Consider the following 107,809-nt stretch of genomic DNA (forward strand, 5'->3'; position numbering starts at 1 on the left):
GATTCCTGCTTCTTGAATGACTGTCTTCTGTTTGTGTTCTATGGTGGGAAGGTCAGGGGAGCTCTCGAGTCTCTTTTCTAAGGGTGCAAATCTTATTTATAAGGACCCCACCTTCATGACCTGTGCATCTCCTGAAAGGGAATTTTTGATGTTTTCAGATTCTCTAGTGGGCATGGGGGTGGACACACCCTGGGTCTCTCCAGGGCTCAGAAGGGTGGGAATTTCCCCAGTCACTGGAAGGGAAGTCAGACACTAGGCAGGCAGATAAAAGACAGGTCCACATCAACCTCATAAGCAGGAGGGACAGTTAAATAACATGGTTTATGAACATACCTACCGACTTGTCTGGCACTTGGTCAGTGTTAGTAGCCGCATGGCAGCCAAGGTGATGGTGTGAAAACATAAGTGAGGCCCTGCGTTTCCCCAGCTGTAAAGCATCGCTGGCTGCTGCTGATGTTCAAATACTCCAAACCATGGAAAAGCATCGCCTAGATCCAATCCCTTCTTCTGCTCGTCTCCTTCCCTGTCTCTCCTTCTACACTATGCTCTGCACTAGCCTTGGGCCACCCCATACAACAAGCTTGGCTAGCTTCTGCTTCAGGGCCTTTCCCAGGTCTGTGTCCTCTGCTGAGGGGACTCGACTACTCAACCGTGCATGGGGCTGACTCCTTCCCACTGATCAAGACTCCCATGAGATGCCACATCTCTGAGACCTTCCCTGTCCAAGGTTCTAAAGCTGCTCTTTCACCTTCAACCTGCATCCTAATCATCTCACCTTGCTGGGCACGTGGTAGACAGCCCATGACGGGCAGTGGCTTCTGTAGAAAAGAGGAGTCTATTTCCTGCCAAAACTCAGCAGGAGGTATGAATGAGGGATAGCTTGGTGGGGGTGGGGTGGGGGAGGGTAGGGGATAGAGGTTTGTGCTTCCTGGGCGGTTGACAGGAGAGAGGCAAGCTGTTTGTCAGCAGAACCAAAAAATAGCCATGATGATCTGACCCAGGGCATTTGATCTTAGTCATCAGCAGCTGAGTGAGGAATCCCTTGGTTATAAGCCAGTCCCTCCTCCCTTCCAAGAGAGGAATCCCTCAGCTGTTGGGCGAGTGGACAAGACAAGACCAAAAGAGAACCATGCCTGGCTTAACACAAGGCCCATGGAATCCAACTCCCTTCAGCAACTCTTCCAAATGTGGATTTATTTTAAATATTTATTTCTTGCCATTAAAGGTGGGGGGGAATCTTTAATAAAAGGCAGAGAAAACAAAGCTGAGTTAGTAGGATTAGAGGTGGGAAAGGAGGAATGAGGAGGGAGCAACTGCCAAAGTTGTTGGGGATGGGGGTGGAATCTGGCCCTGAGCTTCCTGGCAGCCTGCGTAAAAAGGGAAACCTGATCAGTTATGCAGCTCTTCTTGTTAGCAAGGGAGATGCTTGCCAGCTCCTCGAGGGAAATGCAGTTGCTCTTTGGTCTGTTTTTTACAGGCACTAAATCCTGAATGAAATTTCTCCCTCAAGGCTTTCAGAAGGGTCATTGATTGATGCAATAAATACTGGTCCTTGCTTCATAGCAAATGTGGAAGTGAATCTCTAGTCATCCAGGGGGCATTTAAATCGCAGCTCGTTGCATAAATGTTTTACTTGGGTATCAGTAGTAGATGAGAAAGGTCTCAGATTGGCTTTTCTTTCTGAAGATCTGAGCTTCATTCACTTAGAACATGCCAGTGTCCTCAAAGGGACCTGGAAGTGACTGGGATTGTTGGTAAATTTTTTGTAGGGGGCAATCATGAAGAGCCTGACATCCCATCGCACAGTTCTGGTCAGCTCCTATTGTGTGAAATGCACAAGGGAGAAACCAGGGAAATATTTTACCAACTGTTTGGCTAAAAAGTTGTCTTATGGAGAAGGACGACAAACCAGAAATGTCCAAGGGTGGAGAGCATGGAGCAATGGAGTCGGACACATCTGGCTGTGAATCTGATCCTACTTCTAACTAGCTGTGTGGCCTCAGGCAAGTTTCTTAACCTCTCTGAGCATGGTGTCCCTGTCTGCAAAAACAGCAATGATGCCGATTGCCTTGGATTACTGAGAGGGTCAAATGGTAAGGTCCCTGAAAGTGTGTGTCACGTGCCCTATTCACGTCAACCCCCTTCGTACCGCCTGACCCCCAACTAGTTCTCAGGGGATCTGAGTGGACCTTCTCTTCATCCTTACTTTTGTGTTTCAGGCCCAACTCAGCCCACAGAGGGAAGAAGCTGAGGCACAGTCTCAAAGGCCTACCTTGTCCAGACCACTTGTCTACAGTGATTACCTTTGGGGCCTGGGATAATCACTTTAGGTAATTACCACTTTCTGCCCACTGACCCCAGGCATTTGTCCCAGCCCTTGCCTGCCTTGGGCTCCCAGAAAGTCTCCCAGTCTAGTTTGAGATCCCTTCCCAAGCTGTGGTGTTGATCACGTGGCTACAGGGCACTTCTAGAGGGAATAAGGTAGGACCCCTGGTGCAAATTCTGTGTTGCACAGGAAAAAGCTGGAGCTCAGACAGAAGAGTCATGCACCCCAGGTTCCATGGCAGGGGGTGGCAGGCCGGACCTCAGACCTGGGTCTCTGAACCATGCAGACTCTCTGTGCCCACCAAGCGTGACGACTGAAGACTCCTGGCCTGCAATGCCCAAGGACCCAGCCTCACTCCAGAGTTGGAGCCTGGAGACCAACTGTTCCTGGCAAATAGAAGCCAGACTGGGCCAAATGGATGGGGAGATTTAAATAGAAAACCAGCACCACATGGAAAAATTCCCTCTTTGCCTCACTCCTCAGCTCATTCTCTCAAAGACCATTTTGGTTTTTGGAGGCCGTGACCACCTTCTCTCTTTATCCTCTTGGCTTTCTGGCCTCATCTGGGCTCCTCTGCCCCACCCACTCTTGAGTCATCATAGCTGGCCACTTTACACACCCTGCCGCTTTGAGACCTGCAGGTCTCTGCCAGTGCTGTTCGCCTTCCTGGAACGCCATCCTACCGCCGGTGGAAATTCCAACCCCATCAGGGCCCACCTGACACCCTTTCCTTGGTGAATCCTTCTCAAAAGGAATACATGGCTTCCTCCTTGGTGTCCTTTCCTCTCTCTGCCCAAGCACCTGGCCTCCAGTATAAAGCTGTGCATTAATTATTGAATTAATCTGAGTTAACTACCAGTTTCTCCATCTCCTGGCCAGACCAAGACCTCTTAAAAGGACCAGGTCTAACTAACCTCGGTACTCCCCAGTACCCAACACTCTGCCTGGCACTGAGCAGAAAGACACTCAGCAAACTTTTTATAGTTATATTGAAAGTCATATAATTCTGATGTTAATTATCGTTACTTGAGCATCTACTGTGAGCAGTCTTGTGCTAGGCTCTTTAAAGTTTCATGGCTCCTCACATGGAGCTGGCAATGTGGGTTGTTATTCCTGTGTCCCACTTTGCAGATAGGAAACTGAGGTTCAGAGAAGGGAAGTTCTTTATTCAAGATCACACAGGAAGTACAAGATGAAGGACTTCAAGAAGGTGTGTTTGTGATGCCAGACTCAAGGGAAACAAAAGACGTGGTACATACAGAGCTTCTCCCCTCAACCCCCAACTTTCAGACTCCAAGAGCTAGGAGCATGTCCTGGGGTCTGACCATGGATGCCATCTGGGACTCAGGCTCCCAGCCAGCAGGGAAACTGACAGGGACCTCCATCCCCGAGAGAACATCTCCCCGGGGCCGTACCCACTGGAGACCTCCTGCGCCAAGACTTTCAGGGCTTCCACGGATGTCTGACGGTCGGGAAGCCCCTCCCTAAGAAGCGCCCCACCCCAGCGCGGTCCTGAGGTCAAATTCCTCCTGACAACTTTCTACTAGAGGTTACACCTCGGTTTTAGAGCCAGAGCAGCACAGCCTCCCCTGACAGGAGAGATCTGGCACTTGGGCCCCTTGCCTTGCAGACAACGCCAGAAGAACACTGTTATTTTGGGAGTAGTTGTCTTGGTTACGCCATCCCGCGGTGTTCTCTGCTGCATCCTAACCCGTCAGGTTTCCAAGCGTGGAGTAAAGCCTTTCAAGCTTTTAAACACCGTCTTTATGAATATTCCGCCCGATCTTTTCTTTGCTACCTTGTTGCTCTGCGATGTTGAATCCCATTTCACAGATGAAGAAATTGAGGACCCAAGCAAGCGATTTCGGTTTAAACATCTTTCCCAAGACAGCCCGGGACCAGCAAGTCCGGTTCTCAGGATCTCAATCCCGGTAAAAAAAAAATTCCGATTTGAAGAACACGTGCGGCTCGCGACGTTAAAACCGCAGCCCCACGTAAATAGTTAAACGTTTCAAATGAACCCCCCCCCCCCCAGCCCTCTTCCCCCAGCTTTCAGCGGGATGCACCTGGCGTTTGGAATTCCGAATGGCTGGGCATTCAAAGAGTTAAACCGGATCAGTAGGGGGCCAGTTGCGGGCAGTGGAGCCAAGAAAGGGTTAAAAATATCAACACGTTTACTCCCCAGTTTGGTTCACAAGGGGCAGCAACAGGAGTGGGGGAGCCAGGGAGCCCCCTCAAGGAATGACTTTTTTAAAATTCTAGAACTTTTAATTCCGACCAAAAACAAAAAAAAGTATCCCAGTTCGAAAGTTCTTTTAACCTTTTCTTTTTTTCATTTTTTTTTTTTTCTCGATTTCTCCCGGGCTGGTTTATAAAAGTCGCCCTGTCCTTTTGGGTTCGAGGAACCAGGTTCCCCCCACCCCCGCTCCCCTCCAGGCACGGCGCGGGGCGGGGGCGCCGAGGGGACCCCGGCAGTTTTCTCCCGGGGCCGGGTTGGGACGCGCGGCTGGTGAGTCCCGGCTCCGGGCCCCTGAATTGGGGGGTCCGCGTCTGCCCCAAACGCCGCTTTCTTCCGTTTTCCATGTCATTTCCTGTACTAATAAGATGGTGGTCAAAGCAGGGGAGGAGAGCAGCAGCGAGTCGCCGCCGCCGCCGCCGCGCCGAGGCTGGCGCTGAAACTTTGCCGGGGCCCAGCGCGCCCGCAGCGCGGCCGCTCCCGCCGCGGGGGCCGCCAGCCGGGGCCGCGCCGCCTCCGCCGAGCCGCCCGCCCGGGCCCGCCCGCGCCGCCCGGGCCCCGCGGCTGCCGCGGCACTCCCGGGAAGGTGAGTCAGCCCCGGTAGCCACTGTGGCCATTGAAAATGGCTTCGGAAAGCGCTCGGCAGTTTGCCAGCGCGCGCGCACGCACGCGGGGGGCCGCCGGGGCAGGGGCTGCGAGCGGCCGCGGGGGCGGCGGGCGGCCGGGGGTGCAGCGCCCGCGGCGCAGGGGGGTCCGGGCGGCGCAGGAGCGGGGTGGTGGCGGTGGGGGTGCGGCTCGCCCCGGCCCGAGGTGGGTTAACCCTTCGGCAGGTAGCTGCCGCCGCCGCTGCGGGACTCGGGGGCCGCCCCTCCGCCTCCTTCCTCCCCACCCGCGCCCCGCTCGCTCGCTCGCTTGCCTGCCTTGTTACAATGTAGCCTTTGCTCTGCGCCGGCGTGCCTCCCGCTGACGGACGTGGCCGCCGACCAATGGCAGCGGCCGCCCGGGCCCCGTGCGTTCGGCCTGAGAACGCTGAGACACCGGCGGGGCGGGGCGGGGCGCCGCAGGCTGGACGGCTCGCCGCGGCGGCCGCCGCCGCTGCTGGCCTAGTTCTCGGGGGGGGGGGGGGGGGGGGGCGCGCTTTCGGCTCGGCCACGGGGGTTGCAGCGGACGTGGGAGGCATGAGTCCTGCCGGGGTGCGGTGGGGGGCCCTTTTTCCAACGCGGTGCACGATTTCCCGGTAAACGTGGTCGCGCCGGGGGCATTTCTTTTAACACGTTTCGCATCCCAGGTGCGGTGTAGAGTCTTCGGGAATGCGGTGTAGACTCTTCGGGAAATCTCTCCGGAGTGTACCCCCCATTCCCACCCCCTACCCCCGCAATCCCCAAGGTAGTCTCCTCTGCAGGCACTTGGCGGCCGATGACCTTTCTCCGGTCAAGGCCAGCACGCCCCAGGCAAGTGGCTGCAAGGAGAATACAGATTGTCTTGAGCGCTGGTCGGTGCCGGTGGAAAAGTTGCTCGTGTCTTGTACGGGGTGGTGTTGGGCGATAGGGGCTTAGACCACCCCCGGGATGGGCTGGGACTTCAGGGAGAAAAATGTTAAACCTCTCTTCTTTCTCAGATGCTTGTTTCATGTGGAGTAAGGCTGTTGTATATAATTTAGAGTGGCTGAAAGGAAACACACCCAGCTCTTTGTCCGCGGGGACAGGGGGAAGAATGAGACAGGGCTCTTGATGCCTGTAAACCTATAAACTGGGGATTCTGTCTGTGCTGTAGCAAAATAATTTTCCATGAAGCATGATGCCTGTGGCACCCAAGCTGTCCTTCGCCCTCACTTCCCCTTGAGATAAAGGAAGGGGTTGGGACTATGAGGTCCATGGGGCAGATGTAACTCTCCTTCCCTGGGGAATGGGGCATGATTTTTGCTCACTGACTTTCTCAGAGGTGGGTGAGCAGAGTTCTGTGTAGGCATGTGTCTGTAAACCTTCCTCTCTGGAATAGAGCCCAGGCCGGTTGCTTTAGTTTAATGAAAAAGGGCTTCTCCATTGGAGTCCTCCTTCCCCTTCATACTGACCTGGGACTTTGGACTTGGCACGATTGCCTTTGACCTCTCTGGATCTTGCTCCTCCATCCCTAAAGTAGGGCCAACAAAGCCTGTCTGGGCAGGCAGTTGTGAGATGGAATGAGACAGCACAGAGACAGTGCCTAGCCCATAGCCCACAGTGAGTTAAAAAGTATTTTTATTCCTGTGATTAGTGCAGAACACTCTCCAGGGAATATCAGAATTGCCCAACAAGCTCCACCCGGGTCCATTCAGTCCCAAATTTGCTGGGGCCTCCAAGGGGCAACTGAGGCAGAGTCTATGCTGCCTACCGTAATGACGTGCTCAGAGGTGAGGGGCTCCCCTCACTGGTCCCAGGAGTCCTTCACCAGCCCTCACAGCTATCACTTACATACTACTCTGACCTGAGTTACAGTTCTGTCCTCTTGACCCTTTGCATTGATATGTTTCAAAAATTTGTTGTCTTTGGTGTCAAGTAAGACTTCTGAATGTTTCCTCACCTGGACTTAAATGGGGGAGGGGTTTCCCTTGGTTCTAAGTTCTTGGCAAGTGTGAAGGAAGTGAAGACCACTGGACGAGTAGGCAGGAGTCATTCCTGTTTATTCAGCTGCCTCCTCAGCTCGTTCTCTTGACTATCTCATAGTTATGACCCACACACAGAGTCCGAGGCTGTTCCATCATTTTCATCCCTAAACCACCTCCAGGGCTCTCATCTTGTCCAAGGCTGCCACCATCTTGCTAGTCCCTAAGGCAGAAACCTTGGTGTCTCCATTCCCACACTGCAATCCACTGTATCTCCAGATCTAGGGAACTTCAGCCTATTAAATTGACTCCATCCACATCTTCTCTGTCTTCTCTTCCTGAGCATCTTGGTCAAGCACCACTGTCTATTCCCAAGACAATAGCACGAGCCTCCTAACTCCACCTGTGACCTCCCCTCCACGTCAGTCTTAGAGTGGCAGAGTGATCTGTTCCCAAGAAGATCACAGCAGACTCCCCATTTCCGCATAAAGCATTGAAAAGTCTTCACAGTACTTGTGGGGTAAAGAACCAAATTGTTCCCATGGTTTAGAAGCCTCTGAGTGATGTGGGCCTATCCTTTCCTTGGCCTCGTCTTCCGTCTTCCCTGCATCTCTCTGATCTCTCCGGCACATGTCGGTCCCTCCTTCTGGAATACTGAAACAGTTGTGAGCTAATGAATGAGTTAAGGTTGGGGGACAGCAAGATGGAGTGAGTGTCTGGTGGTGCTTAGTGCTACACCCTAAATATTTCCAGTTCCTCCAGGCAGGCATGTGTAGCACTGACTATAGCTCCCCTTGTGCTGGCTGGGGCCGTGAGTTGTGAACTACAGTGGCCCATGCCGCTTCTGGTCCAGAGCATCTGGTTGCTGGTCTTGAGACCCTCCTGAGTGCTCTTTTCCTGTGGTGTGGCAAATGGCAGGAGGTAGGGTTGGTGGCTGCTTCTGCTGGCCTGGGTCCCTGTGCCGCTCCCTGAGTGGAACCCCCTTGGTGCCTCATGATGGACGTGCAGCATCAGTGATGGTTAAGCCTTTGTTGTTTCAAACTACTTAGATTTGGGGGTTGTTTGTTACTGCAGCATAACCTAGCCTGTTATTGATACAGGCTATCCTGACTGATACAGAGACTGGGGGAGCATTCTAGGCAGAGATACATACACACACACAGGCTTGGAAAAGCTCATCCTCAGTGGCCAGGGTGATCTTTTTGACAAATAAATCTGAGTCTGTCAACCCCTGCCCGAAAAGCCTTCTGGAATCCTTCAGTTGCCCTTAGACACTGTGGGGACACCATCTTGAATCCCTCCGTTCATCATGTTCAGCCGAACGTAGTACTTTACTCATGTTTCCCTGCCCTGGTGATGTGTTCCATTGCACCTGTGTGGGTCTCCTCATCCTTCATCTTTCAGCTTCAGCATCACCTGTTCAGGAAAGCCCTCCCTGGTTAGGTCAAGCCCTCCATGGCAATCTCTCACGGCCCATGTGCCTTTCCTTTATAGCACTCGTCTTAGTGGTGGTTTTACATTTATTGGTGTATTTACAGATAGCAGGCTTCCCTGGTGGCTCAGTGGTAAAGAACCCACCTGACAATGCAGGAGACTCAGATTCAACCCCAGGGTTGGGAAGATCCCCTGGAGAAGGAAATGCAACCCACTCCAGTATTTTTGCCTAGGAAATCCCATGGACAGAGGAGCTTGGCAGGCTACAGTCCATGGGGTCACAAAACACACAATTTAGCGACTGAAGAACAACAACGTTGATTGAGTCTTACTCTTTGATCAGACCGTAAGCTCTGTGAGGGTAGGGCCTGGTGTGGTGTGCACATGCTGCTGTGTCTCCATTGTCTGTGCATGTGATGAATCTCTGAGCATTGGCTGCAGGCTCATGGTGTGCTGGGAGCTAAGGACAGGATTCCTTATAAATGTTGCTTCCCTGGGGTGTGGGCAGGTAGGTCCAGCAGGAAGGAGGTGTCAGGTGTGGCAGGCAAAGTGATTGGCCCTTAGAGTGTGGATACCAAGCTTTCCATACTTACAGATGTTCATACCCCCAGAAGGACTGTGTTTCTGGGATGTATGAGAGAAAATTCCAGGAGGGCCAAGAGGGTGAGATTTAGCAGATCGTTGAGGTCTCTGATCTGGAGAGTATATGATTTAGTGAAGGAACTGCACAATAAGAGATCCAGGGCTGATGAAAATGAAGGTCATCGTGATGAAGGCAGCTAATATTTACTGAATGCTTACTGTGTCCTAGGTATAGTCCTAAGCATGTCACATACCATATGCAGAAAACAGATAGGTATTATTATTATTTCCATTTCACAGATGGGGAAACTGAGGCCCCAAGAGGTGATGGAAAGGATCCAGGGCTACCCAATGATGTAGCCAGAATTGGAACCCTGAATCTGATGCCATCTCCCTAGGATGCCCTCTTAGAGTGAGGGCAGAGAACTCCAGACCCATCAAGGAGAAGCCGCTTTGGAAAAGTCACATGGGGCTATAAGGTTTCCCAGAGGTAACCCACCTAACATCGCGTTTGAGCAAAAAGGTTCTGGCTCAGAGGTGCCTGGTAGCCTTGGTGCCAGAGCTCGTCTAGAACCATCTGGTGCCTCCTCCATCCCTGTTAGGGCCTAGGAGTCCTTAGAGGCCCCAGAGCCCTGTGTTCTTAGAGTGGGCCTGGGAGGGACTTCCCTACAGCTGGTCCAGGGCTGCACCGGAAAAATAAGCCGTGCAGAAAGAAAAAAAAAAACAATGAAGGAAAAAGAAAAATGTGCTGTTATTTTTAAAAAGCCTGTTTCATATTGCAGATTTATATCTGCGTTGAAATGGCCAGCATTCACAGAGGCGGTCATTCGTGGTGGCATGCCCAGGGCGAGGGCTCTGTAAGGGGGGAGGACTGGGGCATCCTTCATTTCTGCCTTCATTCATCAGGTGGTCAGTGCACAGAACCGCACTGTGCTGTGCTTAGGGGTGCAATGTGAAAGCCAGTCCTTATCCCTCCAGAACTCACTGATCCGTCTGGGGAGGTGGGCAGTTAACCATGCAGTTTCAGGTTACAGCAGAAGGGGACAAGAGAGTGGGCCATGGACTCTAAGTCAAGGAAAGCTTCCCTGAGGAGAAGGCCTTTCAGCTGGGTTTTGAAGGATAAGTAGAAGTTGGAGAGAAAGGAAGGCATTCCAGCATGGAGTGTGACTTGTCCAAAGGCATGTGCACACAGAAGGGGAGGCTCTGGTAGTTCATTTGGCTGAAGGGTGCAGGAAGGGGAGGAGGTGAATTTGGCTGAAGGGTGCGGGAAGGGGAGGAGGTGAATTTGGCTGAAGGGTGCAGGAAGGGGAGGAGGTGAAGGGAGATGAAACTGGGAAGAAATAATAGTGATGATAATAGTAATATGACTAACACACCAGTTCTGATCCTGCCTCGGATCCTTGGCACTGGTTGTTCCCACCGCTGTAACACTCTTACCCATTGGTAAAGTGGGTACTCTCCATGGTAGGCTCCCTCACCTGCATTGGGATTTGCTTAAATGTCACCCTCTCGTGGGCACTTGTTGAAAATCGCAACCCCTGTCCCCTTATCCCACTGTTTCCCTGCCTTTTTTTTTTCTCCATAGTGCACAGCATGTACAACATGCCTTGGGTTTTACTTATGTTGGTTTTGTCTGCCTCCCTTAATTATACTATAAGTTCCCAGAGTGGGGAGTTTTGTCAGTTTTGTTCAGGGCTGCATGAGCGGTGCATGGCACATAGTAAGGCCTTGTATTTGTGGAATGAATGAATGAGTTGAGCACTTACTATTAATGGATGCAAAGTCCTTCATGACGTGTTTTCTATTTCATCTTCCCAGCAGCACCCTGAGATTGGTGCTGTTATTTCCCTTTAGGAGCCCGAGGCTCAGAGAGGTGGACTAACTGGCCCAAGGTTTCCCATTTGGTTGGCAGCAGCGTTGGGATTTGAACTCAGGTTTCCTGGCTCCTGAGCCATCCCACCTAACACGGAGACTCTATCCCAGCCAGATTGTAAAAAGGTTATGACCGCTCTGCAGAGGAGTTTATACTCTGTCTGTGGGGCCTCTGGGAGCCACAGAAAGTTTTATGAGGAGAAAGCTGACATGGAGAGCAGGCCCAGGTCCCAGTCGTCAACAGCAGCGGCAGCTTGGGTGTGAGGCTGGAGGCAGGGAGGCCAGTTGGGAGGCTGTTACAGCGTCAGGGTAGGAGAGGGTGAGGATGAGGGCATGGTGGAGGCCGTTCCAAAAGGGAGGGTGGGGATGGGGGGAGAGGCCTTGCCCCTCCGCACTGAGAGTCAGTGCAGTTAGGTTGGAGCACAGTTCTGGGGGCTGAAGGCTTCCTGGAGTGTGTCTGACTTCACTTCTGAGTAGCCATGGCACCCCCAGATAAGATGCGGCAAAGTCCCTTGGACTGGCCTCTTGGCAGCGGGGTGGGATGGAGAGGCAGTGTGTGGGCGGGGCGCCCTGGAGGGGGGAGTGGCCTCAGGTCCAGCCCTGCGCCTGCTCTCGGCAGCTGGGAGACAGAGGGTAAGAGGCTGCCCCTTTAGTGTCTGCCTGCCTCCTCATCCGCACCGTCAGGGTGGTAACGGTGCTGGCCTCACAGAGCTCCCCGGGAAGCAGCACCGAGTACCGGTGCGGCACAGGGCCAGCTCTGGGGGTCCAGCTCCGTGGATGTGAGATCGGGACCACAGGGGCGGCATCTCCCAGGGCACTGACATAATCTTGTGCCACTTGCCAGGGACGGCACTGCCGGGAGATGGGAGGGTGCATAGTCACAGGGGTCTCTACTTAAAGGTGACCTGACCATACCTTCAGACACACTCCCCCAACGGGCTTGTGTTCAAAGCCAAACATGCTTGGGCCTCAGTCTCCCTTGCTGTAAACAGAGACGGTCATGTCAGTCCTGTATTACCTGCTGTGGAAAAAAACTCCTTCCTCCGTGTTTTTTCAGGACCACATTTTAAGAGGACCATGTATCGAGCATCAGGGCACTTGACATCGGCCCCATAAGGTCTCCTCATCCAGAAATGGATGAGGAAACTTGGGTTCAGAGAGGGTAAGTGACTAGCTTCAGATCACACAGCCATCATCTGATCTTTCCAAACGCCTGAAGAAACCCACCTTAATGAAGGAGGTTTCCTTGTGTTATGTGATAGTTCCTTGCAGGGCCCCTGGGTGCTTTCAACCCAGGATTTGATTATAAGCTCTTGGCTTCCCTGGTGGCTCAGACGGTAAAGAATCTACCGGTAATGTGGGAGACCTGGGTTTGAACTCTGGGTTGGGAAGATCCCCTGGAGAAGGGAAAGGCTACCCACTCCAGTATTCTGGCCTGGAGAATTCCATGGCCAGAGGAATCTGGGGTTACTACAGTCCCTGGGGTCACAAGGAGTCGGACACGACTGAGTGACTTTCAGTTTCACAATTTCCCTGCAGGACCCCTGGGTGCTTTCAACCCAGAGTTTGATAAGCCCTTGGTTTCGGGACCCTCTCCCCACCTGGAACCTCACGAATCAAATCTTACTGGTATATCTGGACCAACTAAGAGTCTCCAGTGAAACGACTCTGGGTGAGGGGAGCAGAGGTGAAGGACAGAGGGCTGCTCGCTGTCTTGCTCCACAGTACCAGCCCCAGATCAGGGTGGATGCTGACAGATGGGAGCCCTGTTTGCAAAGTGAGGTGCCCCTAGGCCTCTGGAGCCTTCGGCACCTTCTAGGGCTTTCCCTGACACCCCTCTCCCACGTTCCCCAACCTGACCTATAAGGGCAACCCAGACCTCTCCCCAACTTCACACTACTCCACATCCTTTATCGTTAGCCTCTGAGGTGAGCAGAACCACTCTCATAACGCCCAGTTTATAGTTGAGAAAGCTGAGGCTCAGAGACAGGAAGTGGCTTGCTGGAGGTCCTGCAACTTAGGGAGCGACCAAGCTAACATTCTAACTCCAAATCTAGCATCTCTTCCTCTGCACCCCAGGCCTCCACTTCCTGGAATCAGAGCACAAGGGGGGCCTCAGAGCGTTTGGCCCAGTCCTTCCCAAAGGGCAGGCTGTCCAGCCCCTGCTTACATATCTGCGGTGGCTGGAGCTCGCCCTGTTCTGGGGGCACCGAGGCAGCAGACTCCAGATGATGTGCGTGAAGGAATGGAGGTGGTCAGCGATGTGCTGACCGGTAGACTGCTTCTTCCAGGCAGGGTTGGGGGCGAGAGGGATCAGCAGGCAGGCTATCAGCTTGTCTTGGGCTGGGCTGCTGTGGACGTCACTGAGCAAGTATATATGGAACCACCCCCACGATGTCAGCTTCCCCAGAGCAGCTTCTCTCACTATCTCGTACTTTCCCCAAGGAAAAGTGCTGAGGGCCGGGGAGGGATCCTGCTGCCCGATGCCCAAGGGATGGACATGGCCGGCTTGGGAGGCTCCGGGATGGCTGCGGGGCGTGGGGAGCGGCCCACCCGACCCACAGCCTCAGCAGGGAGTGAGTCTCTTGTAGGGGCAGCCGACTGGGACCCAGCCGGGCTGGACTCAGCATTGTCGTGGCCCAAGGTACAGGGCGGGTGGGCTCTGGGTGGGTGAGGGAGGAGTTGAAGGCTGGGACCCCACTCAGCCACACAACCCAGCACTTCACTGTTCCAACCCGAGCCAATGGGGCTTTTCTGGGGTGGGTCAAGGCCCTTCCTCAGACCAGCTGTGTCCCAGAGGAAAAGTCAGAGGGGGCTGATATCTGGGGAGGAGGTGAAGAGATTCAGAGGCTGAAGGTGTCAAGGCAGAAGCCCCTTAGCCTGGGGTGAGGGGAGGGCAGGGCAATGGGATCTGCAGAGGGAATCAGCCAACTCAGCAACTGAGCAGAATTTACCCCCAAGAGGAGATGTTGGGTCTTGCAAAGGGAGGATGAGCAGAAAGGGAAGATCCAGGTCAGAATTTTGGACGGGGCGATCCCAGGTGTTTTATAAACATCGTGCGGGCATGCGTGCAAAGTCGCTTCGGTCATGTTTGGACTCTTTGTAACCCCACAGAGGAGCCTGCCAGGCTCCTCTGTCCATGGGGTTTCCCAGGCAAGAATACTGAAGTGAGTTGCCGTGCCTTTCTCCAGGGAATCTTCCCGACCCAGGGATCGAACCCACATCTCCTGCAGCTCCTGCATTGTAGGGAGATTCTTTACCACTGAGCCACTGGGGAAGCCCTTTATAAACATCAGTGACAGCCAAACTTGAATGCAGCTTATCGGTGTATATGGGCCCTGCCTGTAGCAGGGTGCTGCCCAAATCATCTTATTAGCCTCAGTTTACAGAGCAAATATCGAGGCCCAGAGACATGAGGTGACTTACCCAAGGTCACACAGCTATTAAAGGCTGAACCGGGATTTGCATCCTGGTTAGGTCTGATTCCAGAGGCCGAGCTCTTCATCGCTGTGAGGGGCTGCCTCACTGTTCCTGCAGTGGAAACTGCTGTCAGGAGCCTGTGCTGGGAGGGACAGTGGACTGGAGGGCTTGCAGATTCCAGAAGTGTGCCCTGTGATGCCAGGCAGTAAGAGAAAGAACAGCCTGGACCAGACATCAGGCCAGTTACCCTCTCTGTGTGTCTACGGGCTCACCTGAGAATGGGGGTGCCTGGCGCAGGTGCTGCCCCTGTTCTTGGGTTGCTGGGACCTTCCCTTGCAGCATTTGGGTCAGCACTTGTTCAAGGAGCACCCCTTTGGGCTCTGGAGGTCCAAACATAAACGTAATTTGGATGGGCCCTGAACTGGAAGCACCAGGGGCAGAGTCCCCCAGGGCCAAGGAGAGGGTGGTCCACAAACCACTGCCCATCTGTGAGTTTCCTGTTACTGGTCCGTAGCACGGTAGGTGCAGACCTTAGAGTAAGTGTTGGGAAGCTCATATAGACAACTTGACTTGACACCGCTGCATCATTTCTTATTGTAATTTACAAAAGCATCAGTTGGCAACAGATTGGAAAACTTAAAAAAAAAAAGCCTCTTTACCATAAATAGCTTGAGCAGCTCTGGCCCAGATCCTAACTGTGATTGAAGGTAGGAAGTGCCCTGCTGCTCAGAGACAAGGTGGGAAAAGGAGCAAGTATTCTGCCTTGGTAGCGGGGGAGGGGAGAGGGGCGTTAGGCTTCCCAGAAGTGCTTTTGAGCTGGACCTTGAAGGAGGAGTAGGAGTTTGCTGGGTGGAGGAAGAGGGAAGGACGTTGTTGGCGCCGGGAACAGTATGTGCAAAAGGCAGGTGATGTGCAGTTCTGAGGGTTCTGGGCATGGAAGGTGATCAGAATGTTTGGAGAAGAGGTGGTGGACGGGCCCCGGAGAAGCAGGTCAGGGCCAGCCCAGGAAAGCCTTGACTGCTCAGCTAAGGAGTTGAGACCTCAAGACTGGCCCGGGGTCAGAGGTCGTGTGGTGGGGGATAAGATCACGGCTGCGTGGGCACTTTAAGGCCCGAAGGGGCCATCCGTGCGGAAGTTCCCTTTGGTCTTCGGCCTTGAGGGAGGCTGCCTCGTGGTCCCCAGAGGGGTGAGTGGCTGGTAAGCAGACTCCAGAGTTTGCCTGGTACCTAGTTGCTCCGGGAGTCAGTCCGGGCTGGACAGGCAGGCCGTTCTCCGGTGTGAGGGGCGGGCCTTCCCAGGCCGTCCTGGTCAGTGGGTGGGTGTCTGGTGTGGTTGGATGGCCGTGGTGGAACCTTTTTGTGCCCCCCACCCCGCCCTGCCCTAAGCTGCCAGTGCTGCGAGCTCACGGGGTGTGTCGGCCGCCTGTAGGAGTCCAGGGCCGCATTTGGGAGGGGGAAGGCCTGAGGCCCGGGGCTGAGTTTGGGGGGTTTGGCCAGGCCCCAGGAGCCTGGTATGTGAGGAGCCTGGGGTTCGCTTAAGAGGGGAGCCGTGGACGAAAGCCTGAAGCTGCTTCCTGCACGAACCCTTTCTGATGGGCCAGAGCTAAGCTGAGGCCTGCTTTTGAGGCCTGAGGGCTGGACGCTTGATGGAGGTGGCAAGGCAGGGTTGCTGTCCCCACGAGGCCAGCTCCCGGGAGCAGACGGCGCGGTGGCGGGGCAGCAGAGTTCCTGCTGTGGCCCAGCTTCCTGTTCCGAGAGGAGGTAACTGCCCTGTCCCGGGGCCCCTGGGAACAGACCACGGTGCTCCTGGGCCTGCATGTGGCCACAGGTCCTCCCCATCAGGGAGCTGCGGGGAGGACCTCCCCTGTCCGCCCCACCTACGCTCTCCTCCTCGGGGCCCTGTGCGGGGTGGCCCAGGCTCTGGCTCCCTCCCTGCAGCTCCCTGTTGGTGGTGGGCCCCACGCAGCAGGCCTGTCTGGCTGCCATTCAGCGGGGAGTCCATCAGGCGTTTGCAGGAGTCACTGGGGTGCTCTGGTTTTGACTGTGGTCTTGGTGGTGCTGGAAGAGATTTCCCTGGTGGCTCAGACAGCAAAAGTATCTGCCTGCAGTGCAGGAGACCCGGGTTCGATCCCTGGGTCAGGAAGATCCCCTGGAGAAGGAAATGGCAACCCACTGCAGTACTCTTGCCTGGGAAATCCCATGGACAGAGGAACCTGGTGGGCTACAGTCCGTGGGGTCGCAAAGAGTCGGACACGACTGAGCAACTTCACTTTCACTGTGGTGGTACTTGGAGGTTTGCCTCTCCTGAGGCAGGAAAGGACGACTCTGGGGCAGCTGGACTCCCCACCTCCCGCCCTCCAGGCTTCGTCCTGCTGCCCCGGCCACTCCCAGAGCTGGCACTTCTCTGTGAGCAGTGGGTGGCACCGTCTTGCTTCTTGGCCGCCCCTCTCCTCATAGGTGCCCCTCCGAGCCTGTTCTTCATGGGCTGTGTGGCCTTCCTTCCCAGGTGCTCCAAGGCTGGCCCTCTGCTCCAGTGTCCTCTGGCAGGGACTGAGCCTTGCTGTTTCTCCCTCCGGCCTCCCTGTAGCTCTGTCACCTGCCCCAGCTCCGGCTCCCTGGGCTGGTGAGGCCAGGACTTGCTGGCCCATCTCCCAGGGTTCCCTTCCTCAGTTTCAGGTAGAAACTAGGACTCCCCCTAGCACTTCTCGGCGGCTCCCTGCTTGCCCCCGCCCCCCGAGCACCCTGGCTCTTGATCAAGGACACTGGCCAAGAAAGGCTCCTTTGCCCTTCTGGATGGACTCACACCTGTCTTGTAGCAAGTGTGGCTGCTTTTGGCCCTCAGGTGTGGCCACCTCCTTTTCTCATCCATGGTACGGATGAGGCCTTGTGTTTTGTGGGGAGTCTGTATGGTTCACAAAGGAGCTACATGGATGATGTCTCATTTCATCTTCACGGTAGGCTTGGGAGATAGATACTGTGAGCCCATTTTGTGGATGAGGGAGTTGAGACTCCATAGGGTTCAGTGACTTTGCCACGGTCTTGTAGGAAGTCAGGGGCAGAGCTGGAACTTGGACCCATACCTCGAGGCTCTTTTCCTTTTTTTTAAAAATATGTGTTTATTTACTTGGCTGTGGCATGTGGGGTCTTTAGTTGTGGCATGTGGGATCTAGTTCCCTGACCAGGGATCAACCCCCGGGCCCCCTGCATTTGAAGCGTGGAGTCTTAGCCACTAAACCACCAGGGGAGTGGATCCTGGCTCTTTTCTTGGCCGGGTAGCTGTCCTGAAGGTGAGAGCGGCACTGATCTCGGCTTGTTAGTGTCAGGAGCTAGGTGCCTGACCAGGACTGGGGGTCTGCGGGCTGGGGCTCAGGCTGTTGGATTAGGTAGGGCTCTTCGTGTGGCCTGGGCCCTTGTCTGGGCTCAGTTTACAGTCAGGTGCGTTCAGCCTGTAGTCACTTTCTCCTTCCTTCCTGAATTCCTGCCCCCGCCCCCCCCCCCCCCCCCCCCCCGGTGTGAGGTCTTCCCAAAGGCATGGCCCCGATCCTGGGAGTCTAAGCCTGATACCAGACACGCTGGCTGGGGGCTGAGGGTTGTTGGGACAGAGGGGCCGGGACGGCATTACTGGGGCAAGGAGAATGGGGGGGAGCTGGGTGGCAGGAGGTGGACTCGGAAGCTGGCCTGTGGGCCTCTGGCACACCTGTGTCACCGTGAGGGTCCCCAACTCCTGGCCTCTCCCTCCTCCAGGGCCTGAGATTCTGTGCTGCTTTAAAAACATTCACAGTGCGGGGGCAGTAAGGGCTTTTCTCCTCCTCCTCTGATGAGGCTGTGAGGGTCAGAAGGGCTGGACCCCTCCATCCTTGTGGTAAATCCTTCCACCCCAATGCATGGGCTTGCACACATCCGGGGACCAGTAGGTCACTGTTCCCAAGACATCTCCTTGTATTTTTATTATGTTGTTTTACTAAATTTCAATTATATAAAGAATATACAGAAAAATTTTTGCTATAAAAAAATCAAGTATTATTTAAAAAGTGAAACATGATTTTCCTTGATAACCATAGCATTCCAACCTCCTCCGCAGGGCTTATCATTGCTCTTATTACTGTGGTCTAGATCTTCGTCTGTACGTTGCACACAGAGCCTATGGGAATATGTACCATTATAGCACGTGTATATGCATGTACATACATATGTACATTTCAACAAGTGATTTCATCTGCAAATTGCTTTTCTCATTTAACTTTGGATCTAGTCATAGTTTTACGTAGTGAGCGTACCATAATTTTTTTCTTTTATCTTTTTTTTTTAAACTGATACACAATAGTGTATCACTGTAAATCATTGTAAATCAATGAGTAGTAAATCGTTGGAAAAGATCCCAATGCTGGGAAAGATTGAAGGCAAGAGGAGAAGGGGATGACAAAGGATGAGATGGTTGGATGGCATCACCAACTCGATGGACATGAGTTTGAGTAAGCTCTGGGAGTTGGTGATGGACAGGGAGTCCTGGCGTGCTGCAGGCCATGGGGTCGCAAAGCATGGGACACAACTGAGAGACTGAACTGAACTGAACACAGTAGTGTATCAGTGGAGAGGATTATCATTTATCTAGCCATTCTCTTACTGCTGTACATTTAGCTTAATTCTAATTTTATTCTTGTGCTGCTGCTGGGTTATGGGAGCCAGTTGCATTTTTAAAAAATTGCTGTGCAATATTTAAAGTCTGTCCACTGAGGCTTTGCCCAGAACCAAATGTCTCCCTGAGGATCTCCAGCTATTCCTGCATCTCTTCTTTAGCCAGAGAGAAAATCTGCTCCCTTGCCCTCTGCCAGTCCCCAGAGAGCTGGAAACAACAGCCATGGCCCCTGGAGTCTTTTCTCTTTCACACTTGGGTTTTTCTACCCTTACTCAAAAGGTGTGTTTTTCAGTGTCTCCTCCTGTCTCTGGTGGCTGTTGTGATTAAGTAAACTTTGGAATCCAAATGCCTTGGTTCAGATCCTGGTGTTTCTGGGAAATTGACTTAACCCCTCTGTGCCTAGTTTCATCCTTTGTGAAACAGAGATCACAGCGGCGTGTGTAGCACTTCCATGAGGACTGAGTAAACTAACATTTTTAATGTGCACGATGCTGGTAACAGTCCCAAGAATGTTATTATCCTGGGCTCTCTTGTCTGTGTTAGCTCCAGACCCACCTCTGAGGGCAGAGGGCCCGTGTTCCCCATGGGCCGCCTGGGATGGCTCCAGCCTTTACAACAGCTTCAGCCCACTGTCCACTGATTTCCCAGAGGAGGCTGCTGCCTGGGAAGGCAGCGGACGATCAGATTTCTGCCTGGCTCGGCCCTGTCGGTTCTGGATCGAGGCCTGCAGGGAGGGAAGGAGGTCAGCCTGACCCTCTGCTTGGTGATGGTGGCCAGGAACCTGGTAATGTAACCCCATACCTTGGGCAGATTTGCCGACTCTCAATGGGGCCTGTTGTGGCCAGGGATTTGATCTCCCTTGGCCTGCAGGGTGAGCAGGAGAAGAAAGCCGCCCGGGGCCAAGCTCTCCCCTGAGAGCCCTGGGGCCCCTCTGGACCACACTGGCTGGTCCAGGCCTGGGTTTACCTTTCAGCCCCTGGGGTAAATCTCTGCAGCTCATCATCTAGTTAGTGCTGGAAAGGATGGCCCCTTTGCTCTTTTTCTCACACCTCCATCCCTCTTCCCCTCCTTTTAGGTTCGAAACCACCTTTATGCCACCATCTAACCAGCTCTGCACAGCCGCCCTCTGAAGTAGGCAGCCTGGTCAAGGCACTTCACAGATGTGCAGACAGAGGCCCAGAGATGTCAAGTGACTTTCCCAAGGCTGCACAGTTAGGCGCTGGCAGGGTTAAGGGAATATACCCAGGCCAACTGGCTCCTTGTTCAGTTCTTTTTCATGAGGCCACCCAGTGTGGTAGTTTTGGCAGAAGGTGCCCAGTGGGGCAGCCCTGCCTGTCCTCTTGCCCTCTGGTCCGTGGCATGTGTGGTCAGTGAGCACAGAGGGTTGGAATTATTTCCTGAGAGGCGAGAAGCACCAACGCTGGCCCGGGGCCCGGCCCTTTCCCAGCACCAGCCGCAAACGCTCTCAGCAGCCAGAGATGGCAGGACAGAGAGTGGCTGCTTCAGCTGAGGCCCTGTGCCCCTGCAGGGGAAGCAGCTTTCTCTCTGGGCCTGTCCTGTGGTGTGGGCGGGGGTCTGCAGCCACCCTGGGGACCCTGGGTGCTTCTCTGGGGAGGCGGGAGAGTAGCCATCAAGGGATGCGTTTTAAGACTGGAGGAAGCGAGGCTCCGAAAGGCGCAGGGGTCTGGTCTGAACTGGCGGCTGGCAGAGGGGAAACTGGAACCCACTCCCTGATTCTCCCCGTAGACCTTCTGCAGTCACGCTGCCGGTCACACCAAGGACACTGAGCTGGCCCAGCTTTGAGTTAAGAGCACGGATGCTGGTGTCAGAAGAGGAATATGGGCTGGGTCCTGGCTCCACAGGAACTGTTCATGTTTACTGAGCACTTACTACGTGGCAGGTGCTATGCTGTCTTGACTCATAATATCTCACTCAATCCTCGGAATAGCCTCAGGAGGTAGACACCATTATTATCTGCATTTAGTGGGGAACCGGCACAGAGAGGTGGCTTCCCGTGGTCATATCGGCGGTGGGGGCAGGGCGGGGTGAAGCTGAGACTGCACTCCCAGCAGAGGGGCTCAGAGTTGCCGGTTGCACCACGACAAGCCTCTCACAGCTGGGAGAGCGACACCCGCCTGTCTTATCCTGGTAGCTGAGCCATGGTGGGCCTCGGTATGCATCTGTTGGGAATAATTGTGTGAATAGATGTGAGGCTTTGGACAAGTGACTCGGCCTCTCTGAGAGGCAGGAAAGTAAGGGGCCACCTTTTCTCCAGCGTCGATGGGAAGAGTACCGCATGGAGGCGTTTCAAAGTGCTGAGGTCAGGGCCGGCCCACGGCGGCTGCGGTCCCTCTGGGCAGACGGTGCCTCCAAGTGGCTCTGAACCGTCCTGGGAGTCGGGGTGCGGCTCTGAGCTGTCTCACTGGGGGGGACAGAGGCAAGTTCTGTCTGCATGGGTGCCTGTGGGGTGTCACCTGTGGCTGGCATTGGGCTTCCTCTGGGCAGAGCCGGGGGCCAGAAGGGCGGAGGGTGAGCCCTGTGAGCGGGTGCGTGCAGACCCCTGCATTCCTCTGGGTCGCTCACAGCCGGCTGGGTAGTTCCCTCCCTCGTTTTTCTTGTCATTTCCCCATGCCTGTCTTTCATCCAGGCTCCGGGAGGCGAGGTGACTCACCCAGGTTCCCACAGGTGTGGAGCATGATTCCAGGCCTCACCCACCGCCTTCTGAGGGCCCCCTCTAGCTCCTCACTGTGGGTTTCAAAAGTGGGGCAGGTGCCTGGGGCAGAGGCAGATCAAGGGCCCCTGGAGGTCTCCTGCGTGGCAGGAGCCCACATTCTGGTGTGCTCCCTTGGTGGGCAGCTCTGACGGTAGGCTCTCTGCAGGGGGACTCCGGAGATGCCAGGGTCCATCTCAGGATCTGCCGTAGATCTGCTGGGTGGCCCTGAGTAAGCTCCTGCCATTCTCTGGGCCTGGGCGTACAGCCCTGTGAAGTGGGACCACAGGGCTCACTGCTGTTCTGCCCTTCCCTTTTAGGGGTATGGTTTATGCCTTAGCACCCAGACTGGCATTTTCTCAACCCCTTTTGAAGACACTAGGCTACTGGGGACTCTCAGCCTTGCCAGTTGAGGGACAACTGGACTTGGAATCAAGGACCAGGTTCTGGTCCCAGACAGTCCTGGGACTGTGAGATGCACATGGCAGGGCGGGGTGGGGCTTGCCAAGGAACTCCACCGGCTGCACTCCCCCGGGTGGGCCCTGGGAAACTGGGGTTTGGCAGGCAGCACCCCCACATGGGATGCAAGCATTGATTCTGGAGGCTGCAAGATCTGGGTTTGAATAGAAGCTTTCCCACTCACCTCTGGCCACCCACTTGGCCTTTCTGAGCCTCAGTTTCCTCACTGGTGAAACAGGAGGTGACATGGTCCCCCTAAGTTGAGGTTAGGATGAAATGCAGGCATGTCTCCCCAGCTACCTGCTGACACTTAGCTGGTTCCCCAGTGGCATGCACGGATCTGTTGAAGAGTTGGAAAATTGGGGGGGGGTGTCAGAGAAAGTTCCGGAAGCCTCTGGAGGCTGAGTCCAGAAATAGAAGACCCCAGAGGCAGAGGCTGCTGATGGCCAGACTGGCCTCCGCCAGCCCCCAGGAGGCCACCGTGAGCTGGCAGCGGGGGCCTCCCCTCCCTCCCGGGGCTGCTGGCTGCATAAATTACTCGGCAGCCTCTGGGCTAATTTTACCTTCTTGGTTTTCATGAATCATTTCCCATCCGGGGGCGTGTGCGAGGAATGGAAACGGCTCTGCCAGCTGGGTGCCCGGGCGCCAGCCGCAGCGAGGCGCCTGTGCGGAGCCCTGCCTGCGTGCTCAGAAGCAAGGACCGGACACCCTGGAATCCCCCAAAGGGCCCCCGAGGGCCGGCTCCTTCCAGCTGTGTCCCTGTGCCTTTGGGTTATGATTTTGCAGGTCTTGGAGCTGGAACTTGGGCTGAATCTAAATGAATTTAGAATCACATGATTGTTCTGTGATGGACATTTGGGTCTATTTTAACCCTTAGTGGTGGAGTGATTCAGCAGAGAGACCCCTGTGACCTGCTGGGGTGCCTCTCTGTGGCCCAGCTCTGGAAGTTTGCAGGAATTTTCATAGTCACAGAATACCAGAGCTGGTTGGCTCTGGCTGAAAGTCCAGCCTCACCACCTTGGGTAAACTGAGGCTCAGAGAGAGGAAGGAATTTAGCTCAGGACAGTGACTTGTGGAAGAAGTCAAGCTAATGGCTATTTACTGACTGCTCACCATTTTGCTCATAACACCCCTCTTTGAGTATTATTATCCCCATTTTATGGAGGGGTAACTGGAGGCCCAGAAGGTGAAATAAACTCCCCAGACGGCACAGCTGTATGTGGTAGAGCCATAGTTTGTGGAGCCTGAGTTTTTCCTGACTTCTACACCAAGCTGCCTCTTAGAGTGGGTTTATAAGCTCACTGTGAGTGCTCCTGGAAGGCCCCAGCTCACCCTCTCGTTTTCTTCTTCCCTTCACCAAATGCGTATTGAGCCCCTGCTGAGAACCGTTCTGGGCCATTCTTGGGTGCAGCCAGGATGGACAGAGGCTGGCGCCGGTGAGGCCCCTCCCCAGCACCCCATCTCACCCGAGGCTGAGTTCCCAGAGGACAGCGTCTACACAGCACTTTGGTCTCTGCCACACAGGCCACGCACTCAGCGGCCCAGCCCAGGCAGGAGGGACACGGGTCCGCTGGAGGTGTGGAAAGTAAGTGCCCTGCCCATTTGGCCACCACCACCCAGCCCTGGCAAATTGTTGCCACGTGGGACCCCCTGCCTGGGGTTGCGAACGCTTCTGATTTTCCAGAGAAGCTGAACATCCATCTTTTACACGAAATCTTCTGTTTCTTTAGAGTTGGCAACCAAAGCAAAAATAAAAATTGGAAAAAAGTCAGCCATCCGTTTGTAAGCTGTGGATCCATACTTCTGCTGCCTCTCTCTAAGCCTGTCTCTGGTTAGAGCAAGGTCTTGTTCTAATCATTCCTCAGGGGCCACCTCTCTGAGGAGGTCCCTTCACTCCCTGCCATGGAAGACCCTACCCCGCCTGCAAGCGCAGTGTATCACCCTCAGCACTGGACCGCCAGCCTGGAGTGGAGGAGAGGGGCGTAGGCTTTGACTGGAGAGTCTCTAGGTAGTCGCTTTACGTCCTTGTTCAAGCTACTTAACCTCTCTGAGCCTCCATTTTTTAAATTTTGAAACAAGTACAGTAAAATTGAACTCAGAAGATTGTTGAAAGGAGTAAATACAATCAGACAGAAACCCCAGTTAAGCAGAATTAGGCAAAAGTGGAATTTATGGGCCTAGCAAAGTGAGAAGTTCATGCGTGTCCACAGCGTCAGGCACAGTTGGATCCAGGGCTCACACGGTATCATCAGGACTTGGCCTGTCTGTCCGACTCTGCTTTCCCCTGTACTGGCTCCACTCACAGGCAGGCTGCTGGACTCGGTGGCACAGTGGCTGGCTGCCAGCGGATCCGTACTTATGTTCTATTCTTTCAGTGCCTCCTCTTCCCAGCAGGTTCCTCCAAAGCCCCCAGACTGCAGCTCTTGAGTAGCTGGGCCCTTTTCCCTTCCCTGCACCGTTCACTCTGCTGGCAGATACATCTGCTGTGGATCAGTCCTCGGGCCAATCAGTCAGAGTGAAGCATTTCGAAAAGGGGGCTCTCCTTTTCGAAAAGGACACCCGAGGGCTTGGTGCCAGAAGGGGGAATGGATGCCAGCAGGGAAGCCTACAGACATTCTTCCCAGGCTGCAAGCCTCATGAGGGCAGGGACCTAGTTCAGCCCGGGTTCCCAGCACCTAAGACAGTGCCTGGCACTCCACAGCATTCGAAGGTCAAGAGTGAATGAATGGATCTCCTCCACAGCATGTGTAGGACCCCAGGCACAGCCTGGCATCAGCCACATCCATACCCCTCCTGCTCCTTCCTGGAAAACCAGGATGAAGGCCTTGCATCCTTGGTCCTTGCGATGTTTACCCCTGTGGACTGTGAGTGCCTCCTCAGCGTGGAGCTTGTCAGCCCAGCCCAGGAAGCCCCAGAACACCGTTTGTTTGGTGCAACTTGACATACAGTCATTATAATAATTAGTAATTGCAGCACCTGCCTTCACAGGTGTGCTCTGAAATCAGCTCACTCTTGACTTCTTTACTGCCTGTGTCCAGATCATTTATGCTTTTTACCGTTTCAAGCTTGAGCTGCTGCTAGAGACTCAGTTTCCTCAAGGGTAAGACAGGGATAGAATCCACCCTGCAAGGTTGCGGAGAGGATTAAGTGAGATAAAAAAAAAAAAAGTGGAGCTCCTGGCCCAAGTCCTGGCACAACGGAGGTGCTCAAGAAGAGCCAGGTTCCCTTTGAATCCCCTCAAATCCAGGTCCTAGTGTATGAATAAACCCACATGTGTAAGCCATTTCGTGGGAATGTGGGAAGATAGTTAATTCTTCACAAGTGGCCACTAATGGTGTACTTATACACACAAATCACACCTGTACACATATTCAGTTAGGAAAGAACCCTGATCTCTTGGCATAGAGGCTACATGTGGCCAAGACTCCGTGGATCAGCCAATTTATTACCCCCAGCACAAGAATCAGCGGGCTCATCAGCACGGTGGCACCAGTTACTCTGCCCCCAGGTCTCACGGGGCAATATGATGGACCCAGGTGGGCACTGTAGGTTACGCCGCACTGGAAGGACTCAGGGCTGAGGACTTGGCACCTTTTTTAGCCAGCAGTAATCAAGCCGGCTCCCCTTCTCTGGGGAGCGAGCAGTTGTATGGTATTTGTGCTATGTTGCCATGACTGGCTTAGTTACCTGTGTGACTAGCTACGGAAATGGCTTAGGGTGGGAGGGTGGTGCGGGCTTACAGTATGACAAACTCAGCAGGGGATGCTCAGGGCCCACGGTGGACCGCCCCTCCCATCACACACACACACACACACACACAAGCCTTACTTGTCCCAGGCCATCACACACACACACACACACACAAAGCCTTACTTGTCCCAGGATGGAAGGGTGGCCTGGTGACCTGGTTCCCTGTTAGAGGTATTCGTGTGTGCTCAGAGATGATATACACCATGGCTTCCAGCCTCTGGCAATGTAGACTAGTGCTTCTCAGACTCCACTGGGCATACAGGTCACTTGGGGAGCCCCCTGTTTTAAAGCAGCCTCTGATTTGGGAGGTCTGGGGGTGGAGTCCCGGACTCCGCATTTCAAATAAGTGCCAGGTAATGGCCCTACTGCTGGTCTGTGGGCCACACCTGGAGAAGGAGGGATTTAAGTGACTTGTGAGGTGTCTTGTAATTCTGAAATTCTGGGCAGAATTGGGTAAATAAACTGGGTAAGTAAACAGCCAGAGAGAATGGCAGGGCGAGATGGAATAGGGAGGAAAGGAGGAAGCAGAAGGGGGCGGCAGGAGAAGTAAAGGCTGGGGTCAGGCCCACCGGGCCCCTGATGGCCCTGCAGCCCACTCCCTCCACAGGTCTTTCCCCCCCGGTCTCGTGGTGCAGACAGTGGTGCCCCTTTCCTTGCGGCCAGAACACCACACGGCGTTTCATCAGGGTTCTACCCGGTGGTATAGAGGCTTTGGGGATCGGTGGAGGAGTGTAGCGGCGAGGATGCCAAGGACACCACCATGGAGAGGGGCAGGGAGAACAGAGCTGGGGGAGGGGCTGCCACGCGCAGGCTGGGTGGTGGTGGGTTTGCATCTCCCAGAGTCTTCCTCTGGGAGGTCTTGAGCAAGGCACTGCCTCTGGGCCTCCATTTCCTCATCTAGAAAGGAGGGCTTTGGGCCGGGTTTCCCTGGTGGCTCAGATGGTCAAGAATCTGCCTGCAGTACAGGAGACCTGGGTTCAGTCCCTGAGTGGGGGAGATCCCCTGGAGAAGGGAATGGCTACCCACTCCAGTATTCTGACCTGGAGAATTCCATGGACAAAGGAGCCTGGTGGGCTACAATTAATAGAATCAAGAAGAGTTGAACAGGACTGAGTGACTAACACTTTTGAAGCCTGGGTGCATCCTTTCAGCTCTGACAATCCGTAGGAGGCAGTGAGATGTGAGAGCCAGCGCTGGCTCTTAAGAGCCACAGGTGGGACCTGGGAGCAGATTGCTTACAGACTCTCTGCCTTCTGCATTAGCATCATAGAGGTAAGGAGCTGGGGACACCAGAGGACATGTTGGGTCTCCAGCATCTGTCTGCCACCCAGCCAGCAATCAATGCAGAACATTAGATGGATGTACATATCCAGGCCTTTGCCCATCAAGACCTTGCCTTCCTCCCACTTTGGGCCCTGGTAGCTCAGCCCAGAGACCCTATGCTGCTTGCAGCCTGACCCCACCCTCCACAGGCACACCCCCTTCTCCCCCAGCCTTATTTGGCTGTGGTCAACTTGGTGCCTGGAATCCTGGGGCCAACTGGGTCTCAGGGAATGGACTTCAGGGTCCCCTTCCATGGGGACAGAGGGGGTCGGAAGGAGTCCCCCACCCCTGTCCACCCTCGTCTATCAGCAGATACCACCTCCCGTTCTGCACCACTTGCTGCCATGCTGGAAGTAGGGGAGGTAGGGCAGCCTGGGACTAATTTTTTAGGCTATAAATACTGATATGTACTCTAAAACATTTTACTATGCAGAAAAGATAGAAGAATATAATAAACTTCCATGCGTCTGTCAGCCAGCCTCAACAGTTAGTAACTCTTAGGCATTACTAGGGCTTCCCTGGTGGCTCAGCAGTAAAGAATCCACTTGCAATGCAGGAGACCTGGGTTCAACCCTTGGGTCAGGAAGATCCCCTGGTAGAGGGCATGACAACCCACTCTAGTATTCTTGCCTGAAAAAAATCCCATGGACAGAGGAGCCTGGTGGGTTACAGTCCACCCCATGGGGTCACAAACAGTCGGACAGGACTGAGTGACTAAGCATGCACACATGCATTACTGAGCTATTTTTTTAAGTTAGAAATGCATGAAAAAAAAAAAAAAAAGAAATGCATGGATCTGGTGTACAACTCAGAAGTAATCCCGTTCCCCGCTTGAGCCCTCAGTCTCAGGAGCAGTGGCTATCATAGCCTAGAGCCATCCTGTGCATGCATGAGCACAGATAAATGCATATGCTCTCCTAATTTTATTAAAATGGGGCATGTTTATTTATAAAACACACATTAATGTAGCTTTCTCATTTTGTATCAGACCCCATTCTGGGTAGATAACAAATATTAATTCATTTAATCCTCATAGTGCTATTAATATCCTCAGGCACAGAGAGGTTAAGGAACTCCTATGACATCACGCTCATTTAGACTGAAGGCAGGAGGAGAAGGGGATGACAGAGGATGAGATGGTGGGATGGCACCACCAACTCAATGGACATGAGGTTGAGTTAACTCCAGGAGTTGGTGATGGACAGGGAAGCCTGGCATGCTGCAGTCCATGGGGTCACAAAGATTCAGACATGACTGAGCGACTGAACTGAACTGATGACATCACACAGGGGTTGACCTCATTGGGAGTTAAACCTGGGCAGCTTGGTCTCAACCACCATTTTTTTTTTACTGCCTCTCAAATTATATATATAGTCTTCTTTACCTCGGGATTTTGTTTTCACTACGAATTATGTAATCCATCCAACAAATGTGTGCATAACTTTCCACTAGGCATTCTTCTAGTGGCAGGGGATATAACAATGAACAAAACAGACACACGTCTCTGACCTTCTGGATTTTACATTCTAGTCGGGGAGACAGCCAGCCAGTAATAGAGATAAGTACTGCATATATTTGATGGTGAATGGTGCTCTGGAGGAAAATGAAGCAAGGAAGGAAGGGTAGAAAGCGTAAGGGAGCCGCAATTTTATACAAGTGACCGGAGGATGTGATATTGAGCAAAGGGCTGAGGGCATGAGGGGCTGAGCCCTGCGGGTCCCTGGGGGGAAGAGCATGCCAGGCAGAAGGAACAGCCTGTGCAAAAGCTTGAGACGAAGTGTGCCTTGCCGCAGGCTGTGCAGGGCAGCCTTTGGGGCTGTGGTGAGAGTGAAGTGGCATGGGAGGAGATGAGGTCCAGAGTGAGTGGGGGGTGGGTACCCATTGGGTCTGGCTGGCATGTCCCTGAGGAGCTTTGCTGTTTGCTCTGTGTGAGATGGGGCTCCAAGGAGGGTTTTGAGCTGGGGACCATTTGATCTGACTTAGGTGGTCACAGGTTCATCCAGCTGCGGGATGGAGAATGGACAGTAGGGGCGGAGTGGAAGCAGTGGGTGGAGTTTGTTCCATTGCTTCCTCCTCTGAAAAAACTGCCTGTAGCGTGGATACACTCTCATTTACTTAACCAACCTCCAGATGGACACAGTGGTTGGTCCTTGCCATTCCAGACAGTGCTGCAATGAATACCCTTACCCATGTGTCTTGGAGAAATTCTGAGAAGTGGAATTGCAAGATCAAAGGTCATGGGTATTTTTTGAAAGGTTCCCAGTGCCAAATTGCCTTCCCTAGAGGTCCAGTGTATGCTCCCAGCAGCAGTGCATTAGAGAGAGCTCAGGTTAGAGCATCCGGTAAGATCGCCGGCTTGGCATGCTAAGTTGCTTCAGTCAATTCCGATGCTATGCGACCCCATGGACTGTACCCTGTCAGGCTCCTCTGTCCAGGGGATTTCCCAGGCAGGAATACTGGAGTGGGTTGTCATGCTCTCCTCCAGGAGATCTTTCGGACCCAGGGATGGAACGACGTCTCTTACGTCTCCTGCTTTGGCAGGCGGGTTCTTTACCTCTAGTGCCACGTGGGAAACTTAGGGAGAGGGTGGCTGGGGGTGCCAGCCCGATTGGACCTGCGGATGGGGGTGGAGCCTGTACCTTTGGTGGGACAGGGTACCAGTGAGGATGGCCAGGGCTGCAGGTAACAGAGACCCCATCCTAGTCAGGCTTGAGTGAAAACATGTGACGGGAAGTGCAGAAGTAGGGGAGATTTTAGGACCATTTGATTTAATGCCATAACCAGGTTGATTAAAGTCTCCACCTCAGGGATGCTTTCCAATACCAAACAAACCACGCTCTGTCCTCTGATTCTTTGACACCAAGTGAAACGAATGATCCAGAATAAACACAGAATCCCACAGGTTGGGGACCCACTCCCTCATGATTGTCCCCACTCCGAATGCCACTTGCAATTCCTGGGACACCCATGCAATACTTATGACCAACATAAATCAGGGATTTCCACGACCTCCTCCCCAGATGCTGTAACTCCCAAGAACAATTTGCAGAACTCAGGAAGGTGCTTTACTTACTATTTTTGGTTTATTGTAAAGGATACAACTCAGGAAGAGCCAAATGGAAGAGCAAGGCATGGGGAGAGGGGTGTGGAGCCTCCATCCCCTCTCCAGGCATGCCACCCTCCCAGCACCTGGGTGTGGTCACCAACCAGGAGGCTTTCTGAATCATAAGGATTTTTTATAGGGGACTTCCCTGGCGGTCCAGTGGTTAAGATTTCACCTTCCAACGCAGGGGTTGTAGGTTCAGTCACCAGTCAGGGAGCTAGGATCCCACATGCCTCATGGCCAAAAAAACCAAAACATAGAAATAATATTGTAACAAATTCAATGAAGAGTTTAAAAGTGGTCCACATAAAAACATCTTTAAAAAATAGAATTTTTATAGAGTTCGATCTTTGCCTCCTCTTACCCTTCTCCCCGATCCCTACATCGGTGGATGGGACTGAAAGTTATGACTCGAATTTCTTGGTCTTTCTGGTGATCAGCCTCATCTTAAGTCTATCAAGGAACCCCATTCTATGTTACCTCATTAGCATCGACTCAGGTGTGATAGCAAGGGGCTCCTTGTGACTAACAAGACACTCTTAGTGGGAAATGCCAAGGGTTTTAGGAGCTCAGGTCTTTAAGACAAAGACCAAATATGTTTATTACTATACCACACCTCTCCACTACTTTGCTGTGCTAGCTTCATCCTAGGGGGGGATTCCTGCTGGGGTCTTCTGCAGGATGTGCCTGCCATATGCAATAATGGCTTTGTGCTTTCTCCAGAGGGTAGGACAGTCATTCCCATGAGGGAGGTGCAGCATCTGAGCAAAATCTGGTTTTATTAGTGGGAGGAGAGGGGGATCCAGGTAAGCCACCAACAGTAAGAAGCCAGCTCATTAAATAGGTGCCATCTTTCACCAGCTTCTCCACTTGACTCATGAACCTTGACACTGTTTCTTCCAACTCCTTATCAAAGTCTTACCGTGAAGGAGTCAACATATTACCTCCAAAAGATTCTTCAGGAGGAACCACCTTGGGAGTACATGTTCCACAGCCCCCGACCAGCTGAACCGCTGGTGCTCAGTGAAAACTGATGTGTAGATAAAGTCCTGAAGCCAGATCTGTTGTGACTGAGACAGGAGCCTCGACTGGCTGGACCTCAGTTCCCCCAATTGCAAAATCAGAGGCTGGATGGGGTTAGAGGTCTCCCCTTGGGAACTCCTTGCCCTGAAAGCCCCTGCAGAGTTTTTTCTTTGTTTTTATCAACATATAGAAAAGTAAAAGTGTGACAATGTATTTTCACAAACTTAGAAAATGGGACCAATACTCAGATAGGACCAGTCTTCAGATCTAGACATAGGGCATGACAAGCATCCTAGAACTGCCTTTCCTGGCCCTTTCTAATTGTTTGCAAGGATAACCAGTTACACCTTTAACCACCATAGTTTTGACTATTTTTAAATTTTATATAAATCGAGCCACAAAGCATGTACTCTCTGGGGTCACATTTCTTTTCTAAGCATCATGACTCATCTACTCTACAGTGTGCAGTTGTGGTCCAATTTCATTTCTGCATAGTATTCTATCCATCAAGCTATTTTTTGAACATAGAGAAGTATAATGAAAATCTCATGGCTCTGTGTAATCAGCAAGACAAGTGATTGAACCATGTCCGATTTCTTGGCTTTTGCTTAGAATGATAGCAATGAACCTATGTGTTCACCCAAGTTCTCACATAACCTATAAAAACATTAGGAAACGGAATGAATTATTACAGAGTCCATGCAATATGTTTCATGGACAAAACCTTTCAAATGGGAATATAGAAATTAAAACAGAGGTGCTTTGTGGTAAAAATATTGGGGCCTTTATTGCTCAATTGGGCGATTGATTGATTCATTGATTCATTGATCCAATGTGTATCAAGTGGCACATATATGACACTTATATGCCTATCTTTAATCTAGATTCCTCCTTCCTCCCAAAAAGTTGGTTGTGCATGCATGAGTGCTAAGTCACTTCAGTTGTGTCTGACTCTTTGCGACACCATGGACCGTAGCCCGCCAGGCTCCTCTGTCCATGGGATTCTACAGGCAAGAGTACTGGAGTGGGTTTCCATGCCCTCCTCTAGGGGATCTTCCCAACCCAGGGACTGAACCTGTGTCTCTTAGGTGTCCAGCGTTGCAGACAGGCTCTTTACCACTAGCACCGCTGGAAGCCCTAAATAGTTGGTTAGGTCTCAGCATCTAATGACAAGTGGATAAAGATAGAAGAACATTAGTTATCATCTTCTCTAGCAGTTTCTCAACTAAATGAGTAAAAAGAGTTCTTTTACAATTTTTTTAAGTGATGTAAGCAAAAAAGAATGAAAACTCTTTAACATAAGATCCAAAACTAATCACTAATGATATCCCAAAATACATCCTCCCAGACCTGTGTTGCAAATCCGTATAGATAAATACACATTTTATATGCAATTGTTTTGTATCTATCTTTTTGCAACTTTCATTTAAAAAATAGACTTTATTTTTTAGAGTAGTTTTACGTTGACTGGAAAATCGAGTAGAAAGTGGAGAGTTTTCCTACGCTCCCTGCCCCCCCACCCCCTTCCCCACTGTGGACAGCAGCGTCAGTCTTAGGACTAGCCCAGACTCCAAGAGTTGGAAGTGTTTTTAGACCCATCAGTCCTCAGCTACGTGGCTGGTCCAGGGGCCACCCCAGCAGGCATTCAACTGTTGGTTATACAGTTAAACCCAGAGGCATGTACATTTGTTACAACTGCTGAACCTACACTGACATCATTATCATGCAGAGGCCACAGTTTACATTAAGGTTCACTGGTGTTATGCATTCTATGGGTTTGGGCAAATGGATAATGACATGTATCCACCATTATAGTATCATCCAGGGTGGTTTCACTACCTTAAAAATCCTCTGTGCTCTACTTATTCACCCCTCCCACCCTCCAACCCCTGGCAACCATGGATCTTTTTGCTGTCTCCAAGTTTTGCCTTTTCCAGAATGTCATAAGTTGGAATCATACAAGATGTAGCTTTTTCCGACTCGCTTCTTTCACTTCATAACTTTCATTTTTCTTTTAACAGTATATTGAGCATGTGTTTCCATGTCAATAAGTATTCTTCTCAAGCGTTGTTAGTTGCTAATATTTCCTTGTATGTTGTGTATTAACTTCTGTGTTTGAGGTTTAAGTTATTTCCTTTTTTTTTTTTACTACTAAAAATAGTGTTGCAGAGGACAGCCTTGTGGGTAAATCTTTGCACACAGCTTAATCATGTCCTTTAGATAAATTATTCGATTTGAGATTGCTCCTACAAAGGTTTTGCTCGTTTCAAGGCACTGCCAAATTGCCCTGCAGAAAGGGTACATCAGTTTCTATTCCAGCTGCTAGAGTATGTGGGGTATTTCCCCACATACTTGCCAACTCTGATTGGTATTGAGATTTTTAATCTTTGCCAGTTTAATAAAGGAGAGATGATATTTATTTGTTTTAATTTATATTTATTGAGTATTAAAGTTTTGTGGTTTTCCATAAAGCATACTGACCATTTGTCTTTTTTTTTTTCCTTTCTTTTACAACTTTTCCATTTTTTTCTATTGGAATAATCATCTTTATAGCATAGGTTTATTAAAAGTGTTTTTCTATTAAGGGTATTGACTGCTTGTAAAGGCCCTCTTTTAATGTCAAAAAATGTCACCAACATCACCACCTAATATGCTGTGGCTAGTTTTTTTTTTCATTTAATCGTTAAGTCATGTCCAACTCTTTGGGACTCCATGGACTGTAGCCCACCAGTCTCCTCTGTCCATGGGATTTTCCAGGCAAGAATACTGGAGTGGGTTGCCATTTCCTTCTCCAGGGGATCTTCCTGATCCAGGGATCAAACCCGCGGCTCCAGCCGCATCTTCTGCATTGCAGGCAGATTCTTTACTGCTGAACCACTGGAGAAGCCCCATACCTAATGTGTGCTACGCTTTTAAAACAATGAATAAAATGGATAAGAAGAATATGTATAGAGTACTTATTCTATGCCAGGCACTGTGCTATGTAAAACAGCCCTGTGAGATAGGATCTGATACCTGTCCCATTGGACAGATGGGGAAACAGAGGCAGGAGTGGGTAGGGAATTTTCTCAAGGTTACACAGCTTGTGAATGGCTGTGCTGGTATCAACTGAGTAACAACACATGTGGTGGCAGAGCTTCTGTGAGTCAATAACACTTTTAAATAAATTTACCTTGTGTTCATCACAAGAGTATCTACATATTAATACATATGCAAATTCATCTGATGTATAAGTGCTAGGTGTATAATTTATTTTTTCTATAGGCAGTGCTTGCTGGACATTTACATCCAACAACTCCCTGTAATAATTTCATGCTTTTTCCTGCTTACCCTCCATGGTCTACTGTTAAGAACCATGTCAGACCTTTTATTTTTCAGGAGGAGGAAACTGAGACTCAGGGCCAGGCAGGACCTCGCTCAGGGACCCCTAGAAAGTTTATGGCACAGTCAGGACTGAGACCCAGGGCTTGGGACCCAGCCCACGTCACCGTGTGCCTCGGGTAGCCCCCTTACCACACATCCCTTTGTCATCAGAGGAGACAATGCGGGATGCTTCAGGGGTGCAAGGCCTGCCAGAGTCTCATGGTGCTAGCCTCTAAGGTACCCCAGTGGGTACAGACTCCCAGTCCCTCTGGCCACACTTGCTGCCGGGCATTCCAGGCCCTTGGCATCCTGCCAAGGGTGAAAACGGAGCTGCAGGCTCCTGAGCTGCATTCTGCCCCCTCCTCTTGGGCCTGCATCTCATTGCTGGGTTTGCAACATGCCTAATCTCCGTGTGTGCAGACTCCGAGGAGCCAGCTGAGAGGGAGCATTGCCAGCAGCTTGGGAGTCCTCCACGAGGCCTGCCGACCACCCCTCCCCCAGGTCCCTCCCCAGGCAAACAGAGCCAGAACAATCCTCAGACACAGTTGCTGGAGCTTCACCTGGCTCCGGCCTTACAGTGCCTGCTGACATGGACCCAGTGAAGGACATACGCCTGTGCTTTCCCTCTCTTCCCAAGGAAGTCCATTCAGTCCTGTCATATCCCGTCTTCTCCCTCCCTGCCCCCATGGCCTTTGTTACAGACACAGAGGATTGTAATACACGTCAGTCACATAAGTGAGGCTTGATTCCAATTCTCCAGGGAGCTGGACCCCTCCAAGAACGAGGAAAACTGAATTGTGTAGTTAGTCAGTAGGTATCAGTAGTGAGTGTTATGTAACCCATTGTGTTTCCCCTTTTGCCTTTGCTGCCAGGAGGCTCAGAACTGAATGGAAAATTAGATCACCAACCATCTTACAACAGATTCTGGGTATAACTAGCATCACTCCTTCTCCATGAGGTCTCTGGTTGTTCAGTTGTCCTGTTGAGTATGGGTTTATGTTATAAATAATCACAATTTTTTTTTTTAAAAAAAGAATGGGATGAAGGTGGGATATAAATGAAAAATAAGACCTGAAAGGAAGTGGTCCATAGACATCTCACTTTGAGATTCAAATGAATGCTTTTCTCATAAGAGGATGGTCTCCGCAGGGCCATTTCAGACTTACAGAACTGTCTGTGGGCCCTTTCCCTCCATCTCTCTCTTGGTCTCTCTCTCTCTCTCTTTCCATCTTTTTTTCTCTGATTTCCTCTCCTCTCCCTCTTCCCCTCCAGCCTTCATTCTCTTATTGTTGCCTACTTCTCCCTCCTCTCCTTTCCCCCTTTGTCTCTATAACCTCCCTCCCCTGTCTCCTCCCTCTTCCTGCTCACTCCCTTGCCTCCGGCAGCCAGTTTACTGTTCAGTTCAGTTCAGTTCAGTCACTCAGTCGTGTCCGACTCTCTGCGACCCCATGAATCGCAGCACGCCAGGCCTCCCTGTCCATCACCAACTCCCGGAGTTCACCCAGACTCACGTCCACTGAGTCAGTGATGCCATCCAGCCATCTCATCCTCTGTCGTCCCCTTCTCCTCCTGCCCCCAATCCCTCCCAGCATCAGAGTCTTTTCCAATGAGTCAACTCTTCGCATGAGGTGGCCAAAGTACTGGAGTTTCAGCTTTAGCATCATTCCTTCCAAAGAACACCCAGGGCTGGTCTCCTTCAGAACGGACTGGTTGGATCTCCTTGCAGTCCAAGGGACTCTCAAGAGTCTTCTCCAACACCACACTTCAAAAGCATCAATTCTTCGGCGCTCAGCTTTCTTCACAGTCCACCTCTCGCATCCACATGACCACAGGAAAAACCATAGCCTTGACTAGACGGACCTTTGTTGGCAAAGTAATGTCTCTGCTTTTGAATATGCTATCTGGGTTGGTCATAACTTTCCTTCCAAGGAGTAAGCGTCTTTTAATTTCATGGCTGCAGTCACCATCTGCAGTGATTTTGGAGCCCAAAAAGATAAAGTCTGTCACTGTTTCCACTGTTTCCCCACCTATTTCCCATGAAGTGGTGGGACCAGATGCCATGATCTTTGTTTTCTGAACGTTGAGCTTTAAGCCAACTTTTTCACTCTCCTCTTTCACTTTCATCAAGAGGCTTTTTAGTTCCTCTTCACTTTCTGCCATAAGGGTGGTGTCATCTGCATATCTGAGGTGATTTATATTTCTCCTGGCAATCTTGATTCCAGCTTGTGCTTCTCCCAGCCCAGTGTTTCTCATGATGTACTCTGCATAGAAGTTAAATAAGCAGGGTGACAATATACAGCCTTGACGTACTCCTTTTCCGATTTGGAACCAGTCTGTTGTTCCATGTCCAGTTCTAACTGTTGCTTCCTGACCTGCATACAGATTTCTCAAGAGGCAGATCAGGTGGTCTGGTATTCTCATCTCTTGAAGAATTTTCCACAGTTGATTGTGATCTACACAGTCAAAGGCTTTGGCATAGTCAATAAAGCAGAAATAGATGTTTTTCTGGAACTCTCTTGCTTTTTCGATGATCCAGCGGATGTTGGCAATTTGATCTCTGGTTTCTCTGCCTTTTCTAAAACCAGCTTAAACATCTGGAAGTTCATGGTTCACATATTGCTGAAGCCTGGCTTGGAGAATTTTGAGCATTACTTTACTAGTGTGAGGCAGTGCCAAAGAATGCTCAAACTACTGCACAATTGCACTCATCTCACACACTAGTAAAGTAATGCTCAAAATTCTCCAAGCCAGGCTTCAGCAATATGTGAACCGTGAACTTCCTGATGTTCAAGCTGGTTTTAGAAAAGACAGATGAACCAGAGATCAAATTGCCAACATCCGCTGGATCATGGAAAAAGCAAGAGAGTTCCAGAAAAAACATCTATTTCTGCTTTATTGACTATGCCAAAGCCTTTGACTGTGTGGATCACAATCAACTGTGGAAATTTCTTCAAGAGATGGGAATACCAGACCACCTGATCTGCCTCTTGAGAAATCTGTATGCAGGTCAGGAAGCAACAGTTAGAACTGGACATGGAACAACAGACTGGTTCCAAATCGGAAAAGGAGTACGTCAAGGCTGTATATTGTCACCCTCTTTATTTAACTTATATGCAGAGTACATCATGAGAAACACTGGACTGGAAAAAACACAAGCTGGAATCAAGATTGCCAGGAGAAATACAAATCACCTCAGATATGCAGATGACACCACCTTTATGGCAGAAAGTGAAGAGGAACTAAAAAGCCTCTTGATGAAAGTGAAAGAGGAGAGTGAAAAAGTTGGCTTAAAGCTCAACATTCAGAAAACGAAGATCACGGCATCTGGTCCCATCACTTCATGGGAAATAGATGGGAAAACAGTGGAAACAGTGTCAGACTTTATTTTTCTGGGCTCCAAAATCACTGCAGATGGTGACTGCAGCCATGAAATTAAAAGATGCTTACTCCTTGGAAGGAAAGTTACGACCAACCTAGATAGCATATTCAAAAGCAGAGACATTACTTTGCCAACAAAGGTCCGTCTAGTCAAGGCTATGGTTTTTCCTGTGGTCATGTATGGATGTGAGAGTTGGACTGTGAAGAAGGCTGAGCACTGAAGAATTGATGCTTTTGAAGTGTGGTGTTGGAGAAGACTCTTGAGAGTCCCTTGGACTGCAAGGAGATCCAACCAGACCATTCTGAAGGAGATCAGTCCTGGGTTCTTTGGAAGATCAGTTCTTTGGAAGGAATGATGCTAAAGCTGAAACTCCAGTACTTTGGCCACCTCATGCGAAGAGTTGACTCATTGGAAAAGACTCTGATGCTGGGAGGGATTGGGGGCAGGAGGAGAAGGGGACGACAGAGGATGAGATGGCTGGATGGCATCACTGACTCAGTGGATGTGAGTCTGGGTGAACTGGACCGGGAGGCCTGGCGTGCTGCGATTCATGGGGTCGCAGAGAGTCGGACACGACTGAGCAACTGATCTGATCTGATCTGATTACTAGCGTGTGAGATGAGTGCAATTGTGCAGAAGTTTGAGCATTCTTTGGCATTGCCTTTCTTTGGGATTGGAATGAAAACTGACCTTTTCCAGTCCTGTGGCCACTGCTGAGTTTTCCAAATTTGCTGGCATATTGAGTGCTGCACTTTCACAGCATCATCTTTCAGGATTTGAAATAGCTCAACTGGAATTCCATCACCTCCACTAGCTTTGTTCGTAGTGATGCTTTCTAAGGCCCACTTGACTTCACATTCCAGGATGTCTGGCTCTAGGTCAGTGATCACACCATCGTGATTTTCTGAGTCATGAAGATCTTTTTTGTACAGCTCTCCTGTGTATTCCTGCCACCTCTTCCTAATATCTCCTTTTTCTGTTAGGTCCATACCATTTCTGTCCTTTATCAAGCCCATCTTTGCATGAAATGTTCCCTTGGTATCTCTAATTTTCTTGAAGAGATCTCTAGTCTTTCCCATTCTGTTGTTTTCCTCTATTTCTTTGCATTGATCGCTGAGGAAGGCTTTCTTATCTCTTCTTGCTATTCTTTGGAACTCTGCATTCAGATGCTTATATCTTTCCTTTTCTCCTTTGCTTTTCACTTCTCTTCTTTTCACAGCTATATGTAAGGCCTCACCAGACAGCCATTTTGCTTTTTTGCATTCCTTTTCCATGGGGATGGTCTCGATCCCTGTCTCCTGTATAATGTCACGAACCTCCGTCCATAGTTCATCAGGCACTTTATCTATCAGATCTAGGCCCTTAAATCTATTTCTCACTTCCACTGTATAATCATAAGGGATTTGATTTAGGTCATACCTGAATGGTCTAGTGGTTTTCCCTACTTTCTTCAATTTCAGTCTGAATTTGGCAATAAGTAGCTCATGATCTGAGCCACAGTCAGCTCCTGGTCTTGTTTTTGCTGACCGTATAGAGCTTTCCATCTTTGGCTGCAAAGAATATAATCAATCTGATTTTGGTGTTGACCATCTGGTGATGTCCATGTGTAGAGTCTTCTCTTGTGTTGTTGGAAGAGGGTGTGTGTTATGACCAGTGCATTCTCTTGGCAAAATTCTGTTAGCCTTTGCCCTGCTTCATTCTGTATTCCAAGGCCAAATTTGCCTGTTACTCCAGGTGTTTCTTGATTTCCTACTTTTGCATTCCAGTCCCCTATAATGAAAAGGACATCTTTTTTGGGTGTTAGTTCTAAAAGGTCTTGTAGGTCTTCATAGAACTGTTCAACTTCAGCTTAAGCGTTACTGGTTGGGGCATAGACTTGGATTACTGTGATATTGAATGGTTTACCTTGGAAATGAACAGAGATCATTCTGTCGTTTTTGAGATTGCATCCAAGTACTGCATTTCAGACTCTTTTGTTGACCATGATGGCTACTCCATTTCTTCTGAGGGATTCCTGCCCACAGTAGTAGATATAATGGTCATCTGATTTAAATTCACCCATTCCAGTCCATTTTAGTTTGGTGATTCCTAGAAGTCGACGTTCACTCTTGCCATCTCCTGTTTGACCACTTCCAATTTGCCTTGATTCATGGACCTAACATTCCAGGTTCCTATGTAATATTGCTCTTTACAGCATCTGACCTTGCTTCTATCACCAGTCACATCCACAGCTGGGTATTGTTTTTGCTTTGGCTCCATCCCTTCATTCTTTCTGGAGTTATTTCTCCACTGATCTCCAGTAGCATAATGGGCACCTACTGACCTGGGGAGTTCCTCTTTCAGTATCCTATCATTTTGCCTTTTCATACTGTTCATGGGGTTTTCAAGACAAGAATACTGAAGTGGTTTGCCATTCCCTTCTCCAGTGGACCACATTCTGTCAGACCTCTCCACCATGACCCACCCATCTTGGGTGGTCCCACAGGGCATGGCTTAGTTTCATTGAGTTAGACAAAGCTGTGGTCCTAGTGTGATTAGATTGACTAGTTTTCTGTGAGTATGGTTTCAGTGTGTCTGCCCTCTGATGCCCTCTTGCAACACCTACCGTCTTACTTGGGTTTCTCTTACCTTGGACGAGGGGAATCTCCTCACCACCACCCCTCTTGACCTTGAACGTGGAGTAGCTGGAGTTTACTGTTAACATCTCTTATAAACCCTCAGCACTTGGCTCTTTCCAGGGCTCTGACCCCATCTTTGTCTCATTGATTTCTCTGGGCAATTTTGATTATTTCCATTTCGCCAAGGAAGACACTCGGAGAAGGCAATGGCACCCCACTCCAATACTCTTGCCTGGAAAATCCCATGGATGGAGGAGACTGGTAGGCTGCAGTCCATGGGGTCGCTGAGAGTCAGACATGACTGAGCAACTTCACTTTCACTTTTCACTTTCATGCACTGGAGAAGGAAATGGCAACCCACTCCAGTGTTCTTGCCTGGAGAATCCCAGGGATGGGGGAGCCTGGTAGGCTGCCGTCCATGGGGTTGCACAGTCGGACACTACTGAAGTGACTTAGCAGCAGCAAGGAAGACACTAAGGCTTGGAGCATTGAAGTCACGTGCCTGTGGTTGCACAGTTTGTGCTTTACACTTATCAAATCCAAGCTCCAGGCCTCAGGAATCTAATTCCCTCACACTCTCACTTTCTCTCACTGCCTCTAGATACCAGCCTCACCCACCTTGTCTAGTAGAGGTCATGAGAAAGTGCCCCAAGAAGAGGGTTCAAAACAATAACCCACCTACCCTGTCACCCCCTTGACATCTCTTATAGGGTTGAGATTCTCAATGGGGACAGAAGGACATGTTAGTGGAGGTAGGGTGAGTTATGACATGTTTCATTTGTCCATTTATTCCCTAGACAAATATTTATTGAGAATACGCTGTGTTGCTAGGCCAGGCTGAGACCAGGTAAGGAAAGCAAGGGTAAAATTTAAGGAGGCACTCACTCTCAGGTACCAATCCTGCAAGTGCATGACCCTGAGAATGAGAGCTTCCTTAACATTTATTTTCTAGTGTCTTGCTTGTCTTTCACTTATTTCTGCCGGGATGTCAGACACTGTTACAAGTGCTGACCATTCAGTGGTGAGCAAAAAGGCCTGCACTCTGCCCTTGGCGAGCTTCTAATCTATTATGGGAAACAGATAACAATCAAACAATCATGTTAAAAAGAGACTGTTCTAAGGATGACAGGGGCCATGAGGAAAGGGACATAGGGCTAGAGAGGATATTATGGGGGGTGGCAGTGAGAGCTGAAGGATGGGTAGGAGTTTTCCAGGTGAAATGCAGATGGAATACAAAGCAAGTTCACAGGCTCCCTGGCAAGGTGGAACATGGGGTACAGGTGGAGGATGGTGTACAGGTGTAGCTGGGGGTGGGCAGAGGGGCGAGAATAGGAGTGCTCAATGCAAAATGGTCCCCACCAGTCAGTTCCTAATAGAGTGCTAGAGTTTGCAAATGACTGATTTAAATCCAATCCATTGGAAAGAATTCAAGGGCACTCCTTCATGACATCACTCATACCCACCTGCCCAACGAGCTTTCTTCAGTTGATGTGCAGAGATGGTGACCGGATCCCTCCAATTTCATCTCTGTCCATTAAACACAGAGATGTCTGATAGAACCTAATACTTGCCACATTTTCCTGATGAAGAAATGGGAGCACAGAGAAGTTAGAAAGCCCACTGTCTTAGCTTGGGCTGTCATAACAAAATCTCATAAACTGGGTGTCTTAAACAGCAAAATTTATTTCTCACAGTTCAGGAGACTGGGAAGTCCAAGATCTAGGTGCTGGCTCATTTGGTTCCTGGTGAAGGCTCTCTTCTTGGCTTGCAGACAGTTACCTTCCCACTGCCCTTACCTGGTGCAGAGAGAGAGCAGGAGGGAGCAAGAGGAAGAGCACTCTGGTGTCTCTTCCTCTTCTTAAAGGGCACCAACCCTCTTAGATTGGGGCCCCATCCATATGATCTCATTTAAACTTATCACCTCCTTATAGGCCCTCTCTCCAAATATAGGCACATTGAAGAACATTGAGTCCTTAACACCTGCTCAGGGTCCCACAGCCAGTCACAGGGGTTTGAACACAGGCAGCAGAGAAGGCAATGGCACCCCACTCCAGTACTCTTACCTGGAAAATCCCATGGATGGAGGAGCCTGGTAGGCTGCAGTCCATGGGGTCTCTAAGAGTTGGGCTCGGCTGAGCGACTTCACTTTCACTTTCATGCATTGGAAATGGCAACCCACTCCAGTGTTCTTGCCTGGAGAATCCCAGGGATGGGAGCCTGGTGGGCTGCCGTCTATGGGGTCACACAGAGTCGGACACGACTGAAGTGACTTAGCAGCAGCAGCAGCGGTGGATGCTGGGGGCCCAGACTCCTCAACTCTAGACTAACTGGCTCAGAATGTGTTGTGTGTGAATGTTGTCCATCCAGTTGAGAAGTGAGCCTCAGAGCAGGGGTATTCAGGGATCCCTTAAAATTCCATTGGGTTCACCCTGCAGTCCAGAACCCACCCGGGATTGGTGATTTCAATGATCCTTCTGGAAGAATGGGCTGAGGTTGTGGCATAGAAGTGAACCAGTCCAGACAAGACGTTTACCTTTGGGGGTCCTCCTGTTTCCAATTAACTCAGAGGAGGCCCCAGGCTCCAGTGAGGACGTCACCACGAATGGCTTGTGTGACCTTGGGGGAGTCACTTGACACACTTCCAGCCCCAGGTTCCTGCCTCGGTGACCACCGCCCCACCTCCCCACCCCAACCCCTGCCACCATCACTGGCGGCTGGGGGCCATTTGGTTGGCCAGCCAAGATCCTGGCGTGAGGCCCTTCGCAGATGCGGGTCGCCACCCGAGGCCGCGCAGGTGGGGAAGGGGCGGGCTTGCGATGCGTGGCTGGCAACTTGAGTGTCGGCGACTTCGCTCTGGCCCCGCCGTAGGCCGTGCAGAGTGGGCTGCGGGGGCTGGGGGTGGGGGTGGGGGGGACCCGCGGCGGGCCACGGGGCCCAGCCTCCCCGGCGCTCTCGTCCTACCCAGACGCCCCGCGGGGCGCCCCCCAGCCCGCGTGGGGGCCGAGCCCCGCGAGAGGGGCTGGAATCCCTCCCAGGCGGGGGGTGGGGGGGGCCCTCCCGAGCGCCCGCTTCCTCCCTCTCCCCGCGCGCCCCCCTCCCGGCCGCCAGCCAGCTACGTGCCCCCGGGGCCGGCAAGAAGCCACATGCCCCCGCAAGGAATGCCGGGCCCGGCGGGCGGGCGGGGGGCGGGCGCCGGGCAGGGCCGGGCCGGCCCGGGAGCGCCCCGCCGCGAAGGTTGGTGAGAGGCGGCGGAGGGCGAGCCCGCGCCCTTCCCGGTTCCCAGCGCCGCCCCTGCGCCCGGCCGGTGCGCCGCACGGGCCGAATCGCAGCGTCTCACACTTTCCCCGCCGGACCCGTGGCGGGGACGACCCGCGAGCTCCGGGGGCGGGGGTGCCCGGGGGACCGGGGGTGGTGGGGGGAGGCTGGGGCGGGGCGGTTCGGCCGGACCCGGGCCGCCCGCGCCCCCCTCCCCGCGGCCCCCCCCAACACGTCCCTGCCGGCTCGGAGAAGGGGGCAGGCCGGCACGTCTCCCCACACCCCTCCCCGCTGCCGGCGGCTTTGGGGCCCCGGTGGGGAGCAGGGGGCTGATTAGCAGAGGAGCAGGGGTGTGGCCAGCGGGGCCCCGGGTAGTGAGTCACACACGCTGCTCGCCCAGTCCCGGGGCCGAGCGCGCTCGCAGCCCGAGCTGAGCGCTGCCCTGACCCGAAGAGTGTCCCCGGGCTTGGCATGAGGACCCTGGGGTGCCAAGGGAGGGGCTGAAGCCCAGCGCGGTGGTGGAGGAGGGCGGTAAGCTGCGGGCTAGGGAGACTCCCCTAGAGAGAGCTGGGTGGGGCTTGGAGTCAGGGCCGCCCACGCGGGGACCCCCCCCCCCCAAACCAGGCCCCGCCTGTACCTGCTCTGAGCTGGCAAAGCGTGCCTGGCTGCATTCCCTGGCAGCCCTGGGTGAGGGGCTCTGCAGCCAGGCGCTCGGGGCCCATTTCATCTGCCTGCCCCGCTTTGGCCCCCGCTGGACTTGAGCGGATCCCCGCCCTGTTTCCCCACGCTGCAAAGTTTTGTGCGGAGGCTCCTATGGGTCCCTCATACCCTTTGCCCCCTGGGCTTGGGGTCCAGGCTGTGCTTCGAAGCCCTGCCTCCTGGCCTGAGCTCCTCCCGGCCCCTGACCCCATGGGGCTGGTGGCTCCAGTCGTCCCCAGGACCAGCCCGGGGTAGAAATGGCATTTCCTCTTGGCCCAGCTACAGCTGTTTTTGTTGTCTGTGTTCTCAAGCGCTTCCTCTAGGGATGGCAGGGAGGGTAACCAGACTCCATGGGACCCCCGCTTGCCCTCTCGCCACTCACCCCTCTTCCCCTGTCTCTTTGATCCTCTTCCTGCGCTGGTCCCGCCTTCGCGCCCCCAGGACAGAATGACTGAGAACATGAAGGAGTGCCTGGCACAGAGCACGGCGGCGGTGGGGGAGATGGTGACAGTGGTGAAGACGGAGGTCTGCTCTCCGCTCCGGGACCAGGAGTATGGCCAACCCTGGTGAGGCCCCAGGGTGGGGGCAGGCGAGGGAGAAGGGGGGCATCGCCCGGCGGGCTTGATTGGAGACCCTGGGAAGAGAGCTCTCTCTTGCCCTCCTCTGGGCAACTCCTAGGACCAGGGGTGGGCACGGGCTCTAGAAAAACCCAAGCAGTGACCCAAGAAGGCCTGAACCCAGGTCTCAGGACCCCTATCTTTCTACTATCCGCTGCATCAGACAAGCAGGCTGCCTGGGGTTCCTCTACCTGCCCCATCCTTGTGGCCTTTGGGCCAAGTTCTTGGCTTCTCTGCCCACCAGCCTCTCACTCTGATGGCTTTGTGCTTTCTCTACTGGCCCCTGTCCTGGCCAGCTCTAGGAGATCAGACCCCTCGGTCATGGAAGTGGAGCCCAGGAAACTGAAGGGAAAACGTGACCTCATCATGCCCAAAAGCTTCCAGCAAGTGGACTTCTGGTGTAAGTGGAGCTTGGGGCTATTCCTGACCACGCTGACCATCACCCCCACCCCCACCCCATCTCTGCTTAGGGGATTTGCAGAGGCAACTCTGACGATAGGCACTCACCTATTGTGTACATAAGACACAGGTCCAGGCCTCAGTGAATCCTCACCCTTAGCCGCTGAGGTGTCTATTATTTGGTCCCATTCTCCAGGGGAGGACACTGGTAGGTTTGGTGAGGGTTAAGGACCTCCTGGCTCAGCTCCCCCAGCTCACAGATGCACACCCATCTGACTCCAGTCATGGGCTTTCTTCTGTTGTTTCAAATTTGAAACAAAGGGGGCTAGTGGCTTCCTTGGCATTGGCAGATGTGCCCCTTGAGTCGCCAGGGAGGGGGGTGGGGTATCGCTACTGAAGATGCAGGGGCCTGTGGCTCTGGGGGTAGAGCCAGGGCTGGGACTCGTGAGTCTCACGCTGTGTGCTTGCCACTGGTCTACGCTGTGCTCAGGGTGGGTTTCTCATCAGCCCCTCAGCCACCTCATGGGGCTCTCTCCCCCTGCAACAACTGAAGCGCTCTTTCCTCTTTCTGTCCCTGCAGTCTGTGAGTCCTGCCAGGAATACTTTGTGGATGAGTGCCCGAACCACGGTCCCCCAGTGTTTGTGTCTGACACGCCGGTGCCCGTGGGCATCCCAGACCGGGCCGCCCTCACCATCCCCCAGGGCATGGAGGTGGTCAAGGAAGCCAGTGGGGAGAATGACGTGCGTTGCATAAATGAGGTCATCCCCAAGGGCCGCATCTTCGGCCCCTATGAGGGGCAGATCTCCACCCAGGACAAATCAGCTGGCTTCTTCTCGTGGCTGGTGAGTGTCTCCTGGGCCGTGCCTCGGTAAAGGGTGCCGCGAACGTGGAAGGAAACCAGCAGGGGGAGCCATATGCTGGCCCAGGCTGGTCCCAGAGCTTTTCTGCCATCACTGCTGGACAAGTGGATGATGGATCTTGCTGTCCCTTTGCCCCTGTGACCCTTGGTGGCTGAGGGCCATTCGGAGGAGCCGCCTCTGTCAGTAGTCTGCAGAATCGTCAGTGGAGCGATTTCTCCCTGAATCCTCCTGTGTGTGTCTGGAGGACCATTGTATGACATTTACAAAGGGTTTCCCCAAGCCCTCCTCTGGAGTGGATACCTGGGGCTGGGGCAGAGCATGACATTCAGCTAAAAAAGCAGTAAAATCCAGAGCTGGAGGTAAAGCCTCCAACAAGACAGGCACAGTCTCTGCCCTCCGTGAGTGGACCGTCTGGTGGGGAGAGCGGGCAGTGAACAAATACATTCACATACGACAGTTGCAGCTTAAGAGAGAATACAAGATGCTCTAGGGAGACGGCAGCGTTCACAGTGCTCTGGAATTTGGGGCCTGGAGCCCGCGTTCGTTATGTCAGCCAGGTTTGCTAGTTACTATCTAATGTGACCTTGGACCAGTCATTGAACCTCTCTGCGACAGGATAATCGTAGCTGATGGTGAAGATGAAATGCGTCGATGCTGCAGAGTTCTTAGAATCGTGCTCGCCTCTAGCAAGCGTGCAGTGAATATCAGCTATTGCTGTTATTGTTCTTGGCCTACTTAAGGGGTTTGGGCAAGAGTTCCTCTGATCTGAGACTTAAAGAATGAGTAGCAGTTAGTCACAGGGGGATGAAAAATTGCTCCCTGTAGACAGAAGAGCTGAGAGAGAGGGACCCCAGGAAGTCTGGTAGGACAGCAGCACTGAGCCTGAGAGGCAGAGAGGCAAGAATCGGCTGGGGAGGGAGATGGGGCCAGATCACGCTGTGTTCCATAGACCGTGAAAGTACGCCCTTCATCCTGCGGGCCAGGTAAGCCATCGGAACATTTCAGACAGAAGTGTGACCTGGAAGGTTGCAGAATGGAGAAGTGGGATTCTGGGTCAAAGGCTGGAGTGGAGATTCACATAAGGAAAGATAGCAGCTTAAATTCAGGTGCTAGAGGTGGGGACGTTTGAGAGAGATTTAAAGAGGAAAATTCCTAAGATTTGTTGATGGACAGGATGTAAAGATGAAGAAGAGGGATTTTCAGATTTGAAAAGGAAGGGTGATCAAAGATGAATTTCAGGCATCAAACTTGGACAGAGATGAGGGGGACATGGGACAAGTAGGAAAATCATTCCTTAACCATTTATGAGGGTCTCCTTTGTTCTAAGCACTGGGCTGACTCTGGGGACACAGTGGGGGGCCAGATCAGACATCAGTGTTGCCCTCATTGAGTTTACTGTGGGAAGATGAACTAAAGAATAAGATAAGTAAATGTAAAATGACGACTCTGAAAGGTGATGAAGAGACAGGGAGGCTAGGAGAAAAGTGATCCACAAAGGGATTTGATGTGGCCAGAAGTCAGGAAAGGCTTCCTAATAGCTGAGCTGTGATTGAAGGAAGAGAATTCCTACTGGGTGACGATCCTGAGGACTGTCAGGATGGACGGGGCAGTATGAGCAACAGTCCTGTGGCAAGACAGACCATGGCGTGTGTGCCCACCTGGAAGGCCACTGTGCTTGGAGTGCCGCACACCCAGGGATCTGAAAGAGACAGACATGGCCATAGAGATCCCAGCAGGCCAGATTGGGACTTCTGTTCTCCATTTTAAGAACAATGAGGAACTTTCATTTATGTTTTAAAAAGGTGAGTTTGACTGCAGGCTGGAGAACTGATGGGGTAGGGGCATTGGTCAAGAATGGACATCCAGGGGACTTCCCTGGTGGTCCAGTGGTTAAGATTCTGCCTTCCAATGTAGGGGGGCCTGAGTTCAATCCCTGGTCAGGGAATTAAGATCCCACATATTGAGCATTGTGGCCAATAAATAGATAAATAAATAAATAAAAGAATGAGCATCTGCACCCCAGTCAGAGGGATGTGGTCATTCTCTAAGTCAGTGATGGTGGAGGCTTGGGCTTGGGTGGGGCAGAGACATAGAAACAAGTGAACTGCTTTGTGAATATTTCAAAGGTAAGGGAGGTCTGACTTGGGAAGAGACTGGCCTAAGTAAGGGAGAGGGAAGTATCAAGAACAACTCCTGCGGTGTTCTTCTGCCTCCAGGTCAGGAATGGTGTCTTTGTGTGAGAAATGGGGAATACCAGAAGGAGACTGGGTTGAGGGGAAGATCCTGATTTTGGTTTTGGGGCTTGTTGAGCTTGGAGTGATGTCAAGACATCCAAGTGGTGATATCAACTAGGAAGTTAGATTAGGGGTTGGGATTTTGGAAAGGAGGTCTGGAAATGTCACTTCATGAGTCACCTGTGCCTAAGCGGTCAGTGGGGCCAGAGGGCTGGAGGGCAGCGCCCAGGGAGAATGGGCTGAGTGGGAGGTGGAGAAGCCTATGGACTAAGCTTTGAGGAACTTCAACAGTGAACGGTCTAGAAGGGGAGCTTGATCTGCACGGGAGACACAGCAAGAGCCGCCTGAGAGGTGGGATGGCCGGAATGTCCAGCAATGTCCAACTGGGCTGAGAAGCCAAGCGAGGGAAGGGCTCAAAAGTACCCACTGGACTTAGTGCCGGGGAAGTCACTGGTGATTTTAGCAAGAGCTGATACTATAAGACCATGGTTGCCAACCTGGGGCAATTTATACCTCCTGACCCCTTTCTGGGATATTTGTAAATATCTGGAGACATTTTTTTTGGCCATCACAACTTGGGATCTAGAAGGAAGAGGCCAGCGAAAGTGAAAGTCACTCAGTTGTGTCCGACTCTTTGCAACCCCATGGATTGTAGCCCACTGGGCTCCTCTGTTCATGGGATTCTCCAGACAAGAATACTAAAGTGGATTGCCATTTCCTTCTCCAAGGGATCTTCCCAACCCAGGGATCGAACCTGGGTCTCCTGCATTGCAGTCAGATTCTTTACTGTCTGAGCTACCAGGGAAGCCGGGGATGTTGCTAAACCTTTGATAATACACAGGGCAGCTTCCTACAACAAAGAGTGGTGTGGCCTCGCTTGTCAATAGATGGGAGTTGAGAAATCCTGAAGAAGAGTAATGAAATAAGAACCTCATTAGAATGGAGGTGACTAGTTTAGTCACCTTTCAGAAGTTTGATGAGAAGTAAGAAGTGGAAGAGAGACATAGGAAGGGTGATGGCTAAGGGAAGACTGGGGTTAAGGAGGTTTTTGTATTTTTTAAAGTGGGGTGCCCTTTATTCAGACACATGCATCAGAGTTGGCTTCTAAGTCTCAGACACAGGTTAACTTTACTTAGGTTTCCTTGATTATATTTTAAATTAATTATTTTTGACTGTGTTGTTCACTGGGTGAATGAATGAACCACATTCATTGCTGCATGTGGGCTTTCTCTAGTTGTGGCGAGCAAGGGCTATTCTCTAGTTGCGATGCGCAGGCTTCTCATGACGGTGGCTTGTGGAACACAGGCTCTAGGTGCGTTGGCTTCGTAGTTGTGGTGCACGGGCTTAGTTGCTAGTGACGTGGGATCTTCCTGGGCCAGGGATCAAACCCATGTTCCCTGCATTGGTAGATGGATTCTTATCCATTGGATCACCATGGAAGTCCCTAAGGGAGTTAATGAGACTTTAACTTCCTTAAAAAACCCATTGGAGGAAGTCTGTCTGAATATACAGTAGAAATAGACACAATGGGTAAGCTTTTATGTTGCCTGAGAAGGTTCACATGGAGACATTTGATGTGGAGAGGCGGTAGGTCAATGTTTTTTCTGTCCCTTGAGGACTATCTTAGAGATTTGGAGCTGATGAAGGGAGTTAGCTATAGTTGATCAAATGATGATTCTCCAAAGATGGCCAGGCCTTCCCCTGGACCCCGTGAATGTGTTATCTTATATGGTAAAAGGGACTGCACGTGTGATCAAGTTAAGGATTTTGAGATGGAGAAATTGTCTTGGGTTACATGGCTGGTACCAGTGCAGTTACAAGCTTCTTTATAAGAGGAGGGCAGGAGAGGCAGCGTCAGAAAGAAAACACTGGAAGATGCTGTCCTGCTGGCCGTGAAGATAGGGAAGGAGCCAGGAGCCAAGGCATGCAGGCGCCTCCAGAAACTAGGAAAGGCCAGGAAACAGATTCTTCCCTCATGCCTTTTGAAAAACACTCAGCCCTGCCAACACCTGATTTTAGGATTCCTTACTTCCAGAAAAGCAAGACAACACATTTCTATTGTTTTAGCCATTGTGTTTGTGGCCATTTGTTATAGCAGTCAGTTCAGTTCAGTTCAGTTCAGTCACTCAGTCGTGTCCGACTCTTTGTGACCCCATGAATCGTAGCACGTCAGGCCTCCCTGTCCATCACCAACTCCCGGAGTTCACCCAGACTCACGTCCACTGAGTCAGTGATGCCATCCAGCCATCTCATCCTCTGTCATCCCCTTCTCCTCCTGCCCCCAATCCCTCCCAGCATCACAGTCTTTTCCAATGAGTCAACTCTTCGCATGAGGTGGCCAAAGTACTGGAGTTTCAGCTTTAGCATCATTCCTTCAAAAGAACACCCAGGGCTGATCTCCTTCAGAATGGACTGGTTGGATCTCCTTGCAGTCCAAGGGACTCTCAAGAGTCTTCTCCAACACCACAGTTCAAAAGCATCAATTCTTCCGCACTCAGCTTTCTTCACAGTCCAACTCTCACATCCATACATGACCACTGGAAAAACCATAGCCTTGACTAGACAGACCTTTGTTGGCAAAGTAATGTCTCTGCTTTTGAATATGCTATCTAGGTTGGTCATAACTTTCCTTCCAAGGAGTAAGCATCTTTTAATTTCATGACTGCAATCACCATCTGCAGTGATTTTGGAGCCCCCAAAAATAAAGTCTGACACTGTTTCTACTGTTTCCCCATCTATTTCCCATGAAGTGATGGGACCGGATGCCATGATCTTCGTTTTCTGAATGTTGAGCTTTAAGCCAACTTTTTCACTCTGCTCTTTCATTTTCATCAAGAGGATTTTTAGTTCCTCTTCACTTTCTGCCATAAGGGTGGTGTCATCTGCATATCTGAGGTTCTTGATATTTCTTCCATTATAGCAGTAGTGGGACTCTAATCCAGTGTTTTGGAGGGGATGGCTGCTAAAGTGTGTGGAGAGGTGGAGAGAGGTATCTTGAGACAGAGGAGAAAGTGAGTTCAGGCTGGGGTTGGGGGAGAGGTGGAGGTGCCCACGGGATGCCCAGGTGGAGCTGTCCCGAGGCACATCGGTGTGTGTGGGTCTGCAGCCTAGGGGGGAAAGCCAAGCATATAAACTTATGCAGCCGAAGCCCTGGGAAGGGATGGGCAGAGGGCGAGAAGCTTGAGGCTTGAGAGCCCATTGGCTCGGGGGGCACACAGGTCCTGGTATTCTTGGCAGGGACGGTTGCTGCCACCTTGCTGTGGATTGAGGTGTGAGTAGGAGGAGAGGAGGGGAAGCCAGCAAGGATGATCAGCTTGTTTTCAAAGTCTGGCTGCTCATTGATCAATTATTATATGCCAGGTGTTTACCTCATTCTTCCTCCAGATAGTCCCGCAGGTGGAGGTGGCTGCCCTTCAGATGGAGGGTGCTGGGACTGAAGAGGTTCAGTAAGCGACCCTCAGCTCCTGTAGGTAGTACCTGGCAGACCTTGGGTTCCTTCAAAGATAGGATGTGTGATGCCTGGGGCTTTAAGGAGTTCGTTCGTGGGAAGACATGTGTGGTTATGTGATTAAATTCAGTTATTCAATTCATCTTCATAGAGCAACTCCCATGTACTAGGTACTGCACAGGAAGTTCTAGAGGTAACAGAAATGCACGGAGTTTGCTCTCTGTTCTTATAGAGTCTGTGGTCCAGCCATGGCAGCCGGGGCCAAGGGAGATGAGAGGCGGGAGGCCTATTCCCAGCCCAGAGTGTTGCTGGTAGTTGTGGTACTGCAGCAGACAGGAGGGGCGGGGAGAAGACGAGTTGGTTTTGGCTGGGCAGATTGGGGATGGGTTTTGAAGGACGGGTAGGAGTTCAGTAGAGGAGGCCGATGCCTTCTCAGCCTGTGGGAAAGTCTCAGGGGAGAAAATCTCATACCCAGGGAAGGGCTAGGGGAGATCCCTTTCTTTCCCACCACAGTCTACTCCTGGGACGGCCCAGCCAGGGAAGCTTGGGATCTCTAAAGCAGGCATCTTCCCCAGGTTCATGGCCTGGCATGGGTCTGGGGTCTAAAGAAAAGGGAGAATAGGAAGGTCTGGAGTTTGCAGCCTGGTCCTAGACCAGCTCTTCCTGTCAAGGGTGGGCGTGGCCCGCGGTTAGGGGCGTGGCCAGAGGCAGCTATGTTGCTTCCTTGGAGGTTCCTTCCAAGGGCCTCTGAGCTGTGCCACGGGCATGGGTGTAGGGCCGGTGTGGCTGGAGGTCACCATACCACATGGAGACTTTGACTTTTGTGATCCAGGGACATGAGAGGTGTTGAAGGCCTGGAGAGAACAGAACTACAAAATGGCTTGAGCAGTGCCTGTGTGGGTGGGTGTGTGTGTTCTCAACTGGGGCCTCAGCTGGGGCAAAGCAGGAATGAGGAACAGCTTGCTCAAACGATGGGTTGGCTCAGTGGTGTGAGAAAGGACAAATGGCCTGAACCACGGCCCCAATTTTGGACCAGGATCTAGAAGCCCCACTTCCTGAATAAACTGCATTCACGTGTCAGATCCTGTCCCAAAGCCATACTTGATCTTGTCTGTTCTTGACCTTCTGCCTGCCTTCCAAAGCCCTGGTCTCCATCCAACAGAACACATTTCCTCCCATAATTCAGTATGTAGCGTCTCAGTGGAAGCAATGGCGGTGCTCTAAGGATAAGCATAGCCGTTTATGTTTATTGAGCGCCTACTATGTATCTGGCTCTGTGCTCGACACTTCACAGCATGATCCTATTTGATCCTAGTGATGCCCTTGTGAAGCGGGTATTAGTCTATTCGTTACTCTGCTGAGAAGCTTGAGGCCTGGAGAGGAGAAGTCATTCTGCACACAGCTGAACAGCTACTGAGTAACTGAGCTGAGAGTCGAACCTGAGCAGTCTGACTCTAGAACCCACTCTCTCATTCAGCCTCCGGGTCCTCTCCTCCCGGACTTGTCTGGCCTATTCCTGCCTCCTGGCCTCAGTTGACTTTCTTCCTCTCATCCTTCCAGCCCAGTACAAGGTTCCTTTCCATCTCCCCTCAGCGTGGAGGCAAGCTGGTCCCATTGGCTACAGTGTGATGGAGGTGCGGGGCCCAGATTGAGATGAACCACATGGCCATCTCCACTTTCTATCTCTCCTTTAAGGCCTGACCTCCTCGGGAGGAGTTTTATTTATTATTTTCGGCTGCACTGGGTCTTCGTTGCTGCTTCAGGCTTTCTCTAGTTGCCGGGAGCAGGGGCTACTCTTGGTTGCAGCGTGTGGGCTTATTGTGGTGGCTTATTGTTGTGTAGCACGGACTCTAGGTGCCCAGGCTTCAGTAGTTACCGCACACGGGCTCAGTAGTTTCAGCGTGTGGGCTCCTAGGGCATGTGGGCTTCAGTAGCTGTAGTACATAGGCTCAGTAGTCGTGGCACATGGGCCCAGGTGCTCTGCAGTATGTGGAATCCTCCCATACTAGGGATCAAACCTATGTCCTCTGCACTGGGGGGTGGGCTCCCATCCACTGTGCCACCAGGAAGCCCCTCGGAAGGAGTTTTGCCTTCACTTCTGGATGTTTGGAAAAGAAATGCCCCTTCCTCTACTTTCTCATCTTCCTGGAAATATACAGACTCCATGAATCATTGCCAGGCTTGCCAGGCTGCCCTCAGACACTACAGGCCAGAGACGATGCTGCAGGCATGAGGTGCCTGGGGAGTACCAGGCAGCCATGTGGTTTGGGAAAGAGGCAGAAGAAAGAGGAGTCCAGCACAGGGTTTCTATTTAAATGTTTCACTGAGGCCCAGTCTGGTTCCTGAAGGGATTTAGGGCAGCCTAGCAGGATCTATAAAATATAACACGATAGCATATTAAAACTGGGAGAGAGAGAAGAAAGAAAAACAAGGGTGGAGATCCTAAATGGAGCCAGGAATGAGGCTAAAAATGCATACCATGATGACCTGTGTGTGCACTTTTAGCTATAGAGGTTCCAAATTTGGCGGCCACTGGGAAGAGGCAAGCTGACTCGGCTACCAGTGCTTTCTGGCCATAGTGTAAGAAGTCGCAGGTAGCTCCCGAGGAGGCCTGCTTCTCTGGGTGGATCCTGGGCGGGAGGCTTCCCAGGGCCCCTTTTAAAGAGGACACCGTGCAGTGGGATCGCTCCCCTGCTGTCAGCTGGTCTCTCTGCCTGCCAGACTCCTACTGTTCTGGGGAGAAGCAGACGTGAAATGCGACTTCGGGGTTTTCCATTTCAGCTTCCATCATAAAGTGGAGATTTATTTTAAAACTTAAGATTGGGTGTGCAAAGGCTTGTGACACGCCCTCCAGAACAGAGTCTGAAAACCCCTGGGTTGATGGGAGAGATGAAGTGTGAGCAGATGGTTGCAACAGCGCAAGACGTCAGGGGAGGCAGGCAGGTCTGACCGGGCTTGGGGGTGGGCAGGGCTCAGAGAAGGGAAGAGAAGAGTAACGGGCTGGTCCAGGAACGGAAGAATGCACATTTGAAGCAGGTCGGGCTTCTGGGTGTGTTTGAGAATCTGAGCAACTGAGTTTCATGCTTATTTACTCTTTATTCTGAAATTTCAAACTCTGCAAAAGCATAAGAATTGTATGATCAGGAGCCACACACCCTGCGTCTAGCTCCACCTGTTGCTAACATTTTATAACAATTGCTTCAGTCTCTCTCTGTATGTCCTGGCTTCCCTGGTGGCTCAGACAGTAAAGAATCTGCCTGCAGTGCAGGAGACCCAGGTTCAATCCCTGGGTCGGGAAGCTCCCCTGGAGAAGGGAATGGCAACTCGCTCCAGTATTCTTGCCTGGACAGAGGAGCCTAGTGGGCTACAGTCTATGGGATTGCAAAGAGTCAGACACAACTGAATGACTAAGCACCACACAGCACAGCATAGCTACCTCCAGGCACGTACACAACACACACACACACACACACACACACACACACACACATTCTTTTTTTTTTTTCTGAACTATTTGAGACCTAGTTGCAGGTATCAGGCTTCGTGGCCATGCAGCGTCTGTCACCGTTATCCAGCTCTGCAGTTGTACCGTGAAAGCATTCACAGACAGTACGTGCATGAGCAAGTGTCGCTGGGTTCCAATAAAACTTTATTTATAAACACTGATGTGAATTTCGTATAATTTCAAATGAAATTTGAATTTATATAAGTTCTGAAAATCATACAAATGAAATTATATGGAAAAGGTTTCAGTTATGAAAAACAAGCAGAACCGTGCTTAACTCACAGGCTGTGAAAACAGATGAGGGGTTGGATTTGACCTGCCAGCGGTGGTTTGTTGATCCCTGTCCTATGTAATCAGAGTATAGTTATTATACTCAGGATACAGTACTGTCTCAACTATAGTCCTTATTCAGATTTTCCCAATTGCCCTGAGTGACGGCCCTGATAGTCTTCCCGCCGCTCAGGACCCACTCAAGCATCACACATCGTATTTGGTTGTCACGTCTCACTAGTCTGCTTTATTCTGGAACAGCTGCCCAGATTGTGTTTCTCGTTCACAGTATTGCTACTTTGGAAGAGTTCAGGACAGTTCTTTGCAGACCCTTCCACAGTTTAGATTTGCCCGATTGTTTCCTCCCGATCGATTCAGGTTATAGATTTTTGGCACTGGGTATGTTGTGTCTCTCGCTGCAGATAGCGAGAGCCTGTGATGTCCGTTTGTCTTCTCTTTAACTCAGTGCTTTCAGCAACTATTGGTGATTCTTGCCTATATCAATTATTTTTCATGGCTTGAAAGGATTTTTAATCATTCCTTCTACACTTATGACTGAATATTCTTCTGTTTCAAAGAAGTGCTCAACTTTCTCCCTCGCCCCATCCCTTAAGATTATTTTTACTACCAGTATGGACTCACGGATGTTTTTTTCCTTCATTGTGCTATAGTCCATTCCTCTCATTATGCGTTTTGAGCTTTAGATTGCCCTAGAGTTGGCCAGCAAGAACCGATTCAGACTGGCTTCTTGTCCTTCTTTTACTGTTTCCTTATTTTCTAGTGGAAAGTTTTTTTTTTGCCCCAACACAGGGCATGCAGGATCTTTAGTTCCCTGACCAGGAATTGAACTTTGCCCCCTGCAGCGGAAGCACAGCATTGTAACCATTGGACTGCCAGGAAAGTCCCAAAGAAGATGTTCTAGACATCTCTCTTAGGAGCTCAAATGTGATTTAGTGAGAAATAGTTTGTAGAAATCAAATCTCTGGGCACTAGATGTTCCAGAGATTGCTCCTGGGGTGTCCTTGCTTCTAAGCCTGAACTAGGTTTGAGGGGTGAGTTAAAGTGAGTGGCCAGTGGAGTCAGGAACCGAGGGAACACGGAATCACAAGCAGTGGGCATAGCATGTACAAAGGTCCAAGGGCACGTGTGTAATGTTGAGGTGGGGGAATGGTAATAGGGCACAGGGTACTCTGTAATAGGGTGATAGAGGTACAAGGTGTGCTGAGACGGAAAAGTGGAAGATGATGCTAGAAAACAGTTGCTTTTCTCACGTTCTAAGATGTTATGGATCTTAAAACACTATTGAATGAATGACAGTGTCAGCTTTTCTAGGAATTTAAATATGGACCTCAACCCTAAGGTTCCTCTTAATGTCAGAAGCATTAAATGGCATGACTTGTATAACTTTTGTTATACAAGTAGTTTTGTTATTAAATCATGAACCAAACCAAAGATATCCCCACTCTCCACAAAAATGCTCTAGTTAACTAGTTTTGGCTGGAACTGACTCTATAATTCTTAAAATCTACTATATGGAACAAAAATAAAACATGAAAAACTATTCTGAATTTTCAATATAAACCAACTGCTAACTTGACCTTCAACTTTCCTTGCCTCCTCAGCACTTCTACTGCAGTTGTTTCTCACTTGTGTTATATTGGAGGCTTCCCTGGTGGCTCAGACGGTAAAGCGTCTGCCTGCAATGCGGGAGACCCGGGTTCGATTCCTGGGTCGGGAAGATCCCTTGGAGAAGGAAATGGCAATCCATTCCAGCACTCTTGCCTGGAGAATCCCAGGGACGGGGGAGCCTGGTGGGCTGCCGTCTATGGGGTCGCACAGAGTCGGACACGACTGAGCGCCTCAGCAGCAGCAGCAGCAGGAGCTTCCATACTGGTTTCCATAGCGGCTGCAGCAATTTTCGTTCCTGAAACAGTGCTCAGGGGTTCCCTTTGGTCCTCATCCTAGTCAGCGCTTGGTATTTCTTGTCTTTTTGATGAAAACCATTCTGACAGGTGTGCCGTGATATCTCATTGTGGTTTTAATTTGCATTTCCATGATGATTGGTGATGCTGAACATTTTTTCAAGGACGTGTTGGTCAGGTGTCTGACTTTTATCGTTTCAGTTCAGTTGCTCAGTCATGTCCGACTTTTGCGTTTATCATTTATGGAGTCCCAATTATTTATGATTATATTAATTGTACTCTAAAGTTACTTTAAAAGGTTTAAACATAGAAACTAAATAAATACAGCATTTCACACAGCTTTTAAACAACTATTAAACCGAGACAAACTTACGAATATAAAATGAACAGAACTACACAAACCAACGTAATTCAAATGAACAAAATCAGTGTTCTGTGTTGGATCATGTGTTACTGAAACTAAATCGCAGTTTATAGGGTGAATACGACAGTGACGACTTCAACACAGATTCTTCTGAGTTTGGCATGCCTCTCTGCTTTTGTGTGCCATGTGACACTTTTATTTTCTTTATTTGTTTGTCTCTATTTAAAACACTGGGCGATCTTTTGTTAATACAACTGCCACAGTGTTTCTTAGTCTTTGCCAGGAAGCATTATTTACATATTAAAGTTTGTTCTTTTGTCATTAGCTCATGGCAAGTAGTAATAATTGTACAGTCAGTCAGCTGTAACAGTGTAACAAGCTACCTCCAAATGCAGTGCAATAGAATGAGGGTCTGTAAATGTTTGTGTGAACGGCCAGATAGTAAGTCTTTTAGGCTTTGTGGCCCATATGTGTCTGTCGCACTACTCAACTCTGCCATCCATCAGTGTGAGAGCAGCCAGAGGTGTGTGTATTCTAAGACTTTGTTTATGGAGGCTGAAATTTGAATTCCATGTGATTTTCACATGATAAAATAGTCTTCTTTTGAGTTATTTTCAACCATCTAGAAATGTACAAACCATTCTCAGATGGTGGGCTATACAGAACAGGTGGCGGGCTGGATTTAGCCTGCAGGCGCCGGCATATAGAACAGCAATCGTTTATCCTTGCTGGGGTATCTGCCGGTTGATTGCAGCTCCTCACTGATTCTGGTGTGTCTGCCGGTTGCCCGTGGTTGGGCTGGTTTAGCTGCGCTCCGCGGTGCTGCTCAGCCTCCAGGCACAGAGTGAACATGGCTCCTTACCGAGGGCCAGGTCTGCTCCAGGTGTGTCTGTTCTGGGCCCAGACTCCAGGGACTCCCTGGGGAAGCTCTTCTTCTGTGGAGGCAGAGGCCCTGCAGGCAGGGCCTCACGAGCCCATGTCAAGCCTGTGTTTGCATCATGCTTATTACCATCCCATTGGCCAAACAAGTCAGATGACCGAACCCAAAGTCAAGGAGTGAAGACTTAGAGGCCACCTGTAAGACAGAGTGTAGTGCAGAGTCTCATGGCCAGGGTAACAGGGAAGGGCGAGAGCTGGACCAATTCAGTCTCCCACACGTGCCAACTTGGAGAAGGAAATGGCAACCCACTCCAGTTATCTTGCCTGGAGAATCCTGTGGATGGAGAAGCCTGATGGGCTGCTGTCCGTGGGGTTGCACAGAGTCAGACACGACTGAAGCGACTTAGCAGCAGCAGCAGGTGCCAACTCAGTCACAAGCCCAGAGCTGCTGCTGTTCCGTTGCTCAGGCGAGCCTTGCTCCTCGTGACCCCGTGGACTGACTGCAGCCTGTCGGGTTCTTCTGTCCATGGGATTCTCCAGGCAAGAATACTGGAATGGGTAGCCATTTCCTTCTCCAGGGGATCTTCCTGACCCAGGGATCGAACCTTCATCTCCTGCATTGAGAGGCAGATTCTTTACTGTCTGAACCACAAGGGAAGCCTGTGTCTGTTGGTTCAGTCATGTCCCACTTTTCACAACCCCATGGACTGACTGCAGCCCACCAGGCTCCTCTGTCCATGGTATTTCCCAGGCCAGAATACTGAATTGGGTTGCCATTTCCTTCTCCAGGGGATCTTCCTGAACCAGGGATCGAATCTGCATCTCCTGCATTGACAGGCAGATTCTTTACCACTGACCCCTTGGGAAGCTTTCAGATCTGTAGCATGAGGTACACAGTTTGTTTCCAGCTAATTTCTCCCTGGCGACATGCCCATTCTTTTAAAAATAATATTGACTGATTGATTTGTTTTTGGTTGCACTGGCTCTTTGTTGCTCGTGCGGGCTTTCTCTAGTTGAGGAGAGCGGGGCTGCTCTCCGGGTGAGGTGTGTAGACTTCCCATTGTGGTGGTTTCTCTTGTTGCGGAGCGCGGGCTCTAGGCTGCATGGGCTTCAGTAATTGCAGCTCGAGGGCTCTAGAGCGCGGGCTCAGTAATTGTGGTGCAGAGGCTTAACTGCTACAAGGCACGTGGAATCCACCACGACCAGGGATCGAACCCATGTCCCCTGCATTGACAGGCAGGCTGCCATCCATTGTACCACCAGGGAAGTCCAACATGCCCATTCTTATTTGCATTTTTGCTGCCCCCGAGATGGGCAGATTCTCCTGGCTCTCTCCCTAACCCTTGCCCTGAGACCCTCATGTCAGGCATAATGAGGAGACCAGTCTCCTCACACTGGTCCTCAAGTCCTGGCCCGAGGACTCATTTCACCAGTTTCTCCAACAGCCAGATTTGTTACCGCAGGGAGTGAGGCCGAGTGTGTGCAGGGTAGGGGGTGGTCCTTTCTGCAGCTGGATCCAGGGCCAGTTTCCTTTCCAGGCAGAGCAGAGGGACTTGGAAAGGGAAGAGGTGTCTGCATTGGTGACAGGGCTCTGGAATCTCTTTCCTCCTACTTGAGGGAAGTGTGTCTTTGGGCTAGTCACCGTTCTCTCTGAGCTCTATTTCTCTGATCCATCAAATGGAGACCTCCACCCCCCAGTCTAAGGGAACATCCCCCATGAATTGTGAGTGTTCATGCTTGTGGCATGTCTGGTGCATAGCAGGTGATGAGCACATTGCAGCCTGATTATCTCCAGTTAGCTTCATGTGGGTCTCAGGACTGACTGGGGGTGATGAGTGAGATTACAGATGTGGAATTTGTGGTTGCGTGTAAGCATACCTCATTTCCCAGGTCCCCAGGGCCTTATGAAATTTGATAATTAGAATAATAAAAGGCAACATGTAAAGTTTTTCCTCAGAATTGACGGGGATTGGTGCCAGGGACCTCCATTGATACCCAAATCCATGGATGCTCAAGTCCTTTATATGAAATGGTGCAGTGTTTGCAAATGACCTACACTTACCTTCCTGTGTACTTTAAACAGTGTATTTATTTATTTGGCTGTGCCAAGTCTTTTGTGGCATGTGGCAGTCTCTTTAGTTGCAGCATGTGGGATCTAGTTCCCTGACCAGGGATCGAACCAGGTACGATCAGGTACGAACCAGGTACCAGGTACAAACCAGGTACCAGACGAACCAGGGGTCCTCTCTGAACTCCTGGCTTTGCTGCTGGTTTGAGCAAATCTGCTACAGAAAGATGGGCAGTTTAATAGGGAAGAACAACTGTACTAATTCCATTGTTGGTTAAATGGTGGTGGGGATGTGTGGGGATGGGTTAGATCGTGGTTCTTGAGCCTCCTTAGTCACCGAGGAGGTTATTCTCATATACCAATATTCATAAAATGCTGTACACGTTTTAGGGAATTCATCGACACCAAGTCAGGAATCCATGGCTTGAATAATCTCAGAGGCCCCTTTAAAAGCTCTTCATTCTGTGTTTCTGGGCGTAGCAGAGGCCAGAGTTCAAGTTCATGTCTAGGTTAGCCTCTTTGCATGCTGCTAAGTTGCTTCAGTCGTGTCCAACTCTTTGAGACCCTATGTGCAGTAGACCGCCAGGCTCCTCTGTCCATGGGATTCTTCAGGCAAGAATACTGGAGTGGGTTGCCGTGTCCTCCTCCAGGAGATCTTCCCGACCCAGGGACTGAACCCGCATCTCCTATGGTCCTGCGTTGGCAGGCAGGTTCTTTACCACTAGCGCCACCTGGGAAGGTCACCCTCTTTATCTCTCTGCATTTCAGTTTGCCAGCCTGGGAAGTGACTGAAGGCACTGTGAGGCCGTCAACCTCCTGGGCCTCTGGGAGGAGCATCTGTGTGAAAGAGCTTTGTCAACTGTCAATGGCTTCACAAATCATTTTTGTAACTGCTTTGCCCTGCCTGAGAGGAGCTGCAGAGCTGAAAATCAGAATTCTTTATGGAATCAATGGGTTCCTGGAAAGTTGCAAGCAAATCAGGTTTTTAAAAATCCAATCTCTGCAGCATCTGGTTATGGCACCATTTAGAGGAACCCAGCAGCGAATCATCAATGGTGGCAGACGTTCTGCAGCAAAGCAGATTGTTCTTCCCTATTAAACTGCCCATCTTTCTGTAGCAGATTTGCTCAAACCAGCAGCAAAGCCAGGAGTTCAGAGGGGACCCCAGGACGTTCCTGATTAATTCTCATAAGGTCATCCGGGGAAGCCTGGGCTGACATCTGTCACACTGCCGAGTGCTCAAGAGCATGGGCTGTACCTACAGAGTCTGAACTCCAGCTGCCCCACACATTTCCTTTGTGGCCTCAGGCAAGCTGCCTACTGGCTCTAAACCTCAGTTTCCTAGTCTGTAAAATGGGAATAATAGTTGTAGTTACCTTCATTGAGTTGTGAGAATTCATGAAACAGGGTACCAGAGTACTTGGCACAGTGAAGTTGCTCCATCAGTGGCAGTGGGTAATGTTTTAAGGCTGATACCTTTGTTATTACCATGGTCAGAAATAACATTCTAGTCTACATGGACCCATGCCTGTCCCAGGGAGGCAAACCTCATGTTTTTTATATTATTTTCTGAGGGTATGCCCACGTAGAATCATAAAATTCTTAAACAGAATTTTATAGGTCAGTTAGGACAGACTTCCACTCAGTGGGAAAATTCTTTTTTCAGTTCTCCTGATAGTGGGTTGTCCTGCTGCTGCTGCTGCTAAACCGCTTCAGTCGTGTCCGACTCTGTGCGACCCCGTAGACGGCAGCCTAAACACCCCCAGTGGCAAGAAACTCACCTCCTCACAAGGCTGCTTGTGCTATTGCAGGACTGTTCTGCATGTTAGAACATGTATGTTAGGACTGTTCTGCATGCACATTCTTCATGCCGAGTTCAGGCCTCCATCCCTCAAGTGGTCCTGGTTTTGCCTGCCCTCCCCTACATGAGGGTCCTTCCTACATTTGATGATGTGTCTGCTTACTCTAGCCTCTTCTTCTCCAGGCTAAGGGACCCTCTTCCAATGCTGGTCGCCCTTCTCTGGTCAGACCCAGGTTGTCAGAGTCCTTCTCACATCACAGTGTTCAGAGCCTGGGCTGGTCTAAGAAGTGCTGGGTTCAGAGTGGCCAAGAAGTCGACCTTGATGGATAAGGCAAGGGAGGATGCTGGTAACCAGTCTCCTGGGGCCTGGTCCTGAGCATCCATCTATCTGGCCCGGCTGGCCCTTCCTGGACCATCTCAGTCCCAGGACTTGAGGTCTGCAGCCTGCTCTCCACTTGGATGATGGGGGCTCATCAGTAGCCTATGGTGTGCTCTGAACACCCTCTGTGATCCTGCTCGCCCCCTGCTTCCTCCACTAGAACTCCCTCACCCTCTTCTTCTCCAAGACTTCAGCTAAGATTCCACACCTCCCAAGAAGGTCCTCGATGACCACCAGTTACAGGGCTCCAGCTCTGTGCTCCCATGTTCCACAGAATTCCCCACCATAGTTCTGACCGCAGGACAGCACAGTGGCCTCTTTCCATGTCCGCTGGACTGTGAGTTTTGTGAGAGCAAAGACACTGCATTCCCAGATCACCATTTTATCCCCAGAGCCTGTCCATGTAGCTGCTCCCTGGGTGATGTTTGTTAAATGAATGAATCCTTGATTGGAGAAAAGCCTGACTGATGGGAAAGAAAGATATGTCAAGAAGCATCCCTCAGCAAACCTGGGATCTGAACCTAGCAACAGAGATCTTAGGGAGCTCCAGAGTCCCTCACAGTTCCCACCCAGGACTCTCGGCCCAGCTGAGACTGCAAAAAGTCTGATTATAACTGCGTGTTGTAATACATATAGCTATACAACAATAATGCATATAGTTTTACAACTATATGTTGTAATACATGGAGTTTTATGCAAACCTCCCACCACCCAGAATGAATCATAACTGACATTTGGTCCCCTTAATAAACATAATCATGACTGTTTATGGAGTGCCTTCCACATCAATCATTATGGCAGGGCTGCAAGGTTGGTTTCCCCATTTTACAGATGAGGATACTGAAGGCTGGCCAGTGAAGTCACCTGCTGAAGGCCACTTAGCTTGTCAGTGGTGATGCTGAAGTTCCAGCCGATGCCTCAGGCTCCATGGCTCTCACTTCCCACTAGGCATTCTTGCAGCTGGCTTCGGGACCTACAGACACTTCTGTTTCCCCCCTGGAGAGAAAGGAGCAATCAGAAAGTGCTAATGAAGGATGATTAATATTATGATAACGTACATGGTTCCATGAGATTCCTGGGAAGGTCGCTGAAGACTGGGGTGTCGTCTGGGGAGACTGGCAGGGGAGGGGAGGCCTGGCCTGCATGTTTTCTCTTTTTGTCCATGAATGTTAAACCATGGAGACAGTAAAGTCTCAAAAATAGACAAAGCAAAAGCTTCATCCTCCTTCCCTCTATCTCCCCTCTAGAGGTAACCAGATATGAGAGTTTGAAGTGTATCTCCCAGGCTTTCTGTGCATAGATAAACACACAGAGTGATGTGCTGGCAGATAGTTAACAACCTGCTGGCGATGGTTGTGGTGGGGAATACATGTGCCAGTTTCCTTGGTGTCAAGGCTCCCAGCATGTCTGGTTTCAGACTGCCAACATGAAGGCACTAAATGAGCAGATGGGAAGAGCTGTCTTTAATTAATGACAATTAATCTATAGTATTTCTACTCTACAGATGCCAACATCCTCAAGAACATCCACATTATGAAATGTAGTAAAGTAATTAGGAAGCTTTGGGCATTTGTTACCTATTAAAAATTAGAATATACTGAATTGTAAGTTCATATAATTTAATTTTTAATAATGACCGTGTTTCACAGCTGGTTCATGAGACTGGAAAATTTCACAGTCAGTTCTCGGTAACCAGGACAAGCCAGTTCTAGCCACTCTTTTCCTTTCCACTCGAGTATGAATCCTATACAATTTTTTTTTTTCCCTTTAGCTTGCTTGTTATTTAAAAGGCTCTTCATTGGATCATTCATTCAACTAGGACTCTTCTGCGTGCCATGGCCTGTGTTAGGGACCAGGGCCAGGCCACCGTCATGAGCAGATAGCCATGTGCTTGGTCTTCATCAGCTTTTGGTGTGATGAAGGAGGCAGTCACCGCATTGACAAGTAGACAAACCCTGCAATTAGGTCTGTAAAAGGAAGCAGCAGGACCATGTTTAGAGACAGTGCTGAGAAGGGCGGGCGTGTGGAGGTCAGGGTGTGGAAGGGGAGAACCTCCTTGAGGTTCAGATCAGGAAAAGCTTCTTCCGAGGAGCTGACAGAAACCAAGACCCAAAAGATAAGATGGGACCAGCCACATGAAACCTGTTGGGAAAGAGTTGCCCTAGGATAACACATTCATGTGGGTGCCATTTCTGTAAACTTTACAAACATGCACAGCAATTTTGTGTGTTATTTTTTAAGAAAAAGTCCTGGAATAGTAAGAATCAAGAAGGCTCCCTTCCAGCCTCAACAGGATGGTAGTTACCCTTGGAAAGAGGATGGGAAAGACAGTGAGTTGGAGGCAGAGATGGTCTTCAATGACATCTGTGTATTTTCCTGATGTTAGGGGAGACTGAGGTCTGGGACAGAATTGGCCGGTGGCCGTTTTTGCTGGCTCTTGCTGATGGATACAGAGCGATCAATTGCATTGCTCTTTATAATTTCTCAACACCTGAACTATTTCATGATTATTATTTTTTAAAGAGTGGCTGCGGAAGAGTGAATGGGGGAGAGGCCTGAGAGTTGGGAGGTAGGCAGGGACCAGGTTGTAAAGAGTTGAAGATGATGACCTTAAGTATGATTTTTGCTTTAAGTACAGTGAATGCCTTCTTGAGCTGGTGGGCGGCATGTTCTAAAGTTTACATTAATAGGGTTCTCTGGCTGCTATGAGGAGAATCAGAGGAGAGTTAAGAAAGGCACTGGGAGGTTAGTTGGGATCTCTTGTTGTCTTGAGGAGAGCTGATGATGGCTGGAAGCAGTGGAGACAGGAGCAGTTTTAAAATCAGGTTCAGATGACATGCTGAGGGATTAGATACAGGGGATCAAGAGAGGGAGGCATGACCACTTTGTTCATAGTACCACTGTTTACAATAGCCAGGCCACAGAAGCAACCTAAAAGTCCACTGAGAGATGAAGAGTAAAGTAAATATGTATGTAGTATATACATATTGACACAATGGAATATTACTCAGCCACAAAAAGGAATGAAATAATGCTATTTGCCGCAACATGGATGGACCTAGAGATTATCATGCTAAGTGAAGTAAGTCAGAAAGAGAAATACAAATATCATATGATACCACTTATACGAGGAAACTAAAATATGACACAAATGAACATATCTATGAAATAAAAACAGACTCATAGAGAACAGGCTTGTGATTTCCAAGGAGGAGGGGATGGAGGAAGGAAGGACTGGGAGTTTTGGATTCGCAGCTGCAAACTATTACCTATAGGATGGATAAGCAACAAGGTCCTACAGGATATGGCACAGAGAACTATATTCGATATCCTGTGATAGACCATAATAGAAAAGAATATGAAAACAGATATATATCTCTCTCTGTGTGTATATATATATGACTCTCTGCTGTGCAGAAGAAATTAGATACAACATTGCAAATCAACTGTACTTCAATACATTAAAAAAAATAGGGAGGCATGAAGGATGAATTTTTTTAACAGCTTTGTGGAGATATAGTTCACATACTATACACTTCATTCATTTAAAGTGTACAGGTCACTGGGGTTTGGTGGGGATGGCTTTCTTTCTGAAATCTGAGTGGATGGTGGCTCCAAATGCTGTGAAGGAGAAAAAGAGAGGAATAGGCTGGGGGTGGGGCCTGAGGTGAGTTTGAACTGCCAGTAAGACATCACGTTGTGTGGGAAATTAAATATTCATGTCTGGGGCTTGAGATGAAAATCTGTGAGTAGTGAACAAATTGAGAGTGTGGGAATAGATGTAAATACCCAAAGAAAGAGTATAGTTAGAGAAGGTGTGTGTGGAGGAGGCAGTGGGGCTTCCAGTCCAGATGGACGGAGAGTTCATGCTTTGAGCCCCCTCCCCCCAGATAAAAGGAAGGAGAAGAAAAGAGAGAAGCATAAAGTGACTGCCGGGCTGAAAACAAAGGCCCATAGAGCTGTCATCTGGTACAGGCAGAGACAGCCGTCAGTTTTAGCTCCTGAGGGGCACTAAGAAATAGAAGTGTTTGTGTGAGGTGGAGAGGGGTGCCAGGTTGACTGCTTAAAATGAGAAAAAGCAAGCAATAGGCAGACAGACTCCTATTCAAGATGAGCCTCTGGACCCAACCTCCAAAGCTAATGAAGACAATTAATGTTACAAAGAGAGCCTTCAAAAACAATGACAATTGAATTCACTCTAATTAAAATATAAAAATAGTATTTTTTTGAAAATGAATTTAAAACAACTGTTTAGGGTCTGTCAGGAATAGGTTTGACTGTGAGATTCAAAATAACAGTGGCTCATGCAAAACAGGAATTGTGTTCTTCTATGAATAAATTCTGAGCCTGTATTAAGTCCTCAGGAACCTAGCTTGATCCAGCTAGTCACTGGCTCAATGCTTGGATTATAGCCTCATAGTCCAAGGTGATAGCTAGAGCTCCAGCCATTACATCTGCATTCCAGGCCACAGGATGGTAAAAGGGTATATATCAGCTGACTTTTAAAGAAGTTTTCAGGAAGATGACGCATGACACTTCCACCTCCACTCTACTGGCCAGAACTTGGCCAGAGGAGAAGTCAAGAAATGTATTCTGTTATTACAGATAGCTAGGCACTCAGTTATAATCCAGAGGTTCTGTTACTATGGATGAAAGGGATAATATATCATTAACACTCACAGCTTTGGGATCTTCAAAGAAAGAGTAAGGATAACATCCATTAAGAAGAATAAGACTGGTGTTTTTTGTTTGAATTTAAAACCTCTCTCTTAGAAAGATGGTGTTAAGAGAGTGAATAAACAAGCCACAGACTAGAAGAAAGTCTTTGTAAGCCATATTCTGATAAAGGAATTATATCCAAAATGCATTAAAAACAAACAAACTCTTGTGCGCGTGTGCTAAGTTGCTTATTGTGTCTCTTTGTGACTCTGGACCGCCAGGCTTCTCTGTCCATGGGATTCTCTAGGCAATAATAGTGGAGTGGGTTGCCATGCCTTCCTCCAGGGAATCTTCCCAACCCAGAGATCCAACCCACGTGTCTTATGTGTCCTGAATTGGCAGGTGGGTTTTTTAACACTAGTGCCACCTGGGAAGTCCATTGCAAACTCGCAGAACTCAACAGTAAGAAAAAAAAAAGTCCACTATTTTAAAAATGGGCAAAAGATTTGAATAGACACTTCACCAAACAAGATATGCAGCTGACAAATGAGTGCATAAAAAGATGCTCAAGTGTCATTAGTCATCAGAAGAATGCAAATTAAAACCACAATGAATACTGCCTCATACCTGTCAAAATGGCTAAAACAGAAAAGCCAGTTCATCCAAGTATTGGCAAGGATCTGGATCAACTGGAAATCCCACATACGACTGAGGGGAATATAAAACGGTGCAACCACTTTGGAAAACAGTTTAGCAGTTTCTTAAAAGTTGAACGTATTCTTACCATGTGTCCCAGCAATTCCACTTCTATGTATTTGCCCAACAGAAATAAGTGTATGTATTTATACAAACACGGTGTAGAGAAAGAACGTGTGGACAAAGTGGGGAAGGGGAGAGAGGGACGAACGAGGAGATCAGGACTGACATACGTACACTACCATGTGTAAAGCAGCCGGCGGGGGAGGCTGCTGGACAGCACGGGGAGTGCATCTCGGGGCTCTGCAATGACCTAGGGGGTGGGTGGGGGATGGGAGGAACGTGCAAGAGGGAGAGAATATATGTATACATATAGCTGAGTCACTTCATCGTGCAGCAGAAACTAACAGAATATTGTAAAGCAATTGAACTCCAATAAAAGAAAAAGATTTGCTAGTGATGTCTTTTAGCAGCGTTATTTGTAATAGCCCAAACTAGCCACAACCCAAATGTCCAGCAATAGGTAGACTAAAAAAAATAGTGATGCATCCAAGCGATGGAATACTACTCACCAGTACAAAGAAATGAACTCTGATACACACACCAGGAGGAATGAATCTCAAAATAATTGTGCAGAGTGAAAGAAGGCAAACATGCCTTCCATTTGATTCTATTTGTATAAAGTTATGGACCACATCTATGGGGCTGCACAGAGTTGGACACAACTGAAGCGACTTAGCAGCAGCAGCAGCAGCATGGACCATGCAGAGTAATTTGTAGTGACAGAAAGCAGCTCCCTGGCTGCCTGTGGAACTGAGAATGGGAGATATGGAGAGAGGCAAGAGCGAGGGATCACAGAGGCCATAAAGTAGTTCTTAGGGGTGATGGATATGTTTATTATCTTGACTATGATATATACATTTGTCAAAATTTATCACATGACATACTGTATGTTAATTATATTTCAATAAAGCTGTTAGAAAAAGAAAGAAGGAGCACAGCATTATGAAACAAAAAGAGGCAGAATAAGAAAAGATGAGTGTGAAAAAGAACTAATTGAAATTTCTGGGAATGAAAAATATTAATTGCATTAAAAATCTTTTAAAAAGGAAGGAAAGAAAGGAAAAATGTCAATAGTCATAAACTCTGGAATGAACATGGTCAAAGAGAGAATGAGTGAGTTGAAAGAGCATTCCAAGAAATTTTCTGAGAACATCACCCGCAAAGACATAGAGGGAAAATTATGAGAGTAGTTGTAGGACCTGGAGAATAGACTGGGTTCCGACCATATGTGTTTAATGGCACTTCTGCAAGAAGAGACTAAAGAAAATGACTGAGAAGCAGTACTCAAAAGCATAATAGCTCAGAATTTTCCAGAGTTGAAAAGGAGGTATAAATCCTAATCAAGTAATATGCTTGACAACTAATGAGAATTTTAAGTAAATCTCCACTTTAAAACCACATAGTGAAACTGCAGAAAATCAAGCATAAAGAGGAAGGCTTAGAATTTACTTAGACGGATTACCCACAAAAGAACAACAGAGACTAATAGTAAGTTGCTTAAGAGCCTATGGCAGCCTTTTTGGCAGTCTTTATTTTCTGAAAGAAAATAAACTTCATCTGTCTAGAATTCCATATCCAGCTGAACTGTGATTCAAAAATGGTGATGAAATAAAGACAGTTTTATGGAAGATGAAGGGGTCCACCCCAAACCCTGAGGTTCTTGAATGTTTAGAGACGGGAGAGGAAGGACCCGCTGGAATCACGTGTGCCCGGTCATCTGGTGTCAGCCTCTATCTCCCGCAGAAACCGTGGGGAGAGAGGAACGCCTGAATTCAACTGCTGTTGCAATGTGATGTTCTTGGCAATGCCACTTGTTGGCATGTTCTGGGTATTCCTTCAAGGCAGAGGAGGGAGATGGGATCCCTGCCCAGCTCCGGGTCGGTCCTGCAGCAATGGGGGCTTAGTAGGGAGGCCACAGGGAGGGTTCTGGGTGGTGGCCTTGGGCCCTGGTCTGGGGAGGAGGCTGGGGACGCAAGAGCCCACCCCTCAAAAATGCCCATTTCGAGACTGTCTCTCTGTCTTCCAGATTGTGGACAAAAACAACCGCTACAAGTCCATAGATGGGTCAGATGAGACTAAAGCCAACTGGATGAGGTGAGTCCCGCTCTCTGCTGCTTTCCCAAGAGCCTTGTCCAAACTCTGGAAAGGAGGCCAAGGGAGCACGTTGGCCTTTTAGAGTCTCCAGTGGTGGAAGTCCCTGAAGGCCCCGGGACTGCTCTTGGCAGGAACATGTCTAGCTCCGGGGGACCAATCCTCTGACTCCCCCAGGCTTCCATCAAGGGGTCTGGAGGAGGCCTGTGGCCAGACCAGCTGTTTACGGGGGCAAACGTGTCAGTGTCTCTGGAGGCCCCAGGCCCCAGCCTGCTGGCATTCTTGCGTGGAGGTGGGGATGTCCCTGGACTGTGACATCTCTCGCAGGCAAACTCCGGCTGGATGGGGTGCAGGACACATCAAAGTGCAACTCCCAGCCATTGTTTAAAAGGCCCCCAGAGAAAAGGGCGCAGTCCCTAGCTCAGTTTTTGATTGTTAGAGTGATTTTGTCCATTGCTGGGGACAGAAGTTTGCACCAGAAGGATCCTTCACCGCCAGCCAGAGCGAGCAGGAGACTGGCCCAGGGCCACCCCGAGGCAGCTGCGCCAAGCTGTCCTTTGGGTTCTAGGCTGCTGGCTTGTCTGGTGTGCCTGGGAGTTGGGCGGGGCCCTGCCCGACGGCATCAGCGGGCAGTATGGGAGGTCAGTCTTGCCTCATTGCCTCCTTGGTGGCCTGTCTCTGGGATTCAGGAGCCGTGAAGAGGTTAGCAGCTGGGCTGCGAGCTGGGTCTTGGAGGGCTGAACCTGAGGCAGTGCTGCACCGTGGATCGGGCCCTCTGTCAGTGTGTGTGCCCCGTGGGGCTGGGGGCTGGAGGGTAGAGGAGAGATCGTGCTTGAAGGGAGGGCAGTTAGGGCCTCCCTAAGGGGAGTCTGCTGGATTTAAACCCTGAGACTTGCCAAGCAAATGCAGAGAAACTGGTTTGAGGTGGGGAGGCTGCCGTGAGTTGTCTGGTCCCTTTCCCCTGGGCCCCACTGCCCACGGGTCTCCCACCTGAGGCCGGCTGGCAGCCGGGCAGCTGTGGATACTCTCTGGGACACTTAAGGATTCGCCCCCTGATTTGTCGGAGTCGCTGTCCTCGTTGCGATTGAACAGGTGCAGAAGCGGAAGCGCTGAGAACAGGCAGGCCCCAGTCTTGTGCTGTGGGGACCTGCCCCGTTTCACACAGTCAGGTCAGCTGTGCCCTGAAAGTGGCTCCAAGAAGGTGGGTGGACATCTCTGGCTGCCCTCTTCTCCCTGATCACTGGGTTCAGGTCAGATGAGCACGTGCAACTCAGCCCTTATTCCTGAGCACCTGCAGTGAGTCAGAGCCTGTACGGGGCGTCCTAGATAGATGGGCCCAGCCCTGCTCCCTGGCCCTCCCAGGACTCACACCTTCTGCTGTGGAAACTGCTTTTTCTAATGAGGCTGTTCCAAGGAAGTGAGGGCGATGTGCTGTGGGGGCTCAGATGAAAGTGAGGGTGGGGAGGGCCTTTGAGCTGGGCCTTCAAGGGAGGCATTTGAGGGCACTTGTAAGCAAAGGCTCAGAAGTGGGGAGTGGCAACCAGGTGTCCAGCAGGCGATCAGATGGGCTGCATGGCCCAGACCCCTAGCCTGTGGCTCTGGCCTGGCTTTAGGCAAGCAAAGGAGAGTGTGTTTGAGTGTGGTCTGGGTCAGGCCTTTTTGCACTGAAGTTTTGGCCAGGAGAGCTGATTCAGTTCTGCTCTTCCATGTATCTCTGATCTTTCTGTTTGGGGACAAGGCTTTGCCAATACTGCAGAGAAGGGGATTCATCACCTGTGCTAACTAAGTGGTCATCTGGCGCTCCCACGATTCTGACTTCATCGGGCTGGGACTGAGCCCAGGGCGTCGGCAGTTTGTAAAGCTCTCCGGAGTGATTCTGATGCACTGCTGGGGTTGGGAACCACTGCTCTGCTCTGATCTTCATGCTCCAGTGGTAAAGTGAGGCCCAGAGCAGAGCAGGGTCAAGATGATGTGGTCAGTGGCAGAACAGGACTGGAATCCATCTCTGAGCGTCTAGGCCAGTGTTCTCTCTGTGCACGAGGGACCAGGCCAAGCCTGGCTTCCTGGGCCTCATGTGGGTGGGTTCTGCTATTGCTGCCTTGCTGGCCTGACGTCTGTCCTGTTCCTGCTCCAGGACCCATTCTGATTCAAGATGGTGCCAGGGTGGCCCACAGCTGGAGGGCCCTCATCTGATTAGAGACTCAAGGGGTAGGCTGGGGTTGGGTCTATGGTTTATTGATGGGGAGATAGCCCTCGGGTAGTTCCAGGGTTGAGGGGAAAGCCAATTCATCCTGGGACCCTCTTCTTCCCCCTTAATGTACGGCTTCCATTTGTACAGCTCCTTCTAATTTGAGGACACGTTCACTAGCTTAGGGGCTTGCAGAAGATCGAATGGAGTTGATTAATTTTCTCAAAACCTAAGTTTAGGCTGGGAATAGAACCCACTTGTTGACTCTATGGCAGCCCCATAGTGGGTGCTCTGCATTCATGAGATCGGTGGTCCACGACCTGCAGGGGCTCTTTTTGTCTCCTGGAAGCAGTGTGTTGAGATGTTTTTGGTTGTCACAACTCTGCGGGTGAATGCTGCTGGTTTCTATCGAGCAGAAGCCAAGAATGCTGGTAAATATCCTGCATTGTCCAGAATGCCCTCTCCCCCACCAATAAAGAACTTCTGATCCTAAATGCCAGTAGTGGTGAGATTAAGAAGCCCTGAACAGATTCCTCCTGGCAGCCCTTGGAGGTGGCACCGGGGAGACGGGGGTGGGGGCGGGGGACAAGATTTGCATAGGAGATTCAGCTTCTAATCCAAAGTCTGTCTGAGTGCAAGGCCCAGGCCCCGGCCACTGTCTTGGCCGGGTGACAAAGCCTCCGCCTTCTCCTTCTGCCACTCGGGCTGTGGTATTCTGGGTGGGTGGAGTGGGGAGACAAGGGCTGAAGGATCTTTGCGCCCTGTCCCTTGCTGTGGCTTTGGCACCAGCCAGAGGGAATGAATCAGACTCTGGGTCTCCCATCATACTCTAGGATGCTCTCTTGGGTGGATCTTTGGGACCATGGACATGAGATAAAGGGTGGACAGAACCACACTGTGGGAAAGAATGAGTCGCAGAGCCAGAGCAGGTGCCAGGCCAGGGGGTTAAGGGCTGTGCTGTGCCCGTGACCGAGGACCCTCTGTGCAGATGGAAGCCAAGGGCCTTCCTGGTCTCCATCAAAGTGGACCCTGTCTCCCCATGGACGCTCAGGGTCTCCTCACGTCCTACCCATGAGCTGCCAAAAAGGAGCTCCTGCCAGCACTGCAGTGGAGTGGTGGTCGGGACAGGGAGGAGCCTGCCCACACCCAAAGGTGGGGACCTGGGAGACTAGGAAGGGGAAGAGACCCACGAGGGTGCAGAACAAGCTTTCTGTGACCACGCCTTAATCGTGGGCGTCACCAGCAAGGCCACACCCCTTGGAAGCCCACTGTAAATAGTCTCCCTGTTGAAAGAATCTTCCTGCAAGCCCCTGGGTTTGCAGGTCTGTGCAACATCTCTGAGTTCAGGCTGTGGCCTCGTCCTAAGCCCAGTAAGGATCCTTCATGCCTGTTGAGGGCTTTAAAGCTCTTTACATCAGCGTGCTTGTCCCTCCTCGGTAACAACCCCTGGTTCTAGGATGGGGAGAAAGGGGCCAGGGGAGGCTGCCGAGCTGCCTGCCCTGGCTCCTCGCAGCTAGTCAGAGGCCAGGCGGGACCCGAAACGGAAGGCGTCCGGCTCCGTCGCGCTCCCGTCGCGCGCGCCTCGGCTCCTGCTGCCCCCTAAGCAGCAGTGGGAGGGCCCTGGCGCCAGGAGCAGGGTATGGTGGTGGTGAGCGGGCGAGGGCGCCCGGACGCCTCCTGGCTCCTCGGCTGGGGGCCGGCACTTAGGAAGGAGGAGGCCTGCCGCCTTGACGGTCATTTACCCCATTGTGCTTTGTGGGATATTCAACCCAAGGAACGTGGCGCCCCTGGCCGAGCGTAAGAGGAAGCCCAAGTTCTCCAAGGAGGAGCTGGACATTCTGGTCACCGAGGTGACCCACCACGAAGCGGTTCTCTTTGGGAGGGAGACCATGCGGCTGTCCCATGCCGACAGGGACAAGATTTGGGAAGGCATAGCTCGGAAAATCACCTCCGTCAGCCAGGTTCCGCGCTCCGTCAAGGACATTAAGCACAGATGGGATGACATGAAACGGAGGACCAAGGACAAGCTGGCCTTCATGCAGCAGTCCCTGTCGGGCCCCGGAGCCGGGGGCCGAGCCCCTGCCATCGTGCTCACTGCCCACGAGAGGGCAATCGAGTCGGCGCTGCTCACGGCCCGGTCCGGGCACGGCTTCCCCAGGGCGGAACTTGACGGCACGGACAGCCCTTCCACCAGCTGTGAGTACCTACCCCCTGCTCCCCTCCCCGCGCCCCCCTGCCCCCCTCCCCGCGCCCCCCTTGCCTGCTTCCCGCTCACTCCTGGCGATGCCCCCCGCACCTGCCTTCTCTCTCTCTCTCTCTCTCTCTCTCTGCTGTTCCTTTCTGCCTCGCCCAGCCCTTCCATCCTTCCTTCCTTCCTTCTCCCACTTCCATCCTCTCCCCGCCTCTTACCCTTCATTCATTCTAGAATATGTCCTGAACATGATGCTGGGAGCTGGGAAGACAGAGTTGATTCTAAAACCTCCCCCAGCCCTGCTCTTGGGAAGTTCCTTAGACTCTTGAGAATAAGAACCCTTTCATTAAACACTTGCACGAGGAAATGAGTAAAGAAGGATCGGTAGATGAATACAGGAAGTCCTGAGAGCAGAGCTGACTTGGTGGGCATACGACCTGTCTTCCCCCAAGGGCTGGGAGCTGGGCTGACTCTCGCTTTCCTGAAACTCAGACGAAGTTTTTGAAGCAAGCACCCGCATTTTCCTGCTGGGTTCAGCCCTGCAGATTAGAGAGCAGCCGGTGGTGGTCTGAGAGCAGGAGTGGACTGGCTGGGAAAGGCCCCCCCACCCCCCACCCCGGGGAGAGACAGTTGAATGGAGATGAAGGGTGGGGAAGAGTTAACCCGACGGGTGTGCGTGGGGCGCAGCGCAGGGGAGGGGAGGAGGGCCTCACAGGCAGAACAGCATGTACGAGGCCCCGCATCAGGAAGGCGCTTGGCACGTTCCAGGAACAGAGAGGAGCCAGGGAAGCCCCGTGCAGCAGGAGAAGGGGGAGGGGCGTCGGAGGAAGCCGGCCAAGTCCCGGGCCCCCGAAAGCTCAGGCCTGTCTGTGTGCCTGTTCCCAGGGTCTTTGTTTCTGTGATATTTCCGCGGGGCCTCTGTGGTGCCTTGCTGGCTTCTTTTCTCTGTCCTCTGCCTCTTTCTGCCTGCCCCAAGGCTGTCTCTAAGATCCCTCTCTCTGCGCTCTGGTTCCTCTTCCCATGGCCCCCTCCACCTCTTATTCTTCCTCAGCAAGTATCTTCCTCTTTCCCCCCTCTGCTAAGAAGCAGAGGCTCAGGATGAACACTGATGCCAGGGGCTGGATGGGTGTGGAATCTCCCGGCCTAGACGGGGCGGTTGTCCTTTGGGGCTGTAGTTCTTGGCGCTCACCAGAAGGGGGAGCACTCGAGACCCCCACCCCACCCCCCACCCCTACTCTTTGCTGGGGCTGCCACCCCCTTTCAGCTCTGCTTCTGCACACATCTCTCCCCACCTGCGGTCCCACCTGGAGGCCGTCCGGCTTCTCAGTGACCAGCAGGGCAGGAGGGCTCCAGGGATGCCAGCCAGGCCAGCCCAGGGGAAGATGGTTCACAGAGACCCAGCCTTCCCTTCCCAGGCCCCCTACTGCAGGGAACGTGCTAATTTCCTGTCTGGCCTGGGGAGGGCTCCTGACAGGAGGCTACTCAGAGTCAGCTATTAAGAACTAAGGACGAAGGAGGACACCCTCCGGTCTGACCTCCGTGTGGTCCAGATGAAGCTAAGCTTCCTCTGAAACTAAGCTTCAGACGCAGAGGTAGTCTCAGGACTAGATTCAGAATAGGGATTCAAACCTGGGTCTGCCAGGTCCCCGAGACTCCCAGCTCCCAAGTTTCAGGACAATGCTACCAAATTATGAGAAAAAGAAGGGGGCTATCTAGGTGAAGTCTGTTTCTTAAATTCTGTCTTGGTCATCCTTCTGTCTCCCCGAGACTGAAGGTAATGAGATTACCAAACGTGACATGAGCTGGGCAGGGGGCCCAGGACCCCTCCACCGCAGGCGGGATGGGCCCTCCTTTTCCCAGCTGCTGCGGCATTTGGCCAGGGGCTGGGTGGGACGAGGCCCTGAAAGGGAGGGAAGCAACGTCACCACAGTACATCCCAGTCCTTCCAGCGCCCCTCTCCCCACAAAGTGGGAGTCCACCAAGTGGGGGTCTACAAGGCACTCGGCTCTCTACCATGCTGGCCCTAAGGAGACGGTAGGACCCTTGGGAGGCATGCAGCCCAAGATCCTGTCACTTTCCCTGGGGTGCTTCAGAATTCAGCCCCCTACCCTGCGTACAGGCAGAGAGATGTGCCTGTCTAAAGGGTCAGCCTGTATGTTTTTCGCTCTTGCTGTGGGAATTAGCTCAACACAACCTTGGTCATGAGAGAGCCGCCAAGATCTGAGTGTGCAGGGCTGGGCCCCTCCCTGTGACGGGCCTCATGGAGCGGTCTGTCTGATGCTCCCTGTGGGCCATCGGGTGTTCCTGGGTAGATGGGATGTGTCTGCTCCGGGAGCCCGCCTGGAGGCACCGAGGGAGCAGCAGGGCTGGTCATCCAGGTAGATCTGCTCTGCCCTGTCTGGGCTTGTCTGTCCCAGCACCGCCATCCCTTGCCTCCTTTTTCCAGTCTTTTCAGCTTCCCCCACCATGACCAAAAGTGGCAGATTCCAGCAAGGCCACAAGGTGGCCCCAAGCAACTCAGAAACGGCCGCGTGGAGGCCGGAACTCGGGGCGGTGGCCAAGAGCATCATAGCACCATTCTGGCAGTGTAGGGCTTTCTTCTGTCCTCTTGTGTAGTCTTCTTAACAGCCCTGCTAGATGGGCAAGAGGTTGGGGAGGTAGGTAGAGCAATTGTTATCTTTGCTTTGAGAAACTGAGCTGCAGAGAGAGGAAGTGAGCCCGTGGGTTGACATGCCGTCCCTGGGACCGTGGTCCCTCCAGAGTGTCGCTGTGCCTGGGATAGGAAGGGGGCCTGAGGTCTGGCGGGGTTCGTGCTCACCTGTCTCCCTGGGGTGCTTGGCCCAAACACCCTGGGGGCCTAGGGAGCAGATACTTTTCCACGGCTGGATGGGGAGCGAGCAGAGGCCAAACTAGGCAGAGAGGTAGCGGGGTGTGGGAGGGGGAAGCTGGTAACTTTGCCGGTGGGGGGGTGTGTCCAAGCCCAGAGCTGCCGTCTTTCTCCCGGTTGTAATCATTCGCCCTTCTTTGTTTTTTTATCCCCCAAGATGATGAAGACGAGGAGACCCCCGGGCCCTCGAGGCAGCCACTGCGGGTGCCCCTGCGGCCTTCGCCGGAGGAAGAGGCCTGCCTGGCCAGGCCCACCCTGCTCCGTTCCTCCTCCTCCTCTGACCAGTCCGAGACCGTGGGCCCCAAGCCGGAGGCCCTGCCCCGGCCCTCGCCCCAGGCTGCCTGCAGGACCCCTCGGCCGCACCCCGGCCCGCCCAGCGTGGGCCTGGACTGGCAGCTCCTCCATGCCCACGCCCAGCAGACTGAGGTGTTTCGGCAGTTCTGCCAGGAGCTGGTAGCCGCACACCGGGACCTAGCAAGCAGCATGCAGGCCATCGGCCAGGCCATGGCCGAGCTGAGCGGCCGCGTCAGCCAGGCGTGCCAGACGCTGATGGAGATCCGGGATGGGGTTCAGGCATCTCAGCGGGGGCCTGCCGGGGCCGCCCCCGTGGGCCCCAGCCCCCCAGCCGAGGCTCGCCCAGTGGAGCCCCCAGAGGCGCCCCCGGTACCAGCTCCAGCACGGACTACCAGGTCTCGGAAGAGAAAGCACAATTTCTAAGCCGGCCAGTTTGCACTGGGAGGAAGAAAGCTGGAGGAGGGGCGTCTGGCCTTGAGACGGGGGGCAGTCTCTCGTGTCCACCATCGATGACCTTGTAGGGTGCTGGGGGGACTGTCAGCTCCTCACTGAATACAGGTTGGCTGCCCTGGGCTCAGCCCGACTCCCTCATCTTTGGCAGGTGCTCAAGATGCAGGAAAAACTGCCTGCTCAATGCTTGCTTGTCCTGGAAGGTCAGCCTCCTCTTGGTCTGCATCCCGCGGTAGCAGGCCTTGCAGGGAAGGGGGCTGCAAGAGCATCTCAATGGAATCCTGCTCTCCATCCTCAGGGCTGCTGTACCAGCCTCCCAGGCCCTGATTCTGCTGCTTTCAGGGGGCTGGGGAGGGGGTCAGCGAGGCCTGCGGAGGGGCCGGCAGAGCTCAGCCCCTCCAGGAGGGGTCTGCCCTCCCCTCCCCCAGGGCTCTGAGCCCCTGCCTTGGCCTTCTGCTTGCCCTCCGTGCGTGTGCGCGCGCAGGCGCGCGTGTGCTCAGCTGCCGTGCTTGCCTTTTGTGGGGCGGGGAGGAGAGCCAGGTGACGTCAGAGGAAGGGGAAGACACGACCTGGTGATCGTAGAGCACTTTATGCTTCTCCGAGCGTGTGAGCTCGGTGGGTCCTCAGGACAGAGCGGGAGAGGCAGCCGAGTCGGGGGTTACAGTCATCATTACCACCATCCTCATCTACATTTCATAGATGACAAATGAAACAGTATCGTCTATTCGGGAGTGAGGGCAGAACCGGAAGTCGAACCTGTGGATTTTTCCAGCTCCCCTGTCAGAGGCCAGATCTAGACTTGGGACGGGTATTACTCCTTTCCTGCCCCTGCCAAGCCCTCTGGGTTTTGAGTGGGAGGCAACAGCAGCATTTAAGATGTGAGTCCACCCCGGCTTCCCACCTACCCCTTCCTCCACCCACCCCCCCCACCCCCCCGACCCCCACCCCACCCCCAACCCCGACACTAAGGCTGACACCCAGTGGCTTGGGAAGAAGTAGGGTCCAAATCTCAGGATCTAGAAGGCAACCCCTCCCCTGGCTTCTAAAAGAACCCAGAACCCAGCAGGGCTCCTGTCCCATTCCAGGTTCCAGCATGCCTTGCCTCCGCTTGCTTGGGCTGCCTATGCATTAGCTACACACATCTCAAAGCTTCGTGTTTGGTTTTGGAGTGTGGGAAAGAGCCGGGTTCTTCGAGTTAGGGAGGGAGTTGGGGGTGGGGGGTGTGGCAGTTGCAAGCTTAGCTCTGACATGGGTGCAGCTCAGCTCTGTGTCCTCTTTGCTCCCTGGCCTGAGGCTGCCATATATCCCCAGCCATCCACCCTTCCACACCAGCCTCCTAGAGCCAGGGGGCTGGGAGGATCGCTGTGCCCAGTGCCCGCCATGGCCGTTCCTGGAGTGCTGCTTCTAAACCCAGCCCGAGCTTTGCCCCGTGTTGGGAGAATGGAGGGCAACTGCAGTGTCCTGGGCTCCTTCTCCCATTCTGTGGTTCTTTGGGGGTTCCCGATCCCCAAAAGTGAACACTCCCCTGTCTGACAGCCTGATGGCTTGACTATATTGCCTGGCATTGCCCCACCCTCTGATGCTGGAATCAAAGATTGCCTTCCCAAGTATTTTTGTTAAGATGGCAATAAAAAGAATTGATCTCACACTTGGAACACACTTGGTCTCCAGCATCTTTCTTTGGTGTATATTCTCTTTCTTCGCTTCCTGTGAAAACCTCAAGGCCCCCAAAGCAAGGGTTAGATGACCAAGGGAAAACATGTTGGTGAGAGGGGCTTGAGTGCCCCTAGCATTCTCCAGGTCCCATCAGCTCTCAGACGCCCTGTGTTCAGCACCCTTAAAGGAAAGAAAAGGAATTGATAGGCTGAGGGAGGCAAAGCATCCACATAAGAAATTGTTTCATTGTGTTTAATTTCTCTGCTCATCAAAAGTGAGATGTTGCTCAATGAATTTTACCTTTTGTCCCCTAAAAGTATGTTAGGGGTCCTGGGGGAAAAAGCCCCACCATTTCTGGCAGGAAACTCTGGAAGGGTCAGGGGCTGTCCATTTGCCAGGGTACCTCAGGGCCCCCTCTAAGACACTCACTTTTTTTGCTCACCTGCCCATTGATCTGGGTGTCTGACTGGCATAGGTAAAGCCCTTCTCACCCACCTCTGAGGCTTCTCATGAAGTGACTTCCTCTGGCTCCCCTGGGGAGTTTCTTCAGCAGGAAAGGGACCCCCTGACCTATGCATTGCCCTGGCTTATTTCCAGTCACAGGGAGAGATTCTCCCAGGCAGGAAATGCCCAGGTCCTGACCAAGGATCCATCCACTTTCTGGAAGATTCCAGCCTGTCTTTGATCTCTTGGAATCTAGGTCCTCCTCTACCATTTTTGACCAAAAAGCAGGGTCATGGAAATGAAGATTATCCAATCTCCAGGAGATGCAAAGATGCTGTGAAACCAGGCCTGGGGGTCTTTCCCACCAAGGTCAAGGTGCTAATTGGTGACTGGCTGGCCTCGCCCTCTGGCCCTGGGGAGAGAAGAGGGCATGTAGGAAGCAGAAGGGACACAGAGATGCAGAGACTTGTCGACTTCAGATGGAAAGGTTTTCCGCTTCTTTTTCTTGGCTTCAGTGGGAATGTGGGGCTAGCAAGTTAAACAGGAAGGAGAAACTGGTGCCAGTGGACGGAAATGAATGAGCAGCCAGTTTCAGCTTTTAGATGGGGACATCGGTCCTAAGAGTCTGAGGCGTCCAGCCGTGCTGAGGGAAGGCTGGCTGGGTGGTGTTCTCTTAAAGTCTAGGTGAGGATCTAGGGGGTGAATGCCTGACCCAAAGACCTTCCCAGCCCAGAGACCTTGATGCCTAGCAGAATACAGAGCCCAGCTTCTCCTCAGTCATTCCTTTCCTATCTCTGCCTCGGGGACTGGGCTGCTTCCTTTCCATCAGAGACAGAGCCCCTGGGTGGGAGAGTCTGAGCCTGGCCTTCGTCTATCCCCGTCGACAAAATAGATGCCCTGTAGATTGTTTTCTCTCTTGAGTTGAAACTGATAGTTCATTTCCTGAGCCAGTTAGAAAATACGGTGCACTTGATAAGACTCAGTGGGTGAGGTCTGAAAAGTGTTGTCTTAGAGCTTATCTAGCCAATACCCAAAGTCAGCAGAGTTGAGAGTAAAAACAATCCATTGTCATCATGAAAGTTTCAGTCCAGAACCACCCCACCACCATCACCACCACCACCCACCCCCTTGATTGCTTCAAAGGGTTTGAAAAACTGTCAAATAAGCCCTAGTGTTCACAGATCAGCCTGTGCTGTGCATTTTCTATCATCCTTCTGACATACTCTGTGCTTCCAGCCAACGAGGTAGTGACCTGGAAACAACAAATAGAAAGATTTTCACTCCCTGGAAGCCTTCGGTTCCAGGAAGGGCCCTTGTTCACCTGCAACCGTGCAATGGAACAGGCGTGCTTCTTTGTACAGGGGTTGTTGAGTGGGGACAGAGGGATTCTAGGCGTGGATCCAGCCGTTTGGGTGTTACCGCAAAATACTTAAAAGTGGGAGACCTGGCTAGAAATAGTTGATGTTGGGACTTAGCTGGCTCCATTTAGCTTTACTTCAAAAATGATTTAACATAAACATCTTTTCAGGGGAATGGATTGTTTATGATTCACTGAGAGCTCCCATGTGTATCTTATTTCAAATGCCAACTTTCAGAACAACCAAGTACAACAGGATGCTGAACCAGTTTTGATCTTTGAAGATACTTTGTGATCTATACAAAGTTTTGGAGTTCTCTTCCTAAATATTTTAATAATTTATTTAATTGAAATATAGTTCATTTACAGTGTTGTGTTGATTTCTACTGTGCAGCAAAGTAATTCAGTTATACCTACATATGTATGTGTATGTATAGCTATATATATTCTTTTTCATATTCTTTGCTATTATGGTTTATCACAGGATATCGATTATAGTTCCCTGTGCTAAACAGTGGGCTTCCCTAGTGGCTCAGCTGGTAAAGAATCCGCCTGCAATGCAGGAGACCAGGGTTCGATCCCTAGGTTGGAAAGATCCCCTGAAGAAGGGAAAGGCTCAGTAGGACCTCTCTTCCTAAGTGTTGATTCTTGTTGGGTTAGGAAAGTGTGAAGAGGTAGAAAGGGAAATGGACTTGAATCTTTCTAAACCTTCTGACATCTTCACCAGGTTGCTCTTTGGAATAAATCCCTGATCGTTTCGTGTTCCTCATCTACTTTTTTCTCTTCAAGTTGAATGTCAGAGAAAATAATTCTATCTTTTAGAGCCGGATAGCTGTTTAGAAACTGGAAAAAGGAAAGATTGTGTACTTTTCCCCTTGGGCTCTGTGATTCAAGTGATTCTTGTTAGAACAAAACATGAATGAATGGTTCGCCTTCCAGGTCAGGGAGTAGAGAAGTTTGATCTGCCTCAGTTCTGCTCTGTGCTGACCACTAGGCTGATTAATTTTGGATGTCAAATCCCAGGCTCTTGCTGAAATGGGGACTGGACAAAGAGTTTGCACATTCAGAAGAAATCTCACGTATGAAAAAAAAACAGACTCCTACAGTTGGGGAGTTGAGATTATATGTGAGGGGCGCTATGCCTGGGGTACCACAGATGTGGATTCCCAAACCCGCTGGCCACCATGACTGTCCCCACTGACAGCCTGTACTGGAATTGGCATTTGTACTGGAATTGGCTTTTTTAGGGGGTGGGGGAGAGGGATTAACAGTAATAATTGCTTATTGAGGAAGACTTGGAAAGTACAGAAAATTATAAAGACGTAGAACCATCTATAAAGGCTAATCACTGTTAAAACATTGGTGTATTTCAAGTGGTTTACCAGGCTTGTTTTTAAAGCATGATTAGAACCATAATACATCAGTTCCTGTTGTTTCCACTTTGCATTATATCGGGACCGTTTTTCCATGTCATAAAAGATTCTTTGAAAAGATTTTTCTGTAGATGAGTAACATTCCAGCAAACAAATATACCACGGTTTATTAAATCGTTTCTCTGGTTTTAGACATTCAGATGCTTTTGCACTATTACAAGCAGTGAAACAAGTCACGGTGTGGTGTGCAGAGTTTGCATTCTTGATCCACATCCTAACATTTTGGATATTTTTTTTTCTTAATTTTACAGAAACTGTGGGAAAATCCACATAACATAAAATTTACCATTTTAAGTGTAAAGTTCAGTGGTATTAAGTACATTCACAGTGTTGGGCAAACAGCACCAGCATCCGTCTCCAGAACCCTTTTCATCTTCCCCAACTGAACTCTGTACCCATCGAACACTAACTCCCTATTGCCCCCTCCCCCAGCCCCTGGCAAACACCATTCTACTTTCTGTCTCTGTGAATTTGACTACTCACAAAAGTGGAATCATATACTATTTGTTGTTTTGTGGCCCACTTATTTCACTTAGTAGGTGTCTTCAAGAATCGTTCATGTTGTAGCATGGATCAGAATTTCCTTCCTTTTTATGGCTGTTATTCCATTGGCTGTATATACCACATCTTGCTTATCCATTCATCCATCAGTGGACACTTGGGTTACTTCCACGTTTTGACTCTTGTTGCATAATGCTGTGAACGTGAATGAACAAATACTTGTTGAAGTCTGTGTTGCCAACTTGCTTCCCAAAGGGTTGTGCCAGTTTATTCTCCACCATTAGAATGGGAAACCCTAGTCTTGCCACCTTTACCAGTACAGAGCTGATCACTTAAAAAATTATGTGTGCCAACGATACAATGTGCTATTTCGTGCCTCTTTTCTTATCAGTGATGCTGAATACTTTCATTTATCCATCATCCATTTGGATTTTTTTCTGTGAACTATGGTTTCCCTCAGACTGTTCCAAGTACAGTTCTCTGGGCTGGGCCAGTCAGACAGACTTTGATTTGTTCCCTAGCTTTTGAGACAAATCATAGCATAAGGAAAAGAAGGGGTTTTTTGGGGGGAGGGGAAGATAATTGCTTTACAATGTTGCATTAGTTTCTGCTGTACAGTGAAGTGGATCAGCCATATGTGTACATACATCTCCTCCCTCTTGGACCTCCCTTTTTTGACTGCAAATTTCCTAGGCACTTGGATAGCGCAGAACCCTAAAACGCCAAATAATGTCCTCTTGTCCATTTGATCTGTACATCTTCACCTCCCTGCAAATGTTGCATCACCTCACCTTTTGGAGGTGAGTGAGGTGGCAGGTTGGATATTGGGGATGTCATTTCAGGGAGAATGAGTGAGAGCTGTGAATTCTAAGGGTTCAACAGAACTTTGAAGGTTTTCTGGGCATTGCTAAGTTTGTGCTTTACATGCCCACAAAGGAGCCATGAGTTCTAGTGGGAAAAGCATAGACCTCAATGCTCTATTTCCCATTTATTAGCAGTGTGACCTTAAGCAAGTGACTTAGCCTCTCTGAGTCTCAGTTTCCTTACCTGAAAATGACTTAGATTAAGTGGTTGCTCACCTTTCCTTGCCCCTTATTTACCTACCTCTCCTGTCTCCCCTGGGCATTCTTTTTTTTTTTTTTCTTTTAACACTTTGAACTTTAGGATTCATTCATTGATCCTGCGGGCACCCTTGTCACATGGGTTCCTTCTGCTAGGCTTTGTGACGTACTGGAAACAATTCAAGGGCCTCACCCTTACCACCATCAGAAGCCTGCGGGTATCTGGGAGCCCCTGAAGTTAAAAGATAGTGAAGAGGGGGACTCCCTGGCAGTCCAGTGGTTAAAACTTTGCCTTCCAATGCCAGGGGTGCAGGTTTGATTCCCACTTGGAGAGCTAAGTTCCCACATGCCTTGTGGCCAAAAAACACATAACATAGAGGCAGTTTTGTAACAAATTCAATAAAGACTTAAAAAAAAAAGTTAGTGAAAAATAGTTTTCCAGTCACCTGTCTATCTGGGGTTGAATCTTGTGTTTACCAGAACCTAGGAGGTGGGCAGGGCAGGTGTCATTTCCAGTCTCGGCAAACAGATTCTTAGAGGTACAGAGGCTTGCTTGAAGTCATACCAGACAGCGAGACAAGGGACTGGCTCCAGCTGGGGAGCCTGTCCTCGAAGGGCAGCTTCCCTGTAGGGTTTGGCAGATGCCCACATGCTCATGGACGTCCAGCCACCGGCACCTGCCCAGCACTGTGCCTGGTACCAGCAGGCACTCACCAAAGAGTGGCCCGTGCCTTCTCACCTGTCCCCCTCGCCCCCAGGTACGTGGTCATCTCCCGGGAGGAGAGGGAGCAGAACCTGCTGGCCTTCCAGCACAGCGAGCGCATCTACTTCCGGGCCTGCCGGGACATCCGGCCGGGGGAGCGGCTGCGCGTCTGGTACAGCGAGGACTACATGAAGCGCCTGCACAGCATGTCCCAGGAGACCATCCACCGCAACCTGGCCCGAGGTGAGTGTCCACACGTGGGGGTGGGCCACGCCCGCCGCCGAGCCCCAGCGAGGCCAGAAATGCTTCTGTAGGTGCTTCTAGGAAATCCAATGGGAAATACTGTACACGTGGGAGACCCAGAGGAACTCAGGGAAACTGATAGGCTAGATTGGAGCAGCTGCTCTGGGATGGGACCAGTGGCACCCCAGCGTGTCCTCCCCCCCCAGACAGGGTCAGGAGCCCTATTATAGATGTTTCAGAGCATGAGGGAGTGAGACAAGTCTCCAGTGCCAATGATATAATCAAAATTGATTCTGTTTCCCCAACTCAGATTGATGGAAGGATGTTGTAAACTGCCTCTGGCTCGATAATAGCAGCAATAACAGGTGGTATTTACTAAGTACTTCATATGTGCTAAACGTGTTTTCTACAGTGTCCCGTGTAATCCTTCCCATTAGCACCTGCTCTGTGAATGTGTGGTGAGAATTAGATGAATAATATACACGCGAATGGTAGCATGTGGATTATTCTCTCCATCTTACAAGTATAGACCCTGAGCAGCAGATAAATACAGTGACTCACTCATCAGATAAATACAGTGCTCAGCAGAGGCAGAGCCAGGCTCCTAACCCACGTCTGTCTCAGTCCAGGGTCTAAGCTCTAACCTAACAGTGTCGCCTGGCCTCCCGGACAAAACCAGTTTCTTCCCTGCATCCTCCTCGTTTCATTCCTAGCTGTTCTAATGATACACTATGAAAGAACAATTTCTTTTAGAAGAAGAAGGTTGGAGAGAGGTGGGAAGGTGAGTTTATATATGGATCATAGCCTGGTGGGTGGGTGTCCATCCAGGCTCCGTTTAAATGAATCATTTGAAAGTGGTTTAAAATATTCGCCAGCTCCTAGCCCTTTGCCTCTTTTGGTCCATCCTCAGCCATGCCAGCACAAATGGGTGAGCCCAGGTCATTTTTCCAACGGGACCTTCCTTGAACTAAAACCACATATCTAAAGACCCAGAGTCCATCTGGCCCTGGGAACCAAACCTACACCCAAGCCTCACTATATCATGTTTCTGACCAACCTACTTATTGTAAATAAAGCTTCATTTGGACTATGAAGAGAAATGATGAAAAAGGAGTGAGAAGGACCCACTGGAATGATGCTATCTTCAAAATCAAAACAGAGCAAAGCAAATTGTGAACACTGAGAACACAGCTGCTACCTGACTTGGTAAAAGGTATCTGGTGATTGGATGGGCAGTGAGAAGAGACCCAATAGATATACTCATCTCTTTCTTCTTTGGAGCTGGGTGTTGGGCACATATTTGCCAATTACACTTGGGAAGGCATGTTTCCATGACATGATTACAATGGTTTCCATTTGATCTCCAGAGATGCCATGATGAAAATGTCTGGAACAGATTAGGTGCTCAATAAATCTCTCTTGAATGGATAAAAGAAGAAATGAATGAAGACTGTCAGGAAATCTCCAAAAGAATCTTAGAAGAAGAGAAAACCAAGCTGTATCTGAGGACACAGGTTCCATCCCTTGGCCAGGATCTTCTTGAATTCTTCTGGATCTGTAATGTCTTTTTTCCCCAGTGTCTTCTCCAAAGCACCGCAAGCTACGTCATCCTCAGAGAGCCCTGAGACCCAAGGAGAATGCTCAGAGAAGGGCATGAGCTTTCAGAAGTGGTTCAAAGGAGCGTGGCAGACAGACTTGAAATCTGTCTGCCAAGATGTGTGCAGATACAGGAGGATGGAATGTCGATTCCTGGCCAGGCTGAGAAGTAGGAAATAGGGAGCCTCCATGGGCAGGGTCAGAGCAGAGGGTGGACTTGGTCCTGACGCCCTTGGGAGCAGCCATGGGGCTCAGGGTCCTTTAGATGTGTCCATGTAGCCTGTAGCTTTGGCGTTCTCTGATACGGTTAGTGGTGTCTGAGATCTGTGTGCCTGTCCTGCTCTGGAGGGGGGAATCCCCCACGCTCAACCAATTAAGGTCTTACATGAAAGGAGACTTCTTTGTAATTGGAGGTTGGAGCCCTGCTAAAGTCCAGAGCTTGAATTATTAGTCCTTATTAAGTAGGAACTCTCATTGGTGGCTCAAGTGATTGGTGGCTCCTGCCAAAGCAGGAGATGCAAGAGATGCAGGTTTGATCCCAGGTTGGGAAGATCCCCTGGGGAAGGAAATGGCAACCTGCTCCAGTATTCTTGCCTGGGAAATCCCATGGACAGAGGAGACTGGCAGGCTACAAGTTGGACACAACTGAGCAACTGGGCAGTATTAAGTAGGAATATTAGTTGGAGCCCAGAACTGCTTCCTAAAGAGCATAAATTATTCCTTTGTGGTTATCTTTTAAGAACAGGATGCATCTATACATGTATTCAAAGACTTTATTTGTTATTTGTCTACTTTGGGTCATTGATTTACTTTGTGGTGTTTCCCCCATGTTTTGTGGAGGCTTTAGAATCAATTTCATAATGTTTAAAGGTCTTCTTTGACCCACAGATTTTTTTCTGGGAGCCTTGACCCCAAAGAAATCTCCTGCTCATCCCAGAAAATTCGAATAACCTTGTCCTTGAGCAGGCAGCATCCACACATCTATAGCAATTTGTGCAACTGTATTAGCCATTTTGAAGAGTCAGGCTAACATAATATATTGTTGGGGAGTTCACCAAGGTCTTTGACATCATTTACACGATAGAAAGAAATAGAAGAGGAAACGTCAGAATTGTCAGGTAAGGAAACACAGCGACTGTATTTTGAGCGTGCGTTGTGTCCACGCGTCCTTCTTTATCATGCTAGAGGCTGTCATCTTGGAGCCCACAGCAGCAGTCGGTGTCCCTGACTTCCCTTTTCTTCCTGCCTTGGTCATCAGTGAGACCCACAGAGGTTCAGGCCATGCTTCCTCACATCATCCTATCTTCTGGTTACTGGAAGAATTAGAAAGGACAGTTGCTATAAGATGGATTTTGCCCTAAGGGATAGTCAGGGAGGAGGAAGAAGCGGGACTCGGTGCTTTGTGTACCTTTTACCAACTTGGGCTTCCCTGGTGGTTCAGACAGTAAAGAATCTGCCTGTAATGCAAGAGACATGGGTTTGATCCCTGGATCAGGAAGATCCCTGGAGAAGGAAATGACAACCCACTCCAGTATTCTTGCCTGGAGAATTCCATGGACAAAGGAGCCTGGCAGACTACAGTTCATGGGATCCCAAAGAGTCAGATGTGACTGAGCGACTAACACACTATCAAGTGGAAGTGGCCATCTTCCAATTGCTAAGACTGGAGGGGAAGCCTGGAGGCACGAAAGCTCCTTATGCACTTCGCTGAGCTATGTTACCACCCACTCAGCTTACCACGTGGGACGTCATCTTTTAGGATGACAGGATGGCGAGTTCCTTAACTGCCAACTCCCCACGCCTACAGCATTTGCTCAACTTATAAACATACCTGGGTTTGACCTCTGGGTTGGGAAGATCCCCTGGAGAAGGGACCGGCTTACTCACTCCAGTATTCTTGCCTAGAGAATCCCGTGGACTCTATAGTCCGTGGGGTCGCAAAGAGTCAGACACAACTGAGCGACTTTCACTTTCACTTTTTGATACATAAGGCTAAGTTGAAAGTGCCTCTTTAAAAGGAGTTCATGCCACTTTTGGGGGTCCTTTGACTCCAGACCCTGTGATCCATTTCTGTTTCTTTCTATCATGTAAATGATGTCAAAGACCTTGGTGAACTCCCCAACCGTATGTTAGGTGAGCCCGATTCCTCACTGAGTAATCTGCCCCACTTTCGCCACAGCTGCTGCCCAAGGCCGGGCCCAGAGGGATGCGTCAAGCGACTTCCTGACAGGAGCACTTTGTTTTCTGTTGGTTTCTCCTCTTCGGGGCTTTTCCCCACTTCCTCACACCCTGGTTTTCCTTCCTAGGAGAGAAGAGGTTGCAGAAGGAGAAGTCTGAGCAGGCTCTGGATAACCCAGAAGACCTGAGGGGTCCCTTTCAGCTCCCCGTGTTGAGACAGGGCAAAAGTCCCTACAAGCGTGGCTTTGACGAGGGGGATGTGCACCCCCAGGCCAAGAAGAAGAAGATTGACCTCATTTTCAAGGATGTGCTAGAGGCCTCACTGGAATCCGCAAAGGTAGAAGCCCACCAGCTCGCCTTGAGCACTTCCCTGGTCATCAGGAAGGTCCCCAAGCACCAGAATGACGCCTACGGTCAGTGTGCAATGACGATGTCGCACGGCGTGCAGAATGCCAGTCGGACCCAGGGGGACGGGGACTGGAAGATCCCCCAAGGGGCTTCCAAGGAGGCAGGCCCCCTGGAGGACGAAGAGGAGGAGCCTTCGTCGTTCAAGGCCGACAGTCCCGCTGAGGCCTCCCTTGCGTCCGACCCTCCCGAGCTGCCCACCACCTCCTTTTGCCCCAACTGTATTCGCCTAAAGAAGAAGGTCCGGGAACTCCAGGCTGAACTAGACATGCTTAAGTCTGGCACGCTTCCTGAGCCCCCCACCTTGCCAGCGCAGGTCCTGGAGCTCCCCGAGTTCTCAGACCCCGCAGGTAAGTTGGTGTGGGTGAAATTGTTGTCCGAGGGAGGAACGTGCAGTGGACAGTGTGGAGGGGGGCCAGGTGCTCCCTGGGGGTGCCCCCTTCAGGGAGAGGCCTGGGAACTCAGAGGTGGGCACCGGTCGCAGTCCACGCCCTCAGCTGCCTCCGACAGGCCGCCCTGCAGCCCCCGTGGGGGCTTCGTGTCTTGCCCTTGTATCCTCCTCGTCAATAAAGGAAATTCCACTGCAGGAGGGGGTGTGTGCTGTGTTCTTGACCCATTGCCTTTCTCTGGTGTCTTACCCCAAAGCCCGACTTCTAAACTCAGTCTTTCTCTTCTCTCCCAGTCCCAGGCAGGGTGTCCCATGGGGGACAGCCCCCGGCCTTCCTGATGGGAATGCAGGGCAGTGACCTCCCCTTGCCCATTTCTCTTGGCTCCTGGATCTTTTAGGGCTGCTCAACCACAAGGAAAACCTCTCACTACACAGCTGAATTAGAGATTTACACAGCACTTCCTTTTTAACCACACCCCTTAGCTCAGAGTGAGGTGTTGCAGCTCTTTCAAGCCTGTGTCTTTACTGCATTCCGATCCCCAACTCAGTTGAGTTCCCAGCTGCCTTCATTTGAGGGCACCTTAGCGGTGGGACAAATGAGTCCCATGTCCTCACGGTCCTGCTGTGAAACCTGGGACGTGCTCTATTCCTCCACGGGCTCGGCTCTCCTAGTTTTCCTCTTTGGTGGATATAGAACATTTAAGTTCCCTGAGCTCACGCTCGTGGAGGGTGAGGGCAGGCAGCCTGGAGCGTGGTGGTGGCCACCGGGGCTAATCCACAAAGAGGATGAGACGTGCATGGATGACAAGGATGCTTATAAATGAGTTCCAGGCTGGAATTCAGTCTGTTTCACAGAATATGACACCTGCCTTCTGGACCTTATTTCCTTCATTTTGGAAACATCTACGTGTTTGTTTGTTTGTTTTTTCTTCCCAGCAGATGTAACGGGTTCCTTTCCCATTTGTCTTCCAGCCTCAGAGAGCATGGTCTCCGGCCCGGCCATCATGGAGGACGACGACCAGGAGGTCGATTCCGCAGACGAGTCCGTCTCCAACGATATTATGACGGCCACCGACGAGCCCTCCAAGATGTCCTCGGCCACCGGGCGCCGGATCCGGCGCTTCAAGCAGGAGTGGCTGAAGAAGTTCTGGTTCCTGCGGTACTCCCCGACCCTCAACGAGATGTGGTGCCACGTCTGCCGCCAGTACACGGTGCAGTCCTCGCGCACCTCCGCCTTCATCATCGGCTCCAAGCAGTTCAAGATCCACACCATCAAGCTGCACAGCCAGAGCAACCTGCACAAGAAGTGTCTGCAGCTCTACAAGCTCCGCATGCACCCCGAGAAGACGGAGGAGATGTGTCGAAACATGACCCTGCTCTTCAACACCGCCTACCACCTGGCCCTGGAGGGCCGGCCCTACCTGGACTTCCGGCCGCTGGCCGAGCTGCTGCGGAAATGCGAGCTCAAGGTGGTGGACCAGTACATGAACGAGGGAGACTGCCAGATCCTCATCCATCACATCGCCCGGGCGCTGCGTGAAGACCTGGTGGAGCGCATCCGCCAGTCGCCATGCCTCAGCATCATCTTGGATGGGCAGAGCGATGACCTGCTGGCCGACACGGTGGCGGTCTACGTCCAGTACACCAGCAGCGACGGGCCCCCGGCCACGGAGTTCCTGTCCCTGCAGGAGCTGGGGTTCTCCAGCACAGAGAGCTATCTGCAGGCGCTGGACCGGGCCTTTTCCGCCTTGGGCATCCGCTTGCAGGACGAGAAGCCCACCGTGGGCTTGGGCATAGACGGGGCCAACGTCACAGCCAGCCTACGGGCCAGCATGTTCATGACGATCCGCAAGACGCTGCCCTGGCTGCTGTGCCTGCCCTTCATGGTACACCGGCCCCACCTAGAGATCTTGGACGCCATCAGTGGGAAGGAGCTCCCCTGCCTGGAGGAGCTGGAGAACAACCTGAAGCAGCTGCTCAGTTTCTACCGCTATTCGCCGCGCCTCATGTGCGAGCTGCGGTCCACGGCGTCCACGCTGTGCGAGGAGACGGAGTTTCTGGGGGACATCCGGGCCGTGCGGTGGATCATCGGCGAGCAGAACGTCCTCAACGCCCTCATCAAGGACTACCTGGAGGTGGTCGCCCACCTCAAGGATGTCAGCAGCCAGACCCAGCGGGCGGACGCCTCGGCCATCGCCCTGGCTCTGCTGCAGTTCCTCATGGACTACCAGTCCATCAAGCTTATCTACTTCCTCCTGGACGTGATCGCCGTGCTCTCGCGCCTGGCCTATGTCTTCCAGGGCGAGTACCTCCTGGTGTCCCAGGTGGACGACAAGATCGAGGAGGCCATCCAGGAGATCAGCCGGCTTGCCGACTCCCCCGGAGAATACCTGCAGGAGTTCGAAGAGAACTTCCGGGAGAGCTTCAACGGGATTGCCATGAAGAACCTCAGGGTGGCTGAAGCCAAGTTCCAGTCCATCCGCGAGAAGATCTGCCAGAAGACCCAGGTGATCCTAGCTCAGCGGTTCGATTCCCGCAGCCGGATCTTCGTGAAGGCCTGCCAGGTGTTCGACCTGGCCGCCTGGCCCCGGAGCAGCGACGAGCTCCTGAGCTACGGCAAGGAGGACATGGTTCAGATCTTTGATCACCTGGAGGCCATCCCCACCTTCTCCCGGGATGTCTGCAGGGAAGGGCTGGACCCCCGGGGGAGTCTGCTGATGGAATGGCGGGAACTCAAGGCTGATTACTATACCAAAAACGGCTTCAAAGACCTGATCGGCCACATTTGCAAGTACAAGCAGCGGTTTCCGCTCTTGAACAAGATCATCCAGGTCCTCAAAGTCCTCCCCACCTCCACCGCTTGCTGCGAGAAAGGCCGAAACGCCCTGCAGCGAGTTCGCAAAAACCACCGCTCCCGCCTGACTCTGGAGCAGCTCAGCGACCTGTTGACCATTGCTGTCAACGGCCCTCCCATCGCCAACTTCGATGCCAAGCGAGCCCTGGACAGCTGGTTTGAGGAGAAGTCTGGAAACAGCTACGCCCTGTCCGCCGAGGTCCTCAGCAGGATGTCTGCCCTGGAGCAGAAGCCGGCGCTGCAGACTGCGGACCATGGGTCAGAGTTTTATCCGGATATTTAGGAAGCTGGCGTTGCAGAGTTCACTAAGCTGTTGAATATTTTTTTAATCTATACTCATAAGCTTTGATATATTATATAAATATATATTATATTATATATATCTATAAAACCCACACTGAAAAAAAAATTTTTAAAACCAAGGTGAGACATCCACCAGAAGCTCCTGGGAGTTTTCAGATTGGAATAATGTCGGAAACTGACTCTTGTCTACAAAATTTGGCAGCTGTAACACACGTGGAAACTCATTTTCACTCACAGAAGCATGTGCTGGGGCTACACGGGCTCCCACCTGACTGTCAACCAACTCGCATAAGCTAAAATGACGGGTCTGTCATCGCCTTTAGGTAGCTCGTTTTGTTTATGTTCTTGTTTGGGGGTTGAGGGGTTTGGGTTTGGGTGTATGTTCTTGCCTTTTTTATTTTTTCTTGTTTGGTTTTACGAGGGGGATCTCTTGGCCTCTTGGCTGACATGCTGGTCCGGCAGAATCAGACCTCTGATCTTTGGATAGGGTGAGCTGTGTATCCGGATCAGGGTGTTCAACCTTTTCCCCCTCCCAGCCGGCTTGAGAGGTTTTCATTCATTCCCTGATGAGCGTTCCTTCACTGTCTCTGAATCAGAAGTGTCGGTCAGACTGTGACACCTGCCAGTCCCCACCTGTGTCACCTCTCCCGTCCCTGGGCTGTTGAGTCCCTCCTTCCAGTCCCCTGGATGCTAAACATTTTACCTGTTATATCAAAGGCAAAACTGCCTCACAACGGAGCTTGAAATCCTGGGGCAAAGGGAGGACGTGAGCCCTTTGCATTCCTGTTTTTTACCTGGTGTGGGAGACCATAACAGAATTCCATTCAGATCCAGGGAATGTGGGGGAAATGCAGAGCCAAGAAGTCCAGACCCCAGTAGGGCAACGATTTTTGGCTAAAAACACGTAAAATGAAAAGTATGTATTCAATTTACATGAATTATTTATACTCTGTCTTTATAATCGTATTATGTGTTTGGGGGTATATTATTTTTTCCTTTAATAATTGAGAAATGCCTGCTAGAGTTCAGTGGCAGGAGATGTCAATGCAAGTTGTGCCCTGGGTTATGCATAACTCTGATGAGAGTCTCTAGAGATTGGGTTCTTCTTTTGCAATAAGGCTGATGACAAGCCCTGAAGCCTGGCAGGAAGGTAGTGGAAAAGTGGGGAATGCGTCTATGCCTGCAAACGCTTCCTTTTTTGAACAGGGTAGAGATGTCCTCAAAGAAAGGAATAAACAAGAAGTCAGACAGGACTCTCAAGGCATCAGCCTACACACACACACACACACACACACAGCTGAGATATAAGCTTTAGAAATAGCCACTTGCCTACTCCCTGAGGCAAGTAGTGGTTTCATCTAGAGGAGTCTTGATCAATGCTCTTTTGTTCATTTAATTACCAGTATACCTCGCAAGGGAGTTTTTTTTTAAACAAATGTGCGTGAGCTGTTAAAAACTTCTGTCCGTGTTTCCACATCTGATGTATGCATATCTGATCTGCAGAGGTCCTACATTGTGGATGCAGGTTATATTTGGGGGACGGGAGGAAGACCCGCATTGTCTATAGTCTGTCTATAGGAGCCACCCCTCTCATTTGGCAGAGGGTGGGCAAAGGATGGGATGATCTGGCCACAGGCAAGGCCTCGGTGTCCCCAGCCTGCTCGGCTCAGACATTAGAAAACTGTGGTGGCTCCCTCCCTTCTTGGTTTATCTTGTCTCTGAGGCCTCATGCCACCGATGAGAGCCGGAGGGGAACTGTCAGCGACACTGAACACGTCACCCCTTCTTCCTTGTCCCGCCAGACCTTCACCCCCCACAGACCCCCTCCCCCCACCCCCATGGTCTTGGTGCTATGATAACTTTAGAATCATTGCTGCTAGTCAATAGCTTTTCATTATATAAATATATTATATATATTATATATTATTTTTGAAACTTTTTTTGTTTTCAACAGTGATGTAGCATGTTAAAACAAAACCAACTGGTTTTCTCCGACTGTCCCACTGCCAGGCCTCATATGCTGCCTTCTTCAACAAATCAATGCACCCCTGCCTGGTGACATTCACCCCTCACCCCCGCTCCCCAGTCTCACACGCTTTCCCACCCTCCTCTGAACAAGGAGAGAGTTAGCAGGAGCCTTCAAGGAAAGACCCAAAGCCCTTTCTCCAGCTTTGAAATTCCCAACCTCATGCACGTCACTTTAAGCCGATGTCTTCTCCTGCCATCCCCCTCGTCCGATCAGGGTCAGTATCTGTGGTCAAGTGCAAAGCACAAGGGTCCACCTTTCCCTCCTCGACTTCCTCTCCACCACGCACCCAATCTATCAGGTCTGTGGGAGAGCTCCCTCTGGACATCACACGGACCAAGATGGGTCGAGGAGGAGCAGAGATGACTGGCAAGGTGGGCCTCCATAGGGATCAGAAACAGTAGTCGGGATCCTTTCTTCTAGCCAACAGATGCCTTACGTCTCCCCCTGCCCACCCCTGTGCCTCCCCACCCACTACATCAGGAGACAGGGAGTCATCCCCTAGACCACCACTCATCTGAAAACCAGGAGGAAAGACTCTCTGATGGCCGCCTGAGTACTCTGGCAGGGCCACAACCGTTTGCTCTCAGGAGGCCATGGCCAAAATTAGCTCAAATTTTTATCCAGAGGGGAAAGAATCCTTTGGGCCAATGCCAGTGTCTACCTTATCATTTCAGAGGAGCGGGAGCCGGCCACCCAGGCTCCACACCTCGGAGAGGTTGGGCTCTCTGGAGATTCCCGAAGTTTGGGAAGGCATCTCGAAAACTTCAGGTGCTCATGGCAGTCTGAAGGCCACTTTGCCTGGGGACAGGGAGCAATTTGGGTGACACACCACTACAATTGACCCAGAGTCTTTACCCTCAGAAGTTCCAGTGTTTCTATCCTGTGAATGCTGCGTGCAATTACCCGTGGTTTTCACCCCAGGCGTTTCCACTCTCTGCCTTCGAGAAGGACTCCTGGGGTGTGGGGACTCTTGGGGTCTGCCCACGTGCTTGGGCAGTCTAACCTCTCGTCGATGAGTATTAAAAGCTGTGGCCAGGTGATCCTTGTATGCTGATAGACAAGAGACAGAGCCCTTAAATTCAACCCCTGGCTTACGAGTGACAACCATTGACTTAGAAAAAAATGTTCGTGTCTCTGGAGTCAAGCTTGTCCTCATTGGGTTGACCAATTAGTGTTTTTCTTCGGTTCATGGAGTGGGTGGGAAATGAGATCAGGTCTGTGGCTGATGGTGCCAAGCAGATACATCACAGAGCTTGGGAGCCAGAAACCCTTGTGATTAAACATGGTCTGCTTTTTCTCAATGGAGGGAAAAAACAAAAAGACCCATTGCCATCTTGTATCTGTCTGTGAAATGTGAGGCAGCCCAGCCCTGTCTACAACTCTTGCCGCTTCCCAATTTCCAAGTTTCAGCTGCCTGGTTGGGTATTACAGTCTGGGCATCCACGACACCAGCTACTTTATTTGTTTGTTTCTTCTTGGATGGCCACTGGGCACATCTAGTGCTGGGCAGACCCTCATTTCCTCATCCTCACTGAAGGATGGGTGGAGGCTCTGTCTCCTGGATCCCTGGTTTGTTGCATTCAGTGCTGAGCCCTGAATCTGGGCGGTTGGAGGTCTCCACCCTGGTCCCTGCCTAGTGTTTCCATGTTGAGTTGGCTTGCTGAGCCCCCTCTCCTTGACTTGCTTATGTTGCCCCTTTGACTTGGAGAAAGGACCTTGTAATTATTTAAGGTGATGTTTAAATATTTTCCATTTGTTTTGAAGTGTTGCCAAGAAGGAAAAAATAGGCAAAAGTGTGCCGAGTGCTGAAAATGATCTGAGAGAGGCTGAAGTAGACCAGGCTGTGGAGTGGGCGCTATTTTGGCTGTTTACTGAAGCCTCCTGGGGTCCAGAAAGTGGCTTGGGGGTTGAAACAGAACTTCTTGATTCCTTCCCCTTTGTTTTCTCACCTGTGGGAACAGGAATTCTGTATCTAGAGCTCATTGTGGCTTCCGGTCTGATTTCCAAGTAGAATTCATGTTCTTTCTTGGTCCCTACATCCAGTTTGGACAGAAGGCTCTGGCCCTCATCCCCTCTCACCCTTTCAAGCAGCAGGCCAGCCTGGGACAGCCAAAGCAGGGAGGTCAGGCCTCCTTAGATGAGAAAGGCATGTTCACAAGGCAGGTGAGCTTGGGACAGCCCCATTTCCACCGCCATCCTCCCCGAGGGAGGCAGTGCTGGCTCATGGCTTCTCGGCTGGCTTCCTCCTCCAGTCTTGAGGAGGGAAGATTATGTCCAGAGATCCGCAGGGGCCCTTCTCCTGCTTGGAGGAAGGCCTCTCTCTGCTCTCTGTGGACAAGGTGCTTTAGCTGAGTGTCTGGAGCTGTAATATTTTAAGAAAGCTTTGAGGTGATCTTTGTGTGTTAGCCAGAGGGAGAAAAAGTGCCCTTTCGGGAGGAAAAATGGTACGGCCCTCCTCTTTTATCTGGCCCTCCCCACCCCCACCCCATCCCTTCAAGTGGTATCGCCCTGGAAATACCTATGCAATCCAGTCTCCCTAGGAGAGTGCATGGAAGCAGGGGTATGTGCAGTGTATAATACAAATGCTACAGCATATATATTGTATATATGGACATATGCAGTACGTATACACACAGAGTAAGAGATGAAATCACGTCTATATATCTATAAATAATATCCTATATATTTATACATTTCTATGTTTTAAATAGATATAAAAAATAGAGTCTATAGAGAGCTGGGAGAGCACCGGGAAAGGCTGTCGCTGTGTTGTGAGAAGACGGAGGACATGGAGCCTTGCGGGGCGCCCGGGGCAGCTGAGCAGGTGGGGTTTGCTGGGAACGGGGCCTCCTACCCGGAGTGTTGGAGAGGAGAATAGCCAGGCCCTGGCCCTCTCCCGTGCACTTTTCTCTCCTTTCCCGCACGCAGGCTTAGTCTGAGGTCGAAAGGAGATCCTCACCTCTTGGGCTCCCTCCAAAGTGTCCCCTTTGGCCCCCAACAAGCCTCCGCTTGGGTGGTCCCTGCTGCCCGGAAGTAGGGTGTGGCCTCTGACCCCCTGGGAGAGGGACACTGCACAATCTCCCCCGATGCCGCCCCCCTCGCAGGAACGGGCAGCAGTGGTGGCGATAGGAGAGCTGCGAATTGGACCGAGACGGGTCCAGGAGAGATGCCGCCGCCCCACCTCCCCACTTTAGACGCTTTTTGCTGCCCTCCACCCCCGCCCTGGAGGCCAAGCCTCTGAAGTACAGCCGTCCTGGCCTCCCTCACCCACTCTTTCATCGCCTGCCAGGGCAGCATCACCAGTCAGCGCTGCCCACCATCCAGAGGCTTTCCGGCCAGGGCAGGGGGGGTGTCAACTAATGGGAAAGGGTGAGAGAGACATATCCGCACCCTCATAAATTCAGTGGCAACGCAAGTTCAGAAGCGGGGCTTTGGCCCAGCCCACTTTGCACAGCGGCTGCTCCTGGCTGCACTCGGGACAGCGGCCCCCACCCCTCTCCTGTGCCCAGTGACCCCTGGCCCCACCTGCGCCGCCGTTAACAGGCAGGTCTAGTTCACGTACACTGTTCTGATTCTGTGACTCGAGGCAGAGGCTGAGCCAGACGCCCCAAGCTCATCCAAGCTCATCCACTTCCGCCGGGGAGGGCGCCTCCCTCGGCTTGGCCCAGCCCCCGCTCCTGGATGACCGGGACGTCTGGGGGCCCGAGGGGGCACCGGTGCCACCGGCCGCGTGACGAAGGGCCTGTGCAGCCCTGACGGGATCAGAAATCCGTTTCACTTCCAGGTTCTTTCCCCGCCCTGGAGGTAGAGGAGGAAGGGCCGATGGGGCCACAGAGGATGGGAGATAGAGGGTGGCCACACCCTCTGCCCTCTAAGTCAGCCTCTGCCTTTTTGCCTCGTCTCCGTCTCCCAGCCTCCTCTGACCTCCGTCCTACACTTCCATACCATTTACCAACGTACCTCAGTCTCCAGCAGAGCACCCCCCCATACCCGCAGTCTGGGGCGGGGGGTGTCTGTTCTGCCAATGCCCACCTCTTCTCCACTCCACGTCCACCCTGGTCTCCTTGAGCCACCGCTAGCTGCCAACCGGGTCTCCGAACACCCTCCAGTGCCTGGCTCAAGAGAGACCAGGCCCGGCCCGAGCTTTCCTCCCGCTGCGGGGGGTCAGACCTGTGGCCAGGGGATGGGCATCCTCGGGTAGCAATCCCACAATGCACTGTACCTCAGAGAGAGAGCATCCTCGGGGCATCAAGGGCGCCAGGCCCTCCATCCAGAGGAGGATGGCCGGTCACTACACTGCTCCCCAAAAGACAAGGGCCAGGCTGCCCTCGGGGCACCCTCAGTTTCTTCACTTTTGTCTCTCTGGAAGAGCCAGCAGTCTGATTCCGTCTTTTTCAGCCCCGTTGTCTCTCTCCTCCTCTCCACCCCCACGCTGCTGAACCGTTTCATTTCAATCACAGAGGAAAATAAAGTGGGGATGGGGGGAAATACCTAGGAGTCTATTATCACATACATATTAATATGTTAATACTTTCTTTCTTAAAAAAAACAAACCCTCGATGTTATTATTTTGCAGACTACGCTTTATAGTACCTGTGTGACGGGACCTAGAACACTGGATACAAATAGAGCTATGTTGGTTTATCATAATATGTACGCAGAAACTTTCCTTTTGTCATATTATCCTTGTAATGTAAGAAGATTGTTAATAAAAGCATTTAAATTTATTCACTGAGGTTGGATCTCTGCCTTCTTGTCTTTCTCCCAGCCCGTACCCAGAGTGATTCAGAATGAGTCCCATGCTTGGGTGTCAGGTGAGATTGCCTGCCTGCTCCCTGGTCAGAAGCAACTGGAAGAGGCCTTCTCAGTCTGGTGTTCTTGCTTTTCCACTATTCAAGGCCACTTCCAGCTGGTAACCTACACACCTCACCCACCCGTCTGGCCAAAAAGAGGTGTCACCAAAACCGTTTAAAATAAATCTCTCGCCCCCACACACATTTACCCCACAAAATTCTCAAAACTACTGCAGATGAGATAGGCAGGCAGGCAGGCAAAGGCGCTTCAGTCATGTCTGACTCTGTGTGACCCTATGGACCACTGCAGCCTGCCCAACTCCTCTGTTCTTGGGATTCTCCAGGCAAGAATACTGGAGTGGGTTGCCATGCCCTCCTGCAGGGGATCTTGGATGAACAGTGTTCTAATTCTCCATCCCCAACTACCTGCATGATTCTCTACTGGCAAACTCCGTCCCCAGGGAGGGTCCTTCCCAACAGTTTGCTAATGGCACTGCTATGGGGATGGGTGATAAGTGATGTTTGGCCCAAATTGTCTTAGAAAGAAGATGGGCATACATTGGAGAAAAACGTAGAAAAGTGTCTGCAGTGTTTCCTCCCAGGTGCTGAGCCCTCCTCTCAGCTCCTGCCCGCTCCAGCCCAGCTTCCGGTCACGGGCCGTCCCTCTCCTCTCTTCTGAACCTCTACCTGCTCAGTGCCTGCCATCGTCCCTCCAGCCTGGGCCCCCCCCCCCCCCAGCCTCTCGGTGACTCAGAGCTTCCTGTTGTAAAGGCCATTCCACAGTCTCCGTGGATGTTCGGTTCTCTTCTTTTCCCAGGGCAGAGGGCAGAAAGAGCAAACGGGTACAGCTGTCCACGTCTAATCAGCCCAGGTGAACTGGGGTCGGCACCCCCCCCCCACCACTGGCCATTGGAACTGACCTACATTTGCAGCTGGGAGGCAAGGGAAAGATAAATCTTCCATTGGCCCTGAGCTGGGTCTCCCCAAAGCAAGGCCTGGAGGATGTGGCAAGGGGGGAGGCCCAGTCCACTTCCTCTCCTCCCTCTCCACAGCTACCCCCAGCTTCCCTCTCCAAGGTTCAAAAGACGAGTTGAGTTCACCCCAGAGAGAAGACTTAGGGAACTGGCCTGAAGACCCATTGCTGTGTGACAGTTTCTACAGTGACCGTTTGAAAACACAGATCCAGTTGTGGTGTCTTCCCGGTTCAGGACCCTCTAAAGGTTTCCCATCGCTCCCATCCCAAAGTCCTGATCACAACCCATCAGTCTGCATGGTCCAGCCCCACCAGCCTCCCAGCCTCCTGGTTCATTCTCTGCCCGTGCTCCCCGGCCTCTTCTCTGTTGCCCCAAGCTCACGGGGCTCCCTGCCATTGCAAGACCTCCCAGCTCACTGTGCCCCCTGTCTGAGATGGTTTTCCCCAGGACGGTTGCCTGGCTGAGCTCTTTTCGTCTTTTAAGTGTCAGATAAAATGTCTCTTTTTCAGGGGCTCTTTCCTGACCACTCCCTCTAAATAGCTACCTTGAGGCATTATTCATCTTTCCTCCTGATATTTTCATTCACAGCTCTTATCTCCAGTTTTCAACTATGTAACTGACATGTGTGTGTGCATGTGTGTGTATTCTGTGTCTGGTCTTCCTCCTTTAGACCATGAAGTCCACAGTAGAAAAGTAGAGACTTTTTAATACCACTGTGTGCGGTTGCTATCACATCCTCACATAATAGGCACCTAATCAGTGTTCAGAAGCTCCAATACTTTGGCCACCTGATGCGAAGAACTGACCTATTGGGAAAGACCCTGATGCTGGGAAAGACTGAAGGCAGGAGAAGGGGACGACAGAGGATGAGATGGTTGGATGGCATCACGGACTCAATGGACATGAGTTTGAGCAAGCTGCGGGAGTTGGTGATGGACGGGAAGCCTGGCGTACTGCAGTCCATGGGGTCGCGAAGAGTTGGACACGACTGAACTGAATTGAATCCGTGTTTATTGAAGGGATGAATGAATGAGTGTAAATTTCACTTGCCTGATGAAAGTGCTGTCCCAGCAACGCTGTGTTGGTCACAGTAGAGACCTCAGATGCTCCCACTTTGCCTGTCTCTGTCTCAGTTTCCTCACTTGACTAGGGGAACCCTGCACCTGACCCTGGCAACACCTGGCCCCTACCCAGCCCTTTCTCCACAGAGCTGAGGAGGTGCCTGGAGTGCTTACTCGAGTTCTCTTCCACTCCAACTCACACTTGTCCTTTGGACAATGTCCCACGCCCCTCAGGCTGGTGTTCGTGGGTTCTCTTAGGGAAGAGAATCTTCCCAGCTCCTTCCAGCATGGCAACTGTCTGAGTTCGTGGTTTCAGATGGCCTTTTTAAACGACTGCCTACGCATCTGTGACCTTTCCAGTAAAGACTCTGGTCATGGGCTCTAAACCACAGCCTGGACTTCAGGGTTAGAGCAGTATTGTTGTTCAGCTGCTAAGTCATGTCTGATTCTTTGTGACCCCTTGGACTGCAGCAAGCCAGGCTTCCCTGTCCTTTGCAGTCTCCCAGCGTTTGTTCAGATTCATGTCCATTGAGTCGGTGATGCTACCCAACAATCTTCTCCTTTGTCGCCTCCTTCTCTTCTTGCCCTCAATCTTTCCCAGTGTCAAGGTCTTTTTCAATAAGCTGGCTCTTCACATCAGATGGCCAAAAGATTGGAGCTTCAACTTCAGCATCAGTCCTTCCAGTGAATAGTCAGGGTTGATTTCCTTTAGGATTGATTGACTGGTTTGACCTCCTTGCAGTCCAAGGGACTCTCAAGAGTCATCAACACCATAATTCAAAAGCTTCAGTTCTTTAGCCCTCAGCCTTCGTTATGGCCCAACTGTCACATCCATACCTGACTACTGAAAAAACTATAGCTTTGACTATATGGAACTTTGTCGGCAAAGTGATGTCTCTGCTTTTTAATATGCTGTCTAAGCTTGTCATAGTTTTGAGTGGTACCAGCTTCAAATTTCCCCCTCTGCCTCTTACAAGCTGCAAGACCTTGGACAAGTCACTTCTCTGAGTCTGCACCTTCAGGGCTCAGCACAGGCAGAGACTTACAACATGATGACCAGGGTCATTATCATCATTACTGTTACCTTTCACATCAGGATGAAGTAGATGCTAGGAAGCGTAGGTTTCCCTTTTTTTCACCTAGAATTCCAGGGGCTAGCCTGGCTGAGGGATTGCCTGTTACTTTTTAATACAGATCTACCAATACCTATCTCACAGCCGGAGTGGCAACCTCTGCCTCAACCCTCTTTTCCTTCTCAGCCTGGAGAGAGAACTTCAGGGCACCCTCTTCTGGTTGACAGCTCAATTCACCTGACATTTGAGGGCAAAGAGACCACAAAGAGGGTTGGTTTGTTTTTGGTGGGAAAACCAGGTTTCTCCTGGCTTGTTCCTGGTTTGAATCCCTGCATTTCTAAAACAGGATTTCTGCCATCATCCACTTGTCTTGAGACACCAAGGAAGAATGTTGGGAAACTGGGATGGGAAGCCAGGTTCCAGCCTAGTCTGCCTTGGGAAGAGACGTCACCCGGTTGAGGACAAGCCACTACTAGACTGCTTTCTATGGCAATGTCTCACTTCCAGTCCTAAGTCTGGCTTCTTCCCACCTCCTCCCAGGTAGGCACCTGTCTCCATCTCTGGCTTCAGGATGATGCTGAGGGCCCTGCCAGGGACTACCTGTGCTGGTTCCTCTTTAGGAGATGAGGGATGGGTGCAGGAGGCAGTTCTCCAAGGCTGGTACCAAGAAAAGCCCCATCCCCTAAATCCATCCACAGCCACATCCTATGGCTCTACCCTTGCCAGGCATCTGCCCAGGGTGGTAGAGAGAACAGATGCTAGGGTTCTGAGCTCTTGAAAGGGTGTTGCTTCTAGTTGACTCTAAAAAACAGAAACTCTTGTGTGGAAAAATCACCACCAGCCCCATTAGCAATTAAGCACATGAGAAGAGTATGACTCAGAGCCTCAGGTAATGTCACATACTGTCTGGAAGAGCAAGCGGCTGTCAGGAAACCTGGCCCAGGCCAGGGAAGGCAGATATCCATGCACGTGGGTTCAGTTCATTTTACACATGAGATTGGGGGCCAAGGATACACATGAGGTCTCAATTACCGAATCATAAAACATTAAATTTTGAAGAGTGATCATTTTGTCCAAAGTTATTTTATAGATGTGGGCATAAGCCCAGAGGCAAGTGACTTACCCAGAGCCATGAAGGTGGCAGTGACCGAGACCAGCTGGGTTGCCCAGCTCCTAAATGCAGTGCTCTAGACTTGAGTCATTTCATAGGCTGGGGCAGAGTTTGTTATTTAAGGTGGTTCAGTGGAAAGCCCAGTATAAAATCATCCCTAAACTCTTCTTGCCTCTTCCATTTCTATTTTTGGTAAATTCAGATTCTCAAATCTTAGTTTTGGGCTTCAGAGGCCATTTGGGTTTGATCCCTGGGTTGAAAAGATTCCCTGGAGAAAGAAATGGCAACCCACTCCAGTATTCTTGACTGGAAAATTCCATAGACAGAGGAGACTTGGAGGCTACAATCCATGGGGTTGCAAAGAGTCAGACAGGACTGAGTGACTGAGCACCTCAGGGGCCATATTCACAGTTACCTGTCAAACACAGTCTACACAATATTTGGCTACATGGGATAAGAGCCACTTTTCTTTTTAATACGGAAATAAAAATCCTGGTTGCCATTAAAATATAACAAATATATATAATATAAAATAAGGAATTACATGTACAGACTTGGAAAGTGAAGCCTTTCTTTATGGCTCATTTATCCTTTTTAAGAGGGCTGGCGCTAGTGGTAAAGGATATGCCTGCCAACGCCGGAGATGCAAGAGAGGTGGATTCGATCCCTGGGCCAGGAAGATCCCCTGGAGTAGAAAATGGCAATCTGCTTTAGTATTCTTGCCTGGAAAATTCCATGGTCAGAGCAGCCTGGCAGGCTACAGTCTATGGGGCCACAGAGAGTCGGACACGACCGAGTGATTAAGCAGCAGCATCCTTTTTCAGAGCCTTTGGTTTTAATTCCACATAACCTGCCTGATTTCCTACTGACCTGAAAATTCAGGCCCTTCCCCTGACTTGATGTCTGAGCCTCTTCCTCATGAAGGCAGGGTGGCAGCAGCCACAAGAGGCCCTAAGATGATAGGACTCTGAAGATCCCTTGTCCCTGCTCGCCACCTGGAGCACAGGTGAATGCTCGGGCATTGCCCTGCCTCTTCCAGTGATGGGGGTGTTTCTTTGGGGGTATGTTAGAGAAACAGTTTCCACCCTTCCTTCTCAAGAATAAAGTTCAAGCCCCAAGAGGCCTTGCCTGAGAACATTCACAGCAGCAGTTCCTCCAACACAAAAAAAAGAGAGAAATATTTAAACATATGTCAATAGGGGAATGTGATTGTGGCATATTCATGCAATGAAAAATAACACAGCAGCAAAAAGTAAAGGAACTAGAGCTACATAAATTTGCATAGAGGAAGCTCAAAATTTTAACGTGGAGCAAAAATAATGTGATACAATTTGAAATTAAAAACACAAACTACTCTATGAGGTTTACACATACATGTAGTAAAAACAGAAAGGTTTGGGGTGAGAAACCCTAAGTTCAGGATGGTGATGTCCTGAGTGAGAGGCTAAGGGGATTTCAACTATATTTGTCAAGTTTTATAAAACTTGGCAGGAGTTCACGTGTGTTTATCGGATTATTTTTCTGCATTGCCTATGTCTAAAGTTTTTTATTTATTATTTGTTTACGCTTCATCTTTTAAAAAATATTTGTCTGTTCACCGATGGCTGCACTGGGTCTTCTGCATGGGCTTCTCACCGTCGTGACTTCTCTTGCTGTGGAGCCCAGGTTCTAGGTATGCGGGCTTCAGTATCTATGGTGCGAGGGGTCATTAGGAAGTCGATTCATAACCACTGGACTACCAGGGAAATCCATGTCCCGAGTATTAAGAAACAGGAACTTGAACACACACATGCACACACTAGGCAGCTGACCCTGTTAGAAGTTATTTATTAACCACTGCGAGGTTTTTGCTCCAAAGTATGACACCAGACATATGAGTACAATATCTCATGCGTCTTTTTGTGCTTCGGTTCATGATCGCAGAATAGACACGGCACTGACAACAGGAAACACAGGCAGCAAAAACAAATCACAAAGACTAGGTCTTTCTTGGTGGTCCTCACCTCCGACTGGCGTAGGCTGCAGTCGCCTGCTGCCCAGGACTCCTTTATATCCCAGAGGAGCTGCCCCAGAGGACTGCTCTCCCATCCAGCTCTCTCTACACAGCATCGACTGGAGGAGATTCATCATTACTCAATCTACACCAAGAGTCATATCTCAAATTGAAATGGGCAGACGCGGGCAAGGTCTTGATCAATAGGCACTCAACAAATACATACGGACTTGATATAAGAAGTGAGTCGTAAGATGAATGAGATTAGACTCTCAGTTTTCTACCCCATCGCCGTATCTGTGACAAAGCCAGATCACCTCGTGGGCAACAGCCCAGTCGGAGACGGTTTCTCCCTTTATTTTCACCTCTGCTTCATGCACTTAGAAAATGCTCCCTGGCAAAGGACCAAGTGTTTCTTTTAAAGAAAAGGTCGGATGCATTCGCACAGACCCAATTACTCTAATCTGGTAGTCAATTGCAAAAGTATCTGGTACAAGGTAAGCGGATGCAAAGATTACTGAAGTTTTTTCATCTGCAAGTCTGATATCTCTGGGTAATTTAAAATTCACTGAGATGGAGTTCTGGTGGGAAACACAGCTTTTATACTCTCATCTATATA

General features: G+C 51.0%; 1 protein-coding gene across 3 annotated transcripts; it reads left to right on the top strand.

Annotated features, from left to right (window-relative positions):
* The first annotated feature begins 5,072 nt into the window (after nt 1-5,072).
* PRDM11 (PR/SET domain 11) lies at nt 5,073-95,489 on the top strand. Of its 3 annotated transcripts, XM_055546944.1 has the most exons (8): nt 5,073-5,148; nt 45,210-45,334; nt 45,682-45,785; nt 46,365-46,627; nt 70,960-71,027; nt 86,245-86,432; nt 90,335-90,961; nt 91,972-95,489. In XM_055546944.1, exons 2-8 carry the CDS (start codon nt 45,216-45,218, stop codon nt 94,134-94,136), a joined length of 3,534 nt encoding a protein of 1,177 aa, XP_055402919.1. In that variant the 5' UTR covers nt 5,073-5,148; nt 45,210-45,215; the 3' UTR covers nt 94,137-95,489. The 3 variants fall into 3 exon arrangements, with proteins under 3 accessions (XP_055402919.1, XP_055402917.1, XP_055402918.1); XM_055546942.1 differs by lacking the exon at nt 90,335-90,961; XM_055546943.1 differs by lacking the exons at nt 86,245-86,432; nt 90,335-90,961; nt 91,972-95,489 and adding exons at nt 74,987-75,408; nt 78,448-79,954.
* Nucleotides 95,490-107,809: the final 12,320 nt, after the last annotated feature.

The sequence above is a fragment of the Bubalus kerabau genome, chromosome 15 (assembly GCF_029407905.1).
Source record: "Bubalus kerabau isolate K-KA32 ecotype Philippines breed swamp buffalo chromosome 15, PCC_UOA_SB_1v2, whole genome shotgun sequence".
Classification (NCBI taxonomy): domain Eukaryota; kingdom Metazoa; phylum Chordata; class Mammalia; order Artiodactyla; family Bovidae; genus Bubalus; species Bubalus kerabau.

Coding starts and splice junctions, on each gene's coding strand:
- PRDM11 (XM_055546944.1), top strand. CDS start 45,216: ATGACTGAGAACATGAAGGAGTGCCTGGCACAGAGCACGGCGGCGGTG. Junction 71,028..86,244: donor ACTAAAGCCAACTGGATGAG/GTGAGTCCCGCT, acceptor CCTCGCCCCCAG/GTACGTGGTCATCTCCCGGG. Junction 90,962..91,971: donor CGAGTTCTCAGACCCCGCAG/GTAAGTTGGTGT, acceptor TTTGTCTTCCAG/CCTCAGAGAGCATGGTCTCC.